The sequence below is a fragment of the Prionailurus viverrinus genome, chromosome D2 (genome assembly GCF_022837055.1).
Source record: "Prionailurus viverrinus isolate Anna chromosome D2, UM_Priviv_1.0, whole genome shotgun sequence".
In the NCBI taxonomy this organism is placed as follows: Eukaryota; Metazoa; Chordata; class Mammalia; order Carnivora; family Felidae; genus Prionailurus; species Prionailurus viverrinus.
Window position 1 is genome coordinate 20,334,561 of NC_062571.1, and position 144,179 is coordinate 20,478,739.

General features: G+C 37.3%; 2 protein-coding genes across 5 annotated transcripts; one reads left to right on the top strand and one right to left on the bottom strand.

The window, feature by feature from the left end:
- Positions 1-5,720: 5,720 nt before the first annotated feature.
- On the bottom strand, positions 5,721-72,963 carry IPMK (inositol polyphosphate multikinase). Of its 2 annotated transcripts, none has more exons than XM_047826070.1 (6): positions 72,418-72,963; positions 59,540-59,634; positions 44,842-44,938; positions 38,852-39,024; positions 12,980-13,061; positions 5,721-11,499 (listed from the first exon to the last, which is right to left on the bottom strand). In XM_047826070.1, exons 1-6 carry the CDS (start codon positions 72,605-72,607, stop codon positions 10,877-10,879), a joined length of 1,260 nt encoding a protein of 419 aa, XP_047682026.1. In that variant the 5' UTR covers positions 72,608-72,963; the 3' UTR covers positions 5,721-10,876. The 2 variants fall into 2 exon arrangements, with proteins under 2 accessions (XP_047682026.1, XP_047682028.1); XM_047826072.1 differs by having other exon boundaries at positions 59,549-59,634; positions 72,418-72,961.
- Positions 72,964-73,984: 1,021 nt separating this feature from the next.
- CISD1 (CDGSH iron sulfur domain 1) lies at positions 73,985-91,451 on the top strand. Of its 3 annotated transcripts, XM_047826057.1 has the most exons (5): positions 74,111-74,248; positions 76,924-77,137; positions 79,443-79,537; positions 80,940-81,145; positions 89,978-91,451. In XM_047826057.1, the coding sequence occupies exons 3-5, from the start codon at positions 79,498-79,500 to the stop codon at positions 90,065-90,067; spliced, it is 336 nt and encodes a 111-aa protein (XP_047682013.1). In that variant the 5' UTR covers positions 74,111-74,248; positions 76,924-77,137; positions 79,443-79,497; the 3' UTR covers positions 90,068-91,451. The 3 variants fall into 3 exon arrangements, with proteins under 3 accessions (XP_047682012.1, XP_047682014.1, XP_047682013.1); XM_047826056.1 differs by lacking the exon at positions 76,924-77,137 and having other exon boundaries at positions 73,985-74,248; XM_047826058.1 differs by lacking the exons at positions 76,924-77,137; positions 79,443-79,537 and having other exon boundaries at positions 74,089-74,248.
- The last annotated feature ends 52,728 nt before the right edge of the window (positions 91,452-144,179 follow it).

Consider the following 144,179-nt stretch of genomic DNA (forward strand, 5'->3'; position numbering starts at 1 on the left):
GGAAACAAAAGTTCAAAGAAAAGAGCATCAGAGGCAGGGTCAAGGAGATCCACTGGTTGCAACTTAGAGGCAGAAAGTCTAAAGTAAACACCTCATTAGACAACTGTTTCTAACTCATCTGGAACCTGTTTCTTTGTTCTGTTCCCAGGTGATGATAAAACGATGTGATTGGTTATAAAAACTCTGTACCCCGGCTGTTCGGGGCCGCACTCTTGTCAAGAGTGTTGGTCCCGATTGGTCGGCCTTGCCTCTCATTGTAATAAACTTTGTTGTGACTGTCACTGGTGCCCGTAGCATTCTGTTTCAGGAGTCGTGTGGATGCAACAGTGTATTTTGGGAATTTGACTATATGTTCAATGATGCTTAACTTTTATTGAATTTAATGGGAATTATCTCTGCTTCTTGGATCTTAATCTGTGTCTTTCCCCAAATTAGATAGTTTTTCAGCTAATATGCTCAAATAAAACCTCTGCCTCTTTTTCTTTCTCTTCATCTTCTGGGACTCCTGTTATATGAATGTTATTCCTCTTATATAAGTCGCTGAGTCTACTATTGTGATCCATTACCTTTGTTTCCCTCTTCTTTTCAGCGTTATTATTTTCTGCAATTTTATCTTCTGTATCACTAATTCGTTCCTCTACTTTATCCTGTTATGCACTTGAGTGCATTTCAGTTATAGCATTTTTAATTTCAGCCTGACTAGATTTTAGCTCTTTTAGGTCTGCAGTAAGGGATTCTCTAGTGTCCTGTATGCTTTTTCAATCCTTATAATTTTTGTTTTAAATCCTCAGATATTTTGTTTTAAATTATATCTGTATTGATTAAATCCTGACCATTACTTCTTGTTCTTTTTGGGGGAGTGAATTCCTCCATCATGTCATTTTGGAGGGAAAAAATAATAGAAATTTAAACTTAAAAAATAAAGGAAACTAGACACTAAATGTGTTTGGGTCTGCTTGTTAAGCTTGATAGGAAAAATAAAAAGAGATAGAAAATTAAAAACTTAAATAAAAGTTGTTCTTTCTGTATCCAAGGGAGGGCGGGGGAACCAATAAACAACAACAACAACAAAAAACAAAGGAAACAAGATTCTGTTTCCCCTAGAGCTGAAGTTTTGCAGCACTCTATGATCAGTAAACTACTGCATGGGAGGTGTTTGTGCTGGTTTTCTGGGGTTGGGGCCTGTTGCTCTGATCCTTAGGTGGATTTGCTCTAGTGGAGATGGGCCTGGAGGGCTCAGAGCTCAGGGGGGTGGGACTTGGTGTAAGAAAGCTGTTTAGCTCACTGAGGTTGATCAGTGCAGAGGGACTAAGGGTTAAAATGGCTTAGCTCCACTCTGGTCTCTGGAGGGGGAAATTCAAGTGTTAACAGATGTGCAGTCACACCCCCCCCCCACCCCCATCTGACCTCTGCCTTCACCCTGTCTGTGTCTGAGCTGACTGCCAGGCAGCACAGCCCTCCTGGAGTTTATCTCAGGCATGGCTATGTTTCAAAACCCCACACTTCAGGGACCCCCACAGTATGGCCCCACTGATTCTCTAGAGGAGGATGTCACTGTGCGGTGGCCAGTGCGGACTTGTCACAGAAAATAGGTACACAACCCACAGTGGCAGTGGATCAGAGTTTATGGTAAATTGCAATACACAGGCTACACCAGGGTTTGCTGCCCTTAGTCATTAGTAGGGCAATTCAATGGCACCCATAGGGTCTTTTGCCCATGAAGAGGCCATATCACCTCTACAAAATGCACTCCAACCAGGGCAACTGCTTCTCCCTGAGGAACCCAGGATATCCTCAGACTGTGCTACCCATTCCTGAGGCTCTCCCCTCCTTCCTTGTTGGAGCACTTCCAGGCACTGACCTCCCAAACTTCAGACTTTGCACTCCACTGTTTATAAAAAACTGGTGGTATTGAAACCCTCTCCTTTTTCCCATTAATGGTTTCAGGGAACAATTTTCTTGTGCAGTTCCCTGCATGAGTTTTCACTCTTTTTCCTTCACTTAAAAAAAAATTTTTTTTAACGTTTATTTGAGACAGAGACAGAGCATGAACAGGGGAGGGTCAGAGAGAGGGAGACACCAAATCTGAAACAGGCTCCAGGCTCTGAGCTGTCAGCACAGAGCCCGACGCGGGGCTCGGACTCATGGACCAGGAGATCATGACCTGAGCCAATGTCGGACACTTAACTGACTGAGCCACCCAGGTGCCCCTTTCCTGCACTCTAACTACTTGCTTGTGATCAGGGATCCTTCCCCACCAAGCACCCATGTCTCTTTTCTCCCACAAATCAACTCTCTGTATAGTTCCTACCCTCCACAGGTCATTTTTTTCTGTTGTAAATGTACAGCTTTGTTCTCTAAGACTTCCAATCGATTTCTTGGGAGTCAGAATGATTTGATATTTATCTAGCTGTTCGGGGGAAGGGGCAAGCCTAGGGCCTCCCTATTCTTCTGACTCTTAACCCTCTCCACAAGAGATGTTATTATTTTTTTTTTAATGTTTATTTCTGAGAGAGACAGAGTGCGAGCAAGGAAGGTGGAGAGAGAGAGAGAGGGAGACACAGAATCTGAAGCAGGCTTCAGGCTCTGAGCTGCTTCCAGACAGACCTGGGGCCTGACAGTCCTTTTCAGCAATAGGAGTTCCTACAGAGATCCTCACTTGCCCTGCTCCTCCCTAGCTCCCTGGAATAAAATTGAGCCACTTTTGTTGGAAAAATGAAAATAAAAACAGAACAAAAAGTACTTGTTCAATTAAAAAAATAGTTTTATCACCAACTAGGGAACTGTATCTATAATATGCAATAGAAAGTACATGTCTTTTGCATAATTTTTGTCATAGAAACATAACAATTCATATATACACTTGAAAGAAAACTGACATTTAAGTCATCTCTAAGTAAGTCCATTAAGACAAGACTGTTTAGGATACTATTGTTTAGGATACTATACACACACTACACAGCGTCATATTATTCAGCCATAAAAAAGAATGAGTCTTGACATTGCAACATGGATGGAACTAGAGTATTATGCTAAGCGAAATAAGTCAATCAGAGAAAGACAAATACCATATGATTTCACTCATATGTAGAATTTAAGAAACAAATGAACAGAGAGGGAAAAGAGAAGAGAGGAAAACCAAGAAACAGATTTAACTATAGAGAAAAAAATTGATAGTTACTGGAGGGAAGGAAATGAAGGATGGGTTATATGAGTGATGGCTATTAAGGAGTGCACTTGTGATGAGCACCGGGTGTTGTATGTAAGTGATGAATCACTAAATTCTATACCTGAAACTAACATTACACTGTATGTTAACTAAATGGGATTTAAGTAAAAACTTGGGGGGAAAAAGATTGCTTAAGACACCAACCAACCCCCAAATGACAACATAGTACTACAAATTTAAGATGGCAACACTGTGAGACTACCCAGAGGGTTCCACCTTGGGAAAGTAATGAGAGGAAACCGGGGTGAAATTTTAAAAGAGGGAAAACAAACAAGATTTTAAAATTTGCAAATAGGGGCGCCTGGGTGGCGCAGTCCTTTAAGCGTCCGACTTCAGCCAGGTCACGATCTCGCGGTCCGTGAGTTCGAGCCCCGCGTCAGGCTCTGGGCTGATGGCTCGGAGCCTGGAGCCTGTTTCCGATTCTGTGTCTCCCTCTCTTTCTGCCCCTCCCCCGTTCATGCTCTGTCTCTCTCTGTCCCAAAAATAAATAAAAAACGTTGAAAAAAAATTTTTTTTTAAATAAAAAAATAAATAAAATTTGCCTATACTGCTTATCTTGCTGCCCCTATTCTGATCAACACAATTAGTGCCCATATTGTCCACTTAATCTGACATTGCTGCCTGATGAAAACATAGACCATGACAAGCTAAAACTCCATATTTTTGTGCCCTATATGAATTGATCTAAGATTGGAACACATGGTTGATTGCATTGTGTCCTTCTTCCATATCTGCCCAAACTGACTCTGAATTTGGCAGTAGTAGCAAACTTGACTCAAACAAGCTTGAAACTTGTTTGCACATTTCAGCATCTTCTCTTGAACCCCTACCACCAAAAGAAAATACCAGGGCTAGCCTACTGAAAGAATGTGACATGTCATCCCAGCCATCCTAGACTAATTCACAATCCAGCCACCTTCCCAGCCCCCAATTCAGCTGACCTGCCAGCTGATTGTAAAAACATAAGTCTAGCCAAGATCAGCAGAATCACCCAACTGACTTGCAAATCCATACAAATGATAAAGGACAGTTGTTAAGCCACTTACATTTTAGGCTGTTATGCAGCAATCATTGCTGACAGAGTGGTCAGGTTAGCCCATTACTATGATTGTTCTGCCTCTGGCATAAGTCAGATGAATTAGTCGACCATAATAGGGAGTGGCAAATGGAAGTTAAGATTCATGAGACCTAAAAGTAATGATATAGTTTCTTTACAAATTCACAAAAATAAGGATATTCTTTGAACTGGATCCAAACCCTATAAGCTATAAATTAAGCCTATTTATCTTAAGCTTACAATCTTCAAAATGTCTGAAATAATACTGTTTACTCTTCCATAGACTTAACAAGTGTCTACGTGATACTTCCACATTCACCATCTCTTTTGTGCTCATCCCAAAGCACTTTGTCAAATTATATTAGCTTAATTAATAACAATTTTAAAGACCTACTTAACTTCTTTTAGAAACAAAGAGATTTGACTCAAAACATTTCAGAGCATCCAAACCAATTGTACCATGATTTCTGCCTTTAGCAGTACAATGTAATTAACAAGCATGTGCAGACTGTTTTCTTCAATTGGCAACGTAGGCATCATTCACACCCATGAAAAGCTAATGGCACAAATAGAAAAAGATTAGTTTGTTATTAGAGAACAATTTAACGTGTAGGAGGAAAGTTTAGTGGCCTGACATAGCTGATGAACTTTTCTTCCAATTGAGAATGGTCAGTTTTAACTTGAGCCATTGCTGGCTGCATTTTCTCACATTTCTTTTCTCAGCACTCTCTCTTGCCTTTCAAACAGCTGTGTTGCTTGCATCAAAGTGATCCAAGTTCTACTGAACACTCTATGACTAAAGAACTTTTTGAAAAATCTTGCTGCTAGAGTGTTCCATGACCCAGGAACATCACAGACCCCATCCAGTTCTGCTGAATCCAAATCTGCATTTTTAATGAAATCCTCAAGTGATTATTTTCACTTTTATTTTATTACTATTATTTTCACTTATTTCATTTCAGCTTTTAGTTCTTAACATTTTTAAATTTTTGATAGAGACAGAGCACAAGTGGGGGAGGGGCAGAGAGAGAAGGAGGCACAGAATCTGAAACAGGTTCCTGGCTCCGGGCTGTCAGCACAGAGCCTGACACGGGGCTCGAACTCACCGGCTGTGAGATCATGACCTGAGCCGAAGTTGGACGCTTAACCGACTGAGCCACTCAGGCGTCCCTATTTAGTTATACTTAGCTATAACTAGGAGGCTATGGCGGTGGGATTCCCTGTTATTCTCAGTAGTTAGCAGCTAATCTTAAACTACTTCCATAGTATTGCTTCTTCTCACAGTTCACAGTAGCAGGCATAAAAGAGGAATGCCATACAGTCTTCTGGAGCCATGACTCACAATTGCAATGAAGCTACAAATCACTCTTCCTCTTGCATTTTATCAGACCTGACTTCTCTTTCACAGCCCTGCTGGATATTGATAAGAATCAATTATAGTTCCAAAAATATTTTATTCCATATTTACATTTTTTTCTACCAGACAGTATATATCTTAAGAACATGTTCTGAAATCTCTTATGCAGCTTTTCAAAATCTCCAAAGGTAAATATAGTGCCTAGTACAGGATAGGTATTTGATAGTACCTTCTCTTTTTGATTAACAAATGAACATAACTAGGTCACTGATTAAGTAACTGATTTGTGAAACTTCAAATACAAGCAAAACTATCTTACCTACTTCTAAAGTTTTATAATTCTAGTATATTTTTTTTCACAGCCAAGTCAACTGGTGTCTCTTATAGTCCACTTCTCCTATAAGGTTGGTTCTAAAGATTTTAGTACATCTGATAGAAAAATAAATATTCAAGCAAAAAGTTTACATACTTTTTCATTTGCAATGAGTATGCTTTTTTCTGTTAACATCTTGTCTTAATCAGTTTTGAATCCCTAATGATTTCTGCAGTTTATGATACATAACATGCACTCAAATATTTGTTGAGTGAGTAAATTATTTTTAAACTACCATGAGTTTGTTAGCATATTACAATTAATGAAGAAAAGTTCCAATGCAAAACATTTTAATAGGTTGTCAAATATACAGTTATTAGAATTATCTAAGTATCACTTATAAAAATCGGTATATCACATTAGATGACTCTATGAAATAAAAACACAAATCACACATTGACAATACCCCTGCAGTCCAAGAATACTCCCATCAATAATACAAATTACAAACACATTAAAAAGAGACATTGTTTAGACATATAAACCAAAGTAACTTTGACTACACTAAATACATTCACTCATCAAGTACAATAAATTTAGCATAGTCACTAATACAATTTTAGGTGCAATTTCACATGCTTTCATAAATCTTCCAGTACAGCTCCCTACAGTAAAGTGTCTTTGTGCACGCCAATTTCATTTATATGCAGGTGCATTCCACATCCTACTTGAAACTATTTCACTTCATAATTAAACTTAATATACGCTGTAAGTGAACACTAGGCCAAACTTTAACCCCATGATGAACAAAGTTTAACAATTAAAAAAAAAATTCTTCAAAGTACATTCTAATTTATTTAATCACATGAACACTATTTCCTCTCATTAGACACTATCAACATTAAATAACAAGAATTTAAGCATCAAAAAGCGAGAGATTCCAATCTTCCTAAAATATTAACAAGTAGTTTAATAATACAAGCATTCTGTAAATCAAAAAGTAATTTCATATTCATTGCCAAATTTAAAATACCAGTGATTTGAAGATGAAATTGAGGCCTAAAATATTTTTAACTAAATTGTAAAACACAATTTTAAAAATGTGCAGTAAGTTGCTTTTGAATACGTAATGGAATATTTTTCACAGTAACGCTATTTTAAAACACTACTCTAAATGGACGGCCTAAAAATAAACGTACCTTTACTGGCAAGAAAAGTGAAAAGAAAAATTAAGGCCTTTTTATGCTATCTATAATTGCTACCTGAACCCAAAAGTCAAATAGAGGTTATAATGATGCAACATATTATTTTTAACCTTTCTAACATATTGTCAGTTGCTTTAGCTCAGCTTAATAATTATCTTTACACAAATTCAAATGCTAGTGAACTTTATCATTAAATGCATATTTCTCTGTATCTCTATTTTAATTAAGTCCCCAACCCCACCCCATCTAGACAGAATGCTGAAAATGTTTAGGGCTTTGTCTGATTGGTTCACAACTGTATATTCAGGGGCTAAAAATGCTTGGCACATGGTAGAAATCCAGTAAATATTTTTGAATGAATTAAGAAGCCTGGCCTCCATTGGCAACACTACTTGTCTTTCCAAAGCATCGATAGACAATTGCTACCTCTTTACATGATAAAATTGACACTTTTTTTTTTTTTAAAAGAAACTGATGCCTGGGCTATAAAAATATTACAGGATGTAGTGGAAGGATAACTGAGGCTACAAACATATCAAATCAAGGTTAAAGGCACAGGATAAGGAAGATTATTACAAAGCATTGTAAACAATTTTAAGAGCAAATCAAGTTTTAAAGTATCAAATGCCTAACTGCTAAAAGAGTACTAAAATGATGACAATGTTTTAAAAACAGTGGACAAAATTTCTGTAATTTCACAAATAAAACAGTTACATACCATCTTCTTTCATCCCATATCTTCTCAGTATTCCCAATCCTAGAAACAAATGTTTTCAGTTGCATGAATATGAAAATTACAACTGAAATATCTCTGAAAATTAATTCCTTTTTCTTAAGCTATATTATTACAAATTTAAAATATAGACTTTACAGAGATAATATGAAGAACATCATTTTGGAAATCATAAAATAGTAAGTTATACTCAATCAAAATCATAAAAAAAGTCCTTATTCAGTTGAATACAATCTAAAGCTCCACAATAGCAAATTGTAGTGTAAAGAGGCATAGTAAGTACGATCTTTCCAGACACGTAAAACAAAGAATAATGAATACTGAGTTGAAAATACAAGTTCCACGTTAGAGCCATTTAATATACACATTTTCACAACTGTTTCTTGAAAAACTATTTAGATAAAATATTTAGCATTTATCATCAATTTTTAATTTACTTGAATTTATGCAACTTCCATCCATATTAAAATATTAGTGTAAATACTTTATTATAAAACTATTACACAATTTAAATTTTTATTAGAGAAATGTATTATTCACTATCCACCATTTCTTAAAGTCCTTATCATGAGTGCATTCCATAAGAAATACACTAAAATCATTATTTATATTTCCTAGGGGGAATAAACTATGGTAATCCTATTAACCCAAACTATATCCTTATTATGCTTATTTATTAAACACGTACATGTTTAAACATGCTTGGTGAATAGTGATCATTCTTCCCCACAGTGGTAAATTTCAGCATAATGTTAAATGACTGGGCTAGATAGTAAAATATTCACATGTAGATTACATAAACAGAGACTTATTCTGTGACATGTAAGCTTACTTATAAAATAACATAAAATGGGCACTGGGTAACAGTGATACAAAATGTAAACAAACAGAATTAAATGTTAATCTCTTCCCTGAAAAATAAAAGACAAAAGCGCTTCCTGTTTTATTTAAAAAACAAAATATGATCTATTGTATCAAAAGACATTGATTTTTACAAAACTATATTTCTACATATGGATAAAGAAAATCTAGAACAGTTGATTCACACTTTATTGAGCTAAAATGTGCAAAAAATCTGGTAATATTTAAATTTATTAAATTCATTGTACATAGCCTGATACCATCCCATTCAAAACAACCCTCTTGTTAAGACTCAAAATTCTTAATTATCTGAGCTTCAGACTTATGAACCCCTGTCCAAATAACAACAACAACAACAACAAAAGTCTATGTTGTGGGAGAAAAAAAATTAAAATAAAAAATTTTTGACTATTAGGACTTGAAATTCATCCCCACAAAGAAAAGCTACAGCCAATACCTATTTAGGCAGTAGAGAAAAATATGCAGTCTCTATAGAAAATACTTATTCTGACTCTAAATAAAAAATTAAAACCAAATTTTGCTGTAACAAAATGTATATGAATTTTAAAGTTATTCAGGTTTACTAGAGTTACTAAGCATAGAATTCATAGAGCATTTGGTACTTCTGTTTGTGCTCAGATATTTGTGAAAAACACAGACTGGGAAGGTGAAATAAACACAAAATTGTGATACTTTACACTAAAAAAAAAAAGACATTAAGATTTAAAAGTTTAATTTGTAATTCTAGGGGAAAAAGAGGGGAGAAAGTTCAACAGCTCACAAATATAAAACATCTTCCAAGAATACAGCAAAACTGTTAACTGCTTAGATGTGTTAGTGAATCAAAGTGCAAGTAATGCTTTCATAAATATCTAACATATTTGCAAATTTAATTTCAAAGTTTTAAATGTTTTCAATAACAAATAACTACTTATTTTTTTAAGGGTAGTAGATGTGAAACACAGATAATACAGATAATAATTTTTCCACTCATTACAATTTAAATTGTTATTTCTATCTGGAATAGGATATAAAACTGTTTTGAGTTAAGAGTGAAATAGAAGCATGGATTTAGATATGCACCAAACTTATAGAGGTGCACTAATTACCCGTGGTACTTTTGATACAATACTGGGTGGTGTCCTTCACTGCTTATTAGAATTCTAAGAAACACTTTTTAGCAATATATACTACTGTTTGACTAAATGGAGACATATAAATACATGCATTTTAAAAGAGAAAATTCTCAAAAGGTCTTTAAAGGAAAAGTAAGACAATCATCTACCTTTTGAAAAGGTAGGAAAAGGTATTATATGGTTTATGACATTTTTCACAATATAGTAAATACTTTTTCTAATTTTTGCATCAATTTAAGAGTTTAAAAGAAAACATTTTGTTCCTTGCAAATGCCCTTTTTCTTCTCCTAACCCTGGCAAGAATAATTATTAGTGAACTTAATTCCAAGAAATTTGTTGTTGTTGTTGTTCGCTTCAATTATCTTTATATAATATTTTGAAATATGCAAATAACTGGAAATTAAAGAGAAAATCTGCTTTTGGAATGCAGTAATTCTAAATCACTTTACTAAGAAGCACCTTTTGATATGCTGGTCTGAACTTTTAATATAAAACCTAAACAGTACTTAACTTTCTGAAGTAGAATTTTCTCCAGTTTTAGTAACTTCATTCATAGCAATGCTAAGGACATCAACCTGTGCTTTCTAGATTTTTTAAAGTGTTCTAATAAATTAATGAGTTTAGATATGGCTCATTGTCAAGGTTGGGTGGGCAGAAATTTCATGACAAATTGGCTACAGAAAGCTAAATAAACTCTTAATGACTGAATAACGGTTTGCATTTTGCTTGAGCCAAATAGATGTTTAAGCCATGTACCACCACATTCCCTGCTTAACATTCCTAAGTTTTTTATTCTTCATAGTTTTCTAATGAACAGATAGTTTTCCTGAGTAAGATTATAAAAAAGATAACCCTTCTACCAAAAGTATAAAGACAAAATGTAGACTCACAATATAAATTTTTTACATAGCTTTACAAGTATAGAGATATTGACTGCTGCTTTTGTTATGATTGCCCCATCCTTAAAAAGACCACAGCAAAGGTTTCAATTGTCTAAAATACTTTGCAGTACAGTAATTAAATGCTTCAGCCCATAAACATATCCCTCATCTACTGTGTTGCTAGGGAACACATGAGCAAAATCTATCATTCGCACTTCTGCTTCTGAAATCTCCTGGCAACCAGTGGGAAGATGGCAGAAAACTTTTTCCAGTTGGGAAAGTACATTTCCATTTAAATGTTCCTGTGACATGCTTTTCCACCCATTGTCTTGCTCTGTATTTTCAGCTTTCAATGAAGTATGACTGTGATGCTTTTTTGAACACATTTTTCTGTGACAAGCATACATCTTGGACAAGCTTTTGCCTACTGAAACATCTATTTTTCCATTCTCTGTGGAATTTAACACATGAAAGTTATTATTGTACTCCAGTACATCTGTGTCTGACAGTTGTCCTTTGGACAAAAACTTTTCTACCAAAGTTCTGTCATTGGATTTTGTAGTAGTTGGCCGAGATGAGCCTTCATAAACAAACAGTAATGAACTTGCATAAAAGTTAAGCTGCTTCTGATTTTCAAACCATTGCAGAATATTCTGAATCTTCTGAATGCTGGCAGCAACAGCATCTTTTCTTAAGCAGAATCCATTATGAAAAAACCTGGAGACCCCTATAAAAAGGAAAATATTAGGATTATAATGAAATTATAAACTAGTTATCACTTGGGAAGTAAACTCATCTTAGATACAATTCTTCAAATTTCTCCCCCATTACCCTTTACAATAAACTGAACCGGCAAAATTCTAGTCAGACATAGAAACTTGGACCTCAATTTGATATCTAGTGAAGATTCTCTTACTAGAAAAAAATGACACTTATGTAAAGTGAAATATACTATTTAGATTAAAAAAATCATTACACACAGACTGGTAGTTTAATTCTCTCTATATATGTTCTCTTAAGGAATGTGATTCCAAGATCTGCTTCATTTGCTAGTGTGAGAGATTTTTTAGTAAGATTTCTTATTTGTTAGAATCACAGTCAGGAGCTAATCTAAAACCTAGAGTCAAATCATAACCACTCGTAATGGTTTCAACAGCCCATTACCAAATACCAAATCATACTATAATACTGTTTTCTGATCTTAATAATGTTGATTAAATCAGTCTTCACAAAAGTTACGCTCGCTTTGGGTATCAACAATACTTCAGGTTGAATATGTTATTCAAAATGGAGACTTTTACATGTTTTAACCTATCAGATTATTAGGCCTCTTTTAAAATTATTTATGCATATTTAAGTATTTGAGAATTTCTAGGTCTATGCAATTTGATTTGTTTTTAAATAGCTTGTTCCCCCTACTTTGGAAGAGAAATTGCTAAAAAGTATATTCACATCAGCCTGTAAAATATTTTAATAAAGAGCCAATCTGAATATTATCTGGCTATTAGTTAAGTAAACTGAGGCAAAATACTGTTAAGATCACAGTATGTACATTTTCTATACATACAATGAAAATTTTTCTTCAAACTACATTACACATAAGCTCCTTCTTATCTTAGGCAGAGCTAAGAATAAGCTTCTAATAGAATATTATTTCCAGAAACCTATTAAGATATCATTGCTTTTGTAATATTTTGGCTATAAATATTTTAGAGGCATGTTAGCAGATTTTATTTAAAACACTTCTAATGCCATTTATTATGTAGTACTAGAAGCTTATAATACACAGCTCAACTATACATGGGAGATTTTGATAAAAATGCATTACATATGACAATACACATTTTAAAGTCTCTTATGTAAGAGGTAGTTTTAATATACTATACTCTACGTATTTGGATTTTAAAAACAACCTCTAGTTCTAAGACTTGGGCTATATGGCTGGTTCACAGATGTTCATTTTTAAAAATATATTATTAAATAAAAATGAACTACAATGTAAAAGAAGGCATTCATGGATCCAGGGTTTTGGTGTAATACAAACCAGAAATTATGATTAGTACAACTGTGTAAATTTAAGGTTCTTTTATTTTTTTTAAGTTTATTTATTGCGGAATGAATCATTATACCAAAGAAGAATTAAAATTGAAACTACTTTAGAATTATTTTGATAACTGTACATTGAAATATGGTTTTTCAACCCTTACCATCCTTTAGAGTTTCTTTCGTTAAGCTTCTTCCATAGTGCTGGTTTTGTGTCTCATAGCTGTCAGAATGAATTTGGTAAACCTGTGACAAAAAACACTGAATATTAAAAACTAATAGCCCTTGACCATGTGGTGTTTATCCAGCAAAGCAAGGATAATTAAAGATGGGAAAATCTACTCATATTTCATTCTAATGGATTTAAGAAGAAAAAAGTCATTATCATCATGTCAGTGGTTGCTAAAAAGGCATTTAACAGATTTATATCTTTTATTGATGAAAATTCTTTAAAAGGAGAAATGAATATTTCCAATATGAAAGAATCATATTGGTGGATCTGTATCAATCCACCAAAAGTTAGCATCAAGTTTAAAAAGGAAATTAAGGGGGGGTGGTGCCTGGGTGGCTGAGTTGGTTGAGCATCTGATTTCAGCTCAGGTTGTGATCTCATGGTTCGTTGAGTTTGAGCCCCGCATCGGGCTCTGTGCTGATGGCTCAGAGCCTGGAGCCTGCTTTGGATTCTGTGTCTTTCTCTCTCTGTTCCTCACCCGTTCATACTCACTCTCTCTCTCTCTCAAAAATAAACATTAAAAAAAAATTTTTTTAAGGAAATTAAGGAAGCAACCATCCTAAAATACAAGAAGCTTTTAGAAAAAGTATTCTACCACAGTGTCTTTTATCATCATTACTATCTAATATTGTTCTTGGAATTTCTACCAAATAGAAACGGACAAGACAAAGGGGTAAAACAATTTGGAAAGGAGATAAAAAATATTACTTTTTGTAGATAATGGTTGTATACTGGGAAATCAACTGAAAAATACAAACAATAAAAACTTCAAATGGTGAGTTCAAATTGGTAAATAGAAAATAAGTTTCCATATATAGAAATAACCAGTTAGAAAATATAATGGAAGACCCCACTTACAAATGCAAAAACAAAGCATAAACTAAGTGTAAGTCTATATAAAGACACCTTTAAAACATTCCTAAGACATACACACACATACCCATGTTCTCAAAGACGAAATTCAACAACGATTTGGGGTGTCTGGGTGGCTCAGTCAGTTGAGCGTGTGACTCTTGATTTTGGCTTAGGTCATGATCCCAGGTTCATGGGATCAAGCCCTGAGTCAGGCTCCGTGCTGAGCATGAAGCTTGTTAAGATTCTCTCTCCCTCTCTCTCTCTCTCTCTCTCTCTCTCTCTGCTCTTCTTCCCTGCTCACTCTCTCTCAAAAATAAAATTAAAATAAAAAATAAATTTAAAAAAGATATCAATTCTACTTAATCAACAACTAAAATGAGATTATAACAAAACAATTTCTTAAATATAAGCTAAATCTGAAGTTCACATTAAAAAGAACAAGAATAGGGGCACCTGGGTGGCTCAGTCGGTTAAACGTCTGACTCGATTTCAGCTCAGGTCATGATCTCACAGTTTGTGAGACTGAGCCCCACATCAGACTCTACACTAAGCATGGAGACTGCTTGGGATTCTCACTCTTCCTCCCTCTCTTTGCCCCTTCCCTGGTTGTGCTCTCTCTCTCAAAATATATTAAAAAAAAAGAAGAGGCAGGAAAAATCTAAGTAAGAATAATGAGGGAATAACCTTGCCACCCTACCAGATACTAAAACATATTTTATTTATATTTTTTCCAACTTTATTGAGGAATAAATGACAAATTATACACACACACACACACACACAAACACACACACACATATATATATGCTGTACATTAAATCCTCAGAACTTATTCATCCTATAGCTAAAAGTTTGTACCCTCTGACCTGTATCTCCCCACTTCCCCTCTTCCCTAAATCTCTAAGAACCACAATTCTAATGTTTCCATTAAATCGGCCTTTTATTTTTAATTTACACATTTAAGTGGTACCATACGGCATTTGTCTTTCTTTGGTTTACTCCACTTAGCAAAATGCCTTTAGGTTCATTCATACTGTTGCACAGCAGGATTCCTTCTTTCTTGTGGCTAAATAATATTCCATTGTGTGTGTGTGTGTGTGTGTGTGTGTGTGTGTGTGTATACATACGCCACATCTTCTTTATCCATTCAATTAGGTGACACTTAGGTGGTTTCCATATCTTGGCTATAGCTAATAATGCAGTAAACATGGGAGTGCAGATATCTCCAAGATAGTGATTTCATTAAAACATATTTTTAGAATCAAATACATGAGAAGTTAGTATGTGATAAGTTTGTATTTTAAATCAGTAGGAAATGGATTATTTATTAAATGGTGTTAGTATGATTAAGTACTGATCAAAAAAAACCCTGTATTTATACCTTATACCAGGATAAATTCCAAATACATCAAATATCAAAATACACAAAAGGAAATGATAAAAGTGTCCCCCAAAGATGGAAGAATCCTTGAATAACTGATAACTAGAGAAGGTATTTCCAACAAAAACTCAGAATTTCCCTTCATAACAGTATGTCTTAAAAAATGTTCACAGTGTTTTTGCCATGCAGAAATCAAAAGGCAAAAAGACACAGAGAAAAGGTTTGAAGATTACATAATGAGCAAAGGACATGATTACTCAGGGGAAAATGAACAAAGGGTGTGAATACTTCACATAAATCAAACAGCTGTCACACATATCAGGAGCACAGCCCTTCCCCAAATCGTAAAAAAAAAAAAAAAAAAAAAAAAAAAAGTGTCCTCAGACTTTGCCAAATGTCTCCCTGGAGCAAAACTGCCCCTCGTTCAAAACCACTGCTCTGTATGAGGCAGATTGCCAATATCTACTAAAATCACAAATTCATAGAAGCCTAGCAATTCCCCTCTGGGAACTTATCCCTCATATAAGTATGCTAGCACATTGGTGGAATGAGGTAGGTCTCTGTTTAATCATTTATTTATTTATTATTCTTTAAAGTTTTTAAAATTTCATTTTAACCCAAGTTAATTAACATACAGCGTAACAACGGTTTCAAGACTAGAATTTAGTGATTCACCACTTACATATAACACCCAGTGTTCATCCCAGCAAGTACCCTCCTCCTTAATGTCCATCACCCATTAGCCCATCTCCCTACCCAATACCCCTCCAGCAACCTTCAGTTTGTTCTCTGTATTGAAGAATCTCTTATAATTTGCCTCCCTCTCTGTTTTTATCTATTTTTCCTTCCTTTCCACTATGCTCATATTTTGTTTCTTAAATTCCACATATGAGTAAAGTCATATATCTGTCTTTCTCTGACTTATTTTCCTTAGCATAATACCCTCTAGTTCCATCCACCTTGTTACAAATGGCAAGATTTCATTCTTTTTCATCACCGAGTAGTATTTCATTGTGTATGTATGTATATATATGTATATGGATATGCCACATTTTCTTTATCCATTCATCAGTCAATGGACATTTGGGCTCTTTCCATAACTTGGCTATTGTTGATAGTGTTGCTATGAACATTTGGGTGTATGTGCCACTTTGAATCACCATTTTTGTATCCTTTGGATAAATTCTTAGTAGTGTAATTGCTGGGTCATAGGGTAGCTCTATTTTTAATTTTTTGAGGAACTTCCATACTGTTCTCCAGAGTGGCTGCACCAGTTTGCATTCACACCAACAGTGCAAAAGGGTTCCCGTCTCTCCACATCCTCGCCAGCATCTGTTGTTTCCTGAGTTGTTAATTTTAGCCATTCTGACAGGTTGAGGTGGAATTTCACTGTAGTTTTGATTTGTATTTCCCTGATGATGAGTGATGTTGAGCATCTTTTCATATGTCTGTTAGCCATCTGGCTGTCTTCTTTGGAAAAGTGTCTATTCATGTCTTCTGCCCATTTCTTCACTGGATTATCTGTTTTTTGGCTGTTGAGTTTGGTAAATTCTTTATAGATTTGGCATACTAATCCTTTATCCGATATATCATTGGCAAATATCTTTTCCCATTCTGTATAATGCCTTTTAGTTTTGTTATTTCCTCCATTTACTCATTTGAAACATTATTTGTAATAGCAAATGACTGAAAACAACAGATTCATGAGAGGGAGCTGGTTAAATCATGGTACAATAATAGTGTGCACTGTGGACAGATCTCTGTGATATGTAAACTGGGAAAAAAAGCAAGATATAGAACAGTGTTCAAAGTAGGTTATGTGGTAAAAGAACACATATGTACAGTATTTGTGTATGTTAAAAATCTCCCTGAAAGGATACACTGGGGAAAAAGTATAATAAGTATGCTGTGTGGAAAGTTACTTCTCACTGCATATGTTTCAATACTTTTTTATGTTTATTATGTTTTTCATTAAAGAGAGCATGAGTGGGGGAGGAGCAGAGAGAGAGAGAGAGAACAGAGAATCTCAAGCAGGCTCCACGCTATCAGCACATAGCCTGATGTGGGGCTCAATCTCACAAAGTGAGACCATGTCCTGAGCTAAAATCAAAAGTAGGTGCTTATCTGATTAAGCCACCCAGGTGCCCCTATTTCTATACTTTTTGGAGTCTGAACCATACAACTATGTACTTTCTCAAATTTTAAATAAGTATTTTTAAAGAAGGAATAAGATTATACTGATTTAGAAACTGACATTTTAAAACTTTTAGTCTGTTATAGCTAATTACCATCTACCTCAAATGCTACAATTCACTGAAAAAGTTTAATTACAACCATGTGCTTAAACACATATTGCCTATTAAAGAAACAGTTTATCTTGAGCAAAGTGATACTATAAATGGAAGAAGACACTTTTATAAACATCAAAAATTACATGTGACTACAGAAAAAATCATTTTTATAAGAACAGTTCAGTATACTCAAAATGTGTTAACAAAAAAACCTCATGATCTCTATACACATAAATAATTTTTAAAAAGGATTCTCAAAATAATAGAGATGTTAGCTAACCTAATGCTTAACGTAATCATACTGCAATATATAAAGGTATTAAATCATGTTATACACCTTAAAATTACACAATGTTATACATTAAAACCTTGGTTTGTGAGCATAATTCATTCCAGAAACATGCTTGTAATCCAAAGCACTTGTAAATCAGAGCGAATTTAGAAATAATGGAAACTCAGATGATTTGTTCCACAACCCAAAAATGTTCATAGAAAAATGATTATAACACTACAACATAATACAAAATAATAAAGAAAATACAAAATATAAAGAAAAATAAACAAGTTAACCTGCACTTACCTTTGAAAACCTTTGTGGCTGGTGTGAGGGAGACGAGAGAGGGTTATTGTGTAGGACTTTCACTCTCACTAACGGAATCACTGCCATCTATTGGCTCAATGGAATCTTTTTCTTTTCGTGCAACTTTAAAAAGGAAACTAACCAATGACACTTGCTGTTGCCTCCTTTTGAAGATTTTGCAGAAACGTGACAGTGCATTGTTGTTAAACAGATTCATCACTCTCACGCTTACAGCCTCATTCGGGTGGTGCTTTTCTACAAAATTGTGCATTGTTTCCCACATTTTACAGATCTCCCTTAACCTTATGTGAAGTGAGGGATTCCACCTTTTTCTCCTCCTCCTGTGCAGACAAGATGCAGATGTAAACTTCTTATAAACTCTTGCAGTTTCAGCCACTCACTCACATACCTCATTCCTACTTCTCAATGATTTCCTTCTTAACTTCCATCGTAATGCTCTCCTTCTCACTCACTGCCTTTCTTTTCAACCTTTTTCTGCATGGGGGCCACTGTATATGCTCGCACAGGTGTTGACTAAGTACAATATTAATAAACTGTTGTCGTATACTGTATTTAATGTAACTGGCAATAAAACAGCAGAGGAAAGGGTTGATATCTGCAGGCAGCCTGACCTAGAATGAAGTAAAGCATTCCTAAGCTTACTGTTATATGGGAAAGCAAAGGACTGTCCATAGGTGCTTTCAAGTGACAAAAAATACACTAGCACCAGATGTGGGCACCTTCCAACATTCTGAAAAATCACTGGTTTCTGCCAAACACCGTGGCCTGAGACTGAGCATCCGAGCATGGGAGATGATCACCCATGATCCCACAGTGAGAGAGAGAGAGAGCGAGAGTGATTGCCTCAGTGGTGAGGTGACGTTTGGCATCACATACTACTCATATTGCAAGACATCGCTTGTTTATGTTAAAACTTAGAAATGTTCACTCGTCTTGTGGAACACTCGCAGAACAAGTTATGCAAATACAAGGTTTTACTGTATATAAACTGTACTGCAATAAAAAGGATGAAAATGAGTAAATTAATCTGAGTAAATTAAATACAAAAATATGAGAATTTTCAAATACATAGTTATGTAAACCACAAGTTAGGAAATGTACCCAAGAAATGGGATTTTAAAAATAAAAACTATCACCATTCTACTAAATCAGGGGTGTATTATCTCATCTAAATTAAATTTCACATATGAGAATCTAAATTTCACATACAGACTAAAACTAAGTTGTTTCTGTGGAACTCCTTTACTGATATTCTCTCTTCTATATATTTCTACTTTACTACCTAAAGCTAGAATGGGAAGAGATATGAGAACTTCTCCATCGCTACCACTGACCAGTCTTGGTCAGTAGCAAAGATCATTGTAAATCAAAAGGTATGCCTTAAAAACATCTAAAAATGTAGCGTGCGCACACACACACACACACACACACACACACACACACATTTTAATGGAAAGGAAATCTGCGAGACATGAGTAGGGCAGAATAACAAGCAAAGGCTGAGGTGCTTGGCTGGCTCTGTCAGTGGAGCACATGATTGCCTTTTTTTTCCCCTTATGATTTAAATCCAAGTTAGGTAACATATAGTGTAATAATGATTTCAGGAATATAATTTAGTAATTCATCACTTACATAACACACCCTGTGCTCATCCCAACATGTGACTTGACTCTTGATCTCAGAGTCTTGAGTTCAAGCCCCACGTTGGGCATGGGCGCACTTGAATTGCTCATTTTATGTGAACTTATATCAGGAGCAAACAAATTCAAATATCTTTAGCAAAACACCTTTCCTAGTTAATCAATTCATGGAAAGAGATATTTGAAGAGTTACTATCATCCAGGATTATAAAGAAAAAAAAAGATATACAGAGTCTTGATTTTTAGACAATATGATCAATAAAGATTAAAAAAGAAGTATCTTTTCCCCAAATAAAGAGGAATCAGTGACTAGGAAAAGGTACCTCTCTCAAAAAAAGCATTTCTTTCTAAAAACTTTAAGCTGTTGCCAACAATACACTGGAACAACTGAAAATTAAATCATTTAAATATTTTTAAATATTTATTTATTTTTAAAATTATTATTAATTTGCATCCAACTCAGTTACCATATAGTGCAATAATGATTTCAGGAATAGATTCTAGTGATTCATCACCTACGTATAACACCCAGTGCTCATCCCAACAAGTGTCCTCCTTAATGCCCCTTGCCCATTTAGTGTATACCCCCACCCAAAACCCCTTCAGCAACCCTCAGTTTGTTCTCTCTTATGTTTTGTCCCTTCCCTGTTTTTATATTATTTTTGCTTCCCTTTCCTTATATTCATCTGTTTTATATCTTAAATTCTACATATAACTTAAGTCACATATTTGTCTTTCTTTAATTTCACTTAGCATAATACACTCTAGTTGCATCCACATTGCTGCAAATGGCAAGATTCCATTCTTTTTGATCATTAATATTCTATTGTATATGCATGTATGTATATATATATATGTATGTGTATATACATGTATATGTACATACACACACACACACACACACACACACACACACACACCAACTCTTCTGTATCCATTCAACAGTCGATGGACATTTGGGGTCGTTCCATACTTTGGCTATTGTTGATGGCACTGCTATAAACATTGGGGTGCATGTGCCCCTTTGAAACAGCAGACTTGTATCCTTTGGATAAATACCTAGTAGTGCAATTGCAGGGTCATAGGGTAGTTCTATTTTTAATTTTCTGAGGAAACTCCATACTGTTTTCCAAAGTGCCTGCACCAGTTACCATTCCCACTAGCAGTGCAGAAGGATTCCTTTCTCCACATCCTTGCCAACAAGCCATTCTGACGGGTGTGAGGTGGTATCTCACTGTGGTTTTGATTTGTATTTCCCTGATGATGAGTGACGTTGAGCATTTTGTCATGTGATCTGTGAGCCATCTGGATGTCTTCTTTGGAAATGTGTCTATTCATGTCTTTTGTTCACTTCTTCATTGGATTGTTTGGGGGGGGGTTGTTGAGTATGCAAGATTCTTTACAGATTTTGGATACTAACCCTTTATCTGATATGTCATTTGCAAATATCTTCTTCCATTCTGTTGGTTGCCTTTTAGTTCTGCTGATTCTTTGCTGTGCAGAAGCTTTTTATTTTGATGAGGTCCTTGCCTCTGCATACGTGTTGAGTAAGAAGTTACTGTGGCCGACATCAAAGGATTTTGCCTGCTTTCTCCTCTAGGATTTTGATGCCTTCCTATCTTAACTTTAGGTCTTTCATCTGTTTTGAGTTCATTTTTGTGTATGGTGTAAGAAAGTGGTCCAGGTTCACTCTTCTGCATGTCACTGTCTAGTTTTCCCAACATCATTTCCTAAAGAGACTCTCTGTTCCCATTGGATATTCTTCTCTGCTTTGTCAACGATTACTTGGCCATACATTTGTGGGTCTATTTCTGGGTTCTCTATTCTCTTCCATTGATAGAAGTGTCCGTTTTTGTGTCAGTACCATACTGTCCTGATGATTACAGGTTTGTAATACATCTTGAAGTCTGGGATTTTGATGTCTCCAGCCTTGGTTTTCTTTTTCAGGATTGTTTTGGCTATTTGCAGTCTTTTCTGGTTCCAAAAAAAATTTTAGGATTGTTTGTTCTACCTCTGTGAAGAATGCTGGTGTTATTTTGATAGGGATTACACTGAATGTATAGATTGCTTGGGGTAGTTATCGACATTTCAACAATATTTGTCCTGCCAATCCATGAGCAGGAAATGTTTTTCCATTTCTTTGTGTCTTCTTCAATTTCTTTCAAAAGCTTTCTATAGTTTTCAGTGTATAGGTTTTTCACCACCTTTGTTAGGCTTATTCCTAGGTATTTTATGGGTTTTGGTACAACTGTAAATGGGATCGATTCCTTGATTTCTCTTCTCCCTCATTATTGGTGTATAGAAATGCAACTGATTTCTGTGCATTTATTTTATATCCTTGAGACTTCACTGAATTCATGGATCAGTTCTAGTAGTTTTTTGGTGGCAAGTTTCAGGTTTCCCATGTAGAGTATCATGTTGTCTGAGAAGTGTGAAGGTTTGACTTCCTCCTTGCCAATCTGGATGCCTTTTATTTCTTTGTGTTGTCTCATTGCTGAGGCTAGGACTTCCACCACTGTTGAATGAGTGGATATCCTTGTCGTGTTCCTGACCTTAGCAGGGAAACTCTCCGTTTTTGCCACTGAAGATGATATTAGCACTGGGTCTTTCATATACAGCTTTTATGATCTTAAGGTATGATCCTTCTGTCACTACTTTCTTGAGGGGTTTAATCAAGAAAGGATGCTGCATTTTGTCAAATGCTTTCTCTGCATCTACTGTAACGATCATGTGGTTCTTATTCTTTCTTTTATTAATGTAATGTATCACATTGATCGATTTGTGGATATTGAACCAGTCCTGCATCCCAGGTATAAATCCCACTTGATTGTGAATAATTCTTTTAATGTATTGTTGGACCCAATTGGCTAGTATCTTGTTGACGATTTTTGCATCCATGTTCATCTGGGAAATTGGTCTGTAGTTCTCCTTTTTAGTGGGGTCTTTGTCTGGATTTGGAATCAAGGTAATGCTGGCTTCATAGAATGAGTTTGGAAGTTTCCCTTCCATTTTTTTTTCTTTGTTTTTGCTGTTTTGTTTTATTTTATTTTATTTTATTTTATTTTATTTTATTTTATTTTATTTTATTTTATTTTGGAGCAGCTTCAACAGAATAGGTGTTAACTCTTCTTTAAATGTTTGGTAGAATTCCCCTGGAAAGCCATCCGGCCCTGGACTCTTGTATTTTGGGAGATTTTTGATTACTGATTCAATTTCTTTACTGGTTATGGGTCTGATTAAATTTTCTATTTCTTCCTGTTTCAGTTTTGGTAGTTTATATGTTTCTAGGAATTTGCCCATTTCTTCCAGATTGCCCAATTTATTGGCATACAATTGCTCATAATATTCTCTTATTATTGTTTGTATTTCTGCAGTGTTGGTTGTGTTCTCTCCTCTTTCATTCATGATTTTATTTATTTGCATCCATTCCTTTTTCTTCTTGATCAAACTGGCTAGGGGTTTATCAATTTTGTTAATTCTTTGAAAGAACCCAGTCCTGATTTCATTAATCTGTTCTGTTTTTTTTTTTTTTTATTTTAATATCATTGATTTCTGCTCTAATTTTTATTATTTCCTATCTTCTGCTGGTTTTGGCCTTTATTTGCTGTTCTTTTCCCAGCTCTTTAAGGTGTTAGGTTAGGTTGTATATCTGAGACCTTTCTTCCTTCTTTAGGAAGGTCTGGATTGCTTTATACTTCCCTCTTATGACTGCTTTCACTGTGTCCCAGAGGTTTTAGGTTATCATGTTTTCATTTTCATTGGCTTCCATGCACTTTTTAATTTGCTCTTTAATTTCTGGGTAACCCATTCATTCTTTAGTAGGATGTTCTTTAACGTCCCAGTATTCGTGGTCTTTCCAAATATTTTGTGATTGATTTCAAGTTTCATTGTGTTGTGGTCTGAAAATATGTATGGTATGATCTTGGTATTTTTGTATTTGTTGAGGGCTGATTTGCATCCCAGTGTGCGATCTATTCTGGAGAATGTTCCATGTGCACTCAAGAAGAATGTATATTCTGCTGCTTTAGGATGAAACGTTCTGAATGTATCTGTTAAATTCGTCTGGTCCAGTGTGTCATTCAAACATTGTTTCCTTGTTGATTTTCTGCTTATATGACCTGTCCATTGCTATTAAGTGGGGTGCTGAATACACCTACTCTTATGGTATTATTACCAATGAGTTTCTTTATATTTGTGATTCACTGATTTATATATTTGGGTGCTACAATGTTGGGGGCATAAATGTTTACAATTGTTAGATTTTGGTGAATAGACCCCTTAATTATATCCTCAATTATGACACAATGCCCTTCTTCATCTCTTGTTACAGTCTATTTTAAAAATCTAGTTTGTCTGATATAAATATGGCTACTCCAACTTTCTTTTGCTGACGATTACCATGATACATGGTTCTCCATCCCTACTTTCAGTCTGAAGGTATCTTTAGGCCTAAAATGGGTCTCTTGTGAACAAGATATAGATGGATCTTGTTTTCTTAACCATTCTGATACCCTAGGTCTTTTGCTTGGAGCATTTTTCCAGTGACATTTAGAGTACTGAAAGACATGAATTTATTGTCCTTGTGTTGGGAAGACTCTGCAGAGTTGGGAATTTCTGGTGGTGTTCTCTGGTCCTTTCTAGTCTGTGTTGCTTTGGGTCTTTTTTGTTTTGTTTCATCTTTTCTCCCCTCAGAGTGTCCCCCTTAAAATTTCTTGCAAGGCTGGCTTAGTGGTCACGAACTCCTTTAGTTTTTGTTTGTCTGGGAAACTCTTTATCTTTCTATTTTGAATGACAGCCTTGCTGGATAAAGAATTCCTGGCTTCACATTTTTCTGATTCAGTACGTTGAATATATCCTGCCACTTCCTTCTGGCCTGCCAACTTTCTGTGGATAGGTCTGCTGCAAACCTGATCTGTTTTCCCATAATTATAGGTTAAGGACTTTTTTTCCCCCTTGCTGCTTTCATAATTCTGTGTGTATTTTGTGAATTTGACTAAGATATGCTTTGTTGATGGTCGGTTTTTGTTGAATCTAATGGGAGATGTCTGTGCTTCTTAGATTTTGATGTGTGTCTTCCTCCAGATTAGGAAAGTTTTCCACTATAATTTGTTCACATAAACCTTCTGCCCGTTTTTCTCTCTCTTCATCTTCTGGGACTCCCTATGATTCAGGCATTATTCATTTTTTAAGACACTGATTTCTGTAATTCTCAGATAATGCTCTTTTGCCTTAGTTTCCCTCTTTTTTCTGCTGCATTATTCTCCATAATTTTGTCTTCTATATCGTTTTTCCTCTGCTTTGCTTTACCCATCCTTACTGCCATGGCATCCATTCAAGATTCCATCTCGGTTATACCATTTTAAATTTCATCATGACTCAATTTGCCTTCTTTTATCTCTGTAGAAAAGGATTCTATGCTTTTTTCAACCCCAGCTAGTATTCTTAATATTATGGTTCTAAATTCTAGTTTAGACAACTTGCTTACATCTGTGTTAAGCCTCTGGCTGTCATTTTTTCCTGTTCTTTCTTTTGGGGTGAATTCCTTCATTTTGTCATTTTGGAGAAAGAAAGAATAAAATAAAAATTTTAAATTTAAAAATTAAAAAAAAACCAAAAATTACATAAAGGAAGCTAAATCCTAGGTGTTTTTGTCTGCTTGTTGAAAGAAGTTTGATAGAATAGAGAAAAAAGGTAAAAAAAAAAAAAAGAAAGTTTAAAAATTAAAAAAAAAGTATACAATAAAATAGAATAAAGTGAAATGAGGTGAAATAGAATTTTAAAAATTTAGGGAAAAAACATAGTTAAAACAATAACTTTTTTAATGAAAGGAAGATAAAAATAATGTTTTTTTTTCTGTAGCCAAGAAAAAGAACGGAAAGGAGAAAAAGGTGGACATTTGGGCTCTTTCCATAATTTGGCTATTGTTGAAAGTGCTGCTATAAACATTGAGGTACACGTGCCCCTATGCATCAGCACTCCTGTATCCTTTAGGTAAGTTCCTAGCAGTGCTATTCCTGGGTCATAGGATAGTTCTACTTTTTAGTTTTTGAGGAACCTCCACGTTGTTTTCCACAGCGGATGCACCAGTTTGCATTTCTACCAACAGTGCAAGAGGGTTCCCATTTCTCCACATCCTCGCCAGCATCTGTAGTTTTGTGATTTGTTCATCTTAGCCAATCTGACCAGTGTGAGGTGGTATCTCAGTGTGGCTTTAATTTGTATTTTCCTGATGATGAATGACATTGAGCATCTTTTCATGTGTCTGTTGGCCATGTGGATGTCTTCTTTAGAGAAGTGTCTATTCATATCTTCTGCCCATTTCTTCACTGGATTATTTGTTTTTCGGGCGCTGAGTTTGGTTAAGTTCTTTACAGATTTTGGATACTAGCCCTTTATCCAATATGTCATTTGCAAGCGTCTTTTCCCATTCTGTCAGTTGCCTTTTAGTTTTGTTGATTGCTTCCTTTGCAGTGCAGATTTTGATCTTGATGAGGTTCCAATAGTTCATTTTTGCTTTTAATTCCCTTGCCTTTGGAGATGTGTTGAGTAAGAAATTGCAGCAGCTGAGATCAAAGAAGTTGTTGCCTGCTTTCTCCTCTAGGGTTTTGATGGCCTTCTGTCTCACATTTAGGTTTTTCATCCATTTTGAGTTTATTTTTGTGTATAGTATAAGAAAGTGGTCCAGTTTCATTCTTTTGCATGGTGCTGTCCAATTCTCCCAGCACCATTTGCTAAAGAGACTTTTTTCCATCGGATGCTCTTTCCCGCTGTGTCAAAGATTAGTTGGCCACACATTTGTGGGTCCAATTCTGGGTTATCTATTCTATTCCATTGGTATAAAGAAGATGTGGTTTATATATACAATGGAATACTACTTGGCAATGAGAAAGAATGAAATTATGCCATTTGCAGCAACATGGATGGAACTGGAAGGTATTACAATGAGTGAAATAAGTCAGAGAAGGACAGATATGTTTTCACTCATGTGGATCTTGAGAAACTTAATAGAAGACCATGGGAGAAAGGAAGGGCAAAAAAATAAAAGTTACAGAGAGGGAGGGAGGCAAACCACAAGAGATTCTTAATACAGAGAACAACTGAGGGTGGATGGGGGGGTGGGGGAGAGTGGAAATGGGTGATGGGCATTGAGGAGGGCACTTGTTGGGATGAGCACTGGGTATTGTATGTAAGCTAATTTGGCAATAAATTATATTCAAAAGAAAAAGAAAAAGAAAAAAGAAAGGAGAAAAAGAAAAAAAAAATTAAACAAAAGCAAAAAAAACCCCCGAGTAGATGAACTAGCAAACAGAATGAAATCCGGATGAAGTTACATCCAGTTTTCCCTACAGCTTAAACTATTAAACACTCTATCATCTGTACACTAGCCAGGCAGAGAGATTTGTGGTGGTCCTTTGGGGCTTGTGCTTGGGTGGTACAATTGGCTGGGGGCTTAGTGTAATGACTCCATTTTCCACTAGGTGGCACTGCTTACCTTACTGGGATGTATCGGTGTGGTGTGTGTTGGCGCATATGAGCATGAGTAGAAGTGGCGTCACCCAGCTTCCTAGTTTCTAGAGGGCACAGGAACCCTGCCCTCTCACCAAACTGCAATCAAGCAACCCTCCTTTGTCTCTGGCTTCCGTCCACTCCCCACTTCTACACTGTCTGTATCTAAGCCATTCAGCCTTCCAGGCAGCACCTTTCCCCCGAATCGTATCTCAAGTGGGGCGGAGTTTCCAAACCCCTTGGTTCCGTGAATTCTGTGGCTTGGTCCTGCTCCGACCCTCTGGAATAGGGTCTTGATGAGTAATGGCTAAGTGCCGGCTTGCCCTGAGAATGTTCATATGATTATGTAGCAGCAGAGGTTCAGAGATTACAGCAAATCACAACACATAGCTGGCACCAGGTTTCACTGCACTCCGTGATCTTTGTTCCAATACCAGCAAATGTGGCTATTCTCCAGGGTCCACTGGGATCTTTGCCTGTAGGGAGGCTGTATGGTCTCTACCAAAGACACTCGAAGCAGGGGAACCGCTTCTCCCCACGTGGCCCACAGACCCCCTGTACCTCATTGCCTACTCCTAGGACTCACCCTTCTTCCCCATCAGAGCACCACCAAGTATTGAGCTCTAGAATTTCCAGCTCTGTGCTCCCCTATTTATAGAGTCCTAATGGTATTAGAACCGTCTCCTTTTTCACCATCAACGTTTTTGGGGAACAGATCTCTTGTTCAGTCCCTTGTCTGTGTATCCACTCTCTCTTTCTCTTCAGCTTTTAGGGGGAGTGCTTTTCCTGTACTCTCCTGATGTGCCATACTCTATCCCCCTTTCTCTGTCCTCTCTCCACAAAAAACAGCTCCCTGCTCTCCATGGCTTCTCTCTCCCTCAGTTCACCTCTCCACACCATGCCTCTGCCTAGTTCTATGGCTCAAGTTATACAGATTGTTGTGTTAATCCTCAGATCAATTTCCTAGGTATGGTGCTGATCTAGCTGCACTTCAGTGACCAGAGAAGCTGAGAACTTCCATGCTACTCCGCCATCTTGGCCCCTCCCAAAGTACCCACCTAAATCACTTACAGTCTTGAACTACATGTTTTTTTGTTTTTTTTTTTTTAATTTTTTTTTTCAACATTTATTTATTTTTGGGATAGAGAGAGACAGAGCATGAACGGGGGAGGGGCAGAGAGAGAGGGAGACACAGAATCGGAAACAGGCTCCAGGCTCCGAGCCATCAGCCCAGAGCCTGACGCAGGGCTCGAACTCCCGGACCGCGAGATCGTGACCTGAGCTGAAGTCGGACGCTTAACCGACTGCGCCACCCAGGCGCCCCATTGAACTACATGTTTTAAAGAAATTTCACGTATATTTCTATAAATTGTATTTTAATTAATTTTGGCTAATAAATGTAATAAATCCCTGTAACTATATAGCACTTGTTTTCAGTCAGTACACAACTGGGAAATTAAACAAGAATATATAGAACAGTTAACTGGTAAGGTCACTATTTCAAAAACCAGTAAGTCCCAAAGCAAGTTGCTGATACTAACTTCTCCAGTCTGGTAGTTTAAGATAATATACACCCTACATACCTATATACAGTATGTTCCAGTCACCTTACATAAACTTGTTTCACAATATGCTTACTTCATAGTTTTCTATCTGTTACTTTCTGCTATTGTTAGTTCAAAATACAGGTATCCCCTGCTTTTCAAAAGCTTGTGTTATGCCACTTCACTTTTACAAAAGAACTACAATAATACCTGTTTTTGCTAACCAGAAGAGATCCTAAGAGGATTTTCACCTCTATGGGAAAAAAGGGGAAATTGTGTGCAGTCTTTGTTTTGTAGTAAACATTATAGACACAACATGAACACCAGCAGCAAGACTGGCACTGCCAAATTCCATCCCAGAGAACTGCTCTCAGCATTCTAGCATTAAGCCACCATAACTCTGAATTGTCTGTGAGCATCTGTGCTTTATCTTGATTTATTTTATGCATCCATTAGCAAGATGTGGCCTAAAGTATCAGAAAAGCTAAAAGAGGTTATTGTTTGGGTCTGGGAACACTCAAAAAAATTTCCATACAAATTAATGGTAAGTGCGTTTTCACTTTACACCATTTTCAGATTACAAAAGGTTTTACATGAACATCTATCTACTTTCAGATAGCAGGGGAAACCTGTACCACCTATTTCAAAGTCACTCTATAGCCCTCCTCTCTTGACCCCCTTGCAATTACAGGCTCTACTCTGTTTCTGCCTTTTTTGTAACACATATTCCAATAAATCTTGTTATTAAATCAATGATGAGTCTTATCATCTATACCATCTTGGGATCAAGGAAATATAGTATAAGTACTGAAAGTCATTAAGAATTCCTAAATCAGCACAGAAAACTGGCAAGTTATTCAACCCACCAAACCTCTTCTACCACTGGTTGAACACAACAGAAAAATATTTAAATATATTTTAAATATTTGGTATATTTGATATAGAGTAAAACCCTGGATAGCAAATAACTTGTTCTGCTAGTGTTCTGCAAGATAAACATTTCTAATAAATTTTAACGTGATAAACAAGCGATGTCTTGCAATATGAGTAGTATGTGATGCCAAACGTCACCTCACCACTGAGGCAATCGCTCTCGCTCTCTCTCTCTCTCACTGTGGGATCATGGGTAATCATCTCCCATGCTCGGATGCTCAGTCTCAGGCCACGGTGTTTGGCAGAAACCAGTGATTTTTCAGAATGTTGGAAGGTGCCCACATCTGGTGCTAGTGTATTTTTTGTCACTTGAAAGCACCTATGGACAGTCCTTTGCTTTCCCATATAACAGTAAGCTTAGGAATGCTTTACTTCATTCTAGGTCAGGCTGCCTGCAGATATCAACCCTTTCCTCTGCTGTTTTATTGCCAGTTACATTAAATACAGTATACGACAACAGTTTATTAATATTGTACTTAGTCAACACCTGTGCGAGCATATACAGTGGCCCCCATGCAGAAAAAGGTTGAAAAGAAAGGCAGTGAGTGAGAAGGAGAGCATTACGATGGAAGTTAAGAAGGAAATCATTGAGAAGTAGGAATGAGGTATGTGAGTGAGTGGCTGAAACTGCAAGAGTTTATAAGAAGTTTACATCTGCATCTTGTCTGCACAGGAGGAGGAGAAAAAGGTGGAATCCCTCACTTCACATAAGGTTAAGGGAGATCTGTAAAATGTGGGAAACAATGCACAATTTTGTAGAAAAGCACCACCCGAATGAGGCTGTAAGCGTGAGAGTGATGAATCTGTTTAACAACAATGCACTGTCACGTTTCTGCAAAATCTTCAAAAGGAGGCAACAGCAAGTGTCATTGGTTAGTTTCCTTTTTAAAGTTGCACGAAAAGAAAAAGATTCCATTGAGCCGATAGATGGCAGTGATTCCGTTAGTGAGAGTGAAAGTCCTACACAATAACCCTCTCTCGTCTCCCTCACACCAGCCACAAAGGTTTTCAAAGGTAAGTGCAGGTTAACTTGTTTATTTTTCTTTATATTTTGTATTTTCTTTATTATTTTGTATTATGTTGTAGTGTTATAATCATTTTTCTATGAACATTTTTGGGTTGTGGAACAAATCATCTGAGTTTCCATTATTTCTAAATTCGCTCTGATTTACAAGTGCTTTGGATTACAAGCATGTTTCTGGAATAATTTACGCTCGCAAACCAAGGTTTTACTGAATTTGGTAAACTTCAGTATAGTTTAGTGATATTAAAGGAATTTTTTGTTCAAAGGCATGATTTTCCTGGAGGGAATTTTTTTTTTTTTTTAAGTTTACTTATTTATTTTGAGAGACACAGAGACAGCCCAACGCAGGGCTCAAACTCACAAAACCATGACATCATGACCTGAGCTGAAACCAAGAGTGGGAGGCTTAACTGACTCAGCCACGCAGGTACCCCATAGAGGGAAATTTTTAAACTTTAGAATATCAATTCTAAAATTATCCAACTCTAACCTTATTAAGTCTACAAACAGGGGCGCCTGGGTGGCGCAGTCGGTTAAGCGTCCGACTTCAGCCAGGTCACGATCTTGCGGTCCGTGACTTCGAGCCCCGCGTCAGGCTCTGGGCTGATGGCTTGGAGCCTGGAGCCTGTTTCCGACTCTGTGTCTCCCTCTCTCTCTGCCCCTCCCCCGTTCACGCTCTGTCTCTCTCTGTCCCAAGAATAAAATTAAAAAAAAAAAAAAAAAAAAGTCTACAAACATATTGTGACTAAAAAGTTCAATGAATTTACCACCTTCCAAAGAAATAAACTATTTGAAAATTTTAACCCAAGCATTACTTTTATTAAAATTCAATGTTTATCTCCCAATTTTAATAACCTAGATTTGTATAACTTACCTATATTCACATCATTTTCATTTATCTCATACTTCAATCATATACTTTCTCAGATAAGTAAACAATATATTAAATACTATATAAAGGGAGTTCTAAGAACAAAAATAACAGGAATTCAATTGATCTACAAATCCAATACGATCCCTACCAAAATCCAAACCGGCACGTTTTTGCAGGACTGACGATTACAACTTCATCCTAAAATTCATGTGTAAATTTAAGGAGGACCCAGAATTAGTCAAAACAATCTTGAAAAAAGAAGAACAAAATCAGAGCTGTCACAACTTCTGATTTCAAAACTTAAGGCTACATTAACAGTGTGGTTCCGAAAAAATATCTGTGAATCATGTATTTGATAAGGGATTAATATCCAAACTATATAAAGCACTCATACAATTTAATACAGAAAATCTAATTAAAAAATGGGCAGTGGGACTGAATAGACATTATTCCAAAGAAAACATCTAAGCAGCCAACAGGAACATCAAAAAGTGCTCAAGGTCACTAATCTCAGGGAAATGCAAATCAAAACCACAATGAGATACTTACTGTGTTAGAATATCTCACACCTGTTAGAATGGCTATCATTCAAAAAGATAAGAGATAACAAACAAGGATTGGCCAGAATATGGAAAAAAGGGAAATACACTTAGCATCTTAGCATCAAACTGCCAGAGGTTTGAAGTATATAGTTCAAATGGTAGGAATGTAAATTGAGTATAGTGACTATGGAAAACAGTATGGAGATTCTGCAAAAAATCAAAAAACAGAACTATCATATGGTCTAGCAATTCTACTTCTGGGTATATATTCAAGGAAATGAAAACATCGTAGAGATATTCACATTCCAATGTACACTGCAGCATTATTCACAATAGTCAAAATACGGAAGCCAAAATGTCCATCAAAGGATGAATGAATAAAGTTATGGTGTATATATATATATTCCATTATATATATATATATATATATATATATATATATATAATGGAACTATTTATTCGTGAGAATAAAGAAAATCCTGCAATTTGCAATAACTAGGATGCATCTTATTGGCATCATGCTACATAAAATTAGCCAAAGAAAGACAAGTACTTCATGGCATCACTCATATGAATAATCTCAAAAAAATAAATAAAACTCAGAAACAGAGTAGAAAAGCAGTTGCCAAGGGCTGTGAGGTGGGGGAAATAGGATAACGTGGTTAAAAAGTTACAAACTATCAGCTATAAAATGAATAAAGTCTGAGGATCTAATGTAAAACATGGTGACTATACTTGATAACACTGTATTGTACAATAGAATTGAAATCTGCTAAGAGGGTAGAACTTAAATGTTCTCTCAGACACAAATAAATGATAAACACATGAGGTGATTGATGTGTTAATTAACTAGCTGGGGGATATCCTTTCAAATGTATATCAAATCACCACGAGGTACACTTTAATTACCTTAAAATTTTAGAGGTCAATTATACCTCAATAAAGTTTAAATTAAAAAAAAAAAAAGAGTATGATACTAGCATAAAGATAGGTAATATGGATCAAGAAAACAGAACTGAGAGTCCAGAAATAAATTCTCACATTTATAGTCAACTTATTTTGAATAAGTGTCAAGACCATTCAATGAGGTAAAGAATGGTCTCTTCAACAAATGGTGCTGGGACCACTAGATATCCATATGCAAATTTGTTCCCTTCCTGAAACCACATCCCCCAAAATCAAAATGAATCACAGATCTCAATGTAAGAACTAAAACTATAAAACGTTTTGAAGACAAATAGGAGTAAATCTTCAAGACTTTAGGTTAGGCAATGATTTCTTAGCTATAACACCAAAAGTATAAGTAACAAAAGAAAAAAATAGATTTCAAAATGAAAACTTTTGTGCTTCAAAGGCACTGTCAAGAAAGTTAAAAAGGGGAGGGGAGGGAGAAAATACCTGCAAATCATGTATCAGGGATTTGTATAAAACTCATTAGTAAAAAGAAATAAAATATCTGCAAATCATATATCAGGGATTTGTATAAAACATTAGTAAAAAGAAATATGGGGGTGCCTGGGTGGCTCAGTCAGTTAAGCGTCCCAACTTTGGCTCAGGTCATGATCTCGCGGTTTGTGAGTTCGAGCCCTGCATCGGGCTCTGTGCTGACAGCTCAGAGCCTGGAATCTGCTTCAGATTCTGTGTCTCCCTCTCCCTCTGCCCCTCCCCTGCTCACGTTCTGTGTTTCTCTGTCTCTCAATAACAAGTAAACGTTAAAAAAAAAAAAGAAAAGAAAAGAAATATGACCCAATGGGCAAAGGATCAGAATAGACACTTCTCCAAAGAAGATATACAAACGGTCAATAAGTGCATGAAAAGAAAAGATACTTAATATCATTAGCCATTAGGGAACTGTAAATCAAAACCACTGGAGCACCTGGGTGGCTAGGTTGGTTAAGCATCGACTTTGGCTCAGGTCATGATTGCACGGTTCGTGAGTTCGAGCCCCGTGTCAGGCTCTGTACTGTCAGCTCAGAGCCTGGAGCCTGCTTCGGATTCTGTGTCTCTCTCTCACTCTCCTTCCCCCCCTGCCCCCCCACTGTCTCTGTCTCAAAAATAAATAAAAAACATTAAAAAAAATTAAAAAAAAACATAATGACATACTGCTTCACACCCATTAGGATGGCAGTGGTTTAAAAAAAAAAAGACAATTAACAAGGGTTGGGCAAGGATGTAGAGAAACTGGAATGCTAATACAACACTGGTAGGAATGTAAAATGGTGCAGTAACTGGAAAAAGACTTTGGCAGTTTCTTAAAAAGTTAAACAAACTTAACCACAGGACCTGCCAATTTCAAACTTAGAAATCTACACAAAATAAGAACATATGCACATGTAAAAACCTGTACATTCATGTTCATAATAGCATTATTGATAATAGCCAAAAAATGGAAACTCAATGCCTATCAATAAATGGATAAAGAAAATGTGGCATATATATACAATGAAACATTACTTAGCAAAAAAAAGGAATACAATACTGATATATGGATGCACTTTGAAAACATTAAGTGGAAAGAATCCAGTCACCGTAGACCATCCAGTGTATCACACAGTTTCATTTATATGAAATGTCCAGAAGAGGCAAATCTATAGGACAGAAAGTAGATCAGAGTTACCTAACGCTAGGGGGCATTGAAAGACTGGAAGAAAATGAGGGGTGACTATTAACAGGTATGGCATTTCTTTCCGGGGTGATGAAAATATTCTAAAGTTGAACGTGGTGATGGTTGCCCAACTCTATAAATATACTAAAATCAATGAACCATATATTTTAAGTGAGTGAATTGAGTGATGTATAAATTATATCTCAATAAAGTTTTTATTAAAAAGATACAAACACAGGGAGCCTGGGTAGCTCAGTCGGTTAAGTGTCCGACTTCAGCTCAGGTCATGACCACATGGTTCAATGAGTTAGAGCCCCATGTCAGGCTCTGTTACTGACAGCTCAGGGCCTGGAGCCTACTTCAGATTCTGTGTCTCCCTCTCTCTCTGACCCTCCTCTGCTCTCACTCTGTCTGTCTCTCTGTCTCTGTCTCTCAAAATAAAACATTAAAAAAAAAAGAGAGAGATGGGAATGCAAGCTGGTGCAGCCACTCTGGAAAACAGTATAGAGGTTCCTCAAAAAACTAAAACTAGAACTACCCTACGACCCAGCAATTGCACTACTAGGCATTTAGCCACAGGATACAGGTATGCTGTTTTGAAGGGACACATGCACCCCCATGTTTATAGCAGCACTATCAACAATAGCCAAAGTATGGAAGGAGCTCAAATGTCCATCAATGGATGAATGGATAAAGAAGATGTGGTATATATGTACAATGGAGTATTACTCGGCAATCAAAAAGAATGAAATCTTGCCATTTGCAACTATGTGGATGGAACTGGAGGGCATTATGCTAAGTGAAATTAGTCAGAGAAAGACAAAAATTATATGACTTCACTCATATGAGGACTTTAAGAGACAAAACAGATGAACATAAGAGAAGGGAAACAAAAATAATATAAAAACAGGGAGGGGGAGAAAACAAAAGAGACTCATAAATATGGAGAACAAACTGAGGGTTACTGGAGGGGATGTGGGAGGGGGGATGGGCTAAATGGGTAAGAGGCATTAAGGAATCTACTCCTGAAATCACTGTTGCACTATATGCTAACTAATTTGGATGTAACTTTAAAAAAAAAAAAATTAAATTAAAATAAAAAAAAAAAAAAGAGAGACAGAAACAAAAAGAAGAACCTCTATGTCTGGGGAAGCCACATATCCCAAGAATGCCAAATCATGCAATGCCTTATTTATCCTGTATACGTACCCTAAAGGTAATGGAAACCCACTAAAGAGTTTTTAAATAGGGAAATATGATAATTAGTCCTTTTGCAATGTTTGATGAACAGACTGGAAGAGAGCAAAATTGAACTTGAGATATCAGTTAAGAGACTAGAGTCTGAGAAGAGATAACTGGACTCAAGAGGTGTTAGGGAACTAAGATCAATAGGAATGATGGATGGTTCTAAGATGTGACAGTACTACAAGCTTTCTCCTTTGTAAAACTTTGTACGGTGATGCCTTTATTGGGATAGGGAATAACAGATGTTACTATTTATGTGGTTGTAGTTTGTAAGAGGGATGTGTGTCCGTTTTTTATGTATTCATTCTAGATGTCTTTACATTATCCCAGTATCTAGCTATACAGATTAGGAGAGCAAAGAAAAACCAGAGGCAGGAGATATATATTTGGGTGTTATCAGTGTAAGTGAAAAATGAATCGGTAAGAACAAAGACACTGCTTAGGAAGAAACAGAAAGAAAAAAGGAGGCAGTAAAATGGAACTGAACAAAATACCTCAATATTTAAAGAATAAATAAAAAGAAATGAGCTGGACAAGAAGACTACAAAGTGGTCTTAGGAAAAAGCCAGGAGACTATGTAGTGTCATGAACACTAAGAGGACAATTTCAAGAAGGACTTAGCACTGAAAGCTGCTTTTCAAAGCGAAGTAAAGTGAGTAGAGGGAGGGAGCCAAAACACAAGAGACTCTTACAAACAGAACAAACTGAGGGTTGATGGGGGTGGGAGGGAAGGGTGGGTAGGTGATGGGTATTGAGGAGGGCACCTGTTGGGATGAGCACTGGATGTTGTATGGAAACCAATTTGACAATAAATTTCATATTTAAGAAAAAAAATGCCATTTGGATCTAGTAACAATGGAGATGTCTTCAGGGATCTTAGGGACGTGCAAATCTGGAGGCAGGATGGAACAGAAGCCAGATTGGAATGAGTTTAAGAATACTAAATGGAAATAACTAGTTCAGTTGTAAAGGGGAGTAAGTCTCTCTGCTGGAGAGCAGAGCACAGTAATTATGGGTTTTGAGGTTTTGTTCCTGAAAAATGTGAGTAATTTGATCATACTTAAAACAAAAGTTAAAGAGTCAATAGAGAGAGAAAGACACATAGAAGTTGAACATATAAGAAAAACAAGTGAAAATCAACAGTATTTGGTTCCTAAAGAGGTGGAGAGGACTGAGATCCAGAGAACATAGGAAGAGTTATGCTTAGACAGAAGGATGGAAAATTCTTCAACGTGACAGGAATAAAGAGGGAATGAAAGTACTTGCAGTTTAGGTATTTATATCTGTCAGCAGAAAATTAAAGGAAATCCTGTCTGATGGCTTTTATTTTTTTTTTTTTTTTGAAGGCAAAGTCATCTGCTAAAAGTGAGAATGGAAAGTAGGAGAGAAAGGGATTTGACAACAGTGAAGGTTAAAAAGTTGCCCAGTTAGATTCCCATGGGATGTTTATTCCTTGTTTGTTTTAATATTATTCCATTACCCTTTTTTTCTTTACCATATACCCATATTTAATTATAGTTTTCTATTCTAATTTCTTTGGTTTTATTTACAATCAGAATACCAAATTCAACTGTGCTGTTATTACCATCACATTAACAATTCATCTATAATGCTTCCTATTAACTTTCCTGTTTAAAAGTCAAAAGGAAAACCTATATATCATCTTACATGATGATATTAACTTACCTGTTTAAAAGTCAAAAGGAAGACCTATATATCATCTTATATGATGAATTTCAAAACTACCCATTATGCTTATAAAGGTAAGCAATCATTTATCATATATACAAATTTTACCTCCACACATTTAGAAGGCATACCATTTGCTTAGAGGATTTTATTCCACATCACTTTTTAACTGTGGCATATTATTTACAAAGATAGCCTCAACAATCCTTCCCATTCTTGTGTGCACTACCATTTGTATTGCAACTTCTCTATTCCTACAATCAGAAGTGGAGTCTGTTTCTTTTCCCTATCAATACAGGCTGGCCCTGTGATATACTTTGACCTATAAAATTCCATAGACATGACAGTAAATGACTTTTTAATGTAGCTTTCAAGAGCCCTTTTAGCTCTCACTCTTGCATTCTTGGACTGTGATACATGAAGAAGCTCCAGTTAGCCTTCTGGAACATGAGAGATCACAGGGAGAAGGATCCAGCCAACAGTACCATTTCCCAGACATGAGAGTGAGGTTGTTTTAGACTGTCTAGCTCTAGCTGACCCATCAGATGAGCATAGCCATATGTGTCCCTGTGTGAGATCAGCAAATTGACCACCTGAGCCCAATTCAAACTGCCAACCCACAGAATCATGAGCAAATTTAACCGTTTTAAATCACAGCTGAAGCAATAACCTAATTTTTAATTTTCCTTTTCTATTTAAAAAAATATAGAAAAATAACTGAACATATAAACTTAGCACTTTTCTCATAGCAAAATCATAATAATATCACGTTTACTTATCATGCTATTTACTTTGCACCTAAACTTAAGCTTCCTAAAAACAAAATTACCTGAGCGAGAGTCTTGCAGTTCAGCCATTTATTCATTTATTAATTACATACTGTGTGTCGGAATCATTCCAGACACTGACCATGTATTAGTGAGCAAGAGATAAAAATCTCTACCCTCATTGGGGGAAATATGGACAACCCAAATCCAAAATATATTATCTTCTAATATATAGCTATTATAATAACATCTATAATTTTCAAGGGAAGAACATGTAAAAAGAAATGTTACAAATAATCACTCTTACCCTCATGCCAAGCACCAAGAACCCAATCTCTTCCATTAATGGGTACTTGCTGACCTGTTGCTTAATCTTCTCAGATGAGGCAAAAGGATCATAACTCTTTTGCCCTATCTTTACATCCATTATACAGGGCTTATTAAATTTATGGGTCACATCTTCCAGTTTTAGGTATAAATCTGTTATTAAAGAAAAACCTTAATTAGTAATAGGCAAACATATTACTACTCAAATAACTACCAGGGGAAAACAAAATGAGGAAATCTTAAAACTGAGAAAAAAGTTAAAACAAATCCAGAGTCAACAATTATTATTACTCCATCTGGGAAAAAAAAAAACTGACCAACAAATTTATAACAAGTGTAAATATCACTCAGAAACTCTTCAGGAGGTTATTAAACAATATTCATAAGCAAAGGCATGAAATAGATATAAGGACATTAAAAATAACTTATTTTAAAAGCTATTCCAGAAATGTATTCCCCTTTGAGAATACAGTTTATGTCATCTATGCCTCACTAGATCTCTCAGTATTTTAATAATTTTCAATTCTTCATTGAAAATTAGTAATAGGAGGGGCACCTGGGTGGCTCAGTCAGTTGAGCGTCTGACTTCAGCTCAGGTCATGATCTTACAGTTCATGAGTTCTAGCCCCATGTCAGGCTCTTTGCTGATAGCTCTGAGCCTGGAGCCTGCTTCAGATTCTGTGTCTCCCTCTCTCTCTGTCCCTCCCCCAACTCATGCTCTGTCTCTCAAAACTAAACATTAAAAAAATGTTTAATTAGTAATAGGAATAAATCCTTCGCACAGAGTATACAACAGAACTATAGCTTAAGAAAAGTAAGTCAATTTAAAATATGGTCACTGCCAAATACACATTTTAGTCTTAATACTCTAAAAAGGAAAATAAATATCTTGCTTTTTAGAATATAGGCATTCATCAAAAGTTCATCTGTAAACCACTTTGGCATCCTGCATACATCTTCCCATAGAAAACCATTATAAATGGAGATTCAAGTAAAAGATTATAGAAGTCCCAGTTATTACATACTATAGCTGAACTAATTATAGCTTTAGCCTTAAAGTAGGGATCTAGCTACACTAAAGGAATGGAGGAAAGAAATTCTTCCCCTTTTCATTTGAAAGAATCTTCCCAAAGTTCTGAATGAGATCATAATTTTCACTTATGAACATGAGAAACATTTCTCCTAAAAACTTTTTCTCAAAAACCGAATTTATCTGCTTTTTAAAAAATGTATATTTATTTATTTTGAGAGAGCAAGTGAGCGAGAGCACAAAGCGGGGCAGGGAAAGAGAGAGAATCCCAAGCAGACTCCATGCTGTCAGTGCAGCGTCTGATGCTGGTCCGATCCCACAAACCCTGAGATCATGACCTGAGCCAGATGCTTAACTGACAATGCCACCCAGGCACACCTCTGCTTTTCACCAAAGTGACAAAGTTAGAAAAGGTATGTATTTTCAATTAATTAAATAAAAGGCCACCAGACAAAAAAGACTTCACCCTTTTTTCTTTTACCTTGACCCACCAAGACTAGCATAGTTATTAAATTACAACAAAGAAGTCTGCATTGAACCAAAAAGGAGAACAACCCTGACAGGGCTTGAGAAAGTGCTAAGCCCCTCAGATTTAAGGGCCATAAATCTTTTCACTGAAAGGATAAAAAATAAAGACATAAATTTTATCCCTTAGTCAAAGGAAGACTGGGGAAAGGTTAGGACTGTGTAGAAGTAGGTTAAGTCAAGCCCAAATATGATAAAAAGCTATAGCGTAAGAGACCAGCACTGGCACACAAGGAGTATGACACATTTAAAAAAATTTTTTTTTCAACGTTTATTTATTTTTGGGACAGAGAGAGACAGAGCATGAACGGGGGAGGGGCAGAGAGAGAGGGAGACACAGAATCGGAAACAGGCTCCAGGCTCTGAGCCATCAGCCCAGAGCCCAACGCGGGGCTCGAACTCCCGGACCGCGAGATCGTGACCTGGCTGAAGTCGGACGCTTAACCGACTGCGCCACCCAGGCGCCCCAGGAGTATGACACATTTTAAAGAAAGCCTCTCACAAACAGACTTGTTCAATAAGAGAAAACAAAAGGTCTGGACACAGACATGGATTGTTGATAGTGAAAGGTAATGGCACAGTGAGACTATCCTGTTCAAGACTGGAACCCACCCAAGCTTCTGTGCTTTAAAAAATAACCACAACCGGGGTGCGCCTGGGTGGCTAGGTTGGTTGAGCGTCCAACTTCAGCTCAGGTCATGATCTCACGGTCTGTGTGCTCGAGCCCCGCATCGGGCTCTGTGATGACAGCTCAGAGCCTGGAGACTGCTTCGAATTCTCTGTCTCCCTCTCTCTCTGCCCCTCCCCTGCTCAAGCTCTTTCTCTCTGTCAAAAATAAATAAACATTAAAAAAAAAACAAAAAACCAGAGGATGGGGTGAGAAGATGGGGGAAAAAAGCACAGAACAGGCCCCTTCTGATTCTCTCCTCCCATCTCCAGCTACCTTGAGAGAAAGTACACAGATCCATCCCTCTTTCCGTAGCTGTGTAAAAATTTTAGCAACAAGGTTTATATTTCAAATATAATACTTACATTGGTTTTAATACTTTAAGCATAAAAAATTCCTATAGCAAGTTTTCTACTGCTGGAATATATTTCCAACCCTCTAAGAAAGAGGCAGAAAATTCCCAGTGTCAAAAGAGAAAAAAATAGACATATGAAATATTGTGGAAAAATTGAAAGACCTGTATTAACTAAATAGTAAAGATGAGATAATTAGTTCCTTTAAAGGAAAGACAAGGCAGAACGCATTTAGGGAGCTGAAGAAAAACTTATTTAGATCCCCTTACTGAATATTATTGATTGTATAAATTATGAGAATACAGATTCCAAGTTTCATCAAATTCTTCCCTGCCATATCTAGAAAATCTACTAGGTATTGATTACCATCTTCATTTCTGAACCTCTCAAAAAGGGGAAAAGGCCACATAAGGAACCCCTGGCCAACTATGAAGCCATATGGAAAATCAGAGAAGGCCTTACTTCTGCCTTCCACTTCAATCATCAGTCATTTCCAAGAGCAAAATAAGCTGAAAGTAGAATTATAAGCAGAGATTTTGAGCCTCCAAATTTGATTTAAGTGTAAAGGAAAGAATAGACATGTATGCCAACTTATTTCAGTCCACGCTTCCTAAAATTTGACTAGTAGCTAGATCCAGAAACCTAATAATCAATAAGGCTGATTGAGATTACAATTGAAAACTCTCAATTTGTTCAAACCTACTTGAAGATACACTTCTCTATTTCCCTAAAGAACTATCAATAAAAGGCTTTTGACAGTACATGTACTAGGCATATGTTTATACACAGATACAAATGTAATTTAATATATATAACTAGCTCAAAATCTTTAAAGATAGTATCAGCAAAAAATGTTTCACCTTTCAAAAAAATCCCATTAGTCATGCTCTAAAATTAACTAATGGTGATGACTGTACAACTCCACGAATACACTAAAAACTACTGAATTGTATAGTTTAAATGGGTGAGTTTTATGGTACATAAATTATGCCTTGATAAAGCTATCATAAAAAATCAAAAGAAAAAAACCTTATCAATCAGCACATTCTTAGGCTTCTCTCAAAGTTACAATAATTTGCTGAGCAAACTGGCAGTACTTTCTACATTTTACTACTTTGGATTGTAAGAACTGTATCAAGTTTTATAAATCTCTACTCTGAGCACCTAAAAAAAAGATGCCCAAAGGGGGAATAAAAGGCCAGTTATTTCATATGTAAAATAAAGTAATGCTAACCACAGTATTCTACTAAAATTTTTAAAATATTTTTTAATGTTTGAGAGAGAGCACCCACAATGAGTTGGGGAGGGACAGAGAGAGGGAGAGAGAGAATCCCAAGCAGGCTTCACACCAGCAATGCAGAGCCCAACATAGGGCTCGATCCCATGAACTGTAAGACCATGACCTAAGCCAAAATCAAGAGTCGGACACAACCAACTGAGCTACCCAGGCGCCCCAGTACTCTACTAAAATTTAAGAGAATTTGTTTTCATGACCCTATTGGCTAAACATGTACAGAAGTTTCCCATTTTATATTGATTTTCATTTATAATCAAAAGGATAAAAATGCAAAAATGATTCCATAAACTCTCTATTAAAATCAAAGCTAAGCACCTGCATGGTGCAGCAGTTCTCATCTAACTTCTTCCAGAGGTAAAAAATTTGAAAAGGCATAGGAAATTCCCTGAGGCAGTTGTTGCTAGTATTGAGCCACTCTGTACATATATACTTTTTATTCCTGTTCTTTTACTCCTTTTATTTGCATTTTCTCCTCTCTTCTTTCATTTTCCCTACTTCATCTTCTCATCTCAGTAGCACCAAATTTCCATTTATATTCAAATAAGAATACAGAGTTTTCAAAGCATTCTCACATAACATAACATGCATCTTCTCAACTCTCTGTGGTATTATTTTCAATTTATAGTAGAAAAAGTAGAGATCAGAAAGGTTAACGAGTTAGCCAAATTTCTATTTAGTTGTTCTTTAATTCACATATTTAGCAGTTTCTTAGTTCTCAAAATTTGGACATAATCAAGGTAGAAACCAAGTGTTTGACTTCAAAGTTACTGCTCTTTCTATAGATGCATAGATGGCCATTTAGTACTGAAGATGAAAAGGTTGTTGATTGTGAGCAAGTCCTTGATTTTTAAATCATATGCTAGTAATCACAAACTATAAAATGTCATTTTTAATTAAAATATTTCTCTCACCCAAATTCTTTCTGTATACCTACTTTTCAAAATAATGATGCCATTTGCTCAGTATTCTACTCCTTCTTAATAATCTTTTTAAACTGAGTATTTACTTTCTAGATGTTGAATCTAGTCCCATCCTCAGCAACCTTTGTTAATCTTTCAATGTCACTTTACTGAAGAGTCATGATTTGCTCAAAATTAAATAGCAATTAGTAGCAAAGTTTGATGGAATCCAGATATCTTACATTACAATGGAAATCTCTATAAAGTAAAGGTGGTCATAAAGATTTGTGAAACAATTTAAGGTGCTGATCTGAATCAGGGATATATGTATGTATAACATATGTATTATATATATATGAAATATATGTATATTGGACTAAAGACAAGAAAGAAAGAAAAAAAGAAAGGAAGGGAAGGAGTAAGGAACAAAAGAAAAAAGAAAGAAGGGAGAAAGGAAAAAGAAAAGCTAGGCTCACTCTTTTTTCATATAACTGAAATACAGAATTCCCAGGGAATCATAGATTTACTATTACCTAACTGAGGATACTCACAGGGAGATACCATGATTCCCCTAAAAATGAAACATGGCATACCTAGTAAGTTAGTAGAAGGAAACCCAGTCAAGTTTAAAACTCTTCCCCCATTCATGAACCTTCTTCAATTTTTAGGCAGTCATGTTACTTGTTTAAATAAAATTTGTTCTGTCAAAGGCCTTGAAAAGGCAAACACTGCTTCAAGCATTCACTAAGAAAGAAATGCTGTGACTTTACATAGATCATTTTGTCCTCTAACCATGAAACTTAGCAGTAGTTTTTAAAAGACTGCAATTTAGAACCTAGAGATGGGGATAGGAGATACAGAGACAAAGTCATACAAAGAAAATATTTTTTTTTCCTACTCAAAATGGGAAACTGTCCAATAAATTAGGAAAAAAGAACATCTATAAATTAATATAGTACTAAGTATGTAGATTTTTTTATTCAATTACAACAAATTGGTCATTAATGTTACATACCATTTAAGAAACTGGTTATGAAAAGCAAAAGTATTAAGTTTTCCTTAATGAAGTAGAAAAAATACTAGAAAGAAAAACACACATATATTGTTTGTATAATACTAGGCTTGATTTTATATACAGACTTTTAAAAAGCTACTCTCATGAATTAATACTAAAGGATGTATTCTTAAGAAAAGGTTACCATTTGGTGCAGTTGGAGGTGACCAGATGCCATAATATTTTGGCAAATATTTTCGTAGCTCTAAAAGAACACCATCAGTACAATCAGCAGCATAAACCTGAAATATAGATAAATAAAACATTTGCATGTTGGTTTTTTATAATGCTTTATAATTGCCCTACATATTTCTCAAAAAAACCAATACTGTTGAATCATAATTTATCTGGTATGAGTTTCAGCTGGAAATACATTTGGAAGCAAAAAAAGATTATTGTGTATCTCCAATGAAAAACTGCATATTGTTTACAGCACATTCTTCTTCATCTAATTCTAGCTTTTCACTGTCCTTGAACTATTTTACAACTAAGTAAAATGTAGATAAAGCTTTACGCAAATACAAAATAATTCCTGTCCACAGAAACATAAATAAATTCTGGCCAGAGGAGGTTCAACTGACTTCCCTCCACCCTCTACCCACCATGGGAGGGGGGAATTCAGTATCCACACATATATACTTATTTTCACTTCCCTTATTCCTTATAAATTTGTTCTTCTTTGGCTTCTCTTCTGAACCAGTTTCAATATCTGCTTGGTTCCCTCATTAAATAATGAGTTCAACAAAATCTTTAACAACTATTTATTTCATGTATACAAGGGAGTTATGATTTTACCTTTAAAAAAATTATCCTTTAACTTAATTAAGTCCAATTATTGTGCATTTAATTCCTTGATTTATAACCAATAATAATTCTAGAAAATACTAAATGTTCCTGTATCCTGGAACTAGATTCTTTGTTTCCTAAAAGATGAGGGAAAGAAAATATTTTTGTTTAAAACACAACTTATAAGACATTTTATCCAACAAACTCTCACAATATGGTCTACCTAATTATCCAAAACCATTAAAGTTTATGGGTGTAAAATGTTTATGAAATCTTAGTATTACAATTCTATTTGTCAAGCCATATTCATGTCAAGTAGTTACACCTACAAGCCAATTCTACAGAATGAACTCAAGTGTGGCATAAACTCACCAGATATCCATGTGATCTACTGAAATGTGAGCAGAAGTGGTATTAGTCACTTCTAGGCCAAGGTAATTAAGAGAAGGGTGTACCTTATCATCTCTCTGTTCCTGGCCTAAGGAACAGAGGGCAGAGTGTTCATGATGACATAACAACAAGATGGAGGAACTAGGTATATCTCTATGTACTTAGTAGTTAAAGAAGTTGATGATATTTTTATTCCTGAAAAAGATAAAAGAACTGGAAGAGTAGAGAGATAAACTTTCCCTTTTTACTTTAAATATTTTTTTAAAGTACTAGGCCTGGTATTTACTTCAACACACCGGACTAGATAACCTAAAAAACTTTTCTCTCTAGTAGAGAGATGTAGGATAAAATATAACAAATATTTTCTTAAATGCATAGCTGAGCTCCCAAGGAAAGAAAGGAAATTCATAAGGGGTCTATGTAAGTAAAGAGGAAATCAAAAGCAGTAAGCTAAGCAGTGATGTTTGGGCTTCATAAAGGTCCACTCCAAAGACTTCAACCAAAGGATCTCTGAATTTAGGGTCTAGGCATAAAGGTGGACACAGAGGAGGTCAGAGTTACTATCCTAAAACAGGGAGAGTAAATGAAAGTCTAACTACTGAACAGTAAAAACTTTGGCATCTTCTCCCTTCCCCTACCATTGTACTCCAAAAATGCTGGGGGCAATGCTGATATAGAAAAAGATAGAAGCAATAAATAAACAACATCAGGAATAAAAAAGGAGTCATAAGTAGATTATAAAAATATAATCCAACTACATTTTACTATCACATTGACAAAAATTCAAGATATTTAAGAAACTGAATCAGTGGTTACAAATCTATCTTTTCCCAGGAAAGAGAATGAAATGAAAAAAGGATAGGAAAAAAGGAAAGGGAAAAAGAAAAGACAGAGACAGACATTTGGCTACTCTGATGAATTCAGTTAAGTTCTATCAGCCTTTAAGGAACAAAATCCTTATCTGATACAAATTCTTCCACAAAACAGAAAAATAAATGCTCCTCAACTCATATCATGAAGCTAAAAAAAAAAACTGATATCAAAACCAAAGAAAATATGTGACGAAAATAATAGTTCAGATTGAACAGATTAAAGGAGGAAACTCATAAAATCATTTCAATAAATACAGAAAAGGTAGGTGAAAAATATTTAATACCCATTCATATTTAAATTGTTTCTTGAAATAAAGATAGAAAAGATGCTATGTATCTTCCTCTTTTTCCAAGAAGCTAATTTGACTCAACTGTATCAATGGGGGTCCCTTGTTGCTTAATGGAGCAAGACAGTGGAGGGCAGGAAAAGAGTTGAGGTCAGGTTATTTACTTCTCTAATTCCCTCCTTCTCAGTACAAGACTTCTGGTAAAGTTAACTTCCCTGGGTTCTAGTAACCACTCCCTTTCTTTGCCCTTTTAGGCCCAGGGATAGTATAGCATTATCTCTTGCAAGTGGCCTTAAACTCTAACCACACCCTGGTAAATAAACAAAGTGTACCATTTGTTTCTTGACTCACACAACAGGCAATTTCCTTAACCTGAGAAGAAATTTGTAATCAGAAACTTAGAAAGTCATACTTAAATGGAGAAATGTTAACTGAGAGGAAGATGCATCCCCCCCTCCCATCATTGCTTCTATATAGCACAGAACTGGAACTACTTGACAGAAATATATGGATTCAGGAGTGCCTGGGTGGCTCAGTCAGTTAAGTGTCGGCTCACATTATGATCTCACAGCACTTGAGTTCAAGCCCCAAGTCAGACTCTGCGCTAACAACTCAGAGCCTGGAGCCCGCTTCAGATTCTGTGTCTCCCTCTGTCTCTCTGTCCCTCTCCCACTCATGCTCTATGCTCTCTCTCTCTCTTTCAAAAATAAACATTAAAAAAAAAAAAATATATATATATATATATATATATATATATGCAAAAGGAACAACAGCAACAAAAAACCCTTCCAATCACAGAACTGCTTACATAGAAAACAATTAGAACTGTTATAGTTCAACAAGATTACTAGATATAAGAAACACTGTACAAACGTTTTCATTCTTATATTAGCAATCACTGGGAAACTTACCTCAAAAAATATTATTTACAATAATAAAAAAAATAAGGTACCTAGAATAAATTATGTACAAGACTTTTACAGAGTGAATATAAAATACATTCTTCAAACAAGAGACAGTGTGTAGCAGTTAAAAGCACATATTCTAGAACCAGACTGCCTAAGTTCAAATCCTGGGGCCATTGTTAACTATTTAAATGATCTTGGACAAAAAAAAGTTTTTTTTTTTTAAATTCAAGTTAGTTAACATATAGTGTATTATTGGTTTCAGGAGTAGAACCCAGTGATTCATCACTTACATACAACTCCCAGTGTTCATCCCAACTAGTGCCATCCTTAATGCCCAAAACCCATTTAGCCCATCCCCCCACTCAACACCCCTCCAGCAACCCTCAGTTTGTTCTCTGTATTTAAGAGTCTTTCATGGGTTGCCTCCCTCTCTGCTATTATCTTATTTTATTTTTCATTCTTTTCCCCTATGTTCATCTGTTTTGTTTCTTAAATTTCACGAGTGAAATAATATTTTTCTCTTATTTCACTTAGCATAATACACTGTAGTTCCATCCATGTTGTTGCAAATGGCAAGATTTCATTCTTCTTCGTTGCCAAGTAATATTCCTGTGTGTGTGTGTCTGTGTGTGTGTATACAGACATATACATGTGTGCATCTTTATCTGTCATCAGTTGATGGACATTTGGGCTCTTTACATAATTTGGTTACTGTTGATAGTGCAGCTATAAAAATTGCTTCAAATCAGCATTTTTGTATCCTTTGGATAAATTGCTAGTACTGCAATTGCTGGGTTGTAGGGTATTTGTAATTTTTTGAGGGACCTCCATACTGTTTTCCAGAGTGGCTGCACCAGTTTGCATACCCACCAGCAGAGCAAAAGGGTTCCCCTTTCCCCACATTCTTGCCAACATCTGTTGTTTCCTGGGTTAATTATAGCCGTTCTGACAGGTGTGAGGTGGTACCTCATTGTGGTTTTCATTTGTATTTCCCTGATGAGGAGAAATGTTGAGCATCTTTTCATGTGTCTATTAGCCAACCGGCTGCCTTCTTTGGAAGGCCCCTTTATCAGATATGTCATTTGTAAATATCTTCTCCCATTCTGTCAGTTGCCTTTTACTGTTGTTTATTGTTTCCTTTGCTGTGCAGGAGCACTGTATCTCAATGAGGTCCCAATAGTTCATTTTTGCTTTTGTTTCCCTCGCATCTGGAGACATGTCTAGTAAGAAGCTACTGCGGCAGAGGTCAAAGAGGTTACTGCCTGTGTTCTCCTATAGCATTCTGATGGTTTCCTATCTTACATTTGGGTCTTTTATCCATTTTGAATTTATTTTTGTGTATGGTGTAAAAAGTGGTCCAGTTTTCCCAACATTTGCTGAAGAGACTTTTTTCCATCGGGTGCACTTTCCTACTTTGTCAAAGATTAGGTGGCCATACATTAGTGGGTCCATTTCTGGGTTTTCTGTTTTGTTCCATTTATCTATGTGTCTGTTTTTGTGTCAGTACCATATTGTCTTGGTGATTACAGCTTTGTACAGCTTGAAGTCCCAAATTGTGATGCCTCCAGCTTTGGTTTTCTTTTTCAAAACTGTTTGGCCATTTGGGGGGTCTTTTCTGGTTCCATACAAATTTTAGGATTGTTTGCTCTAGCTCTGTGAAGAATGCTGTTATTTTGATAGGGATTGCACTGAATGTGTAAATTGCTTTGGACAGTATCGACATTTTAACAATATTTGTCCTTCCAATCCATAAGCGTGGAATGCTTTTCCATTTCCTTTTGTCTTCTTCAGTTTTTTTCATAAGCATTCTATAGTTTTCAGTGTATAAATTTTTCACCCATTTGGTTAGATTTATTTTTAGGTATCTTACGGGTTTTGGTGTACTTATAAATGGGATCGATTCCTTGATTTTTTTCTGCTGCTTCATTATTGGTGTATACATTCGCAACAGACTTTTGTATGTTGATTTTAAACCCTGTGACTTTGCTGAATTCATGTATCAGTTCTAGCAATTTTTCAGTGGAGTCTTTTGGGTTTTCATGTAGAGTATCATGTCATCTGCAAAGAGTGAAAGTCTGACTTCTTACTTGCTGATCTGGATGCCTTTTATTTATTTCTGTTGTCTGATTGATGAGGTTAGAACTTCCAGTACTATTTTGAACAACAGTGGTGAGAGTCGACATCCCTGTTGTATTCCTGACCTTAGGAGGAAAGCTCTGAAATTTTCCCATTTAGGATGGTATAAGCTGTGGGTGTGTGGGTCTTTTGTACGTAGACTTTATGATGTTGAAGTATGTATGTTCCTTCTATCCCTACTCTCTTGAAGGTTTTTATCAAGAAAGGATGATGTATTTTGTCAAAAGCTTTTTCTGCATCTATTGATAGGATCATGTGGTTCTTTCTTTCATCTGTTGATTTGTGGATATTGAAACAGCCCTGCAGCCCAGGAATAAATCCCACTTGATCATGGTAAATAATTATTTTAATCTATTATTAGATTCAATTTACTAGTATCTTGTTGAGAATTTTTGCATCCATGTTCATCAGTGAAATTGGTGTGTAATTTTCCTTTTTAGGAAAGGTTTGGTTTGGTTTTGGACTCCAGGTAATGCTGGCCTCATAAAATGAGTTTGGAAGTTTTCCTTCCACTTCTATTTTTTGGAACAGTTTCAAAGGAATAGGTATTAATTCTCATTTAAATGTTTGGTAGAATTCTCCCAGGAAGCCATCTGGCCCTAGACTCTTGTTTGATTTTTTTTTTAAGTTTATTTATTTGTCTTGTTTGATTTTTTTTTTAAGTTTATTTATTTTTGAGAGACAGCACCAAAGAAAGGGAGAGAGAGAGAAACCCAAGCAGGCTCTGTGCTGCCAGCGCAGAGACTGACGTGGGGCTTAAACTCATGAAACTGTGAGACCGTGACCTGAGCCAAACCAGGAGTCAGATGCTTAACTGACTGAGACACCCAGGTGCCCCTTGTTAGATTGATTTTTTATTACCGATTCAATTTCTTTAGTGGTTATTGGTCTGTTCAAATTTTCTATTTATTCCTGTTTTAGTTTTTCTAGTTTATATGCTTCTAGGAACGTACCCATTTCTTCCAGAGTGTCCAATTTGTTGGCATATAGTTGTTCATAATATTCTCTTATAATTGTATTTCTGTGGTGTTGGTTGTGATCTCTTTCATTCATGATATTCATTTGGGTCCTTCCCTTTTTCTTTTTGATAAGTCTGGCTAGGGGTTTATCAATTTTGTTAATTCTTTCAAAGAACCAGCTCCTAGTTTCATTGATCTGTTCTGTTTTTTTGGATTTCGATATCATTGATTTCTGCTCTAAACTTTAATATTTCTGTTCTTCTGATGGTTTTCAGCTTTACTGGCTATTCTTTTTCCAGCTCCTTTAGGTATAAGGTTAGGTTGTGTATTTGAGACATTTCTTCCTTCTTTCAGAAGGTCTGGATTGCTATATACTTCCCCCTTATGACTGCCTTTGCTGCATCCGAAAGGTTTTGGAATGTCTGTTTTCATTTTCATTGGCTTCCATTCACCTATCTGATATGGGACTTTTATCTATACATAAAGAACTCCTACAACTAAATAAAAAAGACAACTCAATGAAAAACTAAGCAAAGGATCTGAGTAGATATGACTCCAAAGAAGAAATACACATGGCCAGTAAGTATATGAAAAGATGCTCAACATCATTAGACATTAGGGAAATGCAAATCAAACAAACCACTGAGATTAACACTTTACTACTCACTTGGATGGTCATTAAAAAAACAAACAAAACCCTAACAAATGTTGGTGAGGATAAGAGAAATTGGAAACCTCATATATTGCTGGTGAAAATATAAAATGGTAAAGCCACTCTGGGAAACACCGACAGTTCCTCAAAAAGTTTAATGTAGAATTATCATATGACCCACCAATTCCACTTATGGGTCTATATCCAAAATTGGAAACAGGTGGGAGATGGCGGCGTAGGAGGACGCTGGGCTCACCGCGCGTCCTGCTGATCGCTTAGATTCCACCTACACCTGCCTAAATAACCCAGAAGACTAGCAGAACAGAGTCTCCGGAGCCAAGCGCAGACGAGAGGCCCACGGGAGAGGGTAGGAAGGGCGGAGAGGCTGTGCGCGCTCCACGGACTGGCGGGAGGGAGTTGGAGCAGAGGGGCGGTCCGCCGGCCAAGCAGAGCCCCAAGTCTGGCTTGCAAAAGCGAAGGGGCCGGACGGAGTGTGTTCCGACAGCAAGCGGGACTTGACATCTGGAAAGTTATAAGCTAACAGCTCTGCTTGGAGAATGGGAGGGCTGGAGGACAATGGGAGGGAGAGTTGTTGAGCCCCGGACGACAGAGCTCAGCTTGTTGGGGAACAAAGGCGCTCGCCAGCGCCATCTCCCTCGCCCATCCCCCAGCCAAAATCCCAGAGGGAACCAGTTCCTGCCAGGGAACTTGCTTGCACCCCGCAAACACCGAACGCTGTGCTTCTGCGGATCCATCCCTCCGGCGGGTCTGACTCCCTCCCGGTGCCCCAGGGCCCCTCCCGAAGCGGATCACCTAAGGAAAAGTGAGCTGAGCCTGCCCCTCCCGCCCCTGTGTACCTTGCCGATCCACCCTAGCTAATACGCCAGATCCCCAGCACCACAAGCCTGGCAGTGTGCAAGTAGCCCAGACGGGCCACGCCACTCCACAGTGAATCCTGCCCCAAGGAGAGGGGAAGAGAAGGCACACACCAGTCTGACTATGGCCCCAGTGGTGGGCTGGGGGCAGACATCAGGTCTGACTGCGGCCCTGCCTACCAACACAAGTAATTCAAGACAGCACAGGGGAAGTGCCCCAAAGTTCCGCACCACTCCAGGGACTATCCAAAATGACGAAACGGAAGAATTCCCCTCAGAAAAACGTCCAGGAAATAACAACAGCTAACGAACTGATCAAAACTGATTTAAACAATATAACAGAAAGTGAATTTGGAATAATAGTCATAAAATTAATCGCTGGGCTTGAAAACAGTATAAAGGACAGCAGAGAATCTCTTGCTACAGAGATCAAGGTAAAAAATGCTATCAATAAACTGCAAAATAAAATGGAGACAACTAGGGCTCGGATTAAAGAGGCAGAGGAGAGAATAGGTGAACTAGAAGATAAAATTATGGAAAAAGAGGAAGCTGAGAGAAAGATAAAAAAATCCAGGAGTATGAGCGGAAAATTAGAGAACTAAGTGATGCCCTAAAGAGAAATAATATACGCAAAATTGGTATTCCAGAGGAGGAAGAGACAGGGAAAGGTGCTGAAGGTGTACTTGAAGAAATAATAGCTGAAAACTTCCTGATCTGGGGAAGGAAAAAGGCATTGAAATCCAAGAGGCACAGAGAACTCACTTCAGACGTAACTTGAATCCATCTTCTGCATGATATATCATAGTGAAACTGGCAAAATACAAGGATAAAGAGAAAATTCTGAAAGCAGCTAGAGATAAACGTGCTTTAACACATAAAGGGAGACCTATAAGACTCGTGACTGATCTCTCTACTGAAACTTGGCAGGCCAGAAAGGAATGGCAGGAGATCTTCAATGTGATGAACAGAAAAAATATGCAGCCGAGAATCCTTTATCCAGCAAGTCTGTCATTTAGAATAGAAGGAGAGATAAAGGTCTTCCCAAACAAACAAAAACTGAAGGAATTTGTCACCACTAAACCAGCCCTACAAGATATCCTAAGGGGGATCCTGTGAGACAAAGTACCAGAGACATCGCTACAACCATGAAACCTATGGACATCATAATGACTCTAAACCCGTATCTTTCTATAATAACACTGAATGTAAATGGACTAAATGCGCCAACCAAAAGACACAGGGTATCAGAATGGATAAAAAAACAAGACCCATCTATTTGCTGTCTACAAGAGACTCATTTTAGACCTGAGGACACCTTCAGATTGAGAGTGAGGGGATGGAGAACTATTTATCATGCCACTGGAAGTCAAAAGAAAGCTGGAGTAGCCATACTTATATCAGACAAACTAGACTTTAAATTAAAGGCTGTAACAAGAGATGAAGAAGGGCATTATATAATAAACACAGGGTCTATCCATCAGGAAGAGCTAACAATTATAAATGTCTATGCGCCAAATACAGGAGCCCCCAAATATATAAAACAATTACTCACAAACATAAGCAATCTTATTGATAAGAATGTGGTAACTGCAGGGGACTTTAACACTCCACTTACAGAAATGGATAGATCATCTAGACACATGGTCAATAAAGAAACAAGGGCCCTGAATGATACACTGGATCAGATGGACTTGACAGATATATTTAGAACTCTGCATCCCAAAGCAACACAATATACTTTCTTCTCGAGTGCACATGGAACATTCTCCAAGACAGATCACAAAACAGCCCTTCATAAGTATACAAGAATTGAAATTATACCATGCATACTTTCAAACCACAATGCTATGAAGCTTGAAATCAACCACAGGAAAAAGTCTGGAAAACCTCCAAAAGCATGGAGGTTAAAGAACACCCTACTAAAGAATGAGTGGGTCAACCAGGCAGTTAGAGAAGAAATTAAAAAATATATGGAAACAAACGAAAATGAAAATACAGCGTCCAAACGCTTTGGGACGCAGCGAAGGCAGTCCTGAGAGGAAAATACATTGCAATCCAGGCCTATCACCAGAAACAAGAAAAATCCCAAATACAAAATCTAACAGCACACCTATAGGAAATAGAAGCAGAGCAGCAAAGACACCCCAAACCCAGCAGAAGAAGAGAAATAATAAAGATCAGAGCAGAAATAAACAACATAGAATCTAAAAAAACTGTAGAGCAGATCAACGAAACCAAGAGTTGGTTTTTTGAAAAAATAAACAAAATTGATAAACCTGCAGCCAGGCTTCTCAAAAAGAAAAGGGAGATGACCCAAATAGATAAAATCATGAATGAAAATGGAATTATTACAACCAACCCCTCAGAGATACAAGCAATTATCAGGGAATACTATGAAAAATTATATGCCAACAAACTGGACAACCTGGAAGAAATGGACAAATTCCTAAACACCCACACGCTTCCAAAACTCAACCAGGAGGAAATAGAAAGCTTGAACAGACCCATAACCAGTGAAGAAATTTAATCAGTCATCAAAAATCTCCCAACAAATAAGAGTCCAGGACCAGATGGCTTCCCAGGGGACTTCTACCAGACGTTTAAAGCAGAGATAATACCTATCCTTCTCAAGCTATTCCAAGAAATAGAAGGGGAAGGAAAACTTCCCGACTCATTCTATGAAGCCAGTATTACTTTGATTCCTAAACCAGACAGAGACCCAATAAAAAAAGAGAACTACAGGCCAATATCCCTGATGAATATGGATGCAAAAATTCTCAATAAGATACTAGCAAATCGAATTCAACGGCATATAAAAAGAATGATTCACCATGATCAAGTGGGATTCATTCCTGGGATGCAGGGCTGGTTCAACATTCGCAAATCAATCAATGTGATACATCACATTAATAAAAGGAAAGATAAGAACCATATGATCCTGTCAATCGATGCAGAAAAGGCCTTTGACAAAATTCAGCATCCTTTCTTAATAAAAACCCTCGAGAAAGTCAGGATAGAAGGAACATACTTAAAGATCATAAAAGCCATTTATGAAAAGCCCACGGCTAACATCATCCTCAATGGGGAAAAACTGAGAGCTTTTTCCCTGAGATCAGGAACACGACCGGGATGTCCACTCTCACCGCTGTCGTTTAACATAGTGTTGGAAGTGCTAGCACCAGCAATCAGACAACAAAAGGAAATCAAAGGCATCCAAATTGGCAAAGATGAAGTCAAGCTTTCGCTTTTTGCAGATGACATGATATTATACATGGAAAATCCGATAGACTCCACCAAAAGTCTGCTAGAACTGATACATGAATTCAGCAAAGTTGCAGGATACAAAATCAACGTACAGAAATCAGTTACATTCTTATACATTAATAATGAAGCAACAGAAAGACAAATAAAGAAACTGATCCCATTCACAATTGCACCAGGAAGCATAAAATACCTAGGGATAAATCTAACCAAAGATGTACCAGAGCTGTCTGATGAAAACTATAGAAAGCTCATGAAGGTAATTGAAGAAGATATAAAGAAATGGAAAAACATTCCATGCTCATGGATTGGAAGAATAAATATTGTCAAAATGTCAATACTAGCCAAAGCTATCTACACATTCAATGCAATCCCAATCAAAATTGCACCAGCATTCTTCTCGAAACTAGAACAAGCAATCCTAAAATTCATATGGAACCACAAAAGGCCCCGAGTAGCCCAAGTAATTTTGAAGAAGATCAAAGCAGGAGGCATCACAATCCCAGACTTTAGCCTCTACTACAAAGCTGTCATTATCAAGACAGCATGGTATTGGCACAAAAACAGACACATAGACCAATGGAATAGAATAGAAACCCCAGAACTAGACCCACAAACGTATGGCCAACTCATCTTTGACAAAGCAGGAAAGAATATACAATGGAAAAAAGACAGTCTCTTTAACAAATGGTGCTGGGAGAACTGGACAGCAACACGCAGAAGATTGAAACTAGACCACTTTCTCACACCATTCACAAAAATAAACTCAAAATGGATAAAGGACCTGAATGTGAGACAGGAAACCATCAAAACCCTAGAGGAGAAAGCAGGAAAAGACCTCTCTGACCTCAGCCACAGCAATCTCTTACTTGACACATCCCCAAAGGCAAGGGAATTAAAAGCAAAAATGAACTACTGGGACCTCATGAAGATAAAAAGCTTCTGCACAGCAAAGGAAACAACCAACAAAACTAAAAGGCAACCAATGGAATGGGAAAAGATATTTGCAAATGACATATCAGACAAAGGGCTAGTATCCAAAATCTATAAAGCGCTCACCAAACTCCACACCCGAAAAACAAATAACCCAGTGAAGAAATGGGCAGAAAACATGCATAGACACTTCTCTAAAGAAGACATCCGGATGGCCAACAGGCACATGAAAAGATGTTCAACGTCACTCCTCATCAGGGAAACACACATCAAAACCACACTCAGATATCACCTCACGCCAGTCAGAGTGGCCAAAATGAACAAATCAGGAGACTATTGATGCTGGAGAGGATGTGGAGAAATGGGAACCCTCTTGCACTATTGGTGGGAATGCAAATTGGTGCAGCCACTCTGGAAAACAGTGTGGAGGTTCCTCAAAATTTAAAAATAGACCTACCCTATGACCCAGCAATAGCACTGCTAGGAATTTACCCAAGGGATACAGGAGTACTGATGCACAGGGGCACTTGTACCCCAATGTTTATAGCAGCACTCTCAACAATAGCCAAATTATGGAAAGAGCTTAAATGTCCATCAACTGATGAATGGATAAAGAAATTGTGGTTTACATACACAATGGAGTACTACATGGCAATGAGAAAGAATGAAATATGGCCCTTTGTAGCAACATGGATGGAACTGGAGAGTGTTATGCTAAGTGAAATAAGCCATACAGAGAAAGACAGACACCATATGGTTTCATTCTTATGTGGATCCTGAGAAACTTAACAGAAACCCATGGGGGAGGGGAAGGAAAAAAAAAAAAGAGGTTAGAGTGGAAGAGAGCCAAAGCATAAGAGAGTCTTAGAAACTGAGAACAAACTGAGGGTTGATGGGGGGTGGGAGGGAGGGGAGGGTGGGTGATGGGTATTGAGGAGGGCACCTTTTGGGATGAGCACTGGGTGTTGTATGGAAACCAATATGACAATAAACTTCAAATATTGAAAAAAAAAATTGGAAACAGGTACTCAAACAAATACTTTTACAGGAACGTTCACAGCAATACGATTTACGAAAGCCAAAAGATGAAAACAACCCAAATATCCATCAATGGGTGAATGGATACACAAAATGTGGCATTAAGTAAAATTGAGTATTACTCAGCCATAAAAGAGAACAAAATACTAATGCATACTATAATGTGAATGAACTTTAAAAACATTATGCTGGGGTGTCTGGATGGCCCAGTCTCTTGAGCATCAGACTCTTGATTTCAGCTCATGTCATGATCTCAAGGTCGTGAGATTAAGCCTCATGTCAGACTCCATGCTGGCCATGGATCCCGCTTAAGATTCTCTCTCTCCCTCTCCCTCTGCCCCTCACCTGCTTGTGTGCACACGGTCTCTCAAAAAAAAAAAAAAAGTTATGCTAAATGAAACCCAGACACATATTTTATAATTCCATTTATATAAAATATCCTAGGGGCGCCTGGGTGGCGCAGTCGGTTAAGCGTCCGACTTCAGCCAGGTCACGATCTCGCGGTCCGTGAGTTCGAGCCCCGCGTCAGGCTCTGGGCTGATGGCTCAGAGCCTGGGGCCTGTTTCCGATTCTGTGTCTCCCTCTCTCTCTGCCCCTCCCCCGTTCATGCTGTGTCTCTCTCTGTCCCAAAAATAAATAAACGTTGAAAAAAAAAATTAAAAAAAAATAATAATAAATAAATAAATAAAATATCCTAAATACATAAGTCCATAAAAAACGGATTAGTGGTTGCCAGAGAAGGCTTAACATGTACAGGGTTTTCTTTTCTGTGATGAAAATGTTTTGTAATTAGACAGAGGTGGTGGTTGAAAAAATTGTGAATGCACTAAAAAGTATTTCCAGTCATAGAGTTAAGTGGATGTTAAGTATGCCCTTTTCCCCCTTCCTCACTTAGGAGATTCACAATGCACATTAGCACATTTAAGATTCTAAAAAATTCTGTAGTGAAAATAAAAACACTTATTTAAACTCAGCATTTCTGAGAAATACAAACAGTCCCTCAGTTAAGTGTTTTTTAAAATGTAGGTCAAAACCCCATTAATTGAAATCAATCTAGTGGATCAGAATAAGGATCTTTAAAAAATGAAGTAGAGTAGGGGTGCCTAGGTGGCTCAGTCTGTTAAGCGTCCGACTTTGGCTCTGGTCATGATCCCATGGTTCGTGGGTTCGAGCCCCACGTCGGGCTCTGTGCTGACAGCTTGGAGCCTGGAGCCTGCTTCAGATTCGGGGTCTCCCTCTTTCTCTCTCTGCCCCTCCCCTGCTCACGCTCTGTCTCCCTCTCTCTCAAATATGGATAATAAAACCTTTAAAAAAATTTTTAAAAAAGAAAAAGAAAAAATGAAGTAGAGTAGAAAATACAAGACTGTATCAGTAAAGACAAGCATTTTGCTTCTTGAAGATTTTGTTTCAGTGACATATACAATATACCAGGACAAGCTGTTAAATGTATTTCTTTTTTTTTTTTTTAATATTTATTAAATATTGTGAGAGAGAAAGAAAGCATGCATGAGGGAGAGGAGCAGAAAGAAAGGTAGAGAGAGAATCCCTAGCAGGCTGCAAGCTATCAGCGCAGAACCCAATGTGGGGCTCAATCCTACGAACTGTGAGGTCATGACCTGAGCCAATATCAAGAGTCAGATGCTTAACTGACTGAGCCACCCAGGCACTGCTGTCAAATGTATTTCTTACCAAGTCATCATCAGAAAACTATGAAAAACTCTTTGAATACAACAAAACAAATCTTACCTCACTTACCATATTATAGAATTCCAGCTCTCTTGGACCCCTGGGAGGTGGCTGTAACTGTTTCAAAACTGTGCCATCTGGATGTTGCAGGATACCTATAGAACAAAATTTAGGTATTTTTTAATGCTTTGATAACAGTATACCTTGCATCACAGAATAGATGTGTTCCTAAAGTTACCGATAAATCACATTCATAAAAATCAAGGGGTCTGTCTTCCTTATTTCAGAAATTTTAACATTTAACCGATACATTTCAGTGCTTGTTATATGCAAAGCACCAGAACACAAATTCCAAATATTATGGTTTTATTGTCTCCAACTACTACTCCCCTTAGAGAACCTCTCAAAAATTCTAATAAATAGAATATATTCCTAAATTTTTATAGAAATTCTTCAGTAACAGTCTTTCTGGGAGATGTTAATTTATAGTTAAACAAGAAGTTAAAAGCAGTAGCATAAATTGATTATACTCTTGTAAACAGAAAAAAAATACACGTTAAATGTGGAACTATATGAAGGTTCTATTGTGTAACTTTTTAAAGTTTCTCTTGTTATAAGAAAGCAACTAAAATCTTTTCCTGATTCAGATGTACAATGCACAGATAGTATGAAGCCACCAAGCCACTGGGAAAAGTGGGGGCTGAAATCAGACACCAAGCCGGGAGCAGGAAGGGACAACTTTTCATAACCAGCTCACTCAAAGGAGCAGCCCTTACCTAAAGTCATCACATATGTACCAGCACTGGCCCTGTCTCTATACCATGAAGAATCATTCCCAAATGTATACGTTAAACTCTTAAATTTTCAAATACTAAGATTTCACAAAATCATGCCTGTTAAAACACAATAGGGCTCAAATAACCTATTTATTTTGAGAAAATATGCCACTTAGGCTTCTATTTCTTTTGGCAAGTCAGGAATTTTGAATCATTACAAAAATATAGAATTGAATCAACAGAAGCAGAAAATCTGAAGAAGTACAGTTATCAAGTTTATTTAACACCTAGATATAGAATAGAAGAAAGGTAAATATTCAGCCATATGTTAAGACTGGTTGGTAAGTAGTTGAAAGATTTTGGGAATTTAAGGACTAATCTAATATAACTAAAAATTACTGAAGAGAAATTCTGTTCCTGAAGTTTGGGATGTGGAACAAAAAAGGCCTGCATTCCCTTAGCAATAAGATATTTTCTACGGGCTAATGAGGAGTGGTAGAGGCAAAGAAGCCCTGATGAACTAAATTCCACAGGGTCAGAGAATGGAGCATTCATATATGGGGAGTGAACCATGCTGCTTCCCTACCTTGGGCCAGGGACCTACTCTAGATACAGGTGAACCTACCATTAGGCAAATACATTTTATCAGGCAAACAGAAATCAGCTAGACTGTAGACAACAGTGTGGTGTAGCAAAGTGGTTTAGAGACAATAGTCCTCTAACACAAAAACAGACTACTTGGTTCAACAATTCAACACTACTCACTCTGCAACACATGCCCTCCAAGTTTTTTAAAGAAAGTAGCTGTGGAGGGGAAAATGGTACCTCCAGACATTGCAGAATCCAAAAGTAAACCAAAACAGCCAAATCACTCCAGCTGAAAAACTGTCAAGATACAAAAGAAAGCATCTTGGAAGCCTGGGTCAATAACAGATTAACTGGTAAAAATGTCCATACTACCCAAAGCAATCTACAGATTTAATGCAATTTCTATCAAAATAACATTTTTTACAGAACTAAAATAAAGAATTCCAAAATTTGTATGAAGCCACAATAGCCAAAGCTGAATAGCCAAAGCAATCTTGAAAAAGAAACCAGGAGGTATCACAATCCCAAGTTTCAAGATATATTATAAAGTTGTCATAATCAAAACAGGATGGTACTTGCACAAAAACAGACACATAGATCAATAGAACAAAACAGAAAACCCAGAAATAGGCCCATGATTATATGGTCAAAGAAGGAAAGAATATACAATGGAGAAAAAGTCTCTTTAACAAATGGTGCTGGGAAAACTGGACAGCAACATGCAATAGAATGAAACTGGACCACTTTCTTACACCATACACAAAAATAAACTCAAAATGGACTAAAGAGCTAAATGTGGGACCTGAAACCATAAAAATCCTAGCACAGGCAGTAATTTCGCTGATATTGGCTGTAGCAACTTCTCTCTAGATATGGAAACAAAGGAAAGGCAAAGGAAACAAAGGCAGAAATAAACTATTGGGACTACATCAAAATAAAAAGCTTGTGCACAGTGAAGGAAACAACCAACAAAACTAAAAGACAAGCTAATGAATGGGAGAAGATATTTGCAAATGATGTAGCCAGTAAAGGATTAGTATCTAAAATACATAAAGAACACACACAACTGAACATCCAAAAAACAAATAATCCAATTAAAAATTGGGCAGAAATTATGAACAGACATTTCTCCAAAGACATCTAGATGGACAGGAGACACATGAAAAGATGCCCAACATCACTAATCATTAGGGAAATGCAAATCAAAACCACAATGAGGTATCACTTTGCACCTGTCAAAATGGCTAATATCAAAAATACAAGAAGCAAGTGTTGGTGAGGATGTGGAAAAAAGGGACACTTCTGACTGTTGGTGGGAATGTAAACTGGTGTAGCCACTGTGGAAAACAGGATGTAGTTTCCTCAAAAAGTTAAAAAAAAAAAAAATTACCAGGGGCGCCTGGGTGGCTCAGTTGGTTAAAAATCCAACTTTGGCTCAGGGTATGATCTCACAGTTTGTGAATTTGAGCCCCACATGGTGCTCTCTGCTGTCAGGACAGAGCCCATGTTGGATCCTCTGTTCTCTCTCTGCCCCTACCCCACTCACGCACTCTCTCAAAAATAAATAAACATTTAAAAAAATATAGAATTACCATATGATCCAGTTCCACTAATGGGCATAAATACCCCCAAAATACAGCAACACTAATTTGGAAAGATATATACACCGCTACATTTATTGCAGTGTTATTTATAACAGCCAAATAATGGAAGCAACCCAAATGTTCACTGACAGATGAATGGATAAAAAAAAATGTGGTACACACACACACACACACACACACACACACACACAGGAATATTACTCAGTAATAAAAAAGAATGAAATGTTGCCATTTGCAACAACACAGATCAAGCAGAAGAGTGTAATGCTAAGCAAAATAAGTCAGTCAGAGAAAGACAATTACCATATTATTTCACTCATATGCAGAATTTAAGAAAAAAAAAACAAAAAGACAAGCAAACAGATGGGGAGTAAATACACTTGTAATTGATCCAGGGATCAAAATTCACAAGGGAAATTAAAACACACTTTTGATGAAATGATAATTAAAACTAACATATCAAAATTTGTGAAATGTACCTAAAATAGTACTTAGAAGAAAAATGTGTAGTTTTAAGTGCTTATATTAGAAAAGAAAAAAAAAAAGATTCCAACTTATGATGCTAGAAAAAAAGTAGTATATTAACCCCAAATAAATAGAGCCAAAAAAACAAAACAAAACAAAAACAAACAATGAAATAAGAATGGACAACAGAAAAAATTTCAGACTCTCAGAGGCACCTGGGTGGCTCAGTCAGTTAAGCTTCCAACTCTTGGTTTTGCCTCAGGTCATGATCTCACAGTTTCCTGAGTTCATAATATTAAATATCCTGAGACAACTGTAGGCCAAAATGAGGTGAACATTAAGTTCTATCAAACATTTACAGAAAAAAAGAATACCAATCTTATCAATTTCTTTTCAGAAAACAGAAAAGGAACAGTTCCCCACTAATTTTATGAAACCAGCATATTCTTTTTAAAAATCCCAACGAGGACTTAAAAGAAAATTGTAGACAATTATCTCAAATGAACAGTCACAGAAATCTTTAATGAAACATCAGTAAATCTAATTAATCCAGCAATATACATAGGATAATTTATCATGACCATGTGGACTTATTCCAGGAATGCAAAGTTGGTTTAAGTACTTCAAAATGAGGAAATATATTGATATTTTGGGTGAGACAGAATTCTCAATGAGAAAGAAAGGATATAAAAATATAGAACAGGTGAAGGTAAAGAACAATCCTGTGGTATTAGGTTTGAATTATAGGTATTTAAGTATGATCTCAAAATTTTAAAAATATGAAATTATGTACCTTTTAGTCCAATCTGCCAAAAGGACAAACAGCAACCACACCAAAGGAACAATGACTACACCTGGTGCCCATAGTTTGGTTTTTAAATACCATTTATCCCTAAAGGAATCAAGTCTTGAAAAAAAATTAGCTCATTCCAGGCCTGGAACAGAGAAAGTACACGATGAACATAGAACAATTTTTTATGCCAGAAAGTGAAAAAATGCTTTAAAAGAAAAATGGGAAATGTTGAAAAGACCCAGGAGCCAGCTTGAAGAAGCTTCCGCTGCGCAAATTTGGGACAATCTGAGCATCAAAATAAGCAGTAACAATAATGGATAAGATCCATCTATCAAAGTTTCCAAAATCCATTAGTCTATGCTTATAATGAAAGAAAGCAAGAGAGAGAAAAGAGAAACCTACAATTCCCTAAAGAAGAATGCAACTAAACAAATCTAAGAGGAATGACAGAGTTAGAAAATTACCATTTTGCAACTACCATATAGTAGTGAGTTGGTCAAATACTGTCAATGGATGCTTATGATGTTGGGTGAAAACTGATGAGGAACAGGATTTGAACAGTCTCAGTCTCTTTATTCCTTTCAAATTACTTAATTACAATAGGAAAAATGAAAACTTTACAGTGGAAAATCCAGCAGATATCACCTAACCAGGTGATCAAAGTCACAACACCAGTAATGAAAGTGACATTCTGTGCTTTATGATATACTTCAAGAACTCAAAATAACTAATACAGTATTCTGACCAAAATGCCTTAATCTGAATCTAATCATGAAGAATTAAGCAAACTTAAAGAATATTACAAAAAGCCTTGGATATACTCTTCATATATTTCAGTTATGAAAAAACATAAAGAAAAAACTGAAAACCTGCTCCAAATGACAGGCAACTAAAGAGTCCTAATAACTAAATGCAATCTGTAGTCTTAGATGGGGGAAAATTGCTACAAAGAATATTATAGAAAAAATACCAAAAACCTAAAGTTAAATATTCTCAGTTTGATCATTTTACCATGGTTAGGTAAGAAAATGTTCTCATTTTTAGGACAGACTTAATTATTTAGAGAAAAGAGATCCTGATGTCTGCAATTTAATCCTAAATGGTTCTGCAAAATCATTATCAAATACAGAGAGTGATAAAGCATATGTGGCAAAATATTAATAGGTAAACCTAGATAAATGGTATACATTACTTGATTGTACCATTCTTGCAACTTTTAAGTAAGTTTAAAATTTTTCCAAAATAAAATAAAAATTCTTTAAAAGGCAGTACAATTTACAGTAGCATCAAATACTTAGGGAAAATCTAATGAATGCTGTGTAAGATCTCTACACTGAAAACTATGACTAAGAGAAATTTAAGAAGGCCTAAATAAATGGAGATATACCATATTCACGTATTGAAGACTCAGTATTATAAAGAAACCAATTTTCACCCAAGCAACCTACAGACTCAAAGCAGACATAAAACCTTACCTTTTCTCGGGAAAAATGACAAGTTGATTTAAATTTTATATGGAAATGCAAAGGACCAGAAACTGTCAAGACAATCTTGAAAAAGAAAATGGGATGTAATCAAGATTCAATACCTCACTGAATTAAGACAATGAGATATTACTGCTAGGATTAACAAATAAATCAATGAAAATAAATAAAAGTCCAAAAACAAATCCAGGAAACCTGATTGAAAAAACTGGGGTATATGCACAATGGAGTACAGCAGAGATGTAAAAGTGGATGAGGAAGCACTCTATGAACTGATACTACTGATTTCTAAGACATACTAAGTTTAAAATGTGAAGTGCAAAACAGTATATATAGCATACTACTTTTTGTGTCAGAAAGAAAAATGTGAAAATTTATACATATCTGCTTATTTTTGCAACAAGTAACTTAGAAAGGATAAATCAGAAAACAATGACATTATACCTACAAGGGATGCTAAGAAATGGGTGGAGTGACAGAGAATGGAGTGATACTGTTTTTAAAAAATTTTTTTGAACATTTATATTTATTTTTGAGAGAGAGAGAGAGAGTGTGTGTGTGTGTGTACATGCTAGCAAGTGGAAGAGGGGCAGAGATAGGGAGACAGAGGATCAGAACTAGTCCTCACTGCGAGTGCAGACCCCAATGTGGGGTTTGAACTCACAAACTGGGAAATCATGGCCTGAGCCAAAAATCAAGAGTCAGACGCTTAACTGACTGAGCCACTCAGGCTCCCCTGGAGTGACACTTCTGATAGACCTTTCTGTAAACCTTTTGAAAGCATGTTCATTTTACAAGCATTCAAAAATACATAACTAAATAAAAAATGAAGGGAAGGAACTGAATTTAAACAGAAACAAATAAATCCAACTGTATTTCAAATAAATAATATTACCTTGAAGAAGGGGTAAAAATAACAAAAAAAAACAAAACAAAAACAACAAAACCCTAATCCAAAAAACTTTTACAGAGTTTCCAACCACACACCCTTGGTAAAAGGGAACTTCATTTTGAATTCTTTATTCTAGGTTTGTTTTCTACAGTAGGGTGTGTATAGAAATTCTGAAAATTATAGGATCAAGCAAAAGAACAACAACAGGAAAACCCAAAAAACCCACAAAAAACATTAACAATGTTGGGAGCCAGAGTTCTCACTGAGGAAGATGGGAAATATAAATTTAGAATCGGGAAAGGAAAGGAAAGGAAAGGAAAGGAAAGGAAAGGAAAGGAAAAGGAAGAACTCTGTGAAGTTGGAATGACATCGGAAGTATTAGTAGGAAATTAGAATTTCTAAAATATTTACACATTCTTTTCAGTTACGTTTACTGAAAAGGCCAGGAAGCAGTAACACTCCAATGGCACCCAGATCTTGGTTTCCAAATACAATTTCCCACTGAAAATGAACCAGGGCCCCTAAGAGAAATTGCTAGTTCTAGAACTGGGAAGGGAAAAGTAGGAGATGAGTCTAAAATAACTTGTGACATAAAGAAAGGAAGTGCTCCCACTAACCAAATATGGAACAATTTGAACAGCAAAATAAATACGTTCTATAAAAGGTCATGACACTTTATAAAATAAGAATCCATGGGTCCAAACTGACAGTATAAATGACAGGGGAACCTGGGTGGCTCAGTCGGTTAAGTGTCCAATGCTTGATTTCAGCTCAGGTCATGATTTCACAGTTCATGAAATCCAGACCTATGCTGGGCTTTGCACTCAGAGCACAGAGCCTGCTTGGTTGGGATTCTCTCTCTCCCTCTTTCTCCCTGCACCCCCAATTCCTTCCACGTGAGCCCTCTCTCTCAAGATAGTAAATAAACTTAGAAAAAAAAAGGACATACATATATAGGAGTAAAGGGAGGGCTATTTCTCAGACTGCTGTTAAAATAGGAGTGATAGAATTGGGAAGAAAAAAAACCACAATTTTTCAACTCTCAGAGTAAAGACTGCTTCAGGCAAGAATCATCCATAAATGCCAAATCTAGGGCTAGAATATGATGAAGATCTGGATATATCATGATCTCAAAGTGTCTCTTCACAAACAGCTTATTAGTTGCAAAGGGAAAAATATTAACCATACTGGAGAAGCCAGACCACAACTGGACAGGATGATCAAAATTAATATTACTAATAATGGGCAGATGCACACTATGAGCCCCCAGATGTGATACCTTAAGGAGAACACACTTGTATAATGTTCAAATCAGAAATGCATCACCTGAATCTCATCCTGACAACCCATCAGAAATTCAAATTAAAGAAAATTTCATGAAATAACTAGCCTGTACTCACAAAGAATGACAATGTCATAAAAGACAAAGGCTGAGGAATTGTTATAAATTAAAGGAGTCTAAGAGACAGGACAACTAAATGCCATAAATGATCTTGAACTAAATCCTGGACTGAGAAAAACAAATACGATAGATGTGATAAAAGGCATTGGAACAGTTGCCAAAATTAGATTACGGACTACAGATAACAAATTAGATAAAACGCTGTATCACTGTTAAATTTCCCATATTTGATAAACATGCTATGGTTACAGAAATACACACTGAAGTATACTCCTAGAAAACACACACTGTTATCCAAAGGATACAAAAATACTGATTCAAAGGGGCACATGCACCCCAATGTTTGTAGCATCACCATCAACAATAGCCACATTATGGAAAGAGCCCAAGTGTCCATCAACTGATGAATGGATAAAGATGTGGTATCTACATACAATGGAATATTACTCAGTGATCAAAAAGAATGAAATCTTGCCATTTGCAAAAGCATGGATGGAACTACAGTGTATTATGCAAAGCTAAATAGATCAGTCGGAGAAAGATAAATATAGGATTTCACTCATATGTGGCATTTAAGAAACAAAACAGATGAACATAGGGGAAGGGAAATAAAAACAAGATAAAAACAGAGAGAGCCACAAGAGACTTAAATACAGAGAACAAACTGAGGGTTGCTGGATGGGTGTTAGGTGGAGAGATGGGCTAAACGAGTGATGGGCATTAAGGAGGACACTTACTGGGATGAGCACTGGTGTTCTATGTAAGCGATGAATAACTAAATTCTACTCCTGAAACCATTACCACACTATATGTTAACTAGCTTGGATTTAAATAAAATTTCAAAAAAGAAATAAATAAAAACAAAAAACAAAAATAAAGAAAATACACACTGAAGTACTGCTGTGTAAAAAAGGGGCAAGATATATGCAACCTATTCTCAAATAGTTCCCCAAAATAATGGGCATAAAGAGAGAAATTCCACAAAATGTTAAGTTCTCTGTATTGTTCTTGCAACTTTTCTGTAAGTCTGAAAGTATTTTAAGTCAATTAGTTTCAGAGCATATCTAATAAAATAGACCATAAACCAAAATAAGTAACATCACTTTAAATTCTTCTTTTACCTATAGACTACCTCATTTCTATATCCTTAGTTGGATCAAGAAACAAATACCAGATTTCAAATATTTGTTTGAAAGTTTAAGGACCTTTGAAAGAAATTAATGGTACATGTTATATGTCAAAACAAAATGAAGATTTCATGCTAACTTTGGTGAGCTCTGGGAGTTTAAATTGATCGCATTTATGCTTTTGTGAAACCTCCCTATAGAAAATGTTGCACGATGTGTAACATACACTATACTATAATGTACAAAATGCTTAACACATTATTTATAATAGCAAAAATATAGTGAAAATATAAAAATCCACCACTAGAGGAATAAATTATGATATACTGTAGAACACAATAGTTTTCTAAAAGAATGAAGTATATTATATATAAGCATATAATGAAGTATAGTTTAAAAGAATGAAGTGTAGGGGCGCCTGGGTGGCGCAGTCGGTTAAGCGTCCGACTTCAGCCAGGTCACGATCTCGCAGTCCGTGAGTTCGAGCCCCGCGTTGGGCTCTGGGCTGATGGCTCAGAGCCTGGAACCAGTTTCCGATTCTGTGTTTCCCTCTCTCTCTGCCCCTCCCCCGTTCATGCTCTGTCTCTCTGTCCCAAAAATAAATAAACACTGAAAAAAAAAAATTTTTTTTAAATAAAAAAAATAAAAAAAAAAGAATGAAGTGTATTATAAGTATAAAAATATGGATATACTACATAATACAGAATGAAAACAAAAAGTTGCTGATACATGTTTTCGTACAAAAAATCAGAGTTGTATTAATGTTCTTATGTATGTGCCCAGAAACAAAAACCTCAAAGGATATAGGAGGAATAGTTACCAGTGACTACCTCTGGAAGATGGAGAGGAGGGGAAAGGGTACAATTATGTTGTTTGAATTTTTTTCCGAAAAGATCATGTACTACTTTAACAATTAAAACACACACACACACACACACACACACACAACTTTGTATTGTTAGAAATTACTGAAATGTTCTTCAATGAAATATGATTCATGAAATCTTATTTCATCGAAAAATATAAAATATAACTGATAACAAAACTATACCATATTCTTATTACTCAACTGTAACAAAATCTATTTTTGTGTTCAAGTGCCTTTGTGCAATTGGTTCCATGTTCTTAATTTTTAATTTAACAAAGCCAACAACTCCTTTTCGGAAATAGGTTTATCAATCCTAAACTGATAAACCTTTACTTAATGACAGTAACAAAAATTTTAAAAAGCAAAACAAATATCCACACAATGTCTTTAAGAAAGTTTATTCTGAGAATTTCAGTTGACAGCCAAACTGAAGTATGATCTACACAACGTACTTTACAACTATAAGTGATTTATGATAGTAGAGAGACACTCTTGAACTTTGAATTACTGGCTATCTTGTTATCCATTTTATGAACAGGGAAGATTATCATCCTCAGGTGTCCTTCCACTAACAATATATGTTAGGTTGTGTACATAATTGACAATTAAATACAACAAAATATTTATTAGGTTGTTAGTACAGTATGTTTGAAGCTACCCCTCGTCAAGAGAACCTTACAAAATTGAAAAAAAAAAGCTTATTTTACATTGAATACAACAATAAATAAAATTAACAACTATTTAGAATCTCAACTACTTTAATTAGGTAATTTGGGTGACAAATTAACTCTCTCAGCCACTGTTTTGAAAGGTGGCTTAAAGTCACATTTAGAGTACATTTGTAATTAGTGAACAGGCAACAGGCTCACTATTACATACTTTGATAAGCAATGGTTACAATCTCAAATGACAATCACCACTGAGACTGTGTTTATGTTGGGATTTTTTGTTTATCCATATACTCTGTTGCACATGAGCCGATCTCTAGGGACCCTTAGGGAAACAATTATTTTTTTCAGCTTCTAAAATATTATTAGGAATATTATCATTACAATTCATTAAAATAAATCAATAAGTATGCAATATAAACCTATTAACACTAATTCCATAATTACTCTCAAACTCTCATTACCAGAAGAGACACACACAAGAATGCATTGCTTCCTTCCATTTAGGCTAAGCATCTTGAGAACTGTATTTGTTTCCTTACCTGTGTGTACTAAAAAAAAAAAAAAAACTGTCATTTTTCACCCTTTCAACATTTCCCAATTCTTTTTAAAGTCTTATTTTATTTTTATTTTTTTATATTTTATCTTAGAGAGAGAGGAAAAGGGAGGGGAGGGGAGGGGAGAGGGAGAGAGAAAATCTTAAGCAGGCTCCTCACTCAGCAAAGAGTCCAACACTGGCCTCATCCCACCGCCCTGGGATCATGCCCTGAGCAGAAACCAAGAGATGCTCAAACAGACTGAGCCACCCAGTCACCCCTCAACATTTCTCAATTTAATCTCTAATACAAGACTATGAGGATAAACATATTTGGTCTCTAACTTCAAGGAACACACAATTCAGTGGGGAGAAAGGCATGCAATCTACAGGATATGATCATTCATGCTTAACTTTCTACAAGAGAAAAGAAAGGTTAGGTAAAGATAAAAGCAGGAAGAAATGTTGCTCTTTGAGAAATAACATACATGCATTCAAAAGAGTACTCATCCATTTTCAAATACCCTTGTTGAGTTGTTAATCTGTAAGAACAATACACAGTGGGAAAATACAGTGCTGAGGCAGGACCCTTGGTTTCCCAATTCTAACACACGGTAGCTTGTGTGCCTTCAGGCTTGTCACATAACCAGGGTTGGTCTCAGTTATCTCATCTAAAAAGGTCAGTATTATCTTACCAGCCTAAACCCGAACCATTTTACTAGCATAAACCAAAGTATCTAGTGGTTTCCAAGTCTAAGACCCCCACTACTCACATTCTCATATATCAGATTCCCCAAGTAATCATGGCACAGAGTACCAGTGTGAGTAAGCTAGGTGAATTATGGTTCCTAAATTGAACTTTTACATCACCAAGAGAATAAACTATGATAGGTCCTGTATTGTACTTCGAATGTGGTAGGCTCACAAAATGCGTTACACAGACCATGACATAGTCTTAAAAAGATAATCGAGAATAACTGAATGTCTATAACTGTGTATGTACCATTCTAGTACTACAGCAGGGTTTATTTCCTACCCTGAATTCGAGTTTCTGCACTACCGGAACCACGCCTCCAGAGAACCAGGGGATAGCAGAAAAACCTCTCAGCGGGGCAGGGAGAAAGATCCTGGGTAAGTCAAGACAAGCGTTCCCGAACAGTCAGTCAGTCAGTCAGTCAATCAATCAATTAATGAAATAAGCCATATATTTTTTCTTGCTCTTAATGAATCAATGAAATAAACCCTGTATTTTTTCTTTCCCTCCAGCTATGCAGCTGCACAAAGAAGAGAAGCACCAGATTAGCATCATCTGCATTTCATTCCTTTTCTTGTGCAATAGCTACCCGCCTATAATAAACAGACCTTGTGCGCAGGGGAGAATCTACTTCCCCGTCCAGTGAAAATGAAGTTCCTTTTTTTTTTTTCCACTAACAACGCCGTCTCCAGCCAACATCCACCCTCCTGAAGAGAGCAGGCACTCCTCTCCCCGCCACCTCCTGCCGCTAGCCTGACGCCCCCAACCCTAGAAATCGCCCCTCTTTCGAGCCCTTGCTGCAAGGGTCGCAAGGAGAGCTCTGGGTGACAGCGGAAGAAGCCGGCGGGGGGGGGGGGGGGTGTAGTTGATCGCCCAGACCGCAGGGAGTCCAGCCCTGCCGGTGAGCGCCAAGCTGCCTCTGCCGGCCGGGGGTTCGCGGAGGCGGAAGGGGAGCGGCGAGCCCCGCGCTACCCACACTTACCGACTTTGTCCTTTCCGTACATGTGCCCGGCCACCTGATGCGAGAGGGGCACGCAACCATTGAGGAAGCGGAGCCTGCCGCCTGCCGGCTTCGGGATGCCCTCGGGGGGGGGCTCGCTCACGGGTGGGGTCCGCATTTCTGGGGGGCCAGGAGCCTCGAGTCGGAGGGGGGATGGCGGCTCCGTTGCCATAACACAGAGCCGAAGCTGTAGCCGCAGCGAGAGCAGGAAAAAAATAGGGCGGAGGGAGGGGGAGCCGGAGAACCCGGGGGTCGCTCAGGCTTGGCCGCGAGGAGGCCCGGGGGTTCCCGCGGCTGGTGCCCGTTGAGGCCCGGGAAGGGGGCCCATGACGCCGCGGAGGCGCAGGCGCTCCCCTGCCCAACTCTCGGCGGAGCGCAGCTCCTGACTCCCGCTGCTCTGCAGCTGCGGCCACAGTTACCGCCGCAGTCCTGGAGACGGAACCGAGACGAGGAGAGGTGGCGGCGGCGCCCCGCGCTCCCAGGGGCCCTGACGGCGACGGCGGCCCCACCTCCCGCGCTCCCGCCCCCTCCCGCCGTCCTCCAGTCCCCTCAGCTGCCGCGCGCGTCAGCGCCGCCTGCACAGCCGCCGCAGCCGCGAGCTTCCGACTGCGCGACCCGCGGCTGCCGCTGCTACTGAGCATGCCCAGAGGCTGCCCGACGGGACCCCCCACAGCGGGGCGGGAGCTCGGCGCCGCCCCGGAGAGCTGATGGATACCGGGTGGGGCGAGCGCGTTCCAGGTCTTTCTCACACCCACTCCTCAGCTGGCGTTACAATGCCAGCGGAGCTGTTGTACCTTCATTCATTCAGTGGGAGTTTCAGCGCTTATTGGGGTCCAGCTCAAGACGCCAGAGGTTCCCAATGATGAAGAGCAATCAGTCAAGTGTTGAGAGTTGGGAGGTAGTAGTTGTGCCAAGTATGGCTTCGGAGGCTACAATCAGCTCCCTCCAACTCCCACCCTGCATAGAGACAATAGGAGTTATAAACAGGCAGCTTCTTTAAAAACGTATCTCCAAAACATCCATTGAGTCAATTCCAACCCCCCTAAACTGCTTTTATAAAAAAATATTTTTTAACCGACACTAATTTCAGACTGTAGAAGATAGAGAATAATCTTGGGGGGAGGGGGGCAGTACATTTTTCTGTAGAAATAAGCCGCCCCCCCCCCCAACCCTTAGCGCAGGTTCCAAGGTTCCCAGAGATAACTGACTCAAAAGCATTAGAAAGTGATGCACGCCAGGAGTGAGGTTTTGAAATAGCACTCCACAATTGATACCTGTGTGTCTGCTACTGGCATTTTCTACGAAGACTGGACCCGGTCTTGCAGGTGCAGAACTGAGCAAGAAAACTGTGGATAAGATCTTAGATACCTGATTATGGCAAGTGTTATTACAGCACCTGTCCTTTGCCCAGAGAAACCCGCACACCTGGAAGAGACTAAAAGTCTGGCCTAGCTTGTCTATTCTCAAAGCCCTGCCCCCAGGCTCCAGGACTCCGCCCCTTAGTGTTGCGCACACTCAGTTGCTACCTACCTAAGTCTCTTCCCGCTCCCCAGTATTGGGGCTGTCAAAATCCCGACTCAAGACTTCTTTAAGGCCGGGACACAGCTCCGCGCATGCTCATCATCAGCCAGGGTGGCAATACACACGTGCTTACGGCCAGCCGCGGCGCCTGCGCCGTAGCGGCCTGGAGTTGGTGCACGCAGGACGTTTCTCGCACCTTGACTCCTGCCCTCCGTGGGAGCCTGTTTGTGCTTAGTCCTGTGCATACGCCTTGCAAGCGACGGCGCCATGAGTCTGTCTTCCAGCGTACGAGGTGAAGTGGGACCTGGGAGCGGGTGAGGCTGGAGGCCTGCGCACCGATTGCAGCTTCCTCAACTCCTGTCTGGGCTGTTACCGCTGCCATGCGAGCCCGCGAGTCCTGTAACCTTGAGATGTAGAAGGGCAGGGGCTGGGCGGGCCTGCGAGCTTCCTGGGCAAGACCGGGAAAGGGGGCGATGTCAGGGTAAGGATTGGTTATCTCTCTAGGCATGGGGGCCACGGAGGCATCTACCCGTCTGGACCAAGTATTCCTAAACTAGTCAAACCCTAAAACCTAATGGTCCCGCCGCTAGCTTTTTTTTCTTGTTCTCCCATGAGACACTTCTGTGTTAAGTCACAGGGCCTGGAAAAGAGGAAAGGTTAAAAAAAAAAAATCGGTTCCCCCTTCTCAGGTTTAAATCACCGTCAGACTGTCGATTTCCTGCAAGCCTGAAGCAATGTTTGAGTAATCACATCCTAGTTTTGCATTTCTTTTTTCTTTTTAAGGAAAGAAAACCAATCCGAGTTCAGTTTTCCCAGTTTTTTTGTTTTTGTAATTATAGCCCTCTGGCATCTGGCACTCAACATCAGCAGTAGTCCAGGAGAGAGGATTGAAAACGGAGTTCTTTGAGCTCTCAGCTTTCTCAGCCATGCTTTCCTTGTGCTAGTCTAGCTTTGGAAACATAGGTCCAATTAAAATTAAGAGACTTTTCTAGCAGTCGATTAGTGTAGACCTTCACATTGTAATAATCCTTGATGGTGGTATAACTGTTAATGTAATACTGTGTGCACCAGCTACGTGATAGACGCGATCTCTCTGCCCAGGTATAAAATGCCATGTCTCATAGTTTGGTTGTCTGTAACAGTAGTTAAGTAAAGGTAAAGAGATTGTCCAGAAGTTAATTTAAAAGAGCCCTATTGATTCATTTAGTAAATATTGAGCATCTAGAGTCAATGCCAGGTTCTGTAAAGGCTCCTTGTTAACTTGAGACCTAATTTTGTAATCCACTCTTTAAGTTGGAGAATTCCACTTCTGTTGCCAAAAGTTACCTGGCAACCTGGCAGAGTTACGTGGATAACCCATGACATTTTTAAGTTACTAATGAAGTATGTAGGAGGTGATTATTTGCAAAAATTGTTTCAAAGGATGCTCATCTTGAGAGTCCTTTAAATAGAGGCACCTTGGTGCATTTAAAATAGGGATTTTTGTTTTTGATTTAAAAAAAAACCCAAACCTGTATTTTCTCAGGAATAAGACTGTTGTGTAAAATAAGATACTCGTGTGACTTAAGCCACTGATCATTCTATAGGAAGACAGTTTGCACTTACGTGATATAGGCTGGAAGGTTCCAACATGGGTTTTTAAAATGTGGAGTCATTTGGTGTAAATGGGCACTAAACCATTGAGATAGCATACTATTGAAATGTGAAGTAGGTGAACTCTAGGACTTATTAACACTATCTGCAGGCTAATCTTTCTTGGAATCAAGACAAGTTTGTGGTTGCTTTTTTTAAATCTAACCATAGGGGAATCCAAAGGTGACTTTCCCATTAACTTGCCCTTCTCTAAGGTACAGGAAATTGCTTGGTGAAGAGGGTGATCAGCTTAAACTTGAAGTACTCAACTTTGTTAGAAGTAACTACTTTTTATTTCACCTAAAAACATGAAGGCTGTTAGGAGGACTGCCAAAAGACACAAAACCTTTGTAAAACTCTTTAACCAGCACCTTCTTACTTCCTCAAATGTAGTATAGTAATGTGGCAAGGTAGGGACAGATAATGTCTTAGGAATCCACCTTGTAATGTTTAGATTTCATTTTTTTCTGAATTTTTAAACCACACTAAAATCTGCATTTTTGAGTTTGGGGAAGATGAATTAAGATACTTGTTTTCAACTAAATAGGTTAATAATTATAAAGGGCTTAGAAAAGTATTTAGCAGAGGTAAGCTGTTTTTAAGTATATGTTAAATAAAAAATAAAAGGATGTGTCTATGCATGCAGACTTCTCCTTTATATTCAGAAGAAAAATAATGGGTGGTGGGTTATAAATAAAATTAATGGGGATCAGGCCAGGACATGAATCTGGGAGAGGCAGTGAAGATAAGTGGAAATAAAATCCTAAGATCCCATGCAGTGAGATGATTCTTAATACCCATTTGGTGAATGATACCAGCCTTTTTTTTTTTCCCTTATTGAGGCATAATCAACATACGTATACCAAACTTATTTTTTATTTGATACCAGATACTAGTTTGTTATAGTCACTACTATGGAGTCCCCAGTCTAGTGACTCCTCCTCATACCCAGTATATGACTTTTAGGAAGTTTACTAAATGTCTTGCTCCTTGATACCTCCAAAACTCATTGAATCTGCTCCTTCAGGTTATAAACAGTAAACAAATATTGGGGTTGTTGGGGTCTATAGGTGTAATAGGATTGGTAGTGAATTGATACTTGGTGGAGCTGGGTGAGGGTACATAGGAGTTCATTATAGTAATCCCTGTATATATGTCTGAAATATTCCATAATAAAGGTTTATATTTAATCTGAAATGTTTAAATCCCACACTTTGATACAGTAGTTAAGATGAGGTCAAAGATAAGTCATTTGGTATAAGAGCAATGTGATGGTAAGATGGACAGATGGAGTTGCAAATTCAAATTAGTAATCTATTATTTTTTTTTACCCAGCTAACATTGAACACCACCTGTGTGCCAGGCCTGAGAAAAAAACATTACCAGGCACACCCTACCAATCTGGGGAAGAGACCTAGGGAGGCAAAGATTTAAACACAGCTCCCCTTCCCCTCTCCTGAGAAGAAAAGAACATTCTGATTCTGTGGCAGTTGACACTGGGCAAGAGAGGACCGTTTTGGACAGAAAAGAGGTTAAAGGAACAGAAAGGGTGAGATTTCTAAGTTAAAGCAAAATTATTCCCACAGTAGAGAAAAGCTGAGGAATGGGTTATAAACAAGGGATTTGGAGACAAGTTTATGTTTTCTCAATCTCTGAATAATGCTGAGAGAAAACCAATATTATGTTATACAAACCAGGGTTATACAGTAGTAAACCAAGGGAAGAGTAAGAATGGGAGGGATTATTTAGAAAGGTATTTTCTGCATTTTGTTCTTTATATTGGCTTATCAGTTGTATTTCTTTGTGTACATAGAAAGCACTGTTAAGCAAAATTGGGCAGAGTGGAGTTTGATCTAACTGTAGAAATACTGTTACCTGTAGAGAGCTATCTATAGAGAAGGGAAGTGAGGATAAAATCCGACGAGGCAGAAGTAGTGCTCAAGATAAAGAGTGTCTGAGAGGTGCCAACTGAAATGTCTTTAAAAATTGAGTCTTGGTAAAATCTCTTTTTGCCTCTGAGATTGTGTTTATTCTTAATAGAAGATATCTGCTACCAAGAACTAAGTATCACTTCGGTTTTATTGTTTTTATTTGTTTACTATCTTGGGTTTTCAATTCTTTCTCTATTCTAATTATTGACTTTTAAATCCATTGTCATTCTTGACTATCTCTACATTGTTTCCTTTTCCTTCTTTTCTCTAGGGTTGCCAGTGGCATCCACAGCTTTTTGCCAGGAAAAAAAAACTGATTCAGACTGCAATAAGGAAATGATAAAACAAATTTCTTATTCTGGAAACTTTTCCATTTGTCTCTAATGAGACAAATTAGAGAATTAGGATTTGTGAAGAGGGGAAAGGGAAATTCTTAAGAATTTATCTGGCTCTATGATTCTGAAAAATCAATTGGAGCAAATGCAAAGCCGTTTTCCTAGCACACATGGTACTGTGACATTTATATAGGTTCAAAAGTGACCCTTGTTAAGGGGTACGGTTACAGTGCATGTTTTGATTCCCCATGGGGCAGCTACTTTTCAGTAATATCTAGAGTCAGTTCCCATGTCTTTCATTTTCTATTGCCTCTTTTCTGTGTCAGTTATTCTGTCATTTATTCCACTGTCAAAAATTCCAGGGAGGTAAAGATTTAAAAGAAAAGTCACCATATGGGTTCAGTGGCTAATATTGGATTCAGAGGAAAGAGACTACAAGAATGTTTTCATGGTTAAAGATTCTTTTAACCTATCATTAGCTTCAGACAGAAATTCCTATAGGACTCCCTCTTTATGTCGAGACAAATTAATCTTAACCAATTTTAGTTGTTCCTTGGATCTCAGGCCTTTTTGTAATATGTAGGCACCATTAAAATAAATCGTTAGTGATTACTTCATAATTCACCTAAAAAGTAAGGTGTAACTAAGATCAACAGTATCTAGGGAGTTGTGTTATTTTATTCTTTTGGGATATTTCCTCCTTTTAAGTTTATACTAATGATAAAATTTAGCCAACATAATTGAGCATATACCAAGGAAAGGAATATTTTACCCCATTTTGTTACAGGTACATTAGCTGTTCAGAGTGACTTTCCATTAGCTTAGAAGTGCATTGCTACAGCTCCTGACATAGAGAATACTTTCTCAAGAGAGTTCCATGGTAAATAATACATCAAAAAGGAAGATCATGAACCAGGCTAGAAATCAGAGCAAAGTTTGAGCCCTGCTTGGAATTGCTGCAGGGTAATATCATGAAGCAGCACTAAAATTCAAGACCAATCTACAAAAATTGTGTAGTCAAAAACATTCTTCAATGAGTCCAAAGGTTTGAAGCTGTCAAATAACTTACTAACTTGTTTTCTCAGTCACGCAGCACCTGGGAAGGACATCACGTTTGTTTATCTTAGGGGATTTCAGTAAGGAAGAATGAAAATGATGTAGGAAGAAAATAAACTATTAATGTAAAGAAAAATACTATGGTTGAAAACATTTGATAAAAAATAAATTGTTAAATAAGGTAAAACAGAGGACCAAGCTAAAAGGAACTAAGTGTGAGAATGGTTGTTCCTTCCCATTACAGTTTTGTAAGAATGAGCTTGCTCCAATTTAATGTAGGGCACTATTAGGAATGGTGATTAATCATATTAGTGCAATAAGAAATTTGACTCTAGTGCAAGTAAGCCATACAGTTAATTATTCATTATATGTTTTTATGTGGCCTTGGAATATGTTTTTTGTACTTATCTCTCTAGGGCTTTATTTGATAGTTTGGGAATTTATTTGAGATACTGTGAAGATCTGACTCAGGAAGTGCTGGGAAGCAGTCCAGTGTGTTTACCCTGACCCCTGTTCAACTTCTTCCTTGCAGTCCACTCCATGCTGGGAATAGACAACTCTCCTCTGAGGCTGAGGCTAACCAGACTATGCAGAGCTTTCTTCTCTCCAGCGTTCTGTGGAATTGGGGTAGTTAAGTGCTTGGGTTTCTAAGGGCTCCTTGAAGGCAACATGAAAACATGGCCTGTTAGTCAAGCAAATAATTGAGTAGAAAAATGTCATTAAATTTAAAATGAAGTTTGTAGAGAATTAAAATCCTCATACACTGGTGGATAATGGAAATTTAGAATATATTAAGTGAGAATATTATATTCTCTGTAATTAGAGACTAATTATATTCATCTTTTATATGAAATTAATACATTCTGATTTTTATTCTAATGAGAAAGCACTTTGAAATTTAAAAACAAACACTTTTGAATGACTTTGAAGCCCAGAATCCTACTGGATATATTTCTTTGAATGTTTAGTGTTAAGGGGTGGTTTTGTTTTATTTGTCCTTTATTTGTTTTGTCTTCAGATACCAGTTATGTTTTGTTTCATTTGTCCTTTTTTTCCTTCAGATACCAGTTCTGTTTTACATTAAAAAAATTTTTATGATGTTTTTTATTTTTGAGAGAGAGAGAGAGAGACAGAGAGGGGGGAGGGGCAGAGAGAAAGGGAGACACAGAATCTGAAGCGGCTCCAGGCTCTGAGCCATCAACACAGAGCCCAGTACAGGGCTGGAACTCAGACCAGGAGATCATGACCTGAGCAGAAGTCAGATACTTAACTGACTGAGCCACCCAGGCACCCCTATTTTACATTTTAAAATCACTAAAGGACCTACTATTTAAATGAACTCTGATGAGTCATTTTATTAACATAATCACCTCCTGATTTTGGCGGGGAGGGGAGTCTTTGTAATCTGAATTTTTTTTTTTAACATTTATTTTGAGAGACAGAGAGAGGCAGAGCATGAGCAGGGGAGGTGGAGAGAGAGAGAGAGATACAGAATCTGAAGCAGGCTCCAGGCTCTGAGCCGTTGTTAGCACAGAGCCCGACGCGGGGTTCGAACTCACGAACTGCAAGACCATGACCTGAGCTGAAGTCGCACACTCAACCACTGAGCCACCCAGGCACCCCGTCATCTGAATTTTTTAATGTATCAGGGTTGGTTTGTCTGTTTTTAAGCAATAGGTATCTACAGGCTTACGTGTATTTTAAATCTATTTATGAGCACTTTAAAAATTATTAAGCATGGTTTTTCCTTGTCCATCTATAAAATAATTTTTAAGTTTCCTTCTACCTTGATTTAGCCATCAGCACTCAATAGAAAATACACAATTACCTCAGTAAAGGCTGGGGAAAGTCTTAACAAGAACTATTACACCAATGTGTTGTGATCATTTTGTTAACAGTAAAAACCTTTGATTATTGGGATGCTTAACTCAAAAACTGGATTTCCTGAATATTCATGTTAGTAAAAATACACATTATTAGCATATATTTTGGTTTTGATAATTATTCCTGTTTTCCTTCCTTACTCTAGTTGAATGGATCGCAGCAGTTACTATTGCTGCTGGTACAGCTGCGATTGGTTATCTAGCTTACAAAAGATTTTATGTTAAAGATCATCGCAACAAATCTATGGTAAACCTTCACATCCAGAAAGACAACCCCAAGATAGTACATGCTTTTGACATGGAGGATTTGGGAGATAAAGCTGTGTACTGCCGTTGTTGGAGGTCCAAAAAGGTGAGGATAAACAAGTCCTTTATATTAGTGCCATCTTTAATGTTGCATTTCTTTTTAAACTATTTTATCAAACATATATCACCAGATATTGTTAGGATATCCCCCCCCCCCCCCCCCCGTTTTTAAGTAATCTCTGTGCCCAACATGGGGCTTGAACTCACAACCCTGAAATCAAGAGTCCCATGCTCTACCGACTGAGCCAGCCAGGTATCCCTTTTCCTTTTCTTTTTCTTTCTTTCTTTTTTTTTTAATGTTTGTTTATTTTTGAGAGAGAGAGAGAAACAGAGCCTGAGTGGAGTTGGGGGACAGAAAGAGAGGGAGACACAGAATCCGAAGCAGGCTCCAGGCTCTGAGCTGACAGCACAGAGCCTGACACAGGGCTTGAACTCATGAACCACAAGATCATGACCTGAGCCAAAGTCGGATGCTTAACCAACTGAGCCACCCAGGTGCCCCTCTTTCTTTTTTTTTTTAATGCATCTTATTCTTCTCTGTTTTCCATGTACTCTTCAGGAATATATTTACTAGAACATCTAACTACTGTGCAATAAAATTCTATTTTCCCTTATTGAGGTCAGGTGAATGTAACTGTATTCTTGGCCAAGAAGAGAGAAGAATCCCTTTATTTATTCTTAGGATTTCCTCCCCACGTGGATCTTTACCTCCACTATACCAGGAAAGAGAATACGTATGCAGCCTAAAACATTAAAGAGGCACAGAAAAAGTAAATTCTTTTCTTGAGCTTTCAAGCTCATGGACTCTAGAATAAGTTTTTAAAAATTCAAGAGAAACTTGGAAACTGCCCTTGAAAATTTCTTATCTGGGGGCACCTTGGTGGTTCAGTTGGATTAAGCATCCAACTTTGGCTCAGGTCCATGATCTTGTGGTTTGTGAGTTCGAGCTGCGCATCGGGCTCCATGCTGACAGCTTGGAGCCTGGAGCCTGCTTCGGATTCTGTGTCTCTGTCTCTCTCTGCCCTTCCTCTGCCTGTGTGCGCGCTCTCTCTCTCTCTCTCTCTCTCAAAAATAGACAAATATTTAAAAAAAGAAGACAAAGAAAATTTCTTATCTGGTAAATACATTTGCCCTGTATCTAAGCTTGCTTTTTTTTTTTTTTTTTTTTTTTTTTAAGATTTTATTGTTTTAAAGTAGTCTCTCCACCCAATATGGGGCTTGAACTTACAACCCCGAGATGAAGAGTCACATGCTCTACGGACTGGTGCCTTTAAGCTGTAGCTCCTATACTTAATTATCGAACAGGACTTTTTACAATCTTATTTCCTTTTGTGTTAATTACATTTCACCAGGCTTCCATTTGGAACTATCATCTATAATACCTGTAGCTGTTAGGCAGCTTTTAGACAGTGATGCCAGCTAGTGACCTAAAGATAGTAAAATGCTTTCCTAAGGTCATCTTGAAAAGCTTCATATATTGAATGACTTCAGAATTTCTGATATATTGTGAGAAATATGGGAAAAAATACTGTATGTACTGCCACTATTAGCATTTAAATTAAACAGATTTCACTAAAGATAACCCTATAACGCATAAGAAAATAGACAATAAAAAATGATATATCTGTTTCGGAAAGCACTTCTCAGGAACTACCTTTTCCCACAGTGGAAAGCCATTACACAATTAAGGAAGAAGTCCCGTACTAAGTACTGGAAAATGTATTCTAACTCCCTCCCCCAATACAATGATGCTGTATAATCCAGTGACACAGTACTTACATAATGTCATTGTATCTGAAAACTGATGAATATATGGAATGTGCACCAAAAATTAATAGCCCCACTGCAAGTTGTACCTTAAAAAGAACACTGTTCATTTGGTGTGTGGGATTATTTATAAGTACTAGTAGGGTCTCTAGAAAATAACCCTCAATAATAATTTATAGACTGCACCTGGTTTGTTTGTTTTTTTTAATTATGCTCATACTAGGTTTTATTCTCCTGTTGCTCACCAAAATATAGAAACAGTATCTTTAGAAATTCAGGAATTTATAAGTCAGAGTGTGGTCGTTCTTTAGTCAGTGATCATTTAGTGTCTTCTATATATGCATGGGAAAAGTTAAATAGTAAAATAGCAGGTATCATAGATGTGTACAGTAGACTCACAGGTGATTTAAGTGGAATAAAGAGCTTACACTGGGCTAGAATTTTCTGGGAAGGCATAGTGATAAACATGGGAGTTAAATTGCCCCTGGAAAGATTGGTAGTATTTGAATAAACTAGCAAGTTTGGGGAACTCTTTCTCAGAATCTGTAGGAAAGGACTCAAGTGATCAAAGCTGAGATCAATGTAGAATCTAGTCTGGTCCTTGCTCTCCTGAGTAACTGTGTAAGGAGTTTGTGCCTCCAGACATTGGGGAGCTTCTTGTCAGGAATTTAAAAGTCATGATACTTACACTGGGTGCTAGCTCTAGGAAAGGAGAAAAATGGACAGATATTGGAAACATTTTGAGGGAAGGATCAGCCAAATGCACTGACTGATTTATATGGGAGATTGGGGGAGAAAAACAAACTCATTAAAGTATCTAAACCTGTAATAGTAGAAGAGATGATGCTGTTAACAGAAATAAGAATTCAAGAAGAAAAGCTGATTTTCTAGGACAAGGAGTTCAGTTCCAAAGTGAATTTTGAGGTGACATTTGAATGGAAATGTCCAGCAGACAATCTGAAATGTGGGTCTAAGGCTGAGACATCAGAGTTCGAGATGGAGATCAGCAAAACTAAGCCAAGCATAAGAATGTCAGCAGATCCTTCATGCAGATGAAAATCAAGGGCTAAGTATGAAATCTTAGGAAATTATTTGCATTTTGGAAAGAGGAATAAGAGCCAAAAAGGAAAATGAAATCTTGCCAGAGTTAGAAGAAAACTAAGAATATCATGGTTTCACAGTGGAAAATGGAAGGTTTCAAAGATTTGACTGTGAATATCAGCTTGTGCAAAGACAACTAGGTGAATATTATAGTAAGAGTTGGGTTAAACAATTAGGCAATTGACCTTTTGGTGTCATTTCAATGGAATAATGCTAGAAGTCTGAGTGTATATCAGAATTTCAGTAAATATGACAGTGAATGGAAAGCAGGGGAAATACAATGACTGCCTGAGTGAACTCTAAAGCATAGATTTGGGGGGTCAAGTAAAAGATGTTTGCTTTGGTTTGGTTTTCCCAGAGGGTAAAGAAAAGGTCAGTAAAGCAAATAGGGACTTAAAAGGACTAAGATTGTAAGTATTTCAGGAAGAATCACAAATGGACACAGTGGTTTAAATGGTTTATTTATAAGCCTTTATAATTCAACAAAACATTCCAGGATTATTTTTTCATCATGCAGTTTAGAGTTTCTAGATGGTTAAACTAGAGGTGGTTATTCCCACAGGTAGACTTCAAGGAAAGGAATGCCAGACCAGTCATTGCCCCCCCCTTTTTTTAAAGCTTATCTTTTATACTGTTAGTGATCCCCTTTGCCTTTAGGATTTGTCAGTTATGAATTTTCACTGAATCTTAGAAACTTTTTATTCCCACAGAATCAATTAAGAATTTACCTTTAATATTATTCATGTTAATGGATGTTCTTATTCTTCAGGTATCGTTGGAAACTCCCCATGTTCCTGAGGTACCTAAGGTTATCATAGGGGTGCCAGCTCACACATTTACGTGTCAGTGCACAAAAGACTTGTAATTAATACCTTTGATTAGATGACTCTGTTGATTTCATTTTCAGTAATCTTTTCCTCATACAAACCAGTTGTGTTTATAATATGACAAAATTATACCTATCTCAAGAAAAGTTACATGTGATAGAAACTTTAATTCAATTCTAATTTATTCTTAATGTACAATCACTGGTAACCTATTGTGTGGGTCTAACATTTTTAGTGGTTTTTCCAGACCTCATGAATCAGATCTCTTAGCCGTGTGCAGAAATTACATTTTGCCTCATTAGTCTTCTCTTCCCCCCAGGATTGGTATGCCCTCTGCTGTTTGAGAAACTGGCCTCTTCATAGGATTTCACAAAAGGGCTATCCATATGTGACTTGAGAAAGAAAGGAGCCAATAGAGTAGAAACGATTAAAGTGACTGTAAGGAAGTATTATTTGAGACAGTGCCTTCTTGAAAGAGGGTGGAAGGAAATGAGAGTAAGAGCACAGAGGTGAAACTCAGGAAGGAAGGGAAAGCCTTATTTTCGAAATAAGGAAATGAGAGAACTTTGATGTCAGAGGAAAGAGTATGCAACCTAGTCTTGCTAATTCCCCCTCTCCCAGTTGTATTTTGGCCATCCAGGAGGCAGGAGAGGGTGAACAAGGACAGTAGAAGGATGCACACTAAGAAATCAAAAAAAGGAGGAAAGACATGCCAGTTACTATGGGAAGCTCAATTAAAATTGAAATGCAACTGAACATACTATATAGAATCATTTTGTTTCACTTACAACTTCATGATTTGAATTGGGTTTTTTTGTTAGTAGTGGGCTTGTTTTTGTTTTAGGGTATGTGTGTAATAGAAAGTCCATCCTATTGATGGTTTGGAGGTGGGTGCACTGAGCCCATTTCTTCATAGAAACAAAATTCTGAGTGTTGGTTACATAGCTTGTCCAAATCACATAAGGACAGTCTTGTAATTCTGTTATATCTACTATCTTACATTTTACTAAAGTAAGTACCTAAGAATGGAATAAAATGTCATATTCTCTCAGTATCAGATCTTACTGCTTTTGTTTTCTTTCTCAACCAAAGCAAGACTATTTCTGAGAGCAGTTTATGATAGTGAGTCAATATAGCCCCAGGCAACCTCCTTGGGAAATAAAATCCAAACTCATTAAAAATACAAAGTTTGGAGAAGGAAGATAAATGTTTTTTTCTTTTAATTGTTGCAGAGAGAAGAGATATGGAGGAACATTTATTTATTATTTATCTTGAAAAATCCAAAAAACAGAAACATAATTTGAGATTGGGGAGATTGAAAAGAAACAAATCTTGGGGCGCCTGGGTGACGCAGTCGGTTGAGCGTCCAACTTCAGCCAGGTCCCGATCTCGCAGTCCGTGAGTTCGAGCCCCGCGTCAGGCTCTGGGCTGATGGCTCCGAGCCTGGAGCCTGTTTCCGTTTCTGTCTCCCTCTCTCTCTGCCCCTCCCCCGTTCATGCTCTGTCTCTCTCTGTCCCAAAAATAAATAAAAAAAAAAAAAACTTTGAAAAGAAACAAATCTTGTATATTTTACATAAGACTGATGATGTTGCTAGCTTTCCAAATCGGAAGCAAGAATCTCTAGTTTTATTTATCCTAATCATTTATTCTAGTCCCTTTTCTAAACCTTCTCTTTCCTAATTTTAAAAATAATTTGGGATTAGTTTTCTAATTGGGTTAACAAACATAATAGGATATTTTCTGGACATACAGGAAATTCAGCCAATTTAATTTACAAACTTTTCTCCAGGATTTGTTAAATAACAAACACTGGCATCTTTGATATTAGAATCACATATGAGCTAAACTTTTTTCCATCAGTTATTTGATTCTTTAGGTTTTACTTTTATGTATTGATATATTGAGAATCATGAATTAATTTCAATAAGCATATTCCATTAATATGGACAATGTATTCTTAAGAGATTGCTAATCCAACTTGAAGTAACTCATTTTGGTCCTTGGTTGAAAAAAAAATTTTTTTTTTGCTGTTTTCATTAACTTAAAATGAAAACTCTCTAATGAATAAATATAATCACATGAAGTTGGAAAGAGGATTCTGACTTAAGTCAGTAATTCCTGGGATTAGGTGATAAAGAAAGTACTATTAAGAGACATCTGTGTCTCTGAACAAAATGATTTTTAACGCTTAGTTTACACTTTAAAATCATAAAAAGCTTTATATATTATAAAAGCAGGAAAGTTTATTAAAGAAATAGGATCTACTATTTGCTGCTTTTTAAAGAAATACTTGGTTTTTTTTTCTTTTAAAACAGGAAACAGGCATATTTTAGTTTTTAGGCAGAATTAGATATTATATAAAAAGCATATTCTCATTTTAGATGTATGGCTTTCTTTCATTAGATTATCTTTGTATATTTCTCTATAGATTTCTCTCCTGTTCTTCTGGCATCTAGGCATAATAGTTATCAGTGCCCACAGTGCTTTTTTTTCCCCCCCCTTAAGCTCTATGCCCAACATGGGGCTTCAACTCACAGCCCCAAGATCAAGAGCCACATGCTCCAGCGATTGAGCCAGCCAGGCACCCCGTCTCCTGTTCTTGAGTCTATATATAGAGAAAAATTATTTTTTAAAATAAGTTATTTTTCTAGTATTTAAGATGAGATTTAAAAAATACGCATTCTATTTCAGTAAGTTCTTTGAGGCTTTTTAATTGATAAATACTTCATTTTTCAGAAATACAATTTATACCATATATGTAAAACTACAGTAACATGTTTTGTGTGTGCTGTATATAAAAAATAGTGTCTTTTACAATGTAAACCTTTATTCTCACTGTAAAATCACCTGTGTTGATTAAACATACGTCACTTTGAAATGCTGTTCTTTGCTACAGGGTACATTTTAGTTTGATTTTTTATGGATTGTTATGGCCTTTTTCCTCATCCATACCAAGAAAAAAAGCTTAAGTCGATGTTTTTGCTATAAGGACTTGTTTTTAACACGAATATACTGTGTACCATATCTTACTGACCTAAAAGAAAGAAAGAAAGAATGAAAGCTTTATATATGTTACATTGATGTTGTCATCTACCCCAAAAATAGAATTTTTACTTGGAAATATTAGATATGCTGATACCTTAGGTTTTTCTGTAATTTTTAACTAATTTACTGCCTCTTGAAATTATATATAAATTGTAAAATTAAAATGGAATTTCCTTAACATCAATCAAATATTATTTTATTATTCGACGCTTCTAATGTCAGAGTTTAAGATTATATACCTTCACTGTCTGATTTCAGGTATCTAAAATTATACACCCTTCACTGTAATGAGGCAATTTTAATCTTTTTTTTTTTTTAATGTTTGTTTATTTTTGGGAAAGAGAGAGACAGAGCGAGTGGGGTAGGGGCCTAGAGAGAGGGAGACAGAGACACAGAATCCGAAGCAGGCTTCAGGCTCTGAGCTGTCAGCACAGAGCCCAACACAGGGTTCAGACTCATGAACTGTGAGATCATGACCTGAGCCCAAGTTGGAGGCTTAACCCACTGAGCCACTCAGGTGCCCCGAGGCAATTTTAGTCTTAAAGCTAAGCCTCCTATTACTTTACTCTTCTAAATAGGCCTCTTCAGTGCAATAGTGAACATTATACTAAATAGTGACACTTTAGATTCAGAGTGTAGGTACGTTTAAGAAATCAAGAACAAAACCAAGATGCTAGCTATCATTGTTTATTGTGAAATGAAAATAAATGGTATAAATATAGGAGGAAACAAAATAATTCACTGGTGTAATTGGACCTTCTAAGTGTAAAAACCTGAGGAGACACCTAAAATATTGTTGAATTCCTATTTTTATCATTTAACAGTAGGAAAGATATACGGTACTTACAAAAACCATTGATAATATGTAGTATAAGTAGTTAAGTATGAAAATATACCTAATTATGATGACTTTTATAAAACCTATACAGAAGAAATAATGTTATCAGAGTATACATGAGACCTGAAGATGAAAATTATAAGAAAATCTAAATTGTACTTGGCAAAAGAAAATCCTCATTTGTCTAGAAGAGTAAATAGGTAACGTTTAATAAAGGTAGGTAGAGACTAAACAGGGAAGGTCTAACAAGAGTAATGTGAAGGAAACCTAGCCATACCAAATAGTGAAGCATATTTTTTAAACACAGTTTTTATCCCAGCAGTGTAGGCAATGTAAAGCCTATAAATAGACATTTATGGGTAGAACTTACTTTGCTAAGATTATGAATAGAGGTATAACAATAAATGTACAGCCTCTAATATTGAAGCAACAGGATCTTAGAACAGCATTTTGTAAAGTGTGCTGTATAGAACACTAGGATAATGCATATCAAAGCTAAAAGTGTCCATGGTTCAGTCAGTCTGGGAAATTTTGAGTTAAAATAGTATTTTTTAATAGCAGGATTTCTTTTAAATAATAATGTATGCTACAAATCAGGAGAATTACCTGGTATGTTTTTAAAGCAGTGAAACCAAATCAGAACATCTTTCAGGACTTAACTTCTTTGAAGCATACTCTGAGAAGCACTGTTAAAAATTACTTCTCTCACTTTTTCTCCCACTGGACCCCAAAATATTAGTTATATCTAAAATGTGAAATCATGGAGAGTAATGAAAGTACCACATCTCTAAGAGAAAGATGTCTCCATGAAGTATGTTAAAAGGGGAAGTACTGGCATATGTGTATGAAAGTGAAGAAATTAATATGAAAAACTAAGCAAAATAATAAGGGTTGAGAAAATTGCTACAAAGGTGATCAGAAAAGGGATAATAAATACACAAATTGATTTTAAACAAATGAATTTAGGCTCTTACAAATAAATGGGAAATGGACATAGTTCACTGGAAGGGAAATATAACTGTAAGTAGCTTATAAACATGAAAAAGGTATTCAGCATCCATAAATATCACAAATGGAAATGCAAATAATGATCTGTGTATTATTCACAAGTTGATTTCTTCCTTCTACTTGGTATATATACTTGGTATATATAGGCTCTTTATAAGAACACCTAGATAAGGTGGTCTAGGAAAATCTTTTTAAGAGTTGTCATGTTCTATATGAGACTTAAGCATCACCCCTACTCTACCAAATTAATACTGATGTTGCAATTAGACATTGACATTCTCTCTTTTCCTAGTTCCCATTCTGTGATGGATCTCACACAAAACACAATGAAGAGACTGGAGACAACGTGGGACCTCTGATCATTAAGAAAAAGGAAACTTAAATGAACAGTTTTGATGCTGCAAACCAACTAGTCATGATGTTACCTGATTGTTTAATTGGAATGGCTACCACTTCTGTCTATTTCACTTCCCCTGGGTTCTAGATGTGATACATTGAAAATTGCAGCTTTCATACTCACAGCATTTGCCTTACTTGTTGAACCATCGTGGTACACATTTGTTTAAACAAAAAAAGGAAAAAGTAAAAACGAACCTTATGGCCCATGGGTTATCTTGGTCTTGTAAGGATCCGTTTCTTTACGTTTAAAATAATTACATTAGAATATAGTTGTATGTTGAAGTTAATACATTAAATTATTCTCAGAATGATGTATATGTAGATTGTACTTTCAAAGAAAAATCATCACCTTTTAATATTACTTAGTTAACCTAGAAAGTAAATTGGGTGTGATTAAGCTATATTAATCTCTTAATATAGGAAAAACCTGTTATGACCTTGATTCTCTTCTTGACAAACAGAGGTAATAAGAAAATATAGCTTTATGTTTTCATAGTTTTTAATCAAAATGAACTTTGAATGTTATTCTGCTTAATTATAAGTGGTCCAGGTCTAAAATGAAAGGGCACAGTAGCTTCTTTATTCATTTGCATGGATATTTAATTGACCCATTAAAGGAGCCAATACTGGGAATTTAGATCAAAGTGGTAATAGTCTTAAAGTAGTCATGAAGAAAGTTGTAAAATGTAATGCTCCAGAATTCCAGCCCAAGAAGTGTCAAGCACTTGAAGCGGGGACATTGAAGGAATTGGAACACATGATGTCCAGTCTCTTGAACACAAAGCTGCACATCCATGACAGAAATAGTAGTCACAAAGCTAGATCAAAAGGCGCGAGAAGATTTATTTCCCACTCTTGATTCAGGCACATGCTATTCGGGGAAGAAAAATAATTACATTTTCTTAAATTGTATGATTTTTAAAAGCAAAAAAATTTGAAGACAAGATTTTGTTTATATAATATTCTTTGAAGACTCAGATCATTGCATTCATTTAAAAAAATGTGAAAACTGAAAATACTAGGAGCAAAAAAATATGAAGACAGTAGTAGTAATACATGTATTTTTAAAGGAGATTAGTTCTTTGGGTTTTGCGAGTCAGAAGGAAAAATCAGGACAAGATATATACATAATACAGGCATACAATTGAAATTGACAAAGGTAATGAAAATATTCCCATCATTTCTTTTAGTATACATGAATTCTCAGTAGTAGTAGGTAACACGTTTCTACTTGATAAAATTCAGAATTACCTTGGAAATCACAGGAATCAACAAACCAACTATCAGCATTCCTATATTATGTAGGATCACTGATATTTTTTAATGTACAATTTTGTGTATTACAGCACATAAAGTTTATACCAAAATTGTGTATACTGGTTTTATGCAGCTTATGTCTTTAAGGCACATCTTCAACACAAAATCTAAAATACTACAAACTCTGATTCTACCTATCAGTTCCTTAAGGTGATTTTCTTTCCATGCCTCTTCCTCCTGTTTTAAGTAAGTACCAGTGGGTCTGCAAAAGAAGCATCATGCTTTTGTCAGACTCTGTGCTGACAGCTCAGAGCCTGGAGACTGCTTTGAATTCTGTGTCTTCCTCTCTTTCTCTCCCCACCCCCCCAACCTTGTGCTGTCTCTCAAAAGTAAATAAACATTAAATTTTTGTTTTTTTTTTAATTTATTTTGAGAGCAGATGAGAGAACAGGAGAGTGGCAGGGAGAGAGAATCCCAGGCAGGCTCCACACTGTCAACACAGAGCCTGACAAGGAGCTCAAATCCATGAACCATTAGATCATGACCTGGGCCAAAATCAAGAGTCAGAGGCTTAACCGACTGAGCCACCCAGGCACCCCAAGAATTGTCATGCTTTTAAATGTTAATTGTTTAAAAAGTAAGTCCATGAACTCGCAGTTTCTGATACAGGGACATCCTTTTAATAGACTAAACGGTTTCCTTAACTTTGAATTTGAAATTGCATTATCAGTCATGCACTTTTATGGCTAGTGGGAGAGAGGGGGAAGAAATTAGTGCCAATTCTGAAAACTTTTTCAAAGTGATAAGACTATGTGTATGTTTATAGTGAAATGAGAAGTGATCACCTAATTGAAATGCATATCTACTGTAGCATTTTGATCATCCAAAATATTTAGATAAATGTATTCCCAGGGTCATGTTAAAATTTTGGTACATGCTTTTGAGTTAGAATTCCTTTAGAACTTTCATGTTACTTAACCTAAAAAGGTGAAGTGGGTGTGGTTAAATTAATGTGATGTTTTTATACAAAGTCCTTGTGTGCAAATACTGTTCTTATTTAAGCACGCTGAAGCTTCTGATTGCTTTTTCATTTGAGAAATCAGGCATATAGGGTTCCCCCACACCACCACCATCTTTTTGTGTCTGTACATACATGTTCCAGTGATTTCCAAAATAGAAATTTGTGCGAGGTTGAGAGTTTTTAATGTTACAAAGAAATTTGTTTTGCAGTGACTGAAAGTGGCACTCATCTGTGCAACAGACATTTATTAAGCATCTTCCATAAACCATATAATTGAGAATGAACATTTTGGAGAATTAAAAGCTTACAGATAAGATTATATCATTTGTAACATAGGTTATATAATTATGATAACTTATGTGTTGGGGTTTTCCTTCACAAATTGTAGCAGGTACAGTTGTGTATACCAAGACTTTATACTACAAAGTACATGGATTTATTTGATTTTTTTCATTAATTATGAAGGATTTGGGTTTGGTTTGGTTTTAAGATAAACATTGATTTTGGTTCCTAATTGGCAACATGTTTAGTGCTTGTGTACTGTGAGAGTATGTTATCTACTGGTTGTTAGAAGCTATTCTTCACAAACTGATTTCAGGCAAAGCCACTCACCTCTCAGCCCCTAAAATGGTTGAACAAAATGGCGTTTTAGGCAATTTGTTTGCAAATTCTAGGCCAAGCCTAAATTTTCAGCATCCACAAAGGAAAAAAGAAAAAGACTGATAGGTTATCAGTTTGAATTTAATTTTTATTATAAGATTATTCCTACTTTTGTGGTATTGAACTATCCTTTTATGAAATGTTGATGTAGTATTAGTTGCTTTAAATATCTTTAATTGGCAAAATAAAAAGTTGGCAGCCCTATATTGGTCCCCACTTTTTTTTTTTTAACTACTCCATGAAATCTAAAAGTCTGGGAACCACTAAGCCAAGGTCCTGAGACTTAACTCTTTTATTAAGGTATTAATACAGTTTTATTCATTTTGATACTTTGTATATTTGAATTTTTTAATGTTTATTTATTTTTGAGAGAGTGAGACAGAGCGTGAGTGGGGGAGGGCAGAGAGAGAGGGAGACAGAATCCGAAACAGGATCCAGGCTCTGAGTGGTCCACCCAATGCAGGGCTCGAACTCACGAACCATGAGATAATGACCTGAGTCAAAGTCAGACGCTTAACTGACTGAGCCACCCAGGTACCCCAATACTTCATATATTTGAAATTTTTCATATATGATGATTAGCACAATATTGAGGTTTTCTGCAAAGTTGTTAATGTATAAGAATACATTTTTATTTCTGTTCAAGTGTACTATCATGGAATGGATCCAAACTGAGAGTTAAAACTATCCATCCTAATCGTTAAAGGATTAAATAAAATACACAACACAGAGATTTAGAAAGGATGATTGTTAATTGGGTTTATGCCTTTCCTAAGAAACATCTATATTTTTAGGGATTTAAGAAGTATTTCATAAACAAAAGAATTGCATATGTTAACTAAAGTTGCCAGGAATTATGACAAAGGGAAAAGATTGGGAATAAGATTTTGATAAATTGAGGACTATAGTTAGGATTATAGATTAAGGGTATTAATACGGTGTTACCCCTAAGGTCTCTGAACAACAGAAAAGGCATTTCAACCTCAAACATGCAACAGTAGAATACCAAGCTGAAAATGTCGGCTACACATTGTGTAAACTAGATGTTCTCTTTCAGTCATACCAGTTATCTATGAGGATATTCTATTTCTTTCCAGTTCTTACAGAATTTTTTTACAGATCAGTAGAAGTCAATTTCTGTTAAGACCTGGTTCTCTGAGTGCTAGTTCAAAAGTTGTTTTCATTTATAAGTACACAGAGTTGTATAGATTCCCAGCCTTATGTTTAAAATAAGGCCTACCTGCCTGCATGCTCACTACTGTGGGATAATTTCTTTTTCTTTTCTTTTTTTTTTTTTTTTTTTGCTAGTAATATGCGTACTAACATTTCTATTATTGGGTTAGGCGGTGAGTGGCTCATCTAATCCATATTCAAGATAGACATGAGAGATGATGTCTCTTACAGACTTATCATCCATTAAACTTAGCTAAATCTATTATATTTCAAAATCTCCCAACCCTGAAAGGTAGAGTTTCATTTATGTACTCCATCTGCACAGAAATCTTTTTTCTTTATCCTAAAATTTCTTGATACAGGCTTCCTCTCCTCATTTGAGACAAGACTGTGTTCACTTTAATACCCTTTATTTTATACTTTTAAAATTCCTCCACCCTCATCTTTCCAACTTGTAGTCTGCCCTGTAGCCATCACATGAAACTTTTCCTTATCTCTTCATCTCCATGTCCCTTCCAATGGAGAGCATTTTGGTCATCACTTAGAGTAGCCAATTATCTTTTAGTACTATTGCTCTTAGGATCCACTGGGAAACTGCTAGCACAGAAGCAAAAATACACTGGCTTTCCATTGCTGGTTACTGCTTTCATTCTGACCCTGGATGCCATCTAGTATAGAGTCTCTGATAATGAAAATATTAAATCATGAATTACGTTTCATAATTTAACACTACCATCCAATGTATGCACTTAAGTTCCTGTTCCTCCAGTAGATCTGTACCCCCAAAGTCTGGTCACTTGTAGGAGTTTAAATGGTTCTGTGCTTCCTTTATGCTTTTAGCATCTTGTTTACCAAAGCCATTGGTCATGCTACATGGCTCACTTTTTTTTGAAACCCTGAGAAAGAAAAATTTTCCAGTTTTGGTCAATACAATAGACCCAGTACCCAAAACAATTATAAGCACATAGCAGGTACTCAATAAACACTTGTTTTAATTAACAATGAGATTTGAATGTAATTTTAAAAGGATACAAAAATCACTCCCCAAAGTCAATATTTCTTTTTAAAAATTTTTTAAAGTTTATTTATTTTGAGAAAGAGCAGGGGAGGGAGAGAGAGAATCCCAAGCAGGCTCTGCACTGTCAACACAGAGCCCAATGCAGGGCTTGAATTCATGAACTGTGAGATCATGATGTGGGTCAAAAACAATAGTCAATGTTTAACCGACTGAACCACCTAAGTGCCCCTGAAAGTCAATATTTCTTGTTCTCCCCCAAATCCTGATTATCCTTTTTTCCAAGTTTTTCTCCTTTACATCCAGTATTATAAACTTTTAGACATACCTATTAGGAAAATTTACTGAGTAGCTAGCTATCTTAACCTGACATGATTGGCTATAATATAGTCTAATCAATATTTCTGTCCCTAAACTTCTAGTATAAAAATCAACACACAAATACTAATATCCAGATCAGCTTGTTTAAGCCAGTATGCACACAAATGCCTTATAATCAGGGGAAAAATATATAGCACTTGGAATATTTAAAATCTGTGTACATTGCTTTGGGAGAAGAGAAACCTGCTATAAAAAAAAACAAAAGTTCTGGAGTTTGTCAACCTAAAAGGCTTTCTAATTGCATTTATTACCTCTTTGAGACCATGTGCACCAGTGCAGCAATCATAAGCTTCTAAATCACACCTGTTCAAATCCATGCTCTGCCACCTGAAGAAATAATTTTCCATTGGCCTCTGTGATGGTTAGTTTTATATGTCAACTTGACCACAAAGTGCCCAGATACTGGGTCAAGTTCTGAGGGTGTTTTTGGATGAGATTAACATTTAAATCGATAGATTAAAGTAGATTGTCCACCCTAATGTGATTAGGCCTTATCCAACCAGCTGAAGGCTTGAATAAAACAAAAAAGCTAACCCGCCCCGGAGGAAGAATTCTTCCTGTTTGACTGCCTTTGAACTGAAACATCTGTTCTTCCTGAGTCTCCAAAGCCTGCCAGTCTTTGGACTAGAACTAAAACATTGGATCTCCTAGGTCTCCAGCTTGCTGACTCACCCTGCAGATATTGGGACTTGTCAGCCTTCATAATCTCATGAGCCAATTCCTTCTAATCACACAATACAAACCGTCTTGGCTTCCTTACCATAAAATCAAGTCCCCTGCTAAAAGTAGTACAAAAAACAAAGATTCAGCGTTGTTTTGTGCATAAATAACACTGAGAAATGATTGAATTTGGCATGCTTTTGTCATCACTCCCAGATGTTTTTCTAAAATGGTCCTGTTTTTCTGCATGAGGGAAAAGCAGATTTTTAATTATAGGGCCTTAATAATAATATGGGGTCTTTCTAAAGCAATTCCTACAAATAATTACTCAGCACTACCTGTTTGCTAGACTGTAACAAGACTCAAACAATCCCCACCCTCACAGTTTATCAGCCCCTAACTCTTAGAAGGGGTGAAGGTGCTCTGTTAGTGCAGAGCCAGATATGGGGGTTAAACTCACAAACTGTGAGATTATGACTGGAGCCAAAATCCAGAGTCAGATGCTTAACTGACTGAGCCACCCAGGTGCCCCCCAATAGTGATGTTTTAATTTCTTTTTTAATTTTTAATGTTTATTTTTGAGAGAGAGACACACACACAGTGTGAGCAGGGGAGGGTCAGAGAGAGAGACACACACACAGAATCTGGTGCAGGCACCAGACTCTTAGCTGTCAGCACAGAACCTGACGAGGGGCTCCAACTTAGGAGCTATGAGATCATGACCTAAACCAAAGTCGGACACTTAACCAACTGAGTCATCCAGGTGACCCAATAGAGATGTTTTAAATTAAGCTATCCCATAATGTAATTTTGAAGAGGAAAAATAAGTGGGTATTTATATCAAAACCATTTTTAGTATTCACTGCCCATCAGTGAACACCCTAAAAAGTCCCTAACAAAGCTAAGAACTAAAGACTCCTCCTTTTCCACTGTGTGACCTTAGTCTGATCACTTAACCTATTTGAGTCCCTATAAAACATGTAATAAGACTATCTCACAGCACTGTTATGAAGATGAAATGCATGTGAAATGTGTATTAAGTCTTTACATAGTGCCCAACACCTAGTAAGTATGCTCAATTGTTCTGTCCGTTGTTCGCCTGTTTAACAGCTTATCAGAATGCTGTAGGAATCATTACTACTGCATAGCCATGACCATTTTAATTCAAAGAAACATTTTTCTTGATCAAACACTGTAGTTTGGTCCAAACTGTAGTCAACTAAACTATAGTTGGTTTGAGTATAAGATTGCTTTAATTAATATACTCTTTGTTTGATTGATACTGTCTAAAGACCCAGAACAAGAAACTAAGAAAGAACAGAAGCAATAAACACACCACACAAAGTTTATGAGATTGGAAATTTAAACTGAAAGAAGTAACCCAAACATTACTAAATTTTATCCTTCTCCTTTCGTCCTTTGGCCTCTTACATTAGTATCTTCTCCATAGAATAAAAGCCTAGTGAGAAATGCAAAATTCTGAAGATTCCCATGTAGTTGTTACCATGACCACCAAGGGGAGACATGGGCACACCTTGCTGGGGCAAGGCAATAGAGTGGAGTAAAGTCTCTTTTTTGTAAAAGTTTCTCATTAACATTCAGTCAAGATTAGGAAAATTGTGGTACTGTTGACTAATGGAAGTGGACCACTTGATTTCAAAAAACCAGTTCCAACTAGCTAAATTTTTATTACTGTCCTAAGAAAAAAAGAGAATGTAAACCCTGAGGGCAGAATCAAACTCCAAACTGTAAACAGTTCAAATTCAGCAATTTCAGACTGTTCTTTTTATCAGTAGGCACAGAAAAAAGTACACTTGCAGGGTAAGTGCTCCAAGAAACTTCATATGTAGTATCAAATTTCTTTTTTTGTTATTGTTGTTGTTTTTTGTTTGTTGAGGTTTAGGTTTGGGGGGTATTTTTGTTTTTGTTTTTAATTTTCAAGTTTGTTGACCTACAGTGTAGTCTTGGCTTCAGGAGTAGAACCTAGTGATTCACCTTGTACACCCAGTGCTTATCCTGGAAAGTGATCTCCTTAAATGCCCATCACCTGTACAAACCATTCTCTCTCCCACCCACCCCCCACTCCATCAACCCTCTGTTTGTTCTCTATGTGTAAGGCTCTCTTATGGTTTGCCTCCCTCTATGTTTTTATCTTATTTTTCCTTCCCTTCCCCTATGTTCATCTGTTGAGTTTCTCAAATTCTGCATAGGAGTGAAATCATATGATCTCTGTCTTTCTCTGACTGACTTATTTCGCTTAGCATAATACACTCTACTTCCAAAAACATTGTTGCAAATGACAAGATTTCATTCTTTTACATCACCAAGTAGTATTCCATTCTGTGTGTGTGTGTGTGTGTGTGTGTGTGTGTGTGTGTGTATGCATGCCACATCTTTATCCATTTATCAGTAGATGGACCAGTAGATGGGGTATTTCCATAATTTGGCTATTTTTGATGGTGCTGTTGTAAATATTGGGGTGCATGTGCCCCTTCGAATTAGCATTTTTGTACCTTTGGATAAATACCTAGTAGTGCAATTGCTGGGTTGTAGGGTAGTTCTATTTTTAATTCTTTTTAATCTTTTGTTTTTAATGTTTGTTTATTTTGAGGGAGAGAGACAGAATGCTAGTGGGGGAGGGGCAGAGAGGGAGGGAGACACAGAAAACAAAGCAGGCTCCAGGCTCCAAGCTGTCAGCACAGAGCCCAATGCTCATGGACCAATGAGATCATGACCTGAGCCGAAGTCAGACGCTTAACCGACTGAGCCCCCCAGGTGGCCCTCTATTTTTAATTTTTTGAGGAACCTCTATACTGTTTTTCCAGAGTGGCTATAACATTTTATACTCCTACCAAGAGTGCAAAGGGGTTCCCCATTCTCCACATTCTTACCAACATCTGTTGTTTCTTGGGTTGTTACTTTTAGCCACTCTGACTGGTGTGAGTGGTATCTCAGTGTGGTTTTGATTTGTATTTCCTGGATGAGAGATGTTGAGCATCTTTTCATGTGTCTGTTTGCCATCTGGATGTCTTCTTTGGAAAAGTGTCTATTCATGACTTCTGCCCATTTCTTCACTGGATTATTTGTTTTTAATGTGTTGAGTTTGGTGAGTTCTTTATAGGTTTTTTATATTAACCCTTTATCTGATATGTCATTATCCCATTCTGTTGGTTGTCTTTTACTTTTATTGATTGCTTCCTTTGCTGTACAGAAGTTTTTTATCTTGGTGAGGTCCCAATAATTCATTTTTGCTTTTATTTCCCTTGCCTTTGGATACATGTTATGTAAGAAGTTACTGTGGCTGAGATCAAAGAGGTTGCTGCCTGTTTTCTCCTGTAAGATTTTGATGGTTTCCTGTCACATTTAAGTCTTTCATCAGTTTTGAATTTATTTTTGTGTATGATGTAAGAAAGTGGTCCAGTTTCATTCTGCTGCATGTTGCTGTCCAGTTCTCCCAGCACCATTTGCTCAGGTGACTATCTTTTTTCCATTGGATACTCTTTCCTGGTTTGTCGAAGATTAGTTGGCCATATGTTTGTGGGTCCATTTCTGGGTTCTCAATTCTATTCCATTGATCTATGTGTCTGTTTTTGTCCCAATACCATACTGTCTCGATGGTTACAGCTTTGTAATACAACTTAAAGTCCGGGATTGTGATGCCTCCTGCTTTGGTTTTCTTTTTTAATATTACTTTGTCTATTCTGGGTCTTTTGTGGTTCCATACAAATTTTTGGTTTGTTTGTTCTAGCTCTTTGAAGAATGCTGGTGTTATTTTGATAGGGATAGGGATGGCATTGAATGTATAGGTTACTTTTGGTAGTGTCGACATTTTAACAATATTTGTTCTTCCAATCCATGAGTATAGAATGTTTTTCCATTTCTTTGTCTCTTCTTTGATTTCTTTGGTAAGCTTTCTATAGTTTTCAGCTTTTACCTCCTTGGTTAGGTTTATTCCTAGGTATTTTAGGGGTTTTGGTGCAATTGTTAATAGGACCAATTCCTTGAAATCTCCTTCTGTTGCTTCTTTATTGGTGCATAGAAATGCAACCAATTTCTAATTGATTTTATTTCCTGTGACTTTGCTAAATTCATGTATCAGCTCTAGCAGATTTTTGGTTGAGTCTTTCAGGTTTTCCATGTAGAGTACAACGTCATCTGTGAACAGTCAATTTGCATGCCTTTTATTTACTTACTTTTTTATTGTCTGATTGCTGAGGCTAGGACTTCCAACACTATTTTGAATAAGAGAGGTGAGAGTGGACATACCTGTGTGCTCCTGATCTCAGGGAGAGAGTTTTCAGTTTTTCCCCATTGAGGATGATTTTAGCTGCAGGTCTTTCATTTGTGGCTATTATCAGGTTAAGGCATCTTCCTTCTATACCTACTTTCTTGAGAGCTTTTATCAAGAAATGATGCTGTATTTTGTCAAAAGTTTTTCTGCATCTATTGACAGGATCATATGGTTTTTATCCTTCCTTCTACTAATGTGGTATATCATGTTGATTGATTTGCAAGTATTGAACTAGCCCTGCAGCCCAGGAATGGATCCCACTTGATCATGGTGAATAATTTTTTAATGTACTGTTGAATTTAACTTGGTAATATCTTGGTGAGAATTTTTGCTTCCAGTTTCATCAGGGATATTGGCCTGTAATTCTCCTTTTTAGTGGGGTCTTTTTCTGGTCTTGGAATCAAGGTAATGCTAGATTGATACAATGAGTTTGGAAGTTTTCCTTCCATTTCTATTTTTTGGAACAGTTTGAGAAGAATAGGTATTAACTCTTCATTAAATGTCTGGTAGAATTCCCCTGGGAAGCCATCTGGCCCAGGACTCTTATTCTTGGGAGATATTTGAAATCGATTCAATTTCTTTGCTGGTTATAGGTCTTTTCAAATTTTCTCTTTCTTCCCATTTGAGTTTTGGTAGTGTGTGAGTGTCTAGAAATTTGTCCACTTCTTCCAGATTGTCCAGTTTATTGACATATAATTTTCCATAGTATTCTCTAATAATTGTTTGTATTTCTGTGGTGTTGGTTGTGATCTCTACTCTTTCATTCGTGATTTTATCTATTTGGGTCCTCTCTCTTTTCCTTTTGAGAAGTCAGGCTAGAGGGTTATCAATATTGTTTATTCTTTCAAAAAACCATGTTGTACTTTCATTGATCTGTACTACTGGTTTTTTTGGATTCTATATCATTTATTTCTGCTCCAATCTTTATTATTTCCCTTATTCTGATGGCTTTGGGCTTTATTTGCTGCTGCTTCTCCAGCTCCTTTTGATGTGAGGTTAGGTTGTATATTTGGGACCTTTCTTGTTTCTTGAGACAGGCCTGAATTGCAAGGTATTTTCTTCTTAGGACTGCCTTTGCTACATCCCAAAGAATTTGAACTGTCATGTTTTCATTTTCATTTTCTTAAATTTTTTTTTCAACGTTTATTTATTTTTGGGATAGAGAGAGACAGAGCATGAACGGGGGAAGGGCAGAGAGAGAGGGAGACACAGAATCAGAAACAGGCTCCAGGCTCTGAGCCATCAGCCCAGAGCCCGACGCGGGGCTCGAACTCACAGACCACAAGATCGTGACCTGGCTGAAGTCGGACGCTTAACCGACTGCGCCACCCAGGCACCCCATCATTTTCATTTTCTTCCATGCATTTTTTAATTTCTTATTTAATTTACTGATTAAACCATTCGTTTTTTAGTAGGATGTTCTTTAACTTCCATGTATTTAGGGGCTTTCCAAATTTTTTTCTTGTAGTTGATTTTAAATTTCATAGTGTTGTAATATGAAAATATGCATGGTATCTCAATCTTTTTGTACCTGTTGAGGGCTGCTTTGTGATCTAGTATGTGATCTATTTTGGAGAACGTTCCATGTGCACTCAAGAAGAATGTGTATTCTGCTGCTTTAGGATGAAATGTTCTGAATATATCTGTTAAGTCCATCTGGCCCAAGGTGTCTTTCAGAGCTGTTGTTTCCTTATTGATTCCTGCATAGATGATCTGTCCATTGTTGTAAGTGGAATATTAAAGTCTCCTACAATTACAGTATTATTATAAATAAGTTTGTTTATGTTTGTGATTAACTGATTTATATATTTGCAATGTTCCATGTTGGGGGCATAAATATTTACAATGGTTAGCTCTTCTTGATGCGTAGACCCCATAATTATTATATAATGGTCTTCTTTGTTTCTTGATACAGTCTTTGTTTTAAAACCTAGTTTGTCTGATATAAGTATGGCTACTCTGGCTTTCTTTTGATGTCCATTAGCACTCCCTCACCTTCAATTTACAGGCATCCTGCAGTCTAAAATGAGACTCTTGTAGGCAGAATATAGATGGATATTATTTTTTTGTTTTGTTTTGTGTGTGTATGTGTGTGTGTTGTTTGTTTTTGTTTTTAATCCTTTCTCATGCCTTATGTCTTTGGGACATTTAGAGTGTTTGTTGAAAGATATGAATTTAATGTCATTGTGTCATCTATAGATATCATGTTTATGTTTAAGTTCTTTGGTCTTTTGTAGTCTTTTCTACATTCCACTCACAGAGTCCCCCTTAGGATCTCCTGCAAGGCTGGTTTAGTGGTCATGAACTCCTTTAGTTTTTGTTTGTCTGGGAAAGACTTTATCTCGCCTTCTATTCTGAATGACAGCCTTGATGAATAAAGGATTCCTGGCTGCAGAGTTTTCCTACTCATCCCACTGACTATTTCCTGCCACTCCCGTCTGGTCTGCCAAGTATCAGTGAACAGGTCTGCTACTAACCTTATGTGTCTACCCTTGTAGGTTAAGGACCATTTGTCTCTACCTACTTTCAGAATTCTATCTTTGTATGTTGCCAGTTTCACTATAATAGGTCATGGTGTTGACCTGTTTTTGTTGATTTTGAAGGGAGTTTGTTGTGCCTTTTTGACTTGGATGCCTGTTTTCTTCCTCAAATTAGGGATGTTCTTAGCTACAATTTGTTCAAATAAACCTTTTGCCCCTTTCTCTTGCTCTTCTTCTCAAACTCCTAATGATACAGATGTTGTTTTGTTTCATGGAATCACTTAGTTCTCTAATTCTCCCCTTGTGATCTAGTAAGTTCCTTTCCCTCTTTTTGTCAGCTCATCATTTTCCATAGTTTTATATTCTATTTCACTTATTCCTTCCTCTGCTTCTTCCATCCTCGCTGTCACTGTATCTAGTTTATTTTGCATCTCAGTTCAACATGGGTAGTTCTTAGGTCTTTGATCTCTGCAGCAAGAGTTTCTCTGGTATCTTCTATACTTTTTTTAAAGCTCAGCTATTAGTCTGATGACACTTATTCTAAATTCTTTCTCACACGATATAGTTTATGTCTGTTTTGAGCAATTCTCTGGCTGTGATTTCTTCTTGAACTTTCTTTCAGGGAGAATTCCTCCATTTTCTTATGTTGGCTGAGTTTCTGTCTTTTGCATGTTTTAGAACTTGTTATGTGCCCTGCACCTGAGAGTAATACTATATTAAAAAGGGGCCATGTACTGTCCAGGGCCTGGCACTTCAGAGATGTTTTTGTTGTATGTCGCATGCACTCTGTTGTTGCATTTTGGCTGCTCTGTCCCACTGGTCAGTCCTCTGCAGAGCTCTTCCTTGCTTATCGTGATAAAGTGTTTGGACCTTCAACCAGGTGTGCTTTGATTTGTTTGTTGAAGTAATCCTGGGAGAAAAAAGGAATAGTTGAGGGGTGGGGGGAGGGAGGGAGGCAGAAAGCCTTATCCCATAAAAAGACAAAGGGGAGAAAAGACCAAAACAGAGAATCAAAAAAACTGTAAGGCTAAATCCAGATAAAGAGAAAGGAAAATAAAGAAGAAAGAGAAAAGATGGAAAAAGAATAGGATAAAAATGCTTGATCAAACAAAAAACTATATATATACACACACACACACACACGTGTGCACAGATACACACACACACACATATGTATAATCTATATCTATATCTATCTATTTATATATAAAATAAGAATTGACTAAATTCAAACTGACCAAAAACAAATCAGAAACTATGAGTCTGATTCCAAAAGAAAAAAGAAGAGGGTAGAAAGAAAAATAAAATAGAATAAAAGAAAATAATAAAAGAAAAAAACCCACTGTTGTCTGTTGGTGCCTAAGACCAGTGGCTGTGCTAGTCTGGAGTAGAGGCTGACTACATTGGCTCCCAGTCTTCCTCCAGCGTAAGCAGTTGCCAGGCATGGAGGAACGGGGTTTGGTGTAAGTGTGTCCTGCCTCCACTGGGGGCCGCTGTGCTGCTCTCTGAAGTCCCACCATTTTGGTGTTGGGAGGAAAGATGGTGACACCCCAATCTCTTCTCCCCAGACTATCTCAACCCACACAGTTCAGGCAGCCCTCACAGAACAGGGAGGGCGGTCAGCTTGCCCTGCTCCACAGTTCTCCCATGCCTTCTAAGCACTTGGCTGGGATTCAAAACCCAAAGCCTTCAAGGGACCTAGCTTATTGTGGCTCCTCTCCCCTGTTCCAGAGTAGAGCCTCTCCGCCCTGCTGATAAAAGGCCTTTGGCTGCCATCTGCAGGGTCTTTGTCTTTGGGGAGGCAATAAAGCTTCTTCCCAAATTACTCTGGAAAGGGGACTATTCTCTCCCAGTGCACCTGAGATTGCTACACCATATTATGCACTCCAGGGCCAGCTACCTCCTCCCCAGGAGCACAAGCCAAGGGTCCCGACTTCACTCTAGAGAAAGTCACACACTTCTGAACCTCTGAGTTTCAGTTCCTAAAGCTGTTTGCAAAAAATAAATTGGCAATGTCTGTATTTCTCATTCCCCAGTCCAGGTCCAGAAAGGTTTTCCTCATGCTAACTCAATGCCATATTTTCACAACCCCTCTCTCTCTCCCTTTTGTCTCTCGACAGAGAGGGTTCCCTCCCCTCCATGCCTATGCCAATTTATCTCCCCCAAGTCACATACATGCACCTTGATCCTGCCAAGCTTTCTCCCTCCAACTATGGAGATCCTTCTGCCACTCCACAGATTGATTTCCTGGTTATTCCAAGTGATCTGACCTCAATACAACTGTGTATGAGGGACGAGAAAAATCCTTGTCTCCTTATTCCCCACCATCTTAACTCCCTTCCTCCTCAAATTACTTTTTTTTTAATGTTTATTTGTTTATTTTGAGAGAGAGAGAGAATACCAAGCAGACTCCACACTGTCAGAGCAGAGCTCAATTCAGCACTCAATCCCACAAACCAGATCATGACCCGAGCCAAAATCAAGAGTCAGGTGCTTAACTGAATGATCCATGCAGGAACCCCTATAGTATCAAATTTCCAACCTCCCATTGTCTTCAAATATATTTAAAAAAATAAATGTTTAAAATAATACATTTCTTGAGTGAAGCACATTTCTCTAACCTTAATCAAATTTTTTTTGAAGAGTAATGAGATGTTTTTACCTTCTTGGTAAGGTTTCCATATATTCATAATTCTTTGAAAGAGCAAAATGAAGGGTTATCTATGTATATTTATGTATATTTATGTATGTGCTAAATATTTATAATGTCTTGTAATATCAACTGCAAGCCAAAAAAGGTCACTTTACAGATATAAATAAAAATCTAAAAAAATTCAATTACAAAAAAAAGTAAACATGCCTTTAATGTTATAATTTATATTGGAAAATGTATCAGCAGAAAGTCCAGAGGGATTCAGAAAAAAGAAGGGAGTCCCTAAAGATTTCAATAATTGGAAAAGACTGCATTGAGAAAGTCAAACATGAACTTGGTATTAAAATACACACAGTAAGGAAAGAAAGACCTGTCATAGTTATCTGTTCAACTGCACTAACATAGATAAACAAATAGCTTCACCTCTTCAGAAATGTTTGAACACAGGTCAAAGAAGTGGAAGAACTCAGTGTGAAATGGAATTTCATAACAACCTTCCTTTTATGCAAATGCCATCAAATTTGCTTGATCCCCACTAATCAATTGGGCAGCTAATTTAACCCAGTGACTTAATACAAAATATATTTGCTCCTGCTATTCCATTTGTATGATATGGCCTTCCTCACTCTTCTTTTGTGTGTGTGTCTAATTTACTTATTATCAACATCCTCCTCAAATGCTATTTCTTCTGAGAAGCCAATGACAATCCCTTGTTCCTTTTGTACTCCCAAAACACTAATATGTAGATATTTACTCATTCAAGGAATAATATGAAGTATCTTACAGACCCTTTGGATACCAAGATGAACTTAAAAACAATAAACTTTAAAAACTTAAAATGATTCCAGCCTAGCTGAAAAACTAATAATAATAATTATTATTAGATAATAATTAGATAATAATTAAATAATTATTATAGAAGATAATAGATAATAATAATTATATAATAATAATTAGAGCTAAAATATAAGTATGTACAAAGTAAAGTGGTTCAGTCCATTCAAATTTTGTTCCTGGGAGTTGGAAGTTGGGACCATTTTTCCAGAAAAACTTGCATTTAACCTGGTATTTGAAGGATAAGTGAGATTTCGCCAGACAGTTAGAAGAAAGAAATTATAGATGTGGAGAGAAAAACCCATTGGAAAAAAAAAAAGCAAAGAGGCATTCATTTGCATCGTGTGCTGGTCTCACATGAAGTTATTCAATATAGTTCTGATGACCAACTTTGACTACCCTTTGGTACTTTCATTCATCATTCCCAGCCCATGCTCTGGAATCAGCTATTCCAATCTAATTCATACCCTATATCAAACTGCTCTCTCTTCTTGGAAGGCCTCCCCACAACTTTTTTTTTTCTCCTGGATAAACCCAACTTCTTCTTCAAGAATCAAATAATTATTTTAGATATTGCCTCCTGTGAGGGCCATCTCTACTTCTTCATTTAGGATTAGGTGCCCCTTCTTTATAGCCTACAGGACTATGCTTATTTTTTGTCCAAGTCCATCTGATACTTATTATAAGACTGTTCACTTAGGTTATAGTATTTTCTGTTTCTCTGCTATCTAACATATGTTGAGTGAATGAATCAATCAACAAATAAATGCATAACACCCATTAAGTACCAAAACTATGGTAGGCAGAGGGAGTGGAGAGGGGATGCAATGAGAAGGGAAGGGATGCTCTGAAGGAGTTGACAGTCCATGTAAGTCATAAGTGGCATTATCAGTGGCTGAGGATGAAGGGAGAAGAGAAGGGAGCATTGGCCTGTAGGAGCTTATGTCTGACACTGAAGGGAGGAGACAATAAGGGCATTTTTTTTTATGTGTCCCCAGTACCTACTAACACAAATACTGAACACTGGTAGACTCATGGTCAGAAGAACCAAAGGCAGTTTTTGCTTCTCTCTTCAAGTTAACATTGAAAATTCAGATTTTATAAAATGGATTTCTGGCTTCATTTGAATAATTTGGTAACATAGAGTCACATACTCAGAACTGAGGAGCAGGTCCCTTTTTCAGGTAAGGTATTAACTCTCACATTTGCCTTTTATATTTTAAACTTATTTCAGTTAATAAATGTGTAATTAGAGGGAGGGAGCTAAAATGGTGACATAGTAGAAGGATCCTAGGCTTGCCTTGTCCCTCCAACACAGCTAGATTAACTATCAAAGCATTCTAACTACCCAAGAAATCAACCTGAGGACTGACAGAACAAACTGCACAACTAGAGGGAGAGAAGAGATAAGCCACAGGAAGGAAGTACAAAGATGTGGTTTGGGGGAGAAGCTGGATCATGGGTGGTATGGATGGGTTGGAGTCCTGGTCATGGAGAATGCACATGGTATGCAGGAGGAGAACACTTTTCCAAAGCCATTGGTTGGTAAATCAAGAGAGTCTGACTTTTTTGAGCTTTTGCAACCAGTGGGGCTGGTTCAAAGACTGGAGTTTTAAAGGTCCTTGGGCTTGGCTGGGATAGAGCCCTGAGGGCACTGCCCTGTTTCTGGAGACAAGGAGTACAAGCAACTACAGGGCAGATGGTGTAGTTTCTAAGGACCAAAATAGTAGGCTTCTTCCCCAGATACCAACACAAACCCTTTCATGCACCACATCTACTGACCATAGAGTTCTCCAAGGGTTTAGGTCTAGTGAAAGTAGCATCAGGTCTACTTGTTAAATGCAGCATGAGAGTGTATGCAGCACACACCAGAAGCACTAAGGCCTGGACACCATATGACCTCTTCTTCATAAAGCCATTACTCTCAGAAGCATGAAACATAGGCTTTTCTAGCACACAGAAGACAGAGACCTAGACAAAATACCAAGACAGAGGAATTCATCCCAAAAGAAAGAACAAAAAAAGTTCATGGCCAGAGCTCTAATCTAAACAGATATAAGCAATATGCCTGATGCAGAATTTACTGCTTGGGGTTTTTGTTTTTTTTTTTTTTAAGTAGACTTCATGCACAGCATAAAGCCCAAAGCAGGGACAGAACTCATGATACTGAGATCAAGACCTGAGCTGAGATCAAGAGTTGGCCACTCAACCAACTGATCCACCCAGGCACCCCTGCCTGATGGAGAATTTAAATCAATAATCATAAGAAGGGACACCTGGGTGGCTCAGTTAGTTAAGCATCTGACTTCAGCTCAGGTCTTGATCTCACAGTTTATCTATTAGAGACCCTCATCAGGCTCTCTGTTGACAGCTCAGAGCCTGGAGCCTGTTTCAATTTCTGTGTCCCCCTCTCTCTCTGCTTCTCACCAACTCATGCTCTGATTCTCTCTCAAAAATAAGTAAACGTTAAAAAAAATTGAAGCAACAATCATAAGGATACTTCCTGAGCTTGAGAAAAGCATGGAAGAAATCAGGGAGACCTTAACCACAGAAATAAAATAGTTAAAAAACAATCAGGTAGAAACAAAAAATATAATTAGATTCAAAACAGATTTAATGTAATGAACACCAGGATGGAAGAAGCAGAGGATGAATGAGTGGTATAGAAAACAAAATCATGGGGGCGCCTGGTTGGCTCACTCCGTTAAGCGTCGGACTTTGGCTCAGGTCATGATCTCGCAGTCTGTGAGTTCAAGCCCCGCATCGGGCTCTGTGCTGACAGCTCAGAGCCTGGAGCCTGCTTTGGATTCTGTGTCTTCCTCTCTCTCTGACCCTCCCCCATTCATGCTCTGTCTCTCTATGTCTCAAAAAAAAAAAATAAATAAACATTTAAAAAAACAAAATTATGGAAAATAATGAACTGAAACAAAAGAGAGAAAGAACTATGGATCATGAGAGTAGACTTAAGGAACTCAGTGACTCCTTCAAACATAATAACATTCATATCATAGGAGTCCCAGGAGAAGAAGAGAAAGAAAAGAGGGCAGAAGGTTTATTTGAGGAAGTAATAGCTGAAAACTTTGCTAATCTGGGGAAGGGAACAGACATCCAAATCCAGGAGGCACAGAGAACTCCCATCAAAATCAACAAAAGCAAGTCAACACCAAGACATATTGTACTTAAATCTGCAAAATACAGTGATAAAAAACCCTAAAGCAACAAGACAAAATAATTCCCTATCTTCTAAGGGAAGACCCATAAGGCCAGCTGCAGATGTTTCCACAAAAACTTGGCAAGCCAGAAGGGAGTGGCACGCTATACTCAATGTGCTGAATGGGGAAAATCTTCAGCCAAGAATACTCTATCCAGTGTCATTTACAATAGAAGGCGAGATAAAGAGGTTACAAGACAAATGAAAACTAAGAGTTTCTGACCACTAAACCAGCCCTGCAAGAGATATTAAAGGGGTCTCTTTGAGTGGTAAGAAAAGACCAAAAGTGACCAAGACCAAGTGGGATTTATTCCTGGGCTGCAAGGGTGGTTCAATATTCACAAATCAATCATCATGATATTCCACATTAATCTCCACAGATGCAGAGAAAGCATCTGACAAGTTACAACATCCATTCTTGATTTAAATAAACCCTCAACAAAGTAGGGATGGGGTAATATACCTCAACATAATAAAGGCCATGTATGAAAAATCCACAGCTAATAACTCCTCAATAGGGAAAAACTGAGAAAAACTTTTCCTCTGTGGTCAGGAATAAGACAGGGATGTCCACTCTCACCACTGTTAATTTAATACAGTACCAAAAGTCCTAACCTCAGCAATTACACAACAAAAAGAAATAAAAGGCATCCAAATAGACAAGGAGGAAGAAGTCAAATTTTCATGATTTGCAGATGACATGATACTCTATATAGAAAACCCAAGACTCCACCCAAAAATTGCTAGAGCGAATCCACAAATTCAGTAAAGTCACAGGATACAAAATCAACATACAGAAATCTGTTGCATTTCTATTCACCAATAATGAAGCAGCAGAAAGAGAAATCAAAGAATCTGTCTCATTTACAATTGCACTAAAAACCATAAGATACTTAAGAATAAACCTAACCAAAGAGGTAAAATATCTGTACTTTGAAAACTATAAAACATTGATGAAAGAAGTTGAAGAAGACATAAAAAAGTGAAAAGACAAGGGGCGCCTGGGTGGCGCAGTCGGTTAAGCGTCCGACTTCAGCCAGGTCACGATCTCGCGGTCCGGGAGTTCAAGCCCCGCATCAGGCTCTGGGCTGATGGCTCAGAGCCTGGAGCCTGTTTCGATTCTGTGTCTCCCTCTCTCTCTCTGCCCCTCCCCCGTTCATGCTCTGTCTCTCTCTGTCCTGAAAATAAACGTTGAAAAAAAAATTTTTAAAAAAAGTGAAAAGACATTCCACACTCATGAACTGAAAGAACAAATATTATTAAAATGTTAATACTACCTAAAGCAATCTACACATTTAATGCAATCCCTATCAAAATACCACCAGCATTTTTCACAGAGCTAGGACAAACAATCTTAAAATTTGTATGGAACCACAAAAAACCCAAATACCAAAGCAATCTTGAAAAAGAAAAGCAAAGCTGGAGGCATCACAGTTCTGGACTTCAAGTTGTATTACAAAGCTGTAATCATCAAGACAGTATGGTACTGGCACAAAAAAATATACACAGACCAATAGAACATAGTAGAAAACCTAGAAATGGACCCACAACTATATGGCCAACTCATCTTCAACAAAGCAGGAAAGAATATCCAATGGAAAAAAGACAATCTGTTCAACAAATGGTGCTGGGAAAACTGGACAGCAACATGCAAAGGAATGAAAGTGGACCACTTTCTTATACCATACGCACAAAAAAATTCAATTGTATGAAAGACATAAATGTGAGACAGGAAAGCATCAAAATCCTAGAGGAGAAAAAGGCAGTAACCTCTTTGACTTCAGCCATAGCAACTTCTTACTGATATGTCTCCTGTGGCAAGGGAAACAAAAGTAAAAATAAATTATTGAAACTTCATCCAGATAAAAAGCTTCTGCATTGCAAAGACAATAACAAAGCTAAAAGCAACCTATGGAATGGGAGAAGATGTTTGCAAATGACATATCCAATAAAGGGTTTGTGTCCAAAATCTATAAAGAACTCATCAAACTCAACACATTAAAAACAAATAATCCAGTGAAGAAATGGACAGAAGTCATCAATAGACACTTTTCCAAAGAAGACATCCAGATGGCAAACAGACACATGAAAAGATTCTCAACATCTCTCATCATCAGGGAAATACAAATCAAAACCACACTGAGATACCACTCACACTGGTCAGAGTGGCTAAAATTAACAACTCAGGAAATAACAGATGTTGGTGAGGATGCGGAGAAAGGGAAACCCTTTTGGATTGCTAGTGGGAATGCTAGTGGGAATGCAGCCACTCTGGAAAACAGTATAGAGGTTCCTCAAAAAATTAGAAATAGAGCTACCCTATGACCTGGCAAGCACTACTAGGTATTTATCCAAAGGATAGAAAAAATACTAATTTTGAAGGGATACATGCATTCCAATGTTTATAGCAACATTACCAACAATAGCGAAACTATGAAAGGAGCCGAAATGTCCGTTGACTGATGAATAGATGAAGAAGATGTGGTATATATGTATAATGGAATATTACTCAGCCATCGAAAAGAATGAAATCCTGCCATTTGCAAGGACATGGATGATTATGCTAAGTGAAATAAGTAAGTCAGAGAAAGACAAATACCATATAATTTCATTCATGTGTGGAATTTAAGAAATAAAACAGATGAACAAAGGAGGGGAAAAAAGAGAGGCAAACCAGGAAACGGACTCTTAGCTATAGAGAACAAACTGATGGTTACCAGAGGGGAGGTTGGTGGGGAGATGGGTTAAAAGAATGATGGGGATTAAGGAGTGTACTTGTGATGGGCACTGGGTGATGTATGGAAGTGTTGAATCACTAAATTCTACCCCTGAAACTAATATTATACTGTTTGTTAACTAACTTCAATTTAAATAAAAACTTAAAGAAAAAGAAATATGTCATTTTAAAGAGAACATTATGGTAAATAACTAGACAATACTAGGATGTGACCTAAAAAGCAGAGGTGGCACTTAAATGATGGTTCAAAGCCATAGAAAGCAACGTGCAGGCCTCCAGATTTTCTGCCATTGTCCATTCCCATTCTCATCTACAATTTCCAGTAAGTTTGGTCAAATTGTCCATATAAGTTGGGCATATCATTAAACTTTTATTATATATTGAACTCTTTATAAAGTGTCATCTTTATAATTACTTCCCAGAATTTAAATCATCTGATATTAATATTGCAACCCCTTTCTTTTATATATGTATTTTCGGGTATCTGGGTGCCTTAGACAGTTAAGGGTTTGACTTTGGCTCAGGTCATGATCTCACTGTTCATGAGTTTGAGCCCCACATGGAGCTCTGTGCTGACAGCTCAGAGCCTGGATTCTGTTTCAGATTCTGTGTCTTCCCCTGTCTCTGCCCCTCCCCTGCTTGCACTCTGTCTCTCTCTCTCTCTCAAGAATAAATAAACATTAAAAATTTATATATGTATTTTCATAGAATATCTTTGTTCATACTTTTATTTGCAAATTTTGAGTAGTCTTAATTTAGTGCTTTCTCTATGTAGAGAATATACTATGTAGAATGTTCTTTGTTTTAAAATTCAACCAGTCTTTTTTCTGATAGGCAGGTTTTAGCATATTTACATCTATGAATATAATAAGTGAGTTTTAGTTCTATCATTTTTTTATGACTTCTTTCTTATTTTTGGCCTTTTAAATATAATTTTTCACAAAATGTTCTGTGTTGGTTTTGTGTTGGTATGTGTATTTCTTCTGACAATTTGGGAAGTTTGTATTTTACTTTTGTTGTTAACTTTATTATGAAATATACTCTATATTCTGTTTGTTTAGATAGTGTCTAGCTACTACCTATTCAGAAATTATAACAGGAAAATATCTGAACTTTTTTCTATCTTCCCTCTTTGCCACCAGCCTAAATAGATATCTGAAAGAACCAAGTTGCAGGTAGCAGATCAGCAAGTGAAAAGGTCTGGATAAATTATGCTACTTTGTTTGTTTGTTTATGTGTTTGTTTGAAGAATAGCAGGGAGACCCCTGTGGCTGGAGCTGAATTAAGGAAAGAGTGGGAGGTAAGGAAGTCAGAGAAGTCCCTGGGGCTGTGTATTTGTCTTTTACTCTGAATAAGATCAACTGCTACCAGAGGATTTTTGAGCAGGAGGCTGACATCTGACTTACATGTAACCCCACTTTAGTATGGAGATGAACTGTAGGGACATCAAGCACAGAGGCAAGAAAAGCGTTTGAGAGGCATCTGTAATAATCCGGATGAGAGAAATGAAGGCATCTTCAGGTAGGATGGAGCAGTAGAGAACAGATCAGATGCAGGATATGTTTTGAAGGTAAAATGGATCAGGTTAGCTGATGGATTGGATATAGAATGTGAGAGAAAGAAGAAGGGTCGTGGCAAGGCTTTGACCTGAGCATTTCTGAGATGTTCTCCAGAGTGCTATAGGAGGGTAGCAAAACCTATAACCCCAGATAGTTCAACCTATTATTAAACTATGATAATAATTGAAACGGTGTAATAATGAAGCATGAATACACTAAAAAAAACCTCTATTAAAATGAATAGATGTTTAAAAAGGACCTTAATTCAAATTGGGATTTAAAATAAAAGTGTCATTTTTAATAACTTTAAAAATATGAGTAATTCAAAGGATTGTACAACTAATAGCCAGCTGGATATTAGATACCTGGCATCACCTGATACCTTACAATAATTGATAATCCTACACCCAAAATATAAAGGCAGGGAGAGATTATAAAGTTCTGAAAGGAAAGAGAACAATATTTTTAAACACATAAGTAGGAAAAACTTTTATAACATAAAACTCAGAAGCCATAACTTTTGACTTCATTTTAAAAAACAAAAAAAATATTGGGCAAACACCCAATAAATAAAAGAAACAATAAACTGGTGGAAGGGAGCTATATTTGCAAGAATCATAGACATACATGCTGTTATTTGTCAATTTTCTGTATTAACAAAAAGTTTTGTTTTTAAAATCTCATAATAAAAATAGTAAGAAGAAAAAGAGAATTCTATAGAGATTTAGGAATTGGGGTAACTGTGAACATGGGGGAAGGGGTACAGCTTTGAAAACAAGCAGATACATTAAATATCTGACTAGCAAGCTATAAATGCCCTCCACCAAATTCCTTGTCAGACAGGCCCACATAGGCAGTTAACTGGCCCTTCCCCCACCCTTGGAAAGATGACTTGAGCCTTACTCTGAGGAAGGACTGTCATGGGTGGTACTGAATTCCAACACTCTAGAATTGGCAAAAAGCTGGATTAAAAACAGGAGGGCTAAGAAAAAATCTGTATATTTAATAGCAAGGGCTTGCTATTAAATATTAAAGGAAAAGGGGTGATTAGCCCCTTTTCCTAATAGGTTGCTTATAACTCCTCTCCATATCTCTTCCCCACCTTATTTAGTTCAGGCTACTGTAAGAAGAATAGCCATCAGCTGGGTGGCTTAAATAACAAACATTTATTTTTCACACCTCTGGAGGCTTAGAAGTGCAAGATCAAGTTGCTCAGTAGATCCTGTATCTGATAAGAGCCCACTTCCTGGTTTGCAGATGGACATCTCATTGTATTCTTACATGGCAGAGAGCAGAGAGCGAGGACTCTCTTCCTCTTCTTATAAGGACACTAATCCCATCATGGAGTGTCCATCCTCCATCCTCATGAATGAATTACCTCCCAACAGGCCCACTTTCAACTGCCATCACAGTAGGACTTCAACACAGGAATTTAGGTGGAGACACAAATATTTGGTCCATAGCACCAGCCCAGCCAATAGAATAGTAAAGGGAAAGTACTGACATTTGTAACTCAAATAGACAACCCTAGAGTAATACACATTGTCAGTAAATCCTACTTATACATGCAAAGACTCAAGCCAGCTTTTTAAGTGCCTCCTCTTAAAAATGAATTGATATGCAATGATTGTCAGACCTGTGAGGTAAACATCTAATGTGGAAAATAGAAGCAAATAACAGAGAAAATAATTTGGGAATTAATAGATGCATTATAAACTCCAGCACAAGTAAATGTAACACAAGAAAAGAAAAAGTCTTGTGTGGCTGTGTTGTGAATATTTATCCAGTTATAATAATTAAACCATTAGTTTTGATTTTACCAAAACTAGATAGGTAGGAAAGGACAGCTGCTTTCTCTTCAGGACCTTGTTGTCTACTTGGCTATTAAAACTATGTTCAGATGAGTCTCTGGAAGTCCTAGTGAGTTTAAGAGGAGATGGGGAAAAGTGAGAGAATAAGATAAATAAGAGAAAAAGGGATTGAAAAGAACAAACACAATTCTAGGTGGTCTATTTGTTATTTGGTGATTTGCAGAGTCTTAACTATGACTTTATAATTTGTCTGGACTTTGGGGTACACTTTGACATACACTTTGACTTTGATGCCCTAAAGATTATCAACATGAAAGTCTTGGGAAAATTAAAATACATAAGATCATACAGAGTTCTGAATACAAGATTATGATACCAAAATCAATTATATTCATATAAACTAGCAACAAATAATGACAAAAACACCAAGAAATTAATTTAACAAAAGGTGCAAAGGTCTTTATCGAAAAAAGTATACCAGTTTCAGTAAAGGAACACTTAAGAAGACATAAGTAAATGGAGACTATAGCATGATCAAGAATGGTAAAAATGGCCATTACAAGGATACCAATTTTTCCCCCAAATTAATATTTACATTTAATGCAATTACAATTGAAATAACTATAGGATTTTTCATGGACTTTGACAGGCTCATCCTAAAATTCCTATGAAAGGGTAAAGAATAGGAACTTACTTTTCAAGGCGAATAAGAAAAGGGTACTTGTCCTATAGGAAAGTAAAACTTATAAAGCTAAGGTAATGGAAATAATGTGGTTTGGTACAAGACAAAAATACCAGTGAAAAAGAACAGAGAGCCCATACCAGATCTACATATAAATGAACAGTAGTGGAGCAATTATCTAACCATTGGAAAAAGATAAAATTAGATTCCTGTATCCTTCTATATAAAAACAAATTCCAGCAGGAGGGAAGAAGATGGCGGTGTAGGAGGACGCTGGGCTCGCCGCACGTCCTGCTGATCACTTAGATTCCACCTACACCTGCCTAAATAACCCAGAAAACTGCCAGAGGATTAGCAGAACAGAGTCTCCGGAGCCAAGCGCAGACGAGAGGCCCACGGAAGAGGGGAGGAAGGGCGGCGGAAGGACGGCGAGGCGGTGCGCGCTCCACGGACTGGTGGGAGAGAGCCGGGGCGGAGGGGCGGCTCCTCGGCCAAGCAGAGCCCCCGAGTCTGGCTGGCAAAAGCGGAGGGGCCGGAGGGACAGAGTGTGTTCTGACAGCAAGCACGACTTAGCGTCTGGGAGGTCATAAGTTAACAGCTCTGCTCAGAAAACAGGAAGGCTGGAGGACAAAGGGAGGGAGAGCTGCTGAGCCCCGGACGACAGAGCTCAGTTTGGTGGGGAACAAAGGCGCTCGCCAGCGCCATCTCCCCCGCCCATCCCCCAGCCAAAATCCCAAAGGGAACCAGTTCCTGCCAGGGAACTTGCTCACTGTGCGCAAACACCCAACTCTGTGCTTCTGCGGAGCCAAACCTGCGGCAGCGGATCTGACTCCCCCCCACTGCCACAGGGCCCCTCATGAAGTGGATCACCTAAGGAGAAGTGAGCTAAGCCTGCCCCTCCTGCCCCCGTGCACCTTGCCTACCCACCCCAGCTAATACGCCAGATCCCCAGCATCACAAGCCTGGAGTGTGCAAGTAGCCCAGACGGGCCATGCCACCCCACAGTGAATCCCGCCCCTAGGAGAGGGGAAGAGAAGGCACACACCAGTCTGACTGTGGCCCCAGCGGTGGGCTGGGGGCAGACATCAGGTCGGACTGCGGCCCCGCCCACCAACTCCAGTTATACACCACAGCACAGGGGAGGTGCCCTGCAGGTCCTCACCACGCCAGGGACTATCCAAAATGACCAAACGGAAGAATTCCCCTCAGAAGAATCTCCAGGAAATAACAAGAGCTAATGAACTGGTCAAAAAGGATTTAAATAATATAACAGAAAGTGAATTTAGAACAATAGTCATAAAATTAATCGCTGGGCTTGAAAACAGTATAGAGGACAGCAGAGAATCTCTTGCTACAGAGATCAAGGGACTAAGGAACAGTCACGAGGAGCTGAAAAGCGCTTTAAACAAAATGCAAAACAAAATGGAAACGACGACAGCTCGGATTGAAGAGGCAGAGGAGAGAATAGGTGAACTAGAAGATAAAGTTATGGAAAAAGAGGAAGCTGAGAGAGAGAGAGATAAAAAAATCCAGGAGTATGAGGGGAAAATTAGAGAACTAAGGGATACACTAAAAAGATATAATATACGCATAATTGGTATCCCAGAGGAGGAAGAGAGAGGGAAAGGTGCTGAAGGGGTACTTGAAGAAACTATAGCTGAGAACTTCCCTAAACTGGGGAAGGAAAAAGGCATTGAAATCCAAGAGGCACAGAGAACTCCCGTCAGACGTAACTTGAATCGATCTTCTGCACGACTATCATAGTGAAACTGGCAAAATACAAGGATAAAGAGAAAATTCTGAAAGCAGCAAGGGATAAACGTGCTCTCACATATAAAGGGAGACCTATAAGACTTGTGACTGATCTCTCTACTGAAACTTGGCAGGCCAGAAAGAATTGGCACGAGATCTTCAGTGTGCTAAACAGAAAAAATATGCAGCCGAGAATCCTTTATCCAGCAAGTCTGTCATTTAGAATAGAAGGAGAGATAAAGGTCTTCCCAAACAAACAAAAACTGAAGGAATTTGTCACCACTGAACCAGCCCTACAAGAGATCCTAAGGGGGATCCTGTGAGACAAAGTACCAGAGACGTCACTACAAGCATAAAACATACAGACATCACAATGACTCTAAACCCGTATCTTTCTATAATAACACTGAATGTAAATGGACTAAATGCGCCAACCAAAAGACATAGGGTATCAGAATGGATAAAAAAACAAGACCCATCTATTTGCTGTCTACAAGAGACTCATTTTAGACCTGAGGACATCTTTAGATTGAGAGTGAGGGGATGGAGAACTATTTATCATGCTACTGGAAGCCAAAAGAAAACTGGAGTAGCCATACTTATATCAGACAAACTAGACTTTAAATTAAAGGCTGTAACAAGAGATGAAGAAGGGCATTATATAATAATTACAGGGTCTATCCATCAGGAAGAGCTAACAATTATAAATGTCTATGTGCCGAATACAGGAGCCCCCAAATATATAAAACAATTACTCACAAACACAAGCAACCTTATTGATAAGAATGTGGTAATTGCAGGGGACTTTAACACTCCACTTACAGAAATGGATAAATCATCTAGACACACGGTCAATAAAGAAACAAGGGTCCTGAATGAGACATTGGATCAGATGGACTTGACAGATATATTTAGAACTCTGCATCCCAAAGCAACACAATATACTTTCTTCTCGAGTGCACATGGAACATTCTCCAAGATAGATCATATACTGGGTCACAAAACAGCCCTTCATAAGTTTACAAGAATTGAAATTATACCATGCATACTTTCAGACCACAATGCTATGAAGCTTGAAATCAACCACAGGAAAAAGTCTGGAAAACCTCCCAAAGCATGGAGGTTAAAGAACACCCTACTAACGAATGAGTGGGTCAACCAGGCAATTAGAGAAGAAATTAAAAAATATATGGAAACAAATGAAAATGAAAATACAACAATCCAAACGCTTTGGGACGCAGCGAAGGCAGTCCTGAGAGGAAAATACATTGCAATCCAGGCCTATCTCAAGAAACAAGAAAAATCCCAAATACAAAATCTAACAGCACACCTAAAGGAAATAGAAGCAGAACAGCAAAGGCAGCCTAAACCCAGTAGAAGAAGAGAAATAATAAAGAGCAGAGCAGAAATAAACAATATAGAATCTAAAGAAACTGTAGAGCAGATCAACGAAACCAAGAGTTGGTTTTTTGAAAAAATTAACAAAATTGACAAACCTCTAGCCAGGCTTCTCAAAAAGAAAAGGGAGATGACCCAAATAGATAAAATCATGAATGAAAATGGAATTATTACAACCAATCCCTCAGAGATACAATTATCAGGGAATACTATGAAAAATTATATGCCAACAAATTGGACAACCTGGAAGAAATGGAAAAATTCCTGAACACCCACACTCTTCCAAAACTCAATCAGGAGGAATAGAAAGCTTGAACAGACCCATCACCAGCGAAGAAATTGAATCGGTTATCAAAAATCTCCCAACAAATAAGAGTCCAGGTCCAGATGGCTTCCCAGGGGAGTTCTACCAGATGTTTAAAGCAGAGATAATACCTATCCTTCTCAAGCTATTCCAAGAAATAGAAAGGGAAGGAAAACTTCCAGACGCACTCTACGAAGCCAGTGTTACTTTGATTCCCAAACCAGACAGAGACCCAGTAAAAAAAGAGAACTACAGGCCAATATCCCTGATGAATATGGATGCAAAAATTCTCAATAAGATACTAGCAAATCGAATTCAATGGCATATAAAAAGAATGATTCACCATGACCAAGTGGGATTCATTCCTGGGATGCAGGGCTGGTGCAACATTCACAAATCAATCAACGTGATACATCACATTAACAAAAAAAAGATAAGAACCATATGATCCTGTCAATCGATGCAGAAAAGGCCTTTGACAAAATCCAGCACGCTTTCTTAATAAAAACCCTTGAGAAAGTCGGGATAGAAGGAACATACTTAAAGATCATAAAAGCCATTTATGAAAAGCCCATAGCTAACATCATCCTCAATGGGGAAAAACTGAGAGCTTTTTCCGTGAGATCAGGAACACGACCGGGGTGCCCACTCTCACCGCTGTTGTTTAACATAGTGCTAGAAGTGCTAGCATCAGCAATCAGACAACAAAAGGAAATGAAAGGCATCCAAATGGGCAAAGATGAAGTCAAGCTTTCGCTTTTTGCAGATGACATGATACTATACATGGAAAATCCTATAGACTCCACCAAAAGTCTGCTAGAACTGATACATGAATTCAGCAAAGTTGCAGGATACAAAATCAATGTACAGAAATCAGTTGCATTCTTATGCACTGACAATGAAGCAACAGAAAGACAAATAAAGAAACTGATCCCATTCACAATTGCACCAAGAAGCATAAAATACCTAGGCATAAATCTAACCAAAGATGTAAAATATCTGTAGGCTGAAAACTATAGAAAGCTCATGAAGGGAATTGAAGAAGATATAAAGAAATGGAAAGACATTCCCTGTGCATGGATTGGAAGAATAAATATTGTCAAAATGTCAATACTACCCAAAGCTATCTACACATTCAATGCAATCCCAATCAAAATTGCACCAGCATTCTTCTCGAAACTAGAACAAGCCATCCTAAAATTCATATGGAACCACAAAAGGCCCCAAATAGCCAAAGTAATTTTGAAGAAGACCAAAGCAGGAGGCATCACAATCACAGACTTTAGCCTCTACTGCAAAGCTGTCATCATCAAGACAGCATGGTATTGGCACAAAAACAGACACATAGACCAGTGGAATAGAATAGAAACCCCAGAACTAGACCCACAAACGTATGGCCAACTCATCTTTGACAAAGCAGGAAAGAACATCCAATGGAAAAAAGACAGTCTCTTTTACAAATGGTGCTGGGAGAACTGGACAGCAACATGCAGAAGGTTGAAACTAGACCACTTTCTCACACCATTCACAAAAATAAACTCAAAATGGAGAAAGGACCTGAATGTGAGACACGAAACCATCAAAACCCTAGAGGAGAAAGCAGGAAAAGACCTCTCTGACCTCAGCCACAGCAATCTCTTACTTGACACATCCCCAAAGGCAAGGGAATTAAAAGCAAAAATGAATTACTGGGACCTTATGAAGATAAAAAGCTTCTGCACAGCAAAGGAAACAACCAACAAAACTAAAAGGCAACCAACGGAATGGGAAAAGATATTTGCAAATGACATATCAGACAAAGGGCTAGTATCCAAAATCTATAAAGAGCTCACCAAACTCCACACCAAAAAACAAATAATCCAGTGAAGAAATGGGCAGAAAACATGAATAGACACTTCTCTAAAGAAGACATCCAGATGGCCAACAGGCACATGAAAAGATGCTCAACGTCGCTCCTCATCAGGGAAATACAAATCAAAACCACACTCAGATATCACCTCATGCCAGTCAAAGTGGCCAAAATGAACAAATCAGGAGACTATTGATGCTGGAGAGGATGTGGAGAAACGGGAACCCTCTTGCACTGTTGGTGGGAATGCAAATTGGTGCAGCCACTCTGGAAAACAGTGTGGAGGTTCCTCAGAAAATTAAAAATAGACCTACCCTATGACCCAGCAATAGCACTGCTAGGAATTTATCCAAGGGATACAGGAGTGCTGATGCATAGGGGCACTTGTACCCCAATGTTTATAGCAGCACTCTCAACAATAGCCAAATTATGGAAAGAGCCTAAATGTCCATCAACTGATGAATGGATAAAGAAATTGTGGTTTATATACACAATGGAGTACTACGTGGCAATGAGAAAGAATGAAATATGGCCTTTTGTAGCAACGTGGATGGAACTGGAGAGTGTGATGCTAAGTGAAATAAGCCATACAGAGAAACAGATACCATATGGTTTCATTCTTATGTGGATCCTAAGAAACTTAACAGAAACCCATGGGGGAAGGGAAGGAAAAAAAAAAAAGAGGTTAGAGTGGGAGAGAGCCAAAACATAAGAGACGCTTACAAACTGAGAACAAACTGAGGTTTGATGGGGGGTGGGAGGGCGGGGAGGTTGGGTGATGGGTATTAAGGAGGGCACCTTTTGGGATGAGCACTGGGTGTTGTATGGAAACCAATTTGACAATAAATTTCATATATTAATAAATAAATAAATAAATAAAAACAAATTCCAGGTAAATTAAAGAACTAAATATAAGATATGAACTTTAAAATGTTTAGGAAAAAATGAAGGAGACCATTTTAAAGAGATAAGGAGAGATTTCTTAAACAAGACCTCAAAAGCATGAACTTTGAAGCGGGGAAGGTCTGATTATATAGACCATATAGATATTTGATTACACAGATATTTAAACATTTGACAAAAGAGAACCAATCTGGTATCCAGAATAACTTCCATAGACTCATGAAGAAAGAAAAGAGAAAAATTGACAAAAGATGTGAAAAGGCAATTCATAGACAAGGACACCCAAATGATCAATAATCAGGTAGAAGACACTTAATCTCTTGAGTAATTAGTGAAATTCAGGTTTTAAAATAATAATAATTTGACATTTATCTGATTATTAAAAAAGACTAGCAATACTAAATATTAGGAGAGAATGAGGGAGTACAAATTGGCACAATAGTTTAGACAGCAATTTGGCAATATCAAGTGAAGTTAAAGATGTGTAAACTCTATGACACAGCAATTTCAATTATAGAATTTAACCCAGAAAAACTTCTGCTTAATTTTAAGATCCAAAAAGCAATAGCCATTAGGGACACATTATTAGTAATAGCAGAAAATGGGAACAATCTAATTGTCCACTGACATGAGCTAATGAATAAGTTATGGAATATTTATATATAATATACAATAATTAAAATTACTTAGCTCCTATATGCATCAAAATGAATAAAACTCAAAAACACTTTTCTTGAGCAAAGAAAATATATTACAGATTAAGTATGATAACATTTGTGTACAATTTTAAGACAGAAACCAACATGGTATACAAAACAATATTATATACATTTAACATTTTAATATCTATATAGCTACATATCTAATATTATATAAAGCTATATATTCATAAATGTGTGATCACGTTATTAAAACATGCAATGAGAGTCAGAAAATTTCAACAAAGGAGCCACCTCTTCAGGAAGAAGTAGGGGAATTAAACAGCTAACTTTGTCTTTAATAGTAAATATTTCAAAATATAAATATTCATTATATCTGGGTGGTGGACACAGGAGTGGGGGGAGCTTCATATAATTTTGGCATTTTCTACATGTTTAAGATATGTCATAATTTAAAAAGAGAAAAAGAAGCAGACAAACTTAATCTAGTACTAAAGCCTTAGTTATCACTGGGAAGGAATGATTTTAAGTAACACATGATTTTTCTACTCACATTCTTCATTGAACCAAGTCTCCACTCTCCCCATGTGTTTACTCCCAAAGTTTTCTTGAGAGAATTGGAGATGAGGACAAGGAGAAGGAGGGAAATGCTTCAAATGTAAACTGAAAGTATAGTTTCCTTAAAATTCTAGGATACATAGTGGTGCAAGGCATGGTAGGGCAAATATTTTCTCACACACTTCCTTTTTGAATCCTGGAATGTACTGGGGCTGAGAAAACAAAAAGTAGCCTTGACAATGTAATTAAAAGCCAAGAAGGAAATAGGAAGCTAATTTTTTTTTTATGGAAGTATAGTTGATACACAATGTTACATTAGTTTCAGGTGTATAACTTAGTGATTCCACATCTCTATGCTATGCTATGGTTATGCTATGCTCACCACAAATGTAGTTACTATTTGCCACCATACAACTTGGCAGAGACTAATTTTAACAGTCCAAAAGGTTCTTTCTTTTAGGTATGCCACCATAAGACCAGAGTACAAAGCAGACTTGTTCCCCATTGCTTGCCCTGCCTTCAAAATCTGAAAATCCCTGACCATCTGATAACCTTAGCAATAAGAACAATTTAAGCTCTGTGAATGAGACAGGAGAAAAGAGATTTTAAAGGACTGAAAAGATGAAGAGAAGGAAGGAGATAGAGTAAGCCAAGTTTGGGGGCAACTGAGGAGAGATTGGTCTTGCAGAATGTCCCTAAATCCGGGAACTAAGACCATATCTCATCCCTTTGGAAAAGATAGAGAGTCCGTTGTCCCTTGCACCACACATAGTGTAACAGGACACAGAGAGCACAGTGCCATTTAAGTGCTGTATAGATCCAGAATATGAATGTTTGTTTCTTTTGGGAAGTCTGATGGAACCAGCAGAAGTAGGGCTCACTGCACATGACAAGTGCCCTGTGGAAGCAGCTCTCCTATGGGCAATGAATGTAGCAGCAATGTGGCACCAAGCCCAGTGACAACGCTGGAATCAGAGACACACCAGCACACATACTGATGGTTGGTTTCAAATGGAGGACTACAGAGAAGCCCTTGGGATTCTACAATCTGGAGTTGGATGACTTCCAGGCTCTTGTCTATGATGAGTCTATGCTGCTAAAAGAGTACTGGTTGTTTTCCTTTGTTATATATTGTGTGTCTTTGCTTCTGGAGTTTGTAATTTTGGGATGGTCCTTGTGAGATTTTGATATGAAGTGGGAAAACTGTGAAAGACTGATCAAGATTCATCACATAGCAATTTCCTTTAAAATGTGTGTGGGTGCATGTGTGTTTGTGTGTACGTGCATTTAGTCCAATGCCCATCCCTGATTCCAGGAAACAGTAGTAAGAACCTGAGGGGGCTCCTCGGTTGACACTGATAGGGTTGATGTTTGGCCCAGGAAGCATGAGGATGACCATGACAGATACTAAATTATTGAAATTCCTCCAAACCAGTTGGTGAGTGACCACTGCCAAAGATGACCCCCTTAACTGCTATCCTGGCTTTCCTGGGTATTCTTCCAAACTCTGCTTTCCCACCTAGTTCCCCAATAACCCAAAAACTAAAGGCCTCCACAATCCTGTTCCAATATTACAGTCCAAAAGAATGAGCAGAAAAAGGTCTCTACTAATTCTGCTTCAGCTTTTGCATCTTTTCACAAACCTCATTACATCCTCTCCTACTGGATAAATTCCCTTTTTGCCTCCCTTTTCTACCGCCCATATTTAGTTAGCACTTATTTTTCTCTATATACTTACTTCCACCAAGTCCATTTTCTCAAGGTAACCTTTAAGAGACCTAGGAAGTGCTGATGCCAGCCCTGGGATCTTCCATGAGAGAAATGTCTAGCTCATAGACCATCCAGTTTCTAGGAGGCCTTGGATCAGCTTATAAAGGCCTTGAGAGTGATTGAGTGAAGAAAGGAAGGGGAAATTTCTCCAAAACACATTCCTCCTAACTTCCTTATTTCCTTTCCTTCATTTCTGACTTCTTTTCTTTACCTTATTCCTTGGTTTCTCTCCACTAGTCAGGAAGTGGGACTATCAGGCCCTGGGGTGCAGACTCACACATACGGAGGCACCTGGCCTTGAAATTGGCCTTTCACCTCCTGGTATACATCTGTTCGGAGCAGGAACATAGCCAATTTGTGTTCTGTTTTCTCTTCTCTTTTAAAAAGTATAAGGAATGTGGGTTTTTCCCCCTAACACATTCAACTACTTTCCTCTACAAAACATTTTCTCATTTCTAGAACAAGTGAATTTTTTAAAATGCGTTTTGTCTACAATAGACACTAGGAATATTCTTTAAGTGAGTGGTTTCATCAGAGCATGCTAAAATGGGGTCAAGTCTCTAAAGCAATACAAAGGTCAAATAAAAGCAAAGTTGAAGGGGCGCCTGGATGGCGCAGTCGGTTAAGCGTCCGACTTCAGCCAGGTCACGATCTCGCGGTCCATGAGTTCGAGCCCTGCGTCAGGCTCTGGGCTGATGGCTCAGAGCCTGGAGCCTGTTTCCGATTCTGTGTCTCCCTCTCTCTCTGCCCCTCCCCCGTTCATGCTCTGTCTCTCTCTGTCCCAAAAAAATAAATAAACGTTGAAAAAAAAAATTAAAAAAAAAAAGCAAAGTTGAAATTTCCCATTTCAATAGGTTGAATGAAATAAGTAAAATATCCTTCCTCTAATAAATAAGTAAATTTTCTTTTCAGAACTAACCAGGAATTGAAATTTAATACCTAATGGTATTTTTCCCAGATGATATAAGAATGAATTGCTCCTTTAGAATCAGGACTCTTTTAATATTTACACTAGTTAACATTCGGTGACATTGCTAGAGAGAACTACTACCCACTGATCCTGCTGCTATTCAGTTGAAAGCAGTTTTTAAAGTTGCCTGTAGAAGCAGCTTAACTATGATAAAATTTATGAAATTCATAGCTTCCACTCTGGTTAATTATTTTTGTACACATTTCACTGCAAGCAAAGTTCAGAGAGGTTAAATAACTTGCCTACATTCACAATGCTCTTAAGCAGAGGAGTCAGGTTTCAAATCCAAGTCTCTCTGACTCTAAAAATCGAAGCTATTGCACACAATTCCATTTTTCTTTCAAACCCAGACAAAGATGAGTGCTAAAGTTATTACTTGCTGTATCTCAAGAGGAGAGAGAACATTCTGGAGCAAGTCTGACAGAAAAGTCAAAATAAAGAAGATAAAAGAGTGGGGAAAAAAAAGAATAGGAAGAGAAAAGGCATAAGGGGAGTGTATTAGTTATCTATTGCTGCATAGGAATATTATCAGAAATTTAGCAGTTTAAAACAGCACATGTTTATTTTCTCACAATTCTGTGGGTCAGAAATCCAGACATAGCTCCACTTCAGGGCCTCATGAGGCTGGCAATCAAGGTGTTGGCCCGATTGTGGCTTCATCTCATGGTTTGACTGGAGAAGGATCTGTTCCAAACTTATATGATTGTTAGCAGAAATCAGTTCTAGTGGCCTGTGGACTGAGAGCCTCATTTTCTAGCTGTCAGTAGAAGCTATCTTCAGTTTCCAGCTAGTCATTGGCCAAAGGACACCCTCAGTTCCTTGTCACATGGGTGTCCCCAAGATGACCTTTGCTTCATCAATGCCAGCAAGATGGGTGTTATACCTCATGCAATATAATTATAGAAATGACATGCTGTCACCTTTGCAGTATTCTAGAAGTTAGAATACTTAGAAGGAACTAACTGGTTAGAAGGAACTAACAGGCCCTGCCACAATGAAGGGGAAGAGATTTCACAGAGGCATATGTACTTGTAAATAGTGATCTTTGGGAGCCATTCTGTCTGTCCACCATAGAGAGCAAGGAATTTTAGGACTCCAGACTAATTTGCCTCTCTCTAAGCACCCCCCCCCAAAAAAATCCGTGAAACCAAAACCTCCTAAATTCCCTTCCATTTCTTCACTTGCCAAATACATAATCATCTTTCAAAACACAGATCAAATATTTATTTAAATGTGAATATGGGTGTTATCTTGTGGTCCTCTATTCACACATCCCATTACTCCCTCCTCTGTTGTCCCATATTGTTTTGTTCAAATCTCTAGCGGAGATTCTAACACAGTTTTTTGTTATGTGGGTCAGTGGCTTGGGGACTCCTGTATTTGTTGAACCATGAGACAAAAAGTGACTGACATCTTTTTTTATAAAGCTACTGCACTTTTGCTTTCATCTGGCATTTCACCTATATTTTCTTCTTGAGTTTGGCATATAAAGAGATTTTTTTTTCTTGGGGGACATAATAAAATAATTCAAATTAGAAAGAACTCAGTTTTTTTCAGCAAAGCAAACCCTAGCCTGCATCCAGATGATTGATTCACCCTACATAATGCACTGTCCATTGGGGTAGGGAAGAGATACAGGGGTAAGAATTCTGGTTCATAAATGAAGTAACTATTGGCACAGGTTTGTACTAACCATTTGTGCAGAGAACAAAAGAAGTGAGAAGAGAGCAGACATCACATGCTTTGGCCTGTGACACAACGGAAATGAAATAGGAACGATGAGAATTTAGGTGTTAGGGGCCCATTAAAATGGTTTTTAACAGACAAAACTTCAGAGATAATGACAGGAAAGAAACTGTAGTGAAACTTTTCAACAAACTTCATTCTCCCCCCCTCCACTTCTCCTGTATAAACCACTTCCCTTTTCCTGGCCCCTAAAATGGCCTTCTCCCCAAGATATTTTCCCTCTGTCCCCCAAGAAGCCCATCCCCTCTTCCTTCCTGATTCTCCTCCAAGGCCTTCATCCGCCTTTCCATCTCCAAACCTTTTCTTAGCTAATCACCTTGGTTGTGTTAATTTTTCCAGTGAATTTACCCCAGCCTGACTTCTGTTGCTGGAGTCTTCTGCCTGTCTGAAAACTGGGACAGCCAGGATTCTGATCTTCCTGTCCCAGACTTCTCAAGGCTTTGAGAGGGGCCTGGGAAGAACACCAAAGGCCTCCTTTCAAGACTTCCCTGTACTTTCCACCTGTGTGAAAGTGGGTATGGTAGGATTTTTTTTTCTTTTCTAGTTTGCAGTATGTCTCCAACTCTCCCCCTCACTGTCTATTTTCTTTAAAAAATTGTTTTTAATGTATGTTTATTTGAAAGAGAGAGAGAGCAAGCAGAGGAGGGGCAGAGAGAGCAGGAGACACAGAATCCAAAGCAAGCTCCAGGTTCTGAGCTGCCAGCAGAGAGTCCAATGCGGGGCTCAAACTCACGAACTATGAGATCATGACCTGAGCTGAAGTTGGATGCTTAACCAACTGAGCCACCCAGGCACCCCTACTCACTGTCCATTTTCTTGCTCACTATTTCAAGTTATGCTTTGCACTAGCACAGGCTCCCACAAAGTGGGATGAAATGAATCGAATGCACTTTAATAGTGGACTGTTTAGTTGGACCCAGCAAATAGTACAAAGCATTAATGGATCAATCTTTTGAAAAATAATTTGGTTCAAGATACATTAAAAACCATCAGTGTCAATTTCTATGAAGAGGATTTTGGTACTATCCTTAAAAATTGATATACATTTGATCCAGAACTCGCATTTCCAGGAGTTTATCCCATACATTTATTCACACATAATCAAAGGGTATAGTTTTAAGGTTACTATATGATACACTGTTTGTAAGAGCAAGCCAAAAGGAAAAAACCCAAAGGTTAAAAAATAGGGTTCAGAACAAATAAATTATAGCATATGGCTACAATGAAATAAAATGAAGCTATTAATACTTTCTATAATATATGTTTACAGCATGTTAAGTAAAAAAAAAAATAAGCTGCAAAGAGTATGTATATGTTTTATTCATGGCTATCTTTTGTGTGAAAATATATATTTGGGTATAGTTTTGAGTGTATATGCATACATATAGAAAATAAAAATCATAAACTTTTAAGAAAAATCAAAAGCTTTATCCACAGCTACTATGTTCTAAATATTTGTTGTATTGGATACAATGGCATTAGCTTCTGAAGTCCAAGCCCAAACTTGAAGATAACTGGAAATGGTTGGTACAATTTTGTCTTACTTACGAAGGTAGACCGAAAAGGCATGACCTTTCGTTTCTAAGCATGTCCTTCTAAATCAATTAAATTCAGCACTTAGAGTCCTGACAGGTCAGGAGCAGACCCAACTTTGCACATTTCCTCATACAGATTACTTTCTTTTATAGTTCTGTATTGAAATACTCCTTGTCTGGTCCTGCCCAACCCTCTTCTCATAAATCCTTTTCAGCTGTAAGAGCTACTAGTGATGATCCCTTTTCTTGATGCAATAAAGGTCTTGGTTATGTCTTTATGGGCAGTTAGCGTATATTATTTATATTATTTTATCCTTTGTCTTCATTTATGCATTCTAAATTCCCAGTTGGACTGTAAACACCTACAGGACGATACCACTCATTGCAGACAGATCTAGTTAGAAACCACATTAATAAAACTTGTTTGCTTTGGTAAACCTTTCTTAACCTCATCTGTAAAATGAAATGAATAAAACCTACCATGTGGGGTTGTTATAAGGGTTGAGTTAAGCAACATATGAGAACTGCTTGTCCTAGCATCTGACACATGTGAATACCAGATGTGAATCATGTTTCCCCCCAGGTCCTAAAAGAGTAATTTTCAGGAAGTCTTTAGTATATCTTTATTCATGATAACATATGTTTTTTAAAAGGAAACCAAACATAAAAGTAATTTTCAAAGGTTATCAATGTAGTGATCAAATATCTTGCATATCTGACATCTAGACATACCCATTCTATATGACAAAACTTGTTTCAGTAATATAAAAAGAAATGAATAATAATAATGGCCAAAAAAGAAATGTCAATGGAGAAAATTTTCTTTATTTAACCTCAAATATATAAGCATGTTGGTAAAAATAAAAATTTAAATATCTCAGTAAAATTTTAAAGAGGTTTTAATTATATTAACATTTTAATTACATTAATGTTTCTTGAAAGAAGGGGGAAATGCCTATATATTGGTCTGTGACAGAAATGAATAACATTTTCTGTTTTAAGTGTTAACTTAGAAAAGTTTGTCAATGACTTCATATCTTCACATTCAGTAGATTGTATAGGCAAATTTGTTCATCTATCTTTTTAATAATTTTAACTTGGAAAAGTTTGTTGCACACAAAGCAACAGACATACAAAGAGTCAGGGAAAGTTTTTTTTTTTTAATTCAAGTAAGTTAACATATAGTCTTGACTTAAGGACTTACATATGACACCCGTGCCCATCCCAAAAGTGCTTCCTTAATTCCCATCACCTATTTAACCCACCTTCTCACCCACCTCTCCTCCAGCAGCCCTCACTTTGTTCTCTGTATTTAAGAGTCTCTTATGGTTTGCCTCCCTCCGTGTTTTTATACACATGAAAAGATGCTCAACATCACTCATCATCAGGGAAATACAAATCAAAACCACAATGAGATACCACCTCACACCTGTCAGAATGGCTAAAATTAACAACCCAGGCAACGACAGATGTTGGCGAGGATGCAGAGAAAGAGGAACACTTCTGCACTGTTGGTGGGGATGCAAACTGATGCAGCCACTCTGGAAAACAGTAGGGAGTTTCCTCAAAAAGTTAAAAATAGAACTACCCTACAACCCAGCAATTTCACTAGTAGGAGTTTATCCAAAGGTTACAAAAAGGCTGATTTGAAGGGGAACATGCACCCCAATGTTTATAGCAGCACTATCAACAAAAGCCAAATTATGGAAGGAGCCCAAGTGTCCATTGACTGATGAATGGATAAAGAAGATGTGGTATATATATACAATGGAATACGACTTGGCGATGAAAAAGAATGAAATCTTGCCATTTGCAACAATGTGGATGGAACTAGAGGGTGTTATGCTAAGTGAAATAAGTCAGTCAGAGAAAGACAGATATCATATGGTTTCACTCATATGTGGAATTTGAGAAATTCAACAGATGACAATAAGGGAAAGGAAGGAAAAATAGGAGTCAGGTAAAGTCTTAAACATGAGGATAAATTTGCAGTCTTAAAACTCAGATTTAACAAAAAATTCCAGAAATTTCAGTATTCTTCATGTCTTTATCTTTAAGATTGATTCTAGAGGCTTTCAAATGTCTCTACAATGAAAAATTTTCATTAATATGTTATCTAGAAATTACTTTTTAATTTAGTAAAAATTTCAAAGTTTTTCATCTTATCAAAAAATCTGAGAGAGACAGTCTGCTCCTGGCCTTGAGGAAGCCACCTTCTATGTTGTAGAGAAGGCTATCTAGCAGGGAATGGCAAGCCAACTCTGGAAGCTAAGTATCTTGGTCCTACAATCTCAAGAAAGTGAAATCTGCCAACAAACAGTGACTTCCAAAAAAGACCTCAACATTAGGTGAGATTGTGACTTATTACCTTGATTTCATCCTAATGAAACTCTGAGCAGAGGACCCAGCCCACTCATGCCTGAACTCCTGACCGAGGAATATGAGAAATAAATTTGTGTTGTTGCAAGTTAAAAAAAAATCTGAAAAAATGAATGAATAATACTGAATATTGGCATTTTTTGATCCATTGTTTTAAAATAGGTGTCCAGGGGTGCCTGGGTGGCTCAGTCAGTTGAGCAACTGACTCTTGGTTTTGGCTTAGGTCATGATCCCAGGTGATGGGATCAAGCTCCCTTCACATGAGTGCAGAGCCTGCTTAAGATTCTTTCTGCCTTCTCCTCTGCCTCTCTTCCCCACTCAGTATCGCTCTCTCTCTTCCTTTCTCTCTGTCAAATAAAAAAAAATAAAAAATAAATAAAATAAAATAAAATAAAATATATGGCACAAAAACAGACACATAGACCAGTGGAATAGAATAGAAACCCCAGAACTAGACCCACAAACGTATGGCCAACTCATCTTTGACAAAGCAGGAAAGAATATACAATGGAAAAAAGACAGTCTCTTTAACAAATGGTGCTGGGAGAACTGGACAGCAACATGCAGAAGGTTGAAACTAGACCACTTTCTCACACCATTCACAAAAATAAACTTAAAATGGATAAAGGACCTGTATGTGAGACACGAAACCATCAAAATCCTAGAGGAGAAAGCAGGAAAAGACCTCTCTGACCTCAGCCACAGCAATCTCTTACTTGACACATCCCCAAAGGCAAGGGAATTAAAAGCAAAAATGAATTACTGGGACCTTATGAAGATAAAAAGCTTCTGCACAGCAAAGGAAACAACCAACAAAACTAAAAGGCAACCAACGGAATGGGAAAAGATATTTGCAAATGACATATCAGACAAAGGGCTAGTATCCAGAATCTATAAAGAGCTCACCAAACTCCACACCAAAAAACAAATAATCCAGTGAAGAAATGGGCAGAAAACATGAATAGACACTTCTCTAAAGAAGACATCCAGATGGCCAACAGGCACATGAAAAGATGCTCAACGTCGCTCCTCATCAGGGAAATACAAATCAAAACCACACTCAGATATCACCTCATGCCAGTCAGAGTGGCCAAAATGAACAAATCAGGAGACTATAGATGCTGGAGAGGATGTGGAGAAACGGGAACCCTCTTGCACTGTTGGTGGGAATGCAAATTGGTGCAGCCACTCTGGAAAACAGTGTGGAGGTTCCTCAGAAAATTAAAAATAGACCTACCCTATGACCCAGCAATAGCACTGCTAGGAATTTATCCAAGGGATACAGGAGTGCTGATGCATAGGGGCACTTGTACCCCAATGTTTATAGCAGCACTCTCAACAATAGCCAAATTATGGAAAGAGCCTAAATGTCCATCAACTGATGAATGGATAAAGAAATTGTGGTTTATATACACAATGGAGTACTACGTGGCAATGAGAAAGAATGAAATATGGCCTTTTGTAGCAACGTGGATGGAACTGGAGAGTGTGATGCTAAGTGAAATAAGCCATACAGAGAAAGACAGATACCATATGGTTTCATTCTTATGTGGATCCTAAGAAACTTAACAGAAACCCATGGGGGAAGGGAAGGAAAAAAAAAAAAGAGGTTAGAGTGGGAGAGAGCCAAAACATAAGAGACGCTTACAAACTGAGAACAAACTGAGGTTTGATGGGGGGTGGGAGGGCGGGGAGGGTGGGTGATGGGTATTGAGGAGGGCACCTTTTGGGATGAGCACTGGGTGTTGTATGGAAACCAATTTGACAATAAATTTCATATATTGAAAAAAAATAAAAAAATAAATAAAAATTAATTAATTAATTAATTAATTAAAATATATAGGTGTCCAGTGCTTAAAATTCAAGTATTGACTTATTTATTCTAGCAATGTAAGACCAGCATCTTTCATTGTTTCTCCTGGCATTCTTCTTTGAACTTTTATTCTTTTTTTAAACGTAAATATCCTATTTCCTTACATGCTTTTGTTGTATAGCCTCCTCCTCAATTTGCATGCACAGATCTTCCGAGAACAATTTTGAAGCTTGTTGTTTCACCAGATATTATTAAAGTCTGATTCTCACCGTTTCCAAATATTTTTGTATCTGATTAATTTCATCTAAAAATTTCTTACCAGATAAAAAGATAACTTAAATAATTGCTTACATCTATCATTGTTTATTTTGACTCTCTTGTTTAAATGTAAGAATATGTAAATTGCAAAGACTGGAAACAGAAGCTGCCAATGATATAAAACAATTCTATATCATTATGAACTTACTTTCAAAACAAATGCGTGTAGCTAAATTCCATTGGGTCAGAGACCAACAGTATAATTGGAAGTTCTCCTAATTAACTTCCACATAATATGCAAATCCATTAAAAGATTAGTAATAAAAATGTACTAATAGGTAGCTTACATATGTATTACTAAAATTCAACAGATGAATAAAATGTTTTAAACTTAGACTGTGGTGATCACTGTACAACTCTGTGACTATGCTAAAACCATTGAATTATATACTTTTAATTATATACTTTAAATTGAATTTTATGGTAGGTAAATTATATCACAATAAAGATGAAAAAAAAAACCTCAAGAGGAACTAAAGTGATAGTTTAGAACTTAGATCAATGAAAGATTTGGGGCATAAAAGTACCTTATCACCGACATTGTTTAGAATTGTTGGCAGTTTTATATTATGCCTAAATACTCTACAATGAGCCGCATATAGTCAGTACCCAAGGTGAACATCACCTTTGACACACCACTGGATCAATTCATGTGCCCATAATTCTATGTAATGTAATCGTTATTAAATTTTACTCTTTCAGGCTTTAAACTCAGAGTAGCTATATTATGGCTGCCCAAATGCTAACCACACAGTAATCCAGGAGATTGTGGAATACAGCATTAAGTGATATATTGAGGAATAACTTTATAGTTTTCCTGCTTCTGATACTAAATTTTCTGTCTTGAAGTTCCTCTGTCTCTCTCCCTCATTCATTCTCCCTCTCTCTTTCCCCTCAACACCCAGAATTTTGTGTTAGAAATACCTGAAAATTGTTCCAAGAGTCTTATTGGTCTTCAACCTGTCAGTTGCCTGTGGCTTTTTAACACCACCAGGAAAATAAAATGATTTTTCTTCTTTAAGGTATGAAGGTTACAGCTGCTGTGTAGTTACAACACCTAACATTCACAATACTTCTACCTCCTTTTCCTACAAAGGTAAGAGAAACTTCAATCCAGACACCAAAAGTTTACTTTGTTTTGAGGTGGGTGGAATGTTAATGTTAAGATGTGACTCAGTTGTTTCCCATCCCTCATTAGGTTGGTGGGCTTGATACACTTAAGAAATTAACAACATGGGAATACAAGTTGGTCCAGCCACTTTGGAAAACAGTATGGAGGTTCCTCAAAAAAACTAAAAATAGAACTACCCTATGACCTAGCAATTGCACTACCAGGTATTTATCCATGGGATACAGGTGTGTTGTTTTGAAGGGACACGTGCACCCCCATGTTTATAGCAGCACTATCAACAATAGCCAAAGTATGGAAAGACCCAAATATCCATCAATGGATGAATGGATAAAGAAGATGTAGTATATATGTACAATGGAGTATTACTCGGCAATCAAAAAGAATGAAATCTTGCCATTTGCAACTACGTGGATGGAACTGGAGGGTATTATGCTAAGTGAAATTAGTCAGTCAGAGAAAGAAAAAAATCATATGACTTCACTCATATGAGGACTTTAAGAGACAAAACAGATGAACATAAGGGAAGGGAAACAAAAATATAAAAACCGTGAAGGGGACAAAACGGAAGAGACTCATAAATGTGGAGAACAAACTGAGGGTTACTGGAGGGGTTCTGGGAGGGGGATGGGCTAAATGGGTAAGGGGCACTAAGGAATCTACTCCTGGAATCATTGTTGCACTATATCTTAACTAATTTGGATGTAATTTTTAAAAAATAAAAAATAAATAAAATAAAACTTAAAAAAAGAAAATAAAAGAAACATTAAAAAAAGATATTAACAACATAGCAGTCACTTATGAAAGTGTACCCTTTATGGGATGTTTTTGTTAAAATTTAGAAACTGTGTCTCTCTTTTCCATTTCTATTTCTATTTCTATTCAACTGTCTTCTCCTTATTTCCCAACAAGCAAGTGGCAAAACAACAGTTATCCCCTAACAAACAAAGGGTTTCTGCCTAAAGTCTCATGCTTTTTCATCTGGTCAAATATGCTTTCTCTTCATTGTTTCCCAAGTAGCTGTACTCTTTCTACTTCCAAGATTTACAAAGTGGAGTGACCCCCCCCCCCTCATTTTCAATCTCTTCTCATTTCCATTTCCTGGTCATCTAAAGATGGAGTGTGTCCCTTTTCCCCAGGACAGCAATGGATGAGTTCTTCAACAAATAAAAGCCAGAGAGATAGTAAAAGAGTAAAAGGAACTGGCTCACAGAGTTGAGAGACACCCACCTGCCCTCTCTATAATAGAAGGGACAAGCAACACTTCTAGGCCTAACAGTCCAGGGCCAACTATGGTTGACAGTGATGCCAAATTCTACCCTCTGTGCTATTGTATATTCCATGTAGTGCCTATTTCCCAGGGTTGTTAGGTCAAAGGGTGATAGTGTGTGTAAAGTGCCCTTCAACTGTTGGGAATTCTTCCATGGTTGACGTTTTCTCTTTGAGAAGGTAGGAGAGGCAAATTAGAATCTGTGGGAACTTAAGATTTTACTCTTATTTTGGGGAATATGGCTTTGTGTATATATGTGGATTTATTTTGCTCACAAATCTTTATGTTGGGCAGAGCTCAGCTGAGACAGCTCACATCTGTTCCAACAAGCACTTGCCCTGGCTGCTTGAACAGGGTTGGAGAATCTACTTCTAAGATGGTTTACCATATGTGGGGCATGGCGTTGTTTTTAATTTTAATTTTTATTATTTATTATTTATTTAATTATCTTATTGAAGTATAATTTACATACTATAAAATTCACCAATTTAAAATGTACATTTCAATGATATTTAGTGAATTTATCAAGTACAACTGTCACTACCATCCAGTTTTATTTATTTTTTTAAGTTTTTTTTTTAATGTTTATTTATTTTTGAGAGAGAGAGAGAGCACAATCAGGGGAGGGGCAGAGAGAGAGGGAGACACAGAATCTGAAGCAGGCTCCAGGTTCGGAGCTGACAGCACAGAGTCTGACGCAGGGCTTGAACTCACAAACTGTGAGATCATGACCTGAGCTGAAGTCGCATGCCTAACCAACTGAGCCATTCAGGCGCCCCAACTGCCATCCAGGTTTAGAACATTTCCATCATTCCAAAAAGTTACTTTGTATTTGTATAAAGGATGTACAGTTCATCTGCACATGCATTCCCAAGCCTGAGCAACTACTGATATGATTTATCTTGATTTTTGTACCTTTGTTGGACATTTACCTTGGTTGGGCATTTCATATAATGGAGTCATACAATATGTAGGTCTTTTGTATCTGGCTTTTCTCACTTAACATAATGTTTTTGATGTTCAACCATGTGGTAGTATGTGTCAGTAACTTGTTCCTTTTTATTGTTTACTAATGTTCCATTGTATGGATGGATATACCACTTCACTGTATCTGATCACCAGTTCATGAATATTTGGATTGTGTCCAACTTTTAGCCATTATGAATAATGCTGCTATAATCCTTCATGTACATGCCTTTTGTGAACATACATTTTATTTCTTCTGGGTAAAATCCTAAATATGACATTGCTGGATCATATGGTAAAGTGTATGTTCTTGTTAAGAAACTGCCAAATCATTTTTTCAATGTGGCTGTACCATTTTACATTATCACCAGCAGTGATAAGGGTTCCAGGTTGTCCACATCCTCTCCAACACATATTTATGTTTTTAGTGCTGGATTTTTAAAAAAAATTTTTTTAACGTTTATTTATTTTTGAGACAGAGAGAGACAGAGCATGAACAGGGGAGGGGCAGAGAGAGAGGGAGACACAGAATCTGAAACAGGCTCCAGGCTCTGAGCTGTCAGCACAGAGCCCCACGCGGGGCTCGAACTCACGGACCGTGAGATCATGACCTGAGCTGGAGTCAGAGGCTTAACCGACCAAGTCACCCAGGCGCCCCTGGATTTTTTTTAAAGTAGGCTCCATGCCCAGTGTGGAGCCCAACACAGAGCTTGAACTCACAAACCTGAGATCAAGACCTGAGCTGAAATCAAGAGTTGGACTCAACCAACTGAGCCACCTAGGAGCCCCACTTATTTGTCTTTTTAATAAGACATGTTTTTTTTAATTGTGGTTAAAAAACACATAATATTTACCATCTTAACCATTTATAAGTGCACAGTTCAGTATTTTTAAGTATGTTCACATTGTTGTGCAACCAATCTCTGGAACTTTTTCATCTTGCAAAGCTGAAACTCAATACCCATTAAACAATGCCCCATTCCTCCTGTCCTTTAGCCCCTGGAAACCATCATTCTACTTTCTTTTTCTATAAATTTGACTGCCCTAGATACTGCATATAAGTGGAATCATGTAGTATTTGCCTTTTTGTGACCAGCTTATTTCACTTAGCATAATGTCCTTAGGATTCATCTATCTTACAGCATGTGTCAGAATTACTTTGTTGTTTAAAGCTGAAGACATGGATTTTTAAAGGCTAAGGAAGGCTGCATTGATCATCTTTGGAATTAGCAAAGTCCCCTTTGTAGTATTGAGTCCAGGGGAAGGAAAGTGAAGGAAAGGGAAAGAGGAAGGAAAATAGGAGAAGAATATTGGGGAGAAAAGGGTCTAAAAAGGAGAAAAGTACAGAAAGGAATTAGGAATACACAATTTATCCCAGTTTTTCCCAACATAAGCTCAACCACCAAACTCCCTTTGGTAGTCAGAAATAATCACATTTCTAAGATATGTCTAAAGGTCCTCCTGGGCAAACTGGTTTTTGGAGTCCTTGTCACTATTAATTGAATATATAGTTGGCTCTGCATTTACTGCCTGTGCTTAGATCATGTTAGGCTTTGCAGAAAAGTACATCCAGCCATGATTCAGGGTATAGGGAAATAAGTTTATTTGTTGAGGGGCTGTATCATGTAGACTTGTTTAATAACTTTTATACCATTAACATGCTTAATATTGTTTAAACTGGGGAGTAAAATGGCAAACATCTTTCTCAGTAAACTTTCATATAGTTTCCTGGATTACTTAGAGAATTAGCAGAGTAGGGTACACATTTATTGCTTCTATAGAATGGTCTTTACTATTACATGACAATGTAGTGTGTAAAGTGTGCAACTGTTGTACAATAGAGCAAAAATTCTCAGAGCAACGAGGTGTGTGTGTGTGGGGGGGGGGGTTTGCAAGACTCCACCCAGAATAAATGGTGGAGAACAAATGACAATTCATACAAAAGGACAAAGGGACTAAATTTCTGAAAATACTTGTGGAGAGCCAAGAGATTTCCTGGCATAAGAGAAGACTGTTAAACAGAATTGCAATCAATCAATCAATCAATCAATCAATAAAAGATCTGAGGAAAAAAAAACTTTGCAAAAGGGTAGAACACACCTATTTAGGGAATAAAATTTGCTCTACATATAGCTTTCTGCTCTGGGACTGTCACTGCCTTAATCTTTTTTACATTAGAACTTTGAACTGAGTTGACTAGACACATTTTCCCATAGAAACATTTTTTATTTTCAGTAAGAAAACATGGGCATAGTCTGCTGTATTGTTGCTTCTTTTTAAAAATTTTTACACAAATGAACTCATATGCTGTTTTATTAATTTATCAAAACCTTTTTAAACAAGGAATATGAGACAAACCGGCAATTGCCAAACCTTTGCATAATAAAGTCTAAAGTAGACTTCCAAGCACAATAGCAACTAATATTTTTCTGAAAAGCCCCATGCTCTCTCGCTGTGCTAAATGCATTACATGCATTACTTCATTTCATTATATGAGGTAGGTTCACTGAACCAATTTTTATATGAGAAACTTACCCAAGTCCACTTGGATAGTTTAGCAAAAAGGTCAATACGGAACTGTTCCAATTACATTTGAGGGTGAGAGGGGCCAGGCCTAGAGACCTGTCCACTTGTTTGCCCCCACCCCCCACCATCCCCACCTTTTCCTAGTTTCCACAAGGCCAGTCCTAACTCCTGGGACTTCAGTGAAATATTGGCTCAGAGAGGGCTGTATGAGCTTATCTGCAGAGCACTGTGCTGAAGAATGAGGTTGCAGCTTCTCTGTTTCAGAAGGGTTCTAGCTACCCAGAGGTGGTTAATCTCATGTGTCAACTCACCTGGGCTAATGGGTGCCCACATAGATGGCAAAATATAACCTCTCAGTGTGTCTGTGAGGATGACCACTAAACTAGTAGAAAAGATCCACCCTCACTAATGTGGGTCCAAACAGAACAAAAAGAAGGAAAGGCAAACTCTCTCTCCCTGAGCCTGGACTTCCATTTTCTCTTGCCCTGGGGGCCTAGGACTTCCTGGATTTTGGGCCTTCAGGCTCCAGGACTTTTACCCCTCCCTTTCTGACTCTGGACTCTGACCAGAAGTTACACCATAGGCTCCCCCTGGTTCTTAGGCCTTTGGACTGAGACTGAATTACACCACTGGCTTTCCTGGTTCTCCAGCTTACAGAAGCCATATCATGACATATCTCATGCTCCATAATCACATGAGCCAGTTCCCATAATAAATCTCCTTTTGTATATGTGTGTATGTCCTATTGGTTCTATTTCTCAGGTGGATCTTGACTAATATATCAGGGCTGCTCAGAACTTTATTAAAATAGATTATAGCTAGAGCCACAGAAAGCTTTGCTTCTCATAACTCATCAAACAAACAAAAAAATGTTTAAATATTCTGTTTGCTGTGCATTGCTCAAAATTGATTTTTACTAACAATTAAAAAATAGGATATGAAAAGGATACAAATAGTCTTGAAGGACATATAGTCTAGAAGGGTACATATAACACAAACACCCTTGAAGAAAGCACTTGTCACTCCTGAAAAGGTTATGATTGGCTTTACACTCATTGAGGCTCTCTACTCTGTGCCCTTCTCAAACTAGTGTTCTGGCCTAGTTTCAAGCAGAAGCTCACTCAACATGGGGTTCTAAACCTATGGAGATTTACTTGGGGACAAGGAATTCCCTGCATCAGTCACAAGTCCCAGCTCAGCAATGGTCCTCCTGAAATCTTATGGTCTATAGTTAGAGTTAGTAGGGGAGGAGTAAGAACAGAATCTATGAGCCAACAACCCAGACAGCTATTCAGGAAATACTTCACAATGAAGAATGCTTGAACTAGGTGTCAAATACCTGTTCTGAGCCATCCTGAATCTCCTGCATGAGCTCTACTTCCTGGCGATTCTGGTTTTATAGTTATGGGACAATAGAATCACAAGGGGAAAAGTCCCTGCTGTATCTAAAGACCATGGTGGCCTATATGCTTGGAACTGTCCCAGGACAAACAAGAGCTCTCTTCAGCCCAAATAAAGCACCCACAGGTCAAAAGAGCTGGGAACACTGGGATGGGGAGGACCTTTGCAGACAAGGACTCTTGACAGTACAGCTGTGTAGAGACAGAAAGGGCAAACCAAAAGGAGCTCTTCTTATATTTACGAATGTCTATGTGTCTTTATAGAGAACAGGTGGAGGAGAAGAAAAATTGGCAAAGGGTTGACTGTTCATAGCAGTACCTGAAAAAGTTAACTTCCATTCCAGAGAGAATAGAATTGACAGTGCTGTTCCCAAAAGGAAGGCCACTGTCTGTTGGCCTCACTGGACTGCAGACTCTGGACTTATGCAGATGCCCTGCTCCACCATGTCACATTCAGTCAGGAATACCTGAATCTTTTCACCAGACTCTTCCTTTTTTCACTGTACTCTCCTTGAAATTTTCTGGTTAAATCAGCATGTCAGTTTCTCTAAGGTCTTCACAAACAGCCCAGTTGTCACTTTGACCCTGCCACACCCTGCCTGGTTCCAAGGAACTCTTCATTCGCCTCTTCCACTTGGTCAGTGAATGTCTCCAGAGACTTCTCCAAGTATGTCAGTTCCTTAATTTAACTTTTTCCCTTGGACCATTCTTTTTTCTGATTAATATGATCCAGCAACATGATCAGGCAACAATACCACTCTGTATTCCAAGTTCTGACAATGGCTGCTCCATGTTGTGCAGAGATTTCCTCTTAAACATGAACTTCTGAAAGAAAACACAATCTTGGTGGCCTCTTCAGCAAGTTGCATTGCTGCCAAGTGAGGAAGAACTGTTTTCCTCAGCCCTGCTATGGAGTGACATGAAGGTCAGGCTTCTCATTGCTTTGGATTACTGTCATGTGGAGACGTGGTCTGGCTCTGGCCATCTTCTTAGTCCTGGCCCAGAGGGAACAGACTTTCTTCTACATTCATCTCCTGGAATACTTGCCAGGTGGCTTTTGGGCCTGTGGGCAGTGCCCCAAACCAACAAGAGGCAGGGAAGTGCCTCGTAAAGCTCACAGGACTGTGGGGACATGACTCCTGGCAACGCCCAAAGGTGAGCTGCGAGGGCTGCTGTTCCCTGCACCTCCCTGGTCCAATGAGGGTTTCTAATAAGGGACTCTAGGTATTTTGATGCACAGTCATGGTGGAGAGAACTTCTACTTTATGGATGTTGGAGCTGAGGATTCTGAGATTTTTCTTTCCTTTCTTCTTTGGAAAGATGGAAATACAGAAAGAGCAACTTTAAAGTAGAAGCTAGAATAGGGTTGATGAGGGGAAGAATCCAGGGGAAAGAGAGTGATAGTGATGAGGATTTAAATCCCATATGGACAAAGCTGACATTATCTTTTTGAAAAGTTTTATTGATATATAATTATATGCCCTAAAGCTTAAAGTGCACAATTCAATGATTTTAAGTATATTTATAGAATTCTACAACTATCACCGTAATCTAATTTTAGAACAATTCTGTCAATCCAAAAAGATACCCCATACTCATTAAAAGCCACTCTTCTCCTTACCCCTACAAACTTCCCTTTCCTGCTCCCCACCGCTTGGCAAACACTAACCTACTTTTCATGTCTATGGATCTGCCTATTCTGGACCTTCGGTATAAATGGAATCATACAATCTGTAATCTTTTGTAATGGCTCCTTTTACTTAGCATAATTTTTTGAGGTCCAATAATTTTGTAGCATATATTACTACCTTATTCCTTTTAAAAAATATTTTTAATGGGGCAAACATCTGACTTCGGCTCAGGTCATGATCTCATGGTCCTTGAGTTCGAGGCCCGCATTGGGCTCTGTGCTGACATCTCAGAGCCTGGAGCCTGCTTCAAATTCTATGTCTTCCTCTCTCTACGCCCCTCCCCAGCTCTCTCTCTCTCTTTTTTTTAAATTAAAAAATTTTTTTTAATGTTTATTCATTATTTTTGAGAGACAGAAACAGAGCATAAACAGGCAAGGGGCAGAGAGAGAGAAAGACACAGAATCCAAAGGAGACTCCAGGCTCCAAGCTGTCAGCACACAGCCTGGATGCAGGGCTCAAACCCACAAACCATGAGATCATGACCTGAGCCAAAGTCAGATACTTAACCTGCTGGGCCATCCAGGTGCCCCTGCCTTATTCTTTTTTATTGCTGAATAATATTCTATAGAATGGGTAGACCACATTTTGTTTTTCCATTTTCCAGTTGATAGACACTTGGGTTATTACCATTTATTGGCTATTATGAACAATGACATTATGAACATTGGTGTACAAGTTTTTGCATATGTTATGCTTTCATTTCCCTTTGGTTGATATCTAGGAGTGGAATTGCT

Coding starts and splice junctions, on each gene's coding strand:
- IPMK (XM_047826070.1), bottom strand. CDS start 72,607: ATGGCAACGGAGCCGCCATCCCCCCTCCGACTCGAGGCTCCTGGCCCC. Junction 39,025..44,841: donor ACCTCCAACTGCACCAAATG/GTAACCTTTTCT, acceptor CTTTAATAACAG/ATTTATACCTAAAACTGGAA. Junction 13,062..38,851: donor TCTTGGTGCTTGGCATGAGG/GTAAGAGTGATT, acceptor TTTTTGTCACAG/GTTTACCAAATTCATTCTGA.
- CISD1 (XM_047826056.1), top strand. CDS start 74,049: ATGCTCATCATCAGCCAGGGTGGCAATACACACGTGCTTACGGCCAGC. Junction 79,538..80,939: donor CAGCGTTCTGTGGAATTGGG/GTAGTTAAGTGC, acceptor TCCTTACTCTAG/TTGAATGGATCGCAGCAGTT. Junction 81,146..89,977: donor GTTGTTGGAGGTCCAAAAAG/GTGAGGATAAAC, acceptor CTCTTTTCCTAG/TTCCCATTCTGTGATGGATC.